Genomic DNA, 142,761 nt, shown 5'->3' with positions numbered 1-142,761 from the left:
CTAGATGGACCTTTGTTGGCAAAGTAACGTCTCTGCTTTTAATGTGCTGTCTAGGTTGGTCACAAGGAGCAAGCATCTTTTAATTTCATGGATGCAGTCACCATCTGCAGTGATTTTGGAGCCCAAGAAAATAAAGTCTGTTATTGTTTCCATTGTTTCCCCATCTATTTGCCATGAAGTCATGAGACCAGAAGCCATGATCTTAGTTTTCTGAATGTTGAGTTTTAAGCCAACTTTTTCACTCTCCTCTTTGACTTTCATCAAGAGGCTGTTTAGTTCTTTGCTTTCTGCCATAAATGTGGTGTCATATGCATATCCTGGGTTATTGATATCTCTCCAGGCAATCTTGATTCCAGCTTGTACCTCATCCAGCCCAGCATTTCTCATGATGTACCCTGCATATAAGTTAAATAAGCAGGGTGACAATATACAGCCTTGACATACTCCTTTCATGATTTGGAACCAGTCTGTTGTTCCATGTCCAGTTCTAACTGTTGCCTCTTGACCTACATACAGATTTCTCAGGAGGCAAGTCAGGTGGTCTGGTATTCCCATCTCTTTCAGAACTTTCCACAGTTTGTTGTGATCCACACAGTCAAAGGCTTTAACATAGTCAATAAAGCAGAAATAGATGTTTTTCTGGAACTCTCTTGCTTTTTCAGTGATCTAATGGATGTTGGCAATTTGGTCTCTGGTTTCTCTGCCTTTTCTAAATTCGGCTTGAATCTGGAAGTTCACGGTTCACATACTGTTGAAGCCTGGCTTGGAGAACTTTGGGCATTACTTCGCTAGCGTGTGAGATGAGTGCAATTGTGCAGTAGTTTGAACATTCTTTGGCATTGCCTTTCTTTGGGATTAGAATGAAAACTGACCTTTTCCAGTCCTGTGGCCACTGCTGAGTTTTCCAAATTTGCTGGCATATTGAGTGCAACACTTTCATAGCATCATCTTTTAGGATTTGAAATAGCTCAACTGGAACTCCATCACCTCCACTAGCTTTGTTCATAGTGATGCTTCCTAAGGCCCACTTGACTTTGCATTCCAGGTTGTCTGTCTCTAGGTGAGTGATCACACCATCGTGGTTATCTGGGTCATGAAAATCTTTTTTGTATAGTTCTTCTGAGTAGTCTTGCCACCTCTTCTTAATATCTTCTGCTTCTGTTGAGTCCATACCATTTATGTCCTTTATTGTGCCCATCTTCGCATGAAAAGTTCCCTTGGTATCTCTTATTTTCTTGAAGAGATCTCTAGTCTTTCCCATTCTATTGTTTTCCTCTATTTCTTTGCATTGATCACTGAGGAAGTCTTTCTTATCTCTCCTTGCTATTCTTTGGAACTCTGCATTCAATTGGGTATATCTTTCCTTTTCTCTTTTGCTTTTCACTTCTCTTCTTTTCAAGCTATTTGTAAGCCCTTCTCAGACACCACTTTGCCTTTTTGCATTTCTTTTTCTTGAGGATGGTCTTGATCCTTGCCTCCTATACAATGTCACAAACCTCCATCCATAGTTCTTCAGGCACTCTGTCTATCAGATCTAATCCTTTGAAACTATTTGTCACTTCCACTGTATAATCAGAGATTTGATTTAGGTCATACCTAAATGGTCTAGTGGGTTTCCCTACTTTCTTCAATTTAAGAAGAAAATGGTCTATTGGAGAAGGGAATGGCAAATCACCTCAGTATTCTTGCCTTGAGAACCCCATGTGCAATATGAAAAGGCAAAAAGATAGGACACTGAAAGATGAACTCCCCAGGTCGGTAGGTGCCCAATATGCTACTGCAGATCAGTGGAGCAATAACTCCAGAAAGAATGAAGAGACAGAGCCAAAGCAAAAACAACACCCAGTTGTGGATGTGACTGGTGATGGAAGTAAAATCCAATGCTGTAAAGAGCAATACTGCATAAGAACCAGGAATGTTAGGTCAATGAATTAAGGCAAATTGGAAGTGGTCAAACAGGAGATGGCAAGAGTGAACATTGACATTTTAGAAATCAGTGAACTAAAATGGACTGGAAGGGGTGAATTTAACTCAGATGACCATTGTATCTACTACTGTGGGCAAGAATCCCTTAGAAGAAATGGAGTAGCCATCATAGTCAACAAGAGTCCAAAATGCAGTACTTGGATGCAATCTCAAAAACAACAAAATGATCTCTGTTCATTTCCAAGGCAAACCATTCAGTATCACAGTAATCCAAGTCTAAGCCCCAGCCAGCAATGCTGAAGAAGCTGAAGTTGAACTTGTAGGTTCTATGAAGACCTACAAGACCTTCTAGAACTAACACCCAAGAAAAGATGTCCTTTTCATTATAGGGGACTGGAATGCAAAAGTAGGAAGTCAAGAAACACCTGGAGTAACAGGCAGATTTGGCCTTGGAGTACAGAATGAAGCAGGGCAAAGACTAATAGAGTTTTGCCAAGAGAACAGACTGGTCATGGCAAACACCCTCTTCCAACAACACAAGAGAAGACTCTACACATGGACATCACCCAGTGGTCAACACTGAAATCAGATTGATTATGTTCTTTGCAGCCAAAGATGGAGAAGCTCTATACAGTCAGCAAAAACAAGACCAGGAGCTGACTGTGGCTCAGATCATGAACTCCTTATTGCCAAATTCAGACTTAAAATTGAAGAAAGTAGGGAAAACCACTAGACCATTCAGGTATGACCTAAATCAAATCCTCTGATGTATACATGATGATAATTAATTTATACTTTACAGATAGCTTCACCATGAATCATCTCTTTAAATCCATGCAGCATTCTACAGCAGAGGAACAGGGGGGTCCAAAATGTAGAGTGACTTCCCCAAAGGAAGAGACAGTGACAGAGACATGTATACTTTAACTTTAAAAAACTGATTTATAAATATGTGCAGAAAAAATCACCAGTCATCAGTCGATAAAATAGATAGATCTATAAACTATAGATAGATTTTCACATAGTGAATATACCTACATAAAATCCACTGAGGTTCAGAAATGACGCACAGCAGAAACACTTCTTGTCCTTAGCCAGTCCCAGTAAGGACTTTTTTCTTGACTTCAAACAGCATCAATTAGGTTTGCCCATTGTGTTTGACTTCTTTAACTCATTATGTTTATGAGATACAAGTTATTGCATAAGTTTATACGTCATTTGAATATACTATCATTGATTCATTCATTCCACTGTTGATGGACATTTGGTTGTTTCCAATTTAGGAATGTGCTGCTGGGAATATTATATATGTTATAGGATATATCTTAGTGTGGAATTGCTTAGTGTATTCATATGTTCAGCTTTATTAGCTACTGACAGGAATCTAAAGTGGTTGTACCAGTTTTCACTCCCACCAGCCAAGTCCGATAATTCCAATTGCTCCATATGTTCGTCATTCCTGGGGGTTGTCTATTTCATTTTAGCCATTCTGATGGATGTGTATATTAGGACTCTGCAGAGGCAGAACCAAGAGGGTGTGCATGTACCTGTGTGTATGTCTATAGAGAAGTCCAAAATCTTCACAACAGGTCAGCAGGCTGGAGACCCAGGGAATAGTTGATGCTGTAGTTCAAGCCTAAAGGCCATCTGCTAACAGAATCCTCCTTTCTTCAAGAAAATGCATTCTTTTTCTATTTTTTCTATTAAGGCTTTCAACTGAGGCAATAATGAGTACCATCCATATTATGGGGAGTAATCTGTTTTACTCCAAATCTACAGGTTTAAAGAACTTCCCAGATGGTGCTAGTGGTAAAGAACCTGCCTGCCAATGCAGAAGACATTAAGAGATGTGGGTTGGATCCTTGGGTCAGGAAGATCCCCTGGAGGAGGTCATGGCAACCTTGCACTCCAGTATTCTTGCCTAGAGAATCCCATGGACAGAGGAGCCTGAAGGGCTTCAGTCCACAGGTCACAAAGAGTCAGACACAACTGAAGCAACTTATCATGCACTGGTTTAAATGTTGATCTCATCTAAAAAAATACCTTCACAGACACATCCAGAATGTTTGACCAAATATCTGGGTACTGTGGACTAGGCAAGTTGAGGCATAAAATTAACCATTACAATGTGATATTGCTTTCTTGTAATTTGCATTTCCTTAATGACTTATGAAGCTGAGTTCATTGGCCCTTTGGATATTATCTTTTACATTTTAATCTCTTGTCTATTTCTATATGGGGTTCTCATTCTCATTCATTAAAAGGAGTTCCTTATATATTCCATATATTTGCTATTTGTTAGTTGTATGTATTGCAAATTTCCTTCTCCTCTGTGGTTCACCTTTTTATTCTCTTTATATTATTTTCTTCCATAGAGAATTTACTTGTTTCTGGCATGCAGTTAAGGTAGGGGGAGTTCATCTTAATTGCCGGGGGCCAGCGTGAGGAATTCCGCCCATGGCAAAGGTCATGAGGAAGGAGGCTTGGCATACGCAAAGGCGTGATCAAGCCTCAAGAAACCCCCTGTTCCCGAGCATCAACCCCAAAGCCAGAGTCTGTTTTATGCTCTCACCTACACCTCTGACTTTACGGGGGGCTCTCCCCCATAACCGTTTCTCTCGGAGAAGGAGTAAACGTGCAGCTCCAAGGCAATAAAAATTCTTGGGCGTGACAAGAGTGTTTCAGCTTGCGGACTCCTCTGAAGGTTATCTAGCTCACCTGTAGGTTTGTCCGGCCACATGTGATTGTTTACAGCCTCCCAACCTGAGAGGCATGAGATGTTTTAGACTTACTAAAGGCAAATTATTTGGGGGAGTTAGAAATTATTAGTATAGTTGGTTAGGAATTATATTGGTGAAGGGTTCTTCATTTGTTGTGTCAATAATTGCTGCTAATTCCCTGCTCTGGGTGGGACAAGGATATCTCAGGTCAAACCTCTCTGCTGACAGACCAGCTTGTGTGACAGGATTATCCATACTGCTGCCACTAGGCACAAGATTGTTTACTACCTCTCAACTGTAAACAGCACAGAGAGTTTTGGAGTATTTTGACAGTCTTAATTAGCATAGGGCTTTTTCTTCTTGTTGAGTCAATGATTGCCGCCAGGCCTCCATATCCTTAGGCACTTGGGAATATATTAATCAATGCATTTGGAATATAGCAAAGGAAATATAGTAGTTTTTGATGTTAGCAATATTAGACTTTTTGAGTTAATGGATTTTCTCTTTTGTAATAGATCACTGTACTTTGTTTTAAATCACTGTGTCCTTGCTATGTAAGAATGTAACTTTATCATATCTTAAGACTAAGTAGATCTTAAGGGGAGCATTGATGAAAGGATTTTCATTTGTTGGGCTGATGTTCGCTGCTAAATCTCCATGTTCCCTACACTTATAATGAATGTAACTAACATATAGGAGAAATAAGTATTAACCTTTAAGCATATAGGAGAAATAAGTATTAACCTTTAAGATTAATCATGTTAACCTTGGGTTAAATAAATTCCTTTCTTAATTGTAACTCACTACACCCTCACCCTATAGGAATGTAACTTTATTTGGAGGGTGGTGCTTGGTTTAAGAAAAAACACCCTTGGAAAAAATAAGTTTTTTGGTTATCAGAAAGAAAGGATCATAAAATGTCAGCAGGTCTCACTCATGGCCAGAAGATGATGTAATATCCCTAAGACCTTTTTTATACATTTATGTGAAGCCCCTGATTTTGACAAAGGTCAGGACTGCTGACTCCCACGTGACTCTATTCATCCCTATGTGTAACAAAAGGTATATAAGCAAACCCAAAAATAAAGAAATGGGATCAGTTTCCGGAAAGATTGATTCCCCCATGTCGCTTCTTTCTTGCTCCCGTTTTTCTGGCTGAATTCCCATCTGGAGCATGGATGCTATTCCACGTAATCCAAGTTATTCAGCCTCCTTTTCTCCACTAATCTTCCTACTACACTATCCGTTTCTAATCTGTCTCTATCTGTGATTAAATATGTATTTTTCCAAAGATGCCGACTCCGTCCCCCCACCTTCGAATCACCCTAGATCCACCGGGGCTGGACCCCGGCACTTAATCCTATCAGGAATTGAGTTTTCTATAGCTTGGCTTCAGTCTTTATGCAGGTCTTGAAAGTGAAAGTGTTAGTGCTCAGTCGTGTCTGACTCTTTGTGACCTCATGGACGATAGCCTGCCAGGCTCCTCTGTCTATGGAATTCTCCAGGCAAGAATACTGGAGTGGGTTGCCATTTCCTTCTCCAGGGGATCTCACAACCCACGGATCAAACCTGGGTCTCCTGCATTGCAGGCGGATTCTTTGCCATCTGAGCCACCAGGGAAGCCCCACATGTGTATCTTATTTGGTCTTACTCTAGAATAAAGCTCTTCAGGTGTCCCAACTTAAAATCTAGTGCATTCACTAGGACCCTAGAGCTGACTGGCCCTGGACTCCAGATTTTATTCCTTTAGTCCATTAGACTGCCTGTAGTTCTGCTCAATGTCTTAGCCTCTAGGCTGCCACTCATAAACCAGCAACATCTGTTGCGGGAAAGCTCTGCTGAATATTGAGTCATTGCAGTGCTTTTTTGTCCCTGGAACCTTGGGTCCTCAAAAGTCAGCACCTCATTAGCGTCCCAATTCGTTTGAACAGATTTGTTTCCTTTTTTCATTCAGTGTTTGATCTTTTTCTTGGTGGAAGAGACAACAAATCTAACACAAATCATTTCCCCTTGGCCAGAACAGGGGTGGGACAACTATAGGGAAGTCTGAAGTCACGGTGCCTTGTGAAGCTAACCACGTGAAACAGCCACGGAGCTCACGGTCACTGTCCCTGCCACCCGAGGCCTTCCCAGTGATCCACTAGAGCTCAGCATGGATGGATACTGAGGAGATGACCAGCAGGATGACAGGAGTGCCTGGCGGGTGAAAGGGGCTTATACAGTCAGATTCAGCTCTCACCATTCAGCTCTCAGCCTATAGGCCCATTCTGAAAGAACCCACCCTGGGACCCTCTCTCCAAAGCAGCCCCTTTCCCCAGTCTCTGCCTTGTACAAGGTCTCCACCATGACCTGAAATTATCTTTTTCATATAGTGGTTGACTTGTTTATTGAGTACCATACCCAAAATTGCTACACGACAATGAGAACCTTGGCCCCTTTTTCCTGCATCATGTTCTCAGGTGTGTAACACAGTGCCTGATGCGCACAGGCACTCCACATTCATTGGTTGTATTAGTAAAGAACTCAGGCAGATCTTGGAGATACTGTGGCTTCAGTTCCAGACCAGACCACCACAATAAGGCAAATACCGTGATAAAGGGAATCACGTGAGTTTCCCAGTGTATATGAAAGTTATGTTTACACTATACTGTGGCTTATTAAGTATGCAATAGTCTTGTGTCTGAAAAAAAAGTACATTAAAAATACTGTCTGAAATTTTCTAATCATCCAATCTCAACAAGTTTTAGTAGTAATATCAAAGATCACAGATCACCATAACAAACACAGTAATCATGAAAAAGTTTTAAATATGACAAAAATTATCCAAGTGTGACACAGAGACCGGAAGTGAGCTAATGGTGTTGGCAAAAAGGGCATAGATAGACTTGTCTGAGCAGGGTTGCCACAGACCTTCAATTTGTTAAAAAACGTGCAATGAAAGTGCAATGAAATGAATTGGAATAAAATGAGGTGTTTCTATAACCAAATGAATGGCCGGACAAATTATAAAAGGACAAGAGCAGAAGGAATGAAGGGCAAAAAGTCCCATGAGAACCATCTCTTTCACAAAAGACCTTTGCAAAGAGCACGTTTCCTCCTTTCTTGGCTTTTGCTCTTTCCCAGCCCCACCCCACTCCCATGCAGCCTCCTCTGTTTCTCCCGGAACTCACCTCCCTCAGAAAACCTCACCCTGCCTGAGAAGGGGCCATCCCTCTTTCTCTTCTTGTGTCTTTGATGTCCACCAGGTAGGTGATGGCCTTCTCTGCTCTGTCCAACTGATAGAGATGGTGCTGGTGGGACTTGAGTCCTAAGAAGGAAGGTGGATTCCTTCCTTCCTGGGTCTGGGACACCAATCCCAGTTGGGTCTCTCTGTCAGCACAGCAGTTTCTCTTTACTAAGTTACTTAGTGAAGATAAACCTTCATTTGCTGTGGCTACATACAGGTCAAAACTCGATGGAGGAGGTACTTCTCTGGCAGTATAGTGGTTAAGACTCTGCACTTCAGTGCAGGGAATGTGGGTTCAATCTCTGGCAGGGAAACTAAGATCCCAAGTGCCTCATGGCCAGAAAACAAGACAAAACTCAGTGGAGGAAAAGCTGGATGTTTCTCCTGCTAGCCTTAGAGGCCAGACCTCTAATTCTCTCCTGTTCCCCATCTCACCTTGTTGGTGCCATTTCAAAAGAAGCCATCCCTGATGCTATCCACTGTGTTTCCGAGGGCTGGCCCCAGTTTTCCCCTATCAGTTCCACTGGCTTTCTTTGACTTTAGTCTTCTGATAGCAGGTAGGGAGGGCGTGCTGACTCATCCCACTGATTACATAGCCACATATCCTCCTACATAGAGCTAGTAGTCGGCCCTCTGTACCAGGGTGTTCTGCCTCTGCCATTCCACTGCCATGAAGGCCCCTTACAAAGCGCAGCCCCTTTCATGGGTCCTTGGGGAGCCGACTCCTGCTTGCATTTTCATCCTCCGCTCAGCTCTCCCTTGGCCTCCAGCCCTGCCCAACATCTGTCAGTTCCTCAAAGGCACTGAGTCTGATTTCTCTATGAGTCATTGCAAGCAGCGTTTGAACTGTTCAAATTCTCTTCTTCTTGCCTCAGTTGGCTACTCTTTCTCATCCTTCAGAACTCATCTTACAGGTTCCTTCTTCACAAAACATCCCCCTCAGCAGGTAACTTAGTTGCCCCTTATGTTCTCCTAAGGCACTGAGGACCATTGTGGAATAAGCTTATTACAAATTATAACCACCCGTTTACAGGTCTAACTCCCTAGCTAGACCCTGGACAGGGACCATATCTATTTGCTCTTCGAACAGCTATTAGTTGGCTCATGCCTGTCTCCTTCCAGACACTGAACTTGATGAGACTAAGGCAGTGTTTCTGCTCGCCTTCCTGCACCGCCACATGCCCAGCATGTAGTAGGTGTGGTAGGTCCAAAGGTGCCCACAGCCCCATGTCTTCCTCCACACCAGCTGCTAACTTTCACTGAATGTTTTCTATGTACCAGACTTCTGGTAAACATTTGCATGGGGTAATAGTTTATTTCTCGCAATCACTCTGTAAGATAGGATTATCAGCCCCACTTCACCATTGAGGAAATGTAGGCACAGGAGAGGTTTAACAGCTCAGCCACACTGACAATATTAAAGTCCTAGTGAGTGAGTGAGTGAGTGAGTAAGTGAAGTTGCTCAGTTATGTCCGACTCTCTTTGCAACCCCCATGGACTACAGCCTGCCAGGCTCCTCTGACCATGGGATTTTCCAGGCAAGAATACTGGAATGAGTTGCCATTTCCTTCTCCAGGGGATCTTCCCAACCCAGGGATGGAACCCAGGTCTCCCACATTGCAGGCAGACTCTTTACCATCTGAACCACCAGGGCATCCCATTAAAGTCCTAGAGCAGAGATCAAACCTGGGCCATGTGGCTCCAGCACCCACGCCCTTAACCCCTACTCAGGACTCTCCCTATCACCACTTCTGTCTGTGTGATGGCTGGCCTCTCCTCCACTCCAACACCCGCCCCCCGCCCCCCACATCCCCAGAGCTTCTTCCCATGAAGACAACAGCAGAAGAGGGACCAAATGCAAGAAGGGCTGACTTTTAAAAGTAAGCAGCCTTTTTAGCTGCTCAGCTAACATTATCCACCAGGTGGCAGTCGCACCTCCCAGATAAAATCGTCTCTCCCTTCACTTCCCTCCACTTTGAGAAATATAAAGAACTCCATTTTTATTTTTTGCCAAGGAATGAGTAGTCTGAATTCAAACCTCGACTCTTTTCAGTTGAGCTTTTTGAAAATGGCACTTGGAGAAAGTGTGTTTCCCATCCCTAGACAGCCTAGGGTGTGTGGCCAGGGCTGCTCAGCCAGGGCAGGTGGAGAAGTTCAGCACCTGCTGGGGGGGAGGGCGGGGGGTGCCCTGCACAGGGGAACCGGGAGCAACGGTGCAAGATGTTTCAGCATGAAAAAGACAATTTGCTCCTCCCTCCACCTCTCATCAAACAGCTGCAGGAGCAGAAAACCAAAGGATGCATATTCCTAGTCATGACTTTCATTTGGCCAGCAGCAGGCACGGGGACATATGGTCCCCTGAGGAGAGAGCCGCAGATGACTGTCAGAAAAGGGCCTTTCCACCTCGTCTGTGCCTGAAATGTTCCTTTGCTCTCCAGGCTCTGCCGTGTGCTTTTGGCAGCTTCCACTGTGTTCCTAAGAGTGGGATGGGCTTGGGGGCTGGAACGGTCCTTGGTGCCAAGCCCGCCCTGACTTTCGAAAAGGTAACCCCAGGACTTCAAGAAACATAGAAACCCAGGCCAATTCTATGGCAGGAGGAGGGATGCAAGAGAAAAGTTTTTTTTTTTTTTAATGAAGAAATTGTGATATATTTAAAATGTTTACATTAAACCAATAAATGGCATTAACCCCCAAAATACAATGTAACAGAATTATCCTTTTCTCCAGGAAATTCCAGGAATTATTTTTAAGACTGAATTCTTTGTGTGTTGTAAGCAGCGGGTGTGATAATGGCACTCAAGCTTAAAGGTGTGTGATGGCTTGACCTGTTCCCATACCTGTCGCTGGATCTCTGCGGCCACTGTTTAATGTCAACTATCTCCATTTGGGGCCTTCTGTATCTGAAAGGACTTGGATCCCTGGGGGCCTAGACTAACATTGAGTTTGCTGGGACAGAATGGACGGGAGGACCTCACCCCATGGGGAGCAGAGAGAGAAACTCTAGACTTGATAGTAGGGAAATTGAGCCTTTTCCCCTTCCCATGCCACCTCAACACACTAACCCAATACACACACACACACCCCTCAGCTCCTGGTTTTTGAGCCCAATCCCTAAGATTAATTGAATTGTCTATGTCCTCCATCTATCTCATCTTCCTTTCATATACACTCTCCGAATCAAAATAACGCTTAATCAGAATTAGAGCCTGTTCAATGCTGCTAAGTGCCACTCGGTACTTGTTAAAGCAGGTTCTCTGTGCCCTTTTGAACAAGCCAAGCATTTCAATGAGACTTCAGAGGACAAGGAGGGGACTGGGGTAAAGATCATCCTTTGTAATCGATACCCTCTTTCTGAAGCTTCTGTGTCTCCCGGTAGGATTAGGACAGGCCTTGCTTCCCTCTCCTTTCATGAAGGTTTTATCTTTGCTGCTGTGTGGCCCAAAGAAATGGGGTTAGCACCGTAGGGTAAATTGTGTCTCCTCCCAAAAGAGTGCAGCATGTGGGGTTTTGCCAAAGCCCAGGTCCTCGTCTATCTTCCTCCCTCCCCACGTTTCCTCCCCTACACAGCCCTAACATGCCCACTCTGTCCCTTCTCTTGCCCTCATCCTAGCTCAAGCTGTTGCAGGAAAGAAAGTGGAACCAGGGAGGATGGTCACACCCCAAGTCTCCAGCGAGTCCCTGGAATGGCCACTGAGCGTGGGTTCTTGGCTTCGCACAGGAAAGAATTCAGGAGTGAGCCAGAGTAATGTGAAAGGTTTATTTAGGGAGGTACATACTCCACAGAGTGGGGGCCACCTCAGGTGAGAGGCGCCAGGGTATGGGGTTGTCATCTTTTATAGGGTGGGTAATTTCATAGGCTAAAGACTGGAGGATTATCCCAACTATTTTGGGGAAGGGATGGACACTTTCAGGAACTGGGCCAGCGCCCACTATTTGGCCTTTTATGGTCAGCCTCGGGACTGTCAAGGCACCTGTGGGCGTGTCACTTAGCTTGCTAATATGTTACAAAGAGTATATTGAGGCTCAAGGTCTAGTGGCAGTCGGCTGTTTGCCCTCTTGCAGCAAGCTGGTGCTAAACAGTTTATGTAGTGTTCTTGGTGGTTGTCATTCTTTTAAAGGTTGTGCCCTATCACTGTCCTGTCTCAAAGGCTCTGTCACCCACTAACATCATTCACAGACCCGCTGCCATCCCTTCCTAAATGGCTCTTCTGCTCCCATGCTTCTTCCCCTACAATCTATTCTCCATGAAATTGCCAGTTCAGTTCAGTTCGTTCGCTCAGTTGTGTCCAACTCTGCAACCCCATGAACTGCAGCACGCCAGGCCTCCCTGTCCATCACCAACTGCCGGAGTCCACCCAAACCCATGTCCATTGAGTCGGTGATGCCATGCAGCCAACTCATCCTCCGCCGTCCCCTTCTCCCCCTCCCCTCAATCTTTCCCAGGATCAGGGTCTTTTCAAATGAGTCAGCTCTTTGCATCAGGTGGCGAAAGGATTGGAGTTTCAGCTTCAACATCAGTCCTTCCAATGAATGCCCAGGACTGATCTCCTTTAGGATGGACTGGTTGGATCTCTTTGCAGTCCAAGGGACTCTCAAGAGTCTTCTCCAACACCACAGTTCAAAAGCATCAATTCTTCGGCACTCAGCTTTCTTTATGGTCCAACTCTCACATCCATACATGACCACTGGAAAAACCATAGCCTTGACTAGGCATAGAGTGGTCACAAATTAGTTACTGTCCCTCTACTTCAGCTACTCTTCAGTGGCTCTCCATCTAATTTAAAGATAAAATCCAAAGTCTGTACCCTTGCTAGGAATGCCTTTCCTCATCTGGCCTGTTGGCATCCCTGAACTCATCTCCTGACCCTTTTTCTCTTGTCACTAAGCCCAGCTGCACTACTCTGCCTTGGATATATCAAACCCAGTATTGCCTCGGGACCTTCACATATGCTGTTTCCTTTGCCTAGAATATGTTTCCCTTAGATTTTGGCATGGTTTGTTTTTTCTTTCACTATTCACATCTCAGCTTAAATCTCACCTGTCAGAGATACCTTCTCTAATCTCCCAGTTCAAGAGCCCCATGCTCAGTCTCCACCATATTATCATTTTGTTTTTCTCATAACACTAACAGCACTATTTTTTTTCTGGTTTATGTACACGTCTGCTTGTGGATTGTCTGATTTCAGCTTCTGAACTATAACTGCCAACAGACAGGGACTTTGCTGGCTTTGTCTCTCCAATATTTTTAGAGCCTAGAACAGGGCAAACACTTGTATAAATGATTGAATGAATAAGAAAATTCCTTGATATGATTCTCCTTTGCAAATTGCCACCTTTGGTTAACAGAATGCAAGTTCAAAATTCAGGTTAGTGATTCTGTGAACAATAATAATCCCTTATCTTTGTAAGGCATTATCTCCTAAGATCCACCCAACAACTTCCAACACTAGGTGTGGGCATCACATTTCACTAGGGCTCAGATTGCTGGAATGAATCACCAAAATCACACAGACAGACACACACACAAACAGCTGAGGGCTCAAAATGTAGGTCTTTGTCTCTAGGATGTAAATGCCAAGAGGACAGATTTTGTGTCTTATCCCCAGGTGGCGTAGTGGTAAAGAATCCGCCTGCCAATGCCGGAGACTCGGGTTCCATCTCTGGGTTGGGAAGATCCCCTGGAGGAGGGCATGGCAACCCCCTCCAGTATTCTTGCCTGGAGAATCCCATGGACAGAGGAGCCTGGCGGGCTACAGTCCATGGGGTTGCAAGGAGTCAGACATGACTGAGCGCACACACACACACACACACATCCCCACATTATCCTTAGAATAAATAATATGAAAATAATTGTTGAAGAAATAAATGAATGAACAAACTCATGGCTAGCACTCTCTCTCTGAGGCTAAGGCAGATTCTGAGACACAGCAACTCCCCTCCTCTCACTGTATCTGATCGGTCTGCTCCGGCATCAGAGGAGGCCAGGTCTTTCTCGTCCTCCACCCTCCCTTTCAGGTCCTGGGTGCCCCCACTTCCAATCCATGAGCTGCACCCACAACCCAGTCAGACTCTCTTCTCCCAGCACCCACATTCTCCCAGTCCTTGTGTCTCCCAGGTTTCTGCAGAGACTCGGTGTTGGCTTCTCCAGCATGTTCAGAGAAGCTTGTTAGAAATGTGGTCTTGGGCTCTCTCAGGGCAGAACTAAAACCCATATTTGAACAATATCCCCAGTTGAACCTGGCACCCACTGGCATTTGAGGACTGTGAGCTGCCTTTATCAAGCATTCCCATCTCTATCCTGCTTGGGAAATACCTGAGCCTTGAGGCCCCACTGCAGCCCAGCCATCCTCTCAGTGGCAGTTTTGAGAGCCGGCCTTGGAAAGAGAACGGACGTCAGGATCCTGTGAGTCACCCACTTGGCAAACATTTAACAAGCACTTATGGTGTGCAAGGCACAGACAAGTCCTGAGGACGCAAATAGGATTCAGGCAGCACTTGTCTGCCTCGCCTAAAAAAGCAGGTACGCAAATTATATATCGAGATAATTAGACACTGTAATAAAGCGAGTCAGAAGGAGATCTTCTGATAACAAACCAAGTGTGATGACGGTGAGTGCAGGAACAGAGGGCGTTTAGAAAGAGTGATTCAGGAATTTATCTCAGAGGAGGTGATGTTTAATCTAAGCCCCAAAGTGTGAAGGAGGAACCAGTCCTGTTCTGAGTTGAGCTGAAGACAGGGAGAGGGTGGAGCAGGGCAGGCAGATAATTTCTTACTGGAGGTAAAAAGGAGTGGGAAGACCCTGCCCCATGAAAGGTGGCTTGCACTGGAGGAAAGAGAGAGGCCTGTCTTGTGGCAGGAAGGTGCGATGGAGAAGGGTTAGGAGAGGAAGTTGGGGTGGGAGTGAGGCTAGATCTTTCAGGTCACCCACACCTGGGAAAATGTGCTGATTTTATTTCCAGGGCCTTGGGAAGCTGTTGGAGGGCTTTATCAAGGCTTGGCGAAGCCAGATTTCTGTGGTACTCCAGCTGCATCGGGCAGAGCACTCGGCTTTCACTTGATCCAGTCATTGTAGCTGAGGATCACTGTCCCCTCTGTACAGAGCTTGGGTGGGGTTGGCTATAATGTCACAGAGGGGAATGGACTTCCCCAAGATAGTTACTGGCCACAATGTCAATATCTAGGACAATAATGGTCATGATAATAAGAGTCACTAATGTTTATAGTTTGTGGGTTTTTTTTTTTTTTCATGATTGCCTCATTTAATCCTCACTTCAACCTAATAATGGAGACATTATTTGCCCCTTCTGATGGATGAGATGAGCAATACTCAGAGGTTACCTAGTGTGGCTGAAATCACCCAGCCAGGTGCGGCAAAGGGACAGAAACCCTGGGCCGGGGGGAGGGATTCTCACCCCAGAGCCGTACCCTTAACCCTACGGATCCCAAGAGGCCTCTACTATCCCACACAGTGCCTGGGTCACAATGCCTGAGATTTGCTATTCTTGAGGGCAAAAGGGAAATAACTGAGGAACTGAAAACCATATTTCCTCAAAGGCAGGATAATGGAGCGGCCAGCTGGGAGACAAAAGGCCTACTTTCTAGCTCCCACTCCTCTTTTCCTGCTTCTTTCCCTAAACTGAAAGATTCCAGAAAACAAGTCCCAGCTCACGGCCCCTTGGAGTTTTGCTCATGTTGGTAGCATAGGCTCAGCGCCCCTGCTACACAGTATGGATTCCCCAACCCCCACCCAGTAGGAAGGAGAAAGCAGGAACTAGGCAGTGCTGGGCCTGGAGTCTCTGCTTTCTCCGTCACCATGGCAACTCTGCCAGGCTAGATCCTGTGGAAATGTGAGAATAAGCAGGAGGTGGGAAGGCAGCATCAGAGGGTTCCCCCTGCTGCCAGTGACCCTGCCGCCCACTCCTGCCTCCCACCCAGCACAGGGACCTGCACTCTGCAACAGTGTAGATAGTCATTATTCAGTTCAGTTCAGTTCAGTTCAGTCGCTCAGTCATGTCCGACTCTTTGCGATCCCATGAATCACAGCATGCCAGGCCTCCCTGTCCATCACCAACGCCCGGAGTTCACTCAGACTCACGTCCATCGTGTCAATGATGTCATCCAGCCATCTCATCCTCGGTCGTCCCCTTCTCCTCCTGCCCACAATCCCTCCCAGCATCAGAGTCTTTTCCAATGAGTCAACTCTTCGCATGAGGTGGCCAAAGTACTGGAGTTTCAGCTTTAGCATCATTCCTTCCAAAGAAATCCCAGGGCTGATCTCCTTCAGAATGGACTGGTTGGATCTCCTTGCAGTCCAAGGGACTCTCAAGAGTCTTCTCCAACACCACAGTTCAAAAGCATCAATTCTTCAGTGTTCAGCTTTCTTCACAGTCCAACTCTTACATCCATACATGACCACTGGAAAAGCCATAGCCTTGACTAGACGGACCTTTGTTGGCAAAATAATGTCTCTGCTTTTCAACATGCTATCTAGGTTGGTCATAACTTTTCTTCCAAGGAGTAAGCGTCTTTTAATTTCATGGCTGCAGTCACCATCTGCAGTGATTTTGGAGCCCCAAAAAATAAAGCCTGACACTGTTTCCCCATCTATTTCCCATGAAGTGATGGGACCAGATGCCATGATCTTCGTTTTCTGAATGTTGAGCTTTAAGCCAACTTTTCGCTCTCCTCTTTTACTTTCATCAAGAGGCTTTTTAGTTCCTCTTCACTTTCTGCCATAAGGGTGGTGTCATCTGCATCTGAGGTGATTGAGATTTCTCCCGACAATCTTGATTGCAGCTTGTGCTTCTTCCAGCCCAGCGTTTTTCTGCATATAATTTAAATAAGCAGGGTGACAATATACAGCCTTAACATATTCCTTTTCCTATTTGGAACCAGTCTGTTGTTCCATGTCCACTTCTAACTGTTGCCTCCTGACCTGCATACAGGTTTCTCAAGAGGCAGGTCAGGTGGTCTGGTATTCCCATCTCTTTTAGAATTTTCCACAGTTTGTTGTGATCCACACAGTCAAAGGCTTTGGCATAGTCAATAAAGCAGAGGTAGATGTTTTTCTGGAACTCTCTTGCTTTTTCAATGATCTAATGGATGTTGGCAATTTGATCTCTGGTTCCTCTGCCTTTTCTAAAACCAGCTTGACCATCTGGAAGTTCATGCGGGCGGCTGACGGCATACAGAGGGCAGCCGAGAGGAGCTACCCCACATCTGAGGTCAGGGGCAGAAGCCGGGAGGACCCCATGCCCGAGGGACGGTGGCCGAGAGGAGTTACCCCATGTCCAAGGTCAGGGGCAATAGCCAAGAGTGCCAGGCTGTGATGGCGCAGGAGGAGCTATCCCCTGCCCGAGGCCAGGGGCTGTGGCCAGGAGGAGCAACCCCATGTCCAAGGAGCGGTGGCTGGGCGGGTGCAGGCGGGCCTAGAGGAGCTATTCCATGTTCAAGGTCAGGAGGGGTGGTGGTGAGGAGATCCCCTCATCCAAGGTAAGGAGCAGCAGCTGCGCTTTGCTGGAGCAGGCGTGAAGAGATACCCCACGTGCAAGTTAAGAGAAACCCAAGTAAGACGGTAGTCATTGTTATGATGCTACTAATCAGACGTCATTATGTTGCTACTAATAACAGGTTAAATGCATTGAGTGCTTACTCTGTAATAACACAGCAGTAACTCTTATCAGAAACAGACATGTATAACCCCAACTTTTGAGAATGATGGCGCTCCACTCTCCATATGTTTTAATAATTTAAAGAAGAAAATATAATGATATAAAACAAGTATGTGTGCACTCTTAGTCACTCAGTCGTGTCTGACTTTCTGTGACCCTCAGGGCTGTCGACTGCCAGGCTCCTCTGTCTATGGGATTTTTCAGGCAAGAATACTGGAGTGGGTTGCTGTTTCCCTCTCCAGGACTGTGTGGATTGTGTTAGCTGCTCAGTCGTGTCCTTTTGCGACCCCACAGACTGTAGCCCACCAGGCTTCTCTGTCCATAGAATCCTCCAGGCAAGGATACTGGAGTGGATTGCCATTCCCTTCTCCAGAGGAACTCCCCAACCCAGGGATCAAACCCTAGTCTCCTGCCTCACGGGCAGGTTCTTTACTGTTTGAGCTACAGGGAAGTCTCCTCCAGGGGATCTTCCCAACCCAGGGATTAAACCCAAGCCTCCTGTGTCTCCTGCATTGCAAGCGGATTCTTTACTCGCTGAGCCATCGAGGAAAACAAGTATAAGGAAAGCCAAACAAGATTCCAATTTCCCCCTTTTATGGGTGACTACACTACAAAATTGCCTCACCCTAGGAGAAAGAGAGATGAGAATTTCATCAGGAGTGTGGGAGGCTGAATCCTGGTTAGGGTGTGGTGTGTGTTGAGGGAGGTGCCGTTGGCTTCTGGACACTACATTGCACTTGACAGCTGAATTCCACTGTCCTTCTCTTCCTGTCCTTTCTTTCCATTCCCTATATGTGCCCCTTCACGTACCCACTTCCCCACCACCTTCTGCTGCCCCTTGTAGGGGGCTGTTGATCCTGTTTTAAGTAGGACACTTCAGGGCACTAAATTTGAGTCCCCATTTACATCCCTTCCAATTGCAGAATTTTGCTTTGGTCTTTGTTAGATTTGAAGACTTTGGATGGCAAGTAAAAAGGAAGTTGCTGATGACTGTATTTGACTATTGCCTTAGTGTCTCCCTCAGAAGGACCTTTTTGCCGCAAACCTATGTTCCAGAATTCTAAGTTGATTCTTCCAGGCTCCACAGTATCACATCTGTTCAGGAACAGCTGTTTAGGCTGCAGTAATGATCAAAGCTCTGCATTCCAGAGCTCTGGTGCTCTAAAAATGGCAAACACGTCTTTCTTTATATATATATATATATATATATATATATATATGGAACATAAATTCTCAGTAGAAATCTATTTTAATGATTGTGACATCTCGGCCCAGCCCAGAAGCAAAATATTCAAGTGCTGTTTTGAAATCTGACAGGACACAGCAGTAAGAAAGCCTCTCCCTCTCTCCTTTGGATTTTCAAGACTATTTTGGTTCTGATGACAGAGATGGTGCAGAGTCTCAAAGGAAAAGATTCACAAGGAGGCTTGATTTCTATAATGTGTTCAATTATAGCTCTATAGAAAGAAGTAAAAGCCTTTCATTTTGGTGGGATTTTCTTTGAATTTGAAAAAATGATTTATAAATATATACAAGTATATCTTATCTGTGTTTGTCTGTCTGTGTACTTACCTATCCATTCATCCTTCATCCATTCATCCATGTGCCCCTCCATCCATCTACCCATTGAATCCATCCAGCCAGCCAGCTAACTGGAGATCCTTCCTTAGCACCCATGTGATTGTAATTGGTTGGACCACTTCTTAGGCCCATGACAATTTAGCAGACAGTGTAACAACCACAAAGAATAGCCATCACCTTATTGTTAAAGACATCCCTGTCAAACAAAATAAAAATTTTTTTGATAGGAAGGACTAATGCTGAAGCTGAAGCTCCAATACTTTGGCTACCCTGAGGTGGAAGAACTGACTCATTGGAAAAGATCCTGATTCTGGGAAAGACTGAGGACAGGAGAAGGGGATGACAGAGGATGAGATGGTTGGATGGCATCACTGACTCAACAGACATGAATTTGAGCAAGCTCCAGGAGTTGGTGATGGACAGGGAAACCTGGTGTGCGGCAATCCATGGGGCTGCAGAGCTGGACATGACTGAGTGAATGAACTGATGTATCCTCTTAGTGTAACTTCTTGGTGCCTTCTTAGTCAATTCAGTGGGGAGGGTGGAGGATAAAGTTTTAATAAAATTTTTCTTGTTAGAAACTGAGTGAAGTGAAACAGCACCTGTGTGTGAACCCTAACTTTGCAAACCGATTACCCTTTCTGAATGTTGATCACCTTTAAAATGAGCATGCAAACAGCAGTTGCCTCACTGGGCTGTGGGCAAGCAGAGAGGCAGGATGCCTGCACCTGGTGAGCACTCCATCTGTGTTAGTAGATGTTGTTATCGGTATCATGACTATTATTCTCACACCTACGGATTGCTTGTGTTTCTGGGATTGGGAGTTCACTGTGCTAGAGAAAAGGTCCTTCCTTTTTCCTTGTTTCCTGCCCTCAAACTGATATGTGTCTTTTCTTTGGTAATGAAGTCAAAGAGAAAAGATATACACTAAGGAATCTGGAGTTCTTTGACATAAAAGAAATAACAAGATTTCAATTCCTTTGCCCCTACTCCTGGAAATGTAAAACCCAGTCTGACTGCTGAATCACAGACACACTTTTAAGGAAGGCCAGTGGGGCAGGCAAGAATTGTACATGGAGTCACCCATGCTTGACAGAAGAGATTTGGCTTACTTCCCTGGCCTCTGCTACTCACCTATATGACCTTAAGCAGATCCTTTAACCAAGAACTAGCTCTTGAGGGGCAAGTGGCCTCATGTCTGGATTCACAATCAAAACTCACCTTCTCTCTAGAGAACTGCTTCATCAACCTCTCTCTATACTTTCAAATATGAGAGCTTGCACTCAGATTATGTTTAGGAATGAAATTTTTTATCTTAAAAACAAACCTAACAACAACAAAAAATTCTGTCCATTGCTATTCTAGGAGCAATGAGCATCCAGTTCAGTTGTCGTTCAGTCATGTCCGACTCTTTGTGACCCCATGGACTGCAGCACACCAGGCTTCCCTGTCCATCACTAACTCTCAGAGCTTGCTCAAACTCATGTCCATTGAGTCGGTGACACCATCCAACCATCTCATCATCCTCTGTTGTCCCCTTCTCCTCCCGCCTTCAATCTTTCCCAGCATCAGAGTCTTTTCTAAGGAGTTAGTTCTTCCCACATCAGGTGGCCAAAATATCAGCTTTAGCATCAGTCCTTCCAATGAATATTTAAAGACTGATTTCCTTTAAGATTGACTAATTTGATCTCTTTGCTGTCCAAGGGACTCTCAAGAGTCTTCTCCAACACCACAGTTCAAAAGCATCAATTTTTTGGCGCTCAGCTTTCTTTATAGTCCAACTCTCACATCCATACATGACCACTGGAAAAACCATAGCTTTGACTAGCCAGACCTTTGTTAGCAAAGTAATGTCTCTGCTTTTTTAATAAGCTGTCTAGGTTGGTCATAGCTTTTCTTCCAAGAAGCAAGCGTCTTTTAATTTCATGGCTGTAGTCACCATCTGCAGTGATTTTGGAGCCCAAGAAAATAAAGTCTGTCACTGTTTCCATTGTTTCCCCATCTATTTGCCATGAAGTGATAGGACCAGATGAGGGTTACAGGGGAAGAATTGGGGATGTGGTAGGTGGGAACTGGAGTCCAGGGTTTAGCATGCACTAGCTGTGTAAGCTTCTAGGTCACCCAACCGTTACGGGACAGAGTTTTCAGTATTTTGTTCAGTACCTCATGGGCGAGGAGTGGAAGTGTGTAACCTGCCAACGTAGGTGAGTGCCTGACCCATCATAACTGATGAGCAATTGCTAGTTTCCTCTTCCCAGAACCAACCATCGTTGTTGTAGTCATGAAGCCATTCCACATCCATTCCCCGCCTGTGCAGTTAGACACACAAGGGGCCACTTGGCTTTTCCCTCCAATGAGAGGTGAATTATGCCTCAGTTTGGTCAAATAAGAGGGCTCAGGTCTTTCCTGGATTCTATCTAAAACCTTAAACTGCTTCACTGACATATCACTGCCAGTTCTCTTCATGGTAACAAGTTAAAGATGCTTGAGTTTAGTGGGGATCCTTCGTGGATATGTTTGGTTCTTTTCTTGTATCTTTTGGTGTTGGGGGTGGGGTTAGAGAAATGTTGAAAACAGTCCCTTTGAAAATGGTGAGATCTGCTTGACTGCATTGACATTTTGATGGTGTTAAGGGCCTGCTTACTGAAATAGAATGCCAATGAAAAGGATGAAGCAGGCGGAGGCTGAATTCCTGGCACTGTATTCACTGACTCACCACACTCTACCTCCCACCTATCCACAAGCAGGTTTTTACTGACACTTATTCAGATTGTATGCAATAGAAAATACTGTGTGTTTGGGCCCACACTGGATTTCGATGCTGCTGTTCATTTTTAACTTCTTTGAGACAAACTGTACTTTTCCAACTCTGGTCACCATCAGGAATCACAGTGACACTTTTTTTTCCCCCAGCCAGCCAACAACACCTGATTTGACTAGAAAAAGATTCAAAGTTAAAAAACACCAAAAAAGACTCAGGCATGCCAAAACAAAATGTTCTCTAATAAAAGAGGCTGGATGAGTGCTGCCAGATAAGGAGTTCATAGTGGGGCACAAATGTGCGTGTTCTGATTTCTCATTTATCTGAAGCTTGTGGTCCCTATTCTGAGCATGGGGTGGGAGTGTGTGCTGAGAGAAGTTGGCAAAGGGCATTTTTAAAGGAGAGAAGTGATAGGCATTCCCAGAAAGGCAAACAGCATCCCACAGAAGGCCGATTCAGAGCACAGCTTTTGTGGGTGATGTGGTATTTGTGGCACTCATGACACACAAGGCTTGATCTGAGCCACAGAGGAGCATAATCAAAATAGCTTTGCAAGCTGATGGTTCATACTGCAGACTAATCTCCTCTTTTTCTCCTGGGGTGGGAACAGAGGGAGGAGGGGAGAAGGAGATCAACTGGAAATGGGACAAGGGTTAGAGGTTAGGCAAGTACGTCGAGTCCCAGTTCAGTGCAGAACGTGGTAACAGGTGAGGATAAGACTCGGCCAGGGCAGGAACAGGAGCCCTTGTAGAACGCCATCCAAAATGGGGTTCTAAGGCTGACGCCAGCAAACACACTAACACGTAAAGCAGGGTACCCCCAGATACCCCAGTGCCTTGGGATCCTGTATTACCCGGAGACAGTGTTCCACAGTCTGAGCAATTTTGGGGGAAAAACATTTGAAACAAAGCAAACAGGTTTTCTTCACTGCAGAACTTCTCAAAACCAACCCAACTGCCTATTTCCTAAGAAACAGAATGCTTTACTTTCTAAGCTAATTTAATGACAGAAATTTTTTTTTTTTTTTGTCCTATTCTCATGGTAAGGACTATCTTAGTGCTCCAAAGATCAGAATTTGGAACAAATATTAAAAGTTTTTAATTTTTCTATCAGTATATACTTTAGAAAAATAATCCCTGAAATGTGTTTGACTCACTTCATTGACGTCTTCAATGCTCCTTAATTTTTAAAATCAGGGATTTACTTTTGCAGACTTTTGAGCCAACTTTTAAGTATTTCTCAAACTTGAAAAAAAAAATCCTAACAAAATGACTTATTTTCCTTCTGAACTGGGTATGAATACAAACCTGTTAACAAAGAAGTTATAAAATAACTTCATTGTTAAGGACAGTTAAGAATGGAATAGAGCTTTCCTTGTTGGTTGGATTTAGGTAAGTGACCAGTGAATAAAATAAGAAAGTGCAACCCTTATAACCTTGCCCTTTCCAGATTCACCATTCTGAGACTTAGAACACCAAAAGTATTTTACCTATATATTATCTCAAGATATAGTTGTCACATCACATATAGTTGATATAGCACTTGCCCAAGTTTAAGTATTTCCTGAAATAAAGAAGCTAAACCTACCTATGTCTTCCCCCCACCCCTACAGTGCTGGAACCATGCTAGAAAGTCCAGGTGTATTGCAGAGGTGGCAACCAAATGTCACCCACATTCTCCTACGTCCCTGGGGCTGTCTCAAGGGCACGCCACTGAACTCTAAACATACTGTCCCCCAAAGCTTCTGGGACTCAGTATTCCTGGGGGGTCCTACACACTGCTGGGTTTGGTTACTACTATCAGAAACCCCTATAGTTGAAAGACTTGCATACTGGGAATATTTAGGCAACTTAGAAGCCAAAGACCTCCCGAGTCCATTTGTCTAAGGACAAGAACTGCTTCTTCCAGTCTTAAGACTACTATGCTCAAAGTAAGAAGGAGTAGAAATTAAATTTTACACAATGGGAGATATATATACATACATACATACATACATACATATATATATATATATACACACACACACACACACATACACTAGGTTCTAGGTATGTGGGTTCAATCCCTTGGTCGAGAAGGTCCCCTGGAGAAGGAAATGGCAACCCACTCAAGTATTCTAGCCTGGGAAATCCCATGGTCAGAGGAGCCTGGTGGGCTACTGACCATGGGGTCACAAAGAGTCAGTGACTAAACAACAAAAACAAAACCCTTAAAAGCTTGAGAATGCAGTCTAACATATAAATGACTGACACACCACAGTACTCAGTGGTCCACATGATTTATGGACCAACCCAAAGATAATACTTTCAATTCACATGCTGTAGAGAATGTAATCCCAGAGGCCACATCCTGTGGTGTGAGGATATAGGGAGGAATTGGAGGGTTAAAATTCAAGAGAGACTCGTTAACCCAGATCCTCTGGCTGGCATGGCCAGAAATCAAGGCTCTTCACTGACAAAGACTCAAAACTGACCCTCTCAGATACTGACTTTCCCTGTTGAGTAAACATGTGTTCCCCTATTTTCATCAGACAGTTGGCCTTAAGCAGACGACTGAACACTGGGATCGCAGGCTCAGGCCTCACACACATGCTGAAGACTGCAGACAAAAAGACCTCTGCAGGGCAGCATGTGAAGTAACTGCAGGCCAAAGAGAACCACCACTGACATTTAGGTGTTTGCATAAGCAAGGCACATCTGCCAGGAGCACTTATATGACCAACATCTTTTCATTTCATCTTCTTCTGCTTTGGCCAAAGAATATGTTCCTAATATTTTTTAAATGTTATATTCCCAGCCCTGGAAGCACAATTTACTTATGTTGAAAATAAATAAGTATATTAAAAGAAAGCTGAGTTAAAAGTTTTATTCATTCAACATCTCACATTACAAATATTTAAAAATTATACGCATACTGGTATAAATAGTCATTTGCAAACTATTTAATAACATTAATTTTCCACTAGCACTTCAACAAATGAACTCTTTTAAAAAAGGAACTGTGTTATATAACTTAAGAGTAGAACATACAAAAATAGGAACTTAACGTGAAAATGACTTTAATAAAAAATGAATTACCCTTATTTAAAATGCTATAATAAATACTACAACCTCCCCATACACAGTAAAAACTATATGGAAATTCAGCCAAGTAGTACAATTAACTGACATACTTAAATAACTTTTCCTTCTGATAATATGAGCAATACACTGGAAAAAAAAAACATTAGGGATTAGTAAAAACTAGACACCCACTTGCTAAAAGTTTCACTTCCAAAAAATATAACAAAAATCTGATGAAAATTATAAAAACTAATTATACTTTAAATTTTAAAAATATAAAAAATAAAACAGTTGAATACAATATTGTCCCAATTCTTACAATGCTATCAATCACAGTAGCTTTAAAATAAGATAATAAAATAAAGCAAATGACCAAAACCTCTTTTATTCCATTTTTAAAAATAATCTCAAATTTACATTAGTAGAAAGATTGATTTCTGATTCTTTTCTTTAGAAACACCAGCAAGAAAGAGGATTACTCTTAACAGTAGAAAATGACATTTTTAAATGTCTGCAATTAAAAACAAAGAATTACACTGCAAAGATCTTTCAAAAGTTTGAAATAAGTATTGCACATAACTTGAAGTTAACTTGCCACAATTCATCACATTCAAGTTTTAAATCACCTTTTAACAGAAGATTCAACTCTTCAAAACAAAAAGGGTGAATTATCAAGTCTTTCCAACAGCACTCTCATAAAATGCTAAATTCATTCACTGCAAGTTTTATTTTGCATTCTGCAGAGGTCTGTGTATGGAGAAGTATATATATTATACCAAAGCGTGGGGACCAGAAGGGGAAGGGAGAGGGTTCCTTTACATAGAAAATAATCAGAAACACTTTATTTTACATTGCAAAAATAACCATGTAATTACTCTGTAACTACATTGTAAGTACATGGCTGGTGCCATGCTAGTGCGCTAGAACTACATGCTTGGTAAATTGAAGTGATACCCTAAAATCTGTAAACTAATTACATGTTAATTATGTTTTGAGTTACATGGTAACTCCCAACTACAATCCCATGTAATCTGAAGGACATGTAATCAATAAAGTTCAGAGTAATAGATAATAATTGTTTATGCCCTGTAAATTGAAGTGTAACCAAATAATCTGTAAACACGCTTGTCACACAATCACAAGTAAATATTAGTAGAATAACAATTTCTTACATTAGTCATGCATACTAACATTACACACCTGTCCCACGGCAGGCTATTTTTTTTCTTTATATATAATTTAAAAGAGCAGACATCTCTGAATCAAACACTTAACATCAATTTATTAATATTAAAAATGGCTAAACATTCACCAAAAATGTCTGCATTATGAATAATTTTAAAAACTTAGTAAGAAGCTGTAGACAATTTTGTTATTTTAAATTTCTACCCTATGCTTATGCATTTAATTTTTTCTTTTTAGGAACTACAGTGTTATCTGTCATTTTCATGCGAATTTTTTTCATTAATTTGTTACTTTACATAGACTATCTCTTAAATTATAGGTACACCAATAGCTGGTGCTGGGGAAGGATGTTTAAGCAACATGCTTTCTCTTCTCTGCAGACTCTAAAATAGCATTGCCAGTGCACAACATTCATAATTTAAAATGTATGCAGAGCACTGAAATGTATAAAAAGCAGAATATAAGAAAATAAAATTTATTAAAATTATTTATATTAAAAAATGAAGTATATGAAGATCTCTCAGTAATAAAAGTACAAAAAGCTACTCTTTGCAATATGAAAAATTGAGGTATTGCATAAAGAGATATCCCGTCAGTGAAAAGTGTGCCTAAAAATGTTCACTGTTGGAAAAACAAGATATACAAAAGTAGTGCATAACAAATATACATTATGTGCATGACAAAATAAGTTAGCTACAAAAACACTGTACCGAAATTCAGCAGGTCATGTACAAAGGGAAAAATTATTATTCAAAGCTAGTTCTCAAACAGTGTTATTTCTTGTTAGCTCATCACACCTGTTTACTGAGTAGGAACAGCACGACAGCACACCCCAAGCCACCTACAAGCATTGAAAAGAATAAAAAGAGGCAAATGAACATTCCCATTAGAATTATGTCATTCAGGAGAAAAGAAAAAGTCCCTGACCAGCTACACAAGAGCACCCTCCGCTCACATGACCGCTTTCAATATTTGCAGGGGATTCTTTAATAAGCAGCTCCCTTTCTTGTGTCTGACTGTTAGACAGCAAATGCCTCCATTTTGACCTTTGGAATTTAACAGGTATACAGTTCATTAAAGCCTGGATTAAAAATAAAGGATTGCTTTTCCTAAACATGATCAGTAGGGGTCATCAGTCAGGTGGTTTCACCGCAGTGCTAGGGCAAGTCTTTGGTTTTGAAGGATCCAAGATGGTACTGTTAGGCAGCACAACTAGCAAGATTGCCATTAGATTTTTGTTTTTAATGTTTTGCACACTGATGATAATAATCCTTTTCATGGTGGATAGGGCATTTCATAAGAAAATGTCCATTAGAATGAAAGTTACTTCCAATGACCAGGGCTTCAAGAGACTATTTTTCAATTTACCCCTGAAGCATACTGTTCAACACATAATAACGCCTTTCAAAAGCTAGAGTTTTATTTATAATAAAGCATGCATTACTTGATGAAGTTGGCACTTCAAACACTGACTATGTCCCATGCTAAATTCTGAAACTGTAATGTTATTTTATTTTATAGGAAGAGTAAGATAAACATACGTACCTTTGCACAGATTTACACAGTTACTTAGTTCAACAGTGCAAAACACTTTGCAACTACTTTTTGTTTTCATTTTCTATGTTACAACTAAATTACAGGATATCCAAAGTAACTTTAAATCTAAAAGTAAGCCAATCAGCAGCCAATTTGAATATCGGTTTTGTCTTCCAGTTTTGACTATATATGGTAGTCTAACACAAAATCAAAAATGATATCCTTGAGGTATCTCTTGATCTGTTTGCTTGCTTTTTTTTAATGTCAAAATGGAGAGCAAAGGCTGACACCTGATGAGTGTTAGGAAATTAGGATATAGAGTTTATATATAACATCAAAAATAAAATTTATACATTTGTTCTTTAGGAGAGGAAATGCTAGTTTTCCCACCAGTTGTCATTAAGTCTAGCTTTGGTAGGTTTCCTGGGGCTGTGACTGGATAAGTAAAAGTTTAAAAATAAATAAGTGCACTCCCCTCAGAAATAAATGTACCCAACTTTTACATTCTAAATTTAAAAACCTGTTTAAAAGAAAATAAATCTAGCTCTGCCTACTTTTTTTTTTCTGATGTGGTAGTAACTTTGAGGCATAATGAAATGATATTCTGCCTCTAAACCCTTAAAATTAGTTATAATGCTGCTTCAATCTTGCTCATGCATTTGTGTTTGCTTTAACATGCTCTTTCCTGTTAATAATTGTTAACTTCCTCCACTGCTGTTGAAAGAACAGAAAAGGGATGGGAAAAAAAGAGAGGCAAAAAAGATGAAAGAAAAGAAAGAGAAAGGCAAAAGCACTTCCCTGGGGGAAACCCCACATCAGGAGAGACTGATAGTGTTATTGTTACGTGGTTATTTTAATAAAAGTATTCTTATCTGTTCTATTATCAACAATAATTTAATTAAAAACCCAAAATACTCTATTGTTTCGTTTTTCTTTTAATATTTCTCTCTCTCCTCTAAGAAAATGCTGCAGGAAGTTTGGATCCTCTTAGTCTCCAGCAAAACAAGAGAATGAAACTTCCATGCAACATGATGGCAATACAAAAAAGGAGTTCATACATCTTGTTTTCAGTGACACGGGAATCTACAAAACACCTATATTATAGGTCATTCTCTCTGTTAGACTACTGTTAAGTTACAGACTGCACAAAAGGACATGCCAGCGTGAAGAGGTTGAGGAAGGGGGCAGAATTAACAGAAGAGTGCACTTATTCTGAGGCCTGAAAATGAGCACTGTAGTTATCCTTTAGTTCCAGCGGAATGAAATATGTCGAGGACGGTCACCACCTTCCTTCACCAGGGGCTTGTGGAATTCCCTGCCAGCACGAGAATGAATAGCAGCCCAGCAATATTCACAGTAATACTGCAGACAGGTAACATTAGCACAGAAAAATGGAGCAAATTTTCCCCCACAACGGGCCCCCTGACATTCATCACACAGCTGATCATCCAAGACATATGGCTTAACTTCCACCTGCAACCAAAAATAAAAGAAAGGTGTTGAACACTTCTCAGTGAATGGACCTAGCAACTCAGACGTGTGTGTACATTTCCATCCACTGTCTGAATGAATCTGTGCCAAGGTGTCCAAAAGGAAGGGTCAATAACTCCTTTACTGAAATTAAATTATCATCTTTTAAGGAACTAGTAAGGTTTTTACGCCCATTATTTTACATTTTTGTCTTATTAATTAAAGAGTTTTCAAATGAAAAACAAGGTTCCAGCATAAATTTAAAAGTGAAGCCAACTTAATGTTTCAGAACATTACAAGGTTAAACCCACGGGAGAGTCTTCATAGGCACAAACCATCACTTTAATTAGTGGATCTGGATTCTTGTCATACGTGGAATTATAATTTGCACAAGACCAACTAAGAGATTCCCAGAGCCACTTCAATGTACAAATCAGAGGGAAGCTGCCTGACTTCTACACCGTAAACCTCTGAGCTGTAAGAAGGTCATGGTTTCTATTTACAGTGTACACATCTTGGGTTATAATCACAAACCTCAAACTCCAGGAAAACAAGACACAGCCATAGTACTCATAATCTAAAACCTTGCTTTGTTCTTTGTCAGGAAGAACGGTTTACCTCAGTCTAAAAGTCAGAGGTAAATTTATAAAACTGGGTCTGTTCCAGTGTTCAATAGGCCGATCTGTCATTTGAGCCTCTCAAGCATTAAAAATAACCTGGCTCTTGATTCTCCAGTGAGAAGAGTTGGTTATTTTTAGACTTGGAGAGACTCACAATTGAAACTCCCTTACACCAGGCTATCACTACCACTGCTGCCATCCACTTCTGACAAGGGATCCTGAGGAAGACAGACCATGAACAAAAAGAGGAGTGACACAGAAGGCCAGCAGAGCAGATGTAACAAGCAGATTAGGCTTCTGGCCCCGAGGCCATTCCATAACACCTACAGTGTGGCAAGAAGACTGGCCAGAGGACTGGAGATCCTAGCGGGATACAAATGAAGTCTGAATTTCTAATGGCTAACCTTACAACTCCCAAACCGATGATGGAATGAAGCAATGAGGTGGGAGAGACTGTTTACTCAAATGTACATATTTTTTAGTGCAAATAAAAATCCAGGAGGTATGGCAATACATACAGCAACTAATCCTGCCCCCTTCCTCCATGTTTATTAACAGATCTATACCTTTCTCTTTAACATTTTCACAGTACGATGACCACTAGGATGAGAAAATCTCAGCTGCCACTTGTGTGGAATATACATGAAATGAACATACGCAGTAAATGTAAACCACTGCTGCTGCTGCTCCTGCGGCTGCTAAGTCGCTTCAGTCGTGTCCGACTCTGTGCGACCCTATCGACAGCATGCCCTCCAGGCTCCTCTGTCCAAAGGATTCTCCAGGCAAGAATACTGGAGTGGGCTGCCATTTCCTTCTCCCATGTAAACCACTAGTGACTGACAGTTTTTACGTATTAAATTGAGAAAGTCACAATACAGTCAATCAGTAAAGACTTTTGAGCATAGGGCTTTGGAGTGCTGGTATCTCAGTCAGCCCTAACCGAAGTACCAGTCTGGCATGAAATAAGGAGCTGACACCAGAATGAAAATCAATGCACTGCTTTCTTCATCAAGAAGGTCTTTCTGTGAAAAAATCTCAACTGAACTAAACACTGTGCTTCCTAGTGCAGTGGATTCTAGGGTGAATTCCTATCTCAATACAAACTCATAGCAAACCATTTACCAACTAGCAGTCGATTCACAGGCCACACTCCATCCACCAGAACATAAACCCCTGAGTACAGAGACTTCTTGCCCTAGGCACTACAGTATTTGTTGAATGTCTGAAACACAAAGCTAAGAAATTTGTGAATGCAAAGAAGACATATAAGTGAACACAGAGTCTCAAATACAATACATTAAAAAACAGAAGAGTTATCTCTGAGGTTTTCTCCAGCCTTCTGATACAGAGGATAAACACAACAAAGAGGAATTTAAAGTATGAAAATAATTCTAATGAACTACCACCAAATTTCAGGTGGTAAAAGAGATTACAAATGGAAGGATTCTGAGTTCTTCTACTTAATCTGTTATAATGAAATATTATTTCTTAGACACAGTCCTTGAAGTGAATGATTTAATCATTTGTTACACAGTGCATAGGAAAATAGGACTTGCTGAGGTATTCTTGATATCCCAGGTTAAAAAAAAAAAGGTGAGGAGATCTCAAAGGCATTCAAGTCTATATACTTAATATAATGAAGTACAAAGGATTTGGTAAATATTTATTGAATGACTGAGTAAATGAATGGATGGAGGTGATAGCTTAGGAAAGATTAAGTGGACTCAAGCAAAGTGACTTGAGTATTTTGTTAGGCTACTCAGAACACTAAGAGACAGAAAAAATCCACAGGAAATTCTTAGATATGCTCTAGAACTTGCATCTAGTGGATCCAATGGGCATAAATCAGCTGTCACTTTACTGTCATATAAAATTCACCCCTTCTGAGCTTGGTAATGACACGGAGGGCCATTCTGAGAACTCCCCAGAATGCAGTCCAGAACTTACCCGTTTATCTATCTCTCCATGCTGCAGCTGCACGAAGCGGGCACTGATAGCAGCTATGTAACTCTGTTGATTAGAGAATGCGACTCGCCCAGCTCCTTTGGGGTATTTCAGCTCAGGGTCGGTATCAATCCCAGCATAGCACACGCCTCCGTACAGCCGGTCCATTATCATGGCGAGCTCCACTACATATGGAAGGAGTAGAGAGGACACTCGAGACCAGGAAACATCATCTGGCTCACCAAAGGTTTCATCGAAAGAAGCTTATCTGTCCATCATTATAGTAATTATTAAAATGAAACTAGTTATTATAATCAGTTGTCCGTTGTGTTGATTTTAATCTACTGTGACTAAGGACAGGGACTCTGCTGAGTGTCTCACATATAATCTAAACAACCCTATGATGTAAGTAGTGATTTCCTGGGGAAACTGAGGCACAGAGAGAATGATCAACCTGCGCAAGGTCACGGAAAGTAAAGTGGTTGTGCTGGACTTGGTACCCTGGTCTATCTGCTCCATATCACGATGCCACCATAAATTCACCAGTTAACAATGTAAAGCTTAATTATCATTTACCACTAGGAAGCTAACTGGTAGACTCTCTGGGAGTCCTTTGAGAAGATTTCCATTAAAACCCTTTTACCTTTCCCTATAGTCTAGCTATTTGCCAAATTTAAATTTGAAATAATAAATGAATCTTATTCTCCACAAAATGTTACAATTTTAAAATGGCATTCTTGTTTATTTTATGTTCTTCATCTCACCTATAATATTAAAACTCATATTATTTGAAGTTAAGGATGAAATTTCTTCTGTGAGTACTGCTCTAAAAACACAATGCACTGCTGAGAACCCTGTTGTGAATTTCAGTGCTCAGTAAGTAGCTGTTGAGCACATGGGGTCATGGGAACAAACCATGAACATCTTGATACCTAACCCGTCCCGGAAGCACTTTCTCTCTTGGATGATAATTAGAGCGATGAGCACGAGCATGACGGGACCCTGCACTAGGCACCAAGCATCTGCTACCTCATTTAATCCTCAGAACAACTCTACATAAAGGACATACTTATAATTCCATTTGACAGATGAGGAAACTGAGAATTAGAGAAATCAATTTGTCCAAAGTTACTCAGCTATTAACTGGAACAGAGCACATGAATTCAAGCTAAGACACTTGGAGTCCAGGACTCTCACTATTAAGACATTAACTCAAATGTTTATGGAAAACTTATCCTAAAAATATCTTTATAAGCTATTTCTTATGCTAAAGGATAAAACAGAGCTTTTGTTTCTCTGTTGCATCATACCAGCTCGCAATGGTCGGGGAACACCACCAACAAATATAGTTTTTCGTGGGTCAAGAGGCTGTGAACCATCCATCACGAAGTCACTGTCACTGAGATTCCAAGGTCGAATCTGTACCTAGGGGAGTGTGCAAACCAAAGTGTCTCAGTCTCAACACAGGCAATTTATGTGGAAATTAAGTTTATAATTATTAGAGAATATTTTACTTTAAAAAGCTGTAATTTATATAGTTAAAAATCAATAAAACCGGAAAACCAAAAAAGATTTAAAAGCATATCCCAACACTTCATTTCATTTTTAAAAGTAATCTAACCAAGCCTGGAAAGTTCAATTTAATTGCCTATTATAAACCAAACTGCTTAACAGTAACATGACCTTAATTATCTGTAAGTTAATTAACTATTTTACAGTTTATTTGGGCTTCTATCCTACCCAACCCCTCAGCAGCCATATAATTTAGATTTAGCATGGTTTTTGATGCTGATTAGTATACAGTGCTAAGAAACTAGGATTGTGTGTCCAAACCTATGTCCAGGAAATGCAAACTACTCCTGATATTAACAAATCTATTGCATTGTAAAGCATTTCAAAATAAAAATATTGATACCTACAGTAAATGTTTTATGATAAAACACTTCAGTGTGTCCATTAAAACTAACCAATACTCTGGTTTCTCTTCAGGTCACATAAATCTTTTGCCTTTTTCAACACTAAGAATTAAGTACCTCTATTTAACTGTTTGCATTTATATAACTGTTACAAATGCCCACACCAAAGGCTAAGGGGTTAACAGCAGGGTATTCCCAACAGGTATACCAACCAAGTCCTAAGGCCCAAAGTTCTCAAAATTAAATACCTATGGAGACCAGCAGGGGACAAAAAAGTCAAATAGAAAGAGTCTAGCCACACAGAAAACTGGGGACAACCCCAAGACACTAAGAGGAGCTCCACAAATTACTGCTTGAGCTAAGCCTACTGGAGCCTCCATCCCGAAAGGGACCCCACCACTAGGTACTGGTCAAGGGATAAAAGATTGTGGTTTGTCAGATTTGTCAAAATAGGCCAGGTGCTATTGCTACTATTCCTAAACACTGTGTGAGCATGTGCTCAAGTCGTGTCCGACTCTGTGACCCCATGGACACTGGCCTGCCAGACTCCCCTGTCCATGGCATTTTCTAGGCAAGAGTACTGGAGTGGGTTGCCATTTCCTCCTCCAGGGGATCTTCCCAAAAGACTAAATTTTATAATAAAAACTCTTTCAAAAAGAAACAATATGTAATGTACATTTATGTATATACATAATTTATTTTATTAATACTTGGCAAGAGTACCATAGGCAGCAAGTTATTTGTATAACATAACTTGCTGCATATGGTACTGGGTAAAATCTTGACCAAAGAGAAGAAGAAGAAAGACAGGTATATTTGTGATTCTGAGTTCTATCATTCAGAGGAAATTCAGCTACTTTATATTTATCAAATGCATACTAGGTGACATCTTTTAATAGAAAGATTCACCAATACTTTAGTTAACCAAAACTTCAATGTCAAAATAATGTACACAAATATATAGAATGTCAAGGTTAGGAAAATGACAACAACAAAGCTTTTTCATTTTGATTCTACTTACAAATGTTTCAGTTAACAGATACATTAAGATGTCTGTGTATTTTTCAGGAAAAACGAACAGAGGCAAAAATGAGAAGCTATTTTCATACTAGACTGCACTTACTGGCTTGTCCTTGATAGTGGGACTTGATACACACAGGTAGAGTTTTCCATCTTCTTCAATACACGCATCAATGAGAGCCTGAACAGAGCTTTCATCTTGAAATAGCAGGAATGCATAGCCTAATAAAAACAATTTTGAAAGACTTTTATTTTTCCCACTTTTTTCATAATTCTTCAAGTGAAAGGAAGCATAAAAGTAAGGAAAAGGTTAGAAAAAAAAAAGGAAACAAATAAAAACCCCTAAAACTTAATCTCACCCAAAGTCTGACAATATCAACATTAAGTTCAATTTGGTATTATCTTGAAACCTCCTTTAGAGTAAAATCAAATTTGAATTAAAAGTATATATTAAGTAGAAATTTTAAAAACACATTTGGGAAAATGTTAGTTTAGCAACAAACAGCTGTACACTGAAGGCAAACACTTATGAAGAAAATATAAGGATAAACTACACATGTATTTGAATCTTGAGAAATTACCTTTAGGAGGAAAATAGGATTTGCTCTCTGCTTTATGAGGCCAATCCACAATCAAAGGGCCAAAGCGACGAAAACTGGCTGTGATCTCATCTAACGAACAACAAACCAAAAAAGTAGACGTAAATATTCTTATGAGCATTTTGGGAAATAGTTTAGAAAAAACAGTCTCAAATCCACTATTTACAAGAACAGCACACCAACATCCCCTGCATCTCTTCGTCTGGACTCCCCCACCATTAACATTCGTGCATTTGTCTTCCCCCTCTTCCCTTTTCTCCTTCTACTGATGCACGAATCTACCGACTGATCTACCATCTTTTTCTGATGTGATGCTCTAGTACCACAAAATGCAACTACTGGTACCTGCTCAAAGCAAGGTCACTCCCTTATGTACCAACATACAACTCCCCTCCAATAAGGAAATCAACAGTGATACAACATTCTCCCAATTCAGACTCCATCCAAATTTTTAACTGTCACAGTAATATTTGTCTTTTCCTTTCTGGTAGAGAATCCTATCTAGAACCATGCTACATTTAGATGTCATGTTCTGAGGGTATCTATTTTTTTCAGTTTACAATAGTTCCTCATTCTTTCCTGTCTTTTCTATAATTGATCGCTTCAAAATATACAGGTCATTCCTTCTGTAGGATGGCTCTCAACCTAGGTCTGTACCTGTTTCCTCATGACCTATGTATTCCAACCAGAAAACTACCATAATGATGCCATGTCATCCTGTCCTTTCACAAGGTATGTTAATCTTGATCTGCTAGTCGAGCTGATAAGTGTCTGTATTTCTCTACCAAAAGGAAACCATTTCCCTTTGAATATGATCAATATTTTGTGGGGGAACACTGTGTTAACCATCAATATCCTGTTCCCTCATTAGACCTGGCATTTACTGAAGATTCCTGCCTGTATCAGCTACCACAATGATAACTACCAAATGCTGGTTATCTATTTCTATCAATCCTTCTACATTTACTAGTTCGTATAATTCAATGAGGAAGAGTGTTCCCCTCTCCTCCATTTATTTAGTCATGCATTTATTTATATCAGTGTGGACCTATTTTATTCAATGGACTATAACCGGATTCTGGAGAAGGAAGTGGCAACCCACTCCAGTATTCTTGCCTGAAAAACCCCATGGACGGAGGAGCCTGGTGGGCTACAGTCCACGCGGTCGCGAAGAGTCAGACACGACTGAGCGACTTCACTTTCCCGTTTCACTTTCATGCATTGGAGAAGGAAATGGCAACCCACTCCAGTGTTCTTGCCTGCAGAATCCCAGGGACGGGGGAGCCTGGCGGGCTGTCGTCTATGGGGTCACACAGAGTCGGACACGGCTAAAGCGGCTCAGCAGCAGCAGCAGCAGAACTTGATTCTCTTTCATGTATTCAGTTTGTCCTCAAAACTGCCCCTGATTCGGCCAGTGGGGGTTCCTATGTTCTCTGACTTCCCCCCTCCCCACATCATTCTTCAAGTACTTCCATACTATCTGACCCAAGAAGATAACCCAGGCTTTCATCTTATTCTTTCTCTGCCCTAGCTCCAGAATCAGCCTTATTCCCCCTCCAAGATATCCTGGTTCCTTTCAGTGACAAAAGATACTTAGAATCTCAGATTTGGGTATTCCCTATAGTCATTGTTAGTATTTATTATTTCTAAGTCTTCTCAGAGGACAAAGCTAGGAAATACATAAACATACACAGACATATTTATAATTGTTTCTGTATCTGTGTACATTTATAAAAATTAGTTCATATTGGTACTTGTAAGTCCATTCCAACATCTCATGTCATCTTCTAGCCTTTCCCCTTCTCTTGTTTGTAAATTCCCTTCTCACTATGAGAAACCAAGCTCTCACCATCCTTAATTTTTTGCTTCCTTGCTCAGTGTAGCCCATCTTTCAGTGAGCTGCCCTGGCAGCCTCCTCTGCCCTCCACCTCTGCACATAGCCCGTGCTGCCCTGATCTATTGGTCCCCCACACACTGGTGCCGTGGCTTCGGCACAGGCCCCTCCACATGTATGTCTACGACACACCTCCACTTGGCACCCTCTTCCTGCTCACCAACCATCCTCCTTGGACATCAACACCTCTGAGTCTTACAAGGAAGGAAAAGAAGGGGACATGGGATGGACAAGGAAGACTTAATCATATTTTACTATTAATGTAAATGACACCAGTCATGCTGTACTATATATTTGGACAATTAATAAACAGACTTTCAGAAAATAAATTTCCAAGGAACTTCTAAGAAAGAGTAGGTGAGCTGTGCAGAGAAGATCTGGGAGTAGGGGGGGACAGGGGAACAGAGAAGAGAGATGAGAAACATTTTGAAATTCCAGTCTGCTAGGACTGTTCTCACCTCCTCCAGATTGTGAAGAAGTAGTCTGTATGAACTGCTACAATGCCTGTTTCTACATTCAGCCCCTGTGAGATCACTAAATAAGGGAGTGATATCAGTGTAACCTAGACATATTGGTTCACAAATGACTCTTCGTAAGCAAGGTGAGCCAGCCTAGTAGGAGAACCATAATCTTCAGCAGGAAGGGAAAAAGCCTCCAGCCTGTGTGATGTGTAGGCAGGAACCCCCTCAGCTCTATTACAAGAAAATTAAAACGGGCACAGCAAGCAAGGCTCTCTAGTCAAAGAGGTGTCCCTGTAAGCTTTCAGGGCTACTTCCTGAGAATTTGCACTCCTCAGGGGCCCAGAGGTCCACTTTCATCTGTGTTGTCTCCAAGCTTGCAAGCCAGAATTTCTGCTCTACTGGTTTTGCGCTTTTCAATATTCTTTGAGGCAGCCTCTAGTAGGTCATATTGCGAGCTACTTGCCTAACTGTCCCAGTTATTTTTCAAAGTATTAATTCTCTTTTTGTTAGTGCTTCTGGTACAAAATTCATTAGGTTCTAAGTGATCTGCCTCTAGCCCCATCTGCCCCATAAACTCTGCGATTCTTAGCATACAATTCTACAGAACATAGTATTTTTCATAAATACATATTTCACATTTTAAAAGAAAGGCCTGTCCACCTAAACTGCTACTGACTTATCGACATATGTGTTATGAGGCTAAAAGAGGATGACTAACACAATCCCCATTAATTCTGCTCAGTTTAAACCACTTCCTGTGCCAAAGTGGTCAAATTTACCTGGGCTGCCAGGAATTTTAGGAATGATACATTTATGATCTCTTGGTAATTTTCCAAAAAGATATAGGCTATCTGGGCAAGAAGAGGAGTTTATCCTAAGCAAGGTCAGATAAAATTCAGTCTTCTTTTTTTGTATAAAGCATATAGTTTCCTCACTGAAGTCCATCCAGGGCTCAAGAGTGTTAAGGATTTAACCTCTAAAGGGTCATAAAACCTAGAATCCATTATACTAGGGAAAGTGAGGATTCCAGCTAGAGAATGCGGAGGCTGCATCTGGGAGCTTACTGGACGACATCGTGATGAACTGTTTAGCCCCAGATGAACACTCTGAAGAGAAGATATGCTTTCTGAGGAGAGAATGGAGACTGAGTCAGCCTGGCCTGAATCTCAGCACAGCTTCCTCCAGGACATTTTATCAAAGATTAAAAAAAAAATTCCGGTGTTTATTTCAATCTTTGGCTGTTTGGAAGCCATTTTTCCTCAACCTTCCAAAAGACTGAGCATTTTAAGGAAAATGTAGTGGCACAGTCAATTAAATCTCAATCTAAATGGGACATTATTAAACCTCATTATTAGACCTTATAGGTTTTTAGAGAAAACTTTTATATCCTCCATAATGTTTCTATTTCCATTCAGGAAACCAAAACAAAATAGATAAGGGAAAAAAGGAAGCAAAGATATATGGTTGCTATATGGTCTGCTACTTTGATTTCTGTCAGGGTCACTTAGACCCACAGTTAAATGAAATACTTCTGGATAACTAGTTCTCTGTCTTTTTGCACAATTGGCTTCTTATTCAGCCATCAGAACTCGAGTATCATATCTGCAAAGAGGATTTATTTAACCAACAAATCTCACAAGTCTCTCTTCTGAGATTTTGCATATCACATCAACCTGCTTTCTTTTCAGGACTTATTCACTAATATTTTCACACTCATCTCCCTTCGCCCACTAGAATATCAACTCTGTGTGAGCAGGGGTTTCTTTCACAATCTTATTCACTAAATAATCCTAAGAACAGTGCACAGCATTCAGAAAGTATTTGATGAGTGAAAAAAATATTCAGAAAATGATATAACTCTTAAGATTCCCTACAACTCTAGTTATATTTTTCAAAAATTCAGACTTAATCTAAGATTTTAAACTTTTAAACAATTAACTATACACTATATAGTCCATGGAATTCTCCAGGCCAAACTACTGGAGTAGGTAGCCTTTCCCTTCTCCAGGGGCTCTTCCCAACCCAGGGATCAAACCCAGGTCTCCTGCATTGCAGATGGATTCTTTACTAGCTGAGCCACAAGGAAAGCCCACGAATACTGGAGTGGGTAGCCTATCCTTTCTCCAGCGGATCTTCCTGACCCAAAAATTGAACTGGGGTCTCCTATGTTGCATGCAGATTCTTTACCAACTGAGCTATGAGGGAAGCAGCAGTCATAAAAGGTAGGAAATCGGAAAATGCATAACTGAAGTCAGCCAAGGCAGGACACACAGACAACAGTGCAGTTAGCAGCTGTTTGCCCACAACAGAATCCTAGAGTTTTCCAAATGAGGTTTACGCTTTTTGATTTAGTCCAACCACTTGCTTCAGGTAGTTTTCAAAGTCCTACTCCCTTTCCTTTCGAGAACTAATTTTATACACTGTACTAGGAAGACAGCACAAGGGAACAGTGCAATCACAACTCAACACCTGGAGCCAGATGATATTATTATTATTATACTAACAGCAACTATTACCCATGCGTTACCTACTATGTGCCACAGTCTGGGCACTGTGCTATGAATGGCTCTTTCTAAACATACCTTCGTCGATGTCAGGAGGCAAGCCACCCACAAACACCTTGCGAGAGTATCGCTCCACTCTTTCTCCATTCTGGTGAGTGAAGCAGTGAGGTGAACCCAGACCGCTGTGAAGAGGCTGATCCCCACGGCCATCATCCAAGAATCCATCTTCCATTGGAAATAGCGAGGACTGACCTGGAAGAGAAAGCAGGAAGAAAAAAAAAAAAGCTAACAGAAAACGCTCCTTGCCATTGATTATCTTACACAAGAAACAAGGAAAACAGCAGATCCAGTAACGCTGCTGCTTTTATCTTTCCCACTGAATAATAAATCACTTAGATATGCTCTTATATTTCCATCACCTTAAGGTCCCAACTGAGTCAGAGAGAAAGTACATGGTTAAATAGAGGGCTGCTCAACCATCCCACTGGGATCCAGAAACTTGAGAGAGGTGAAATGGAAGTACAGTAGGAGACAGCAGTCTTTTGAATGTCGTTGGCAGAGACTGCACTGCCTTGGCAGGGCCCCATGGCCACTGGCAATCTAGATATATACACTAAGTATTAAATTTGACCATCAGATGCTAGATCACTTAAATTTCTTTAAAATATCATACAATATAGCCTGCCCAATTTCCTTTAAGACCACCCCTAAAATGAACAAGTTGATTTTTAAAGTAAGTACTCATCTTGGTTTACCTTAACTAATGGAAGGTCATGAAAACCCATTTATGCTGTTTCCTAACTTCACTGGCTACTCTGACAAAATTTAAGATTTTTAGGTATGCTGAAGATAAATTTTCTTTTAGCTGAGTAAACATCAGCTGGTACAGGTAGTATCTAATTCTAAAAACTAGTCATTAACTTTGCTGTTAGAAAATCCTATTATATAGAACATAAAAGCAGAAAAGATCAGAGATGCCAGTTGTGGTTAATACTCTTGCCATACTTACCTGCCAGCAAAATACAAACTTATAAATCATAAGCAAAACAAAGAGCTACAAAGAACTGTAGACTCTCTCAAAAACTGTTTTGTCACTTTTCAGGCTGCCAATTCACTTCTAGGTTCTGCATAAGGAATTTGTTAATGGATCCTGCAGAAATATACCTTAAGTGCTCTTCCTTCACTGAAACATTCCAATGTCTTTCTGTCACACTTGCCTTCCTTAACAGTGTATTTATTACAAATTTACCCTATAAAATCACAGTTCAAAAGTTATATAATAAAGATAAAAAATGACTTTAAAATTGGAGGTTATTTCTGGATTTTCAAAAGTCACTTTTATTTTAAAGCTACCTTATTAAACTGACTTTCTTATAAAAATGCACAACTAACACAGGAGGCAAAAATAAAGTTTATTCATGTACCTCTAGGAAATGATTCTTCAAACAATTCTCTAAAATGTCTAGAGCTTTCCCCCCCAATGTTTGAAATTTATAGGATTAGGTGTCTACTTAGTTTATAATTTTAAACAAAACACAGAACTATGCTTAGTAATAAATAGATAAATAAATAAATAAATTTGAAAGTAAATATAAGGTATTCAAGCATAATTTATACCTCCAATCAGGTATTTTAAGACTAGTCATACCATATTTTCCTTTTTAAATATTCTTAATTTAATTCTAAGATATTCCTTTCGGAAAGGAAAACAGAGAAATCTTCAGATATAAATGAGTTTGAAATTATTTCAATTCAAATCCAAATCCTACCATTCCAACTCCCTCAAATTAGAATATTTATGATGCTAACTATAACACATAAAGGATATATTGATCACAGCTACATTTCAGTGCCCCTCCCCACTTCCCAATAAGGGTTAGAAATTGAGCAAACTTGGGTCCTCTCCAAATACAACTGATACATTCAAAAGTTAGAAATAATAATGTTACCTCTCCTCCGCCCATATGTCCTTGCTGCATGTCAAATGAGAAAACAAAAAAACAAAAAAAAAACCTTTCAAACATTGTCAAAAGAATCAACTGTGATTTCATCTACCAGCTTAAGAAACTGAAAAAACAAAACAAAACAAAAAAACTGGCTATATTCCTTGTTTCCTGGTAAATATCTCAAAAAAATAATGGAATTTTGATGCCTAGAGGTCAATGCATTCTTTTTTTTTTTAAGTTCTTCAAGGACACTGTAAAAATCTATCGAGCCTTACTTGTATTAAGGGGAAGCTTTCTGCTGTAACTGTCACCCAAGGTCCAAACTAGTATAAAACTAAGGGAGTATGTAACATGGTCTAAATCAAGTTCCACCATATTGATCTTAATTTCTCTCAAAATTTCCTGCTAACTAGCCATTTAATCCATGACTTTTTCTTTTACCACAACAGAATAAACAGCAATTCTGAACTATTTGTCAATTATTCCCTAATGAAACTCATAACAAATGAAATATTTAGGCAATTTACAAACTTCCTTTTAGCCAGTTTCTTGTCCCTAATTAAATCTTCCACTATGGCCCAGAAGTTGAAAAGTATTAAAAAGTTTGGCATTTTATCATGAAGTAGATTCCAACTAAGAAGAGAAGTATATATCTGAATACTTGGGAAATGGCAGCATAAATTTCAAATCAGGAAACTTTTGAGAAAATGTTTTCCTCAAATGAACTGGAACTTGCATGCGTAGTTACTCTAATTCTATTCAACATATACTTCCTGAATGCGTGACCTTGCTAAGTACTATAATACACTCCTCTGACTGCAGGGAACTTATAGGCTATTCAGCCACATAAGCAAATAATGATAATGTGACTATTACAGCAATAAGCCTGTTAAGTGTTAGGTGCAACGGGAGCAGAGGAGGAGGAGAAGCTGGTTCTGATTAAAGAGTCAGAGATGAGATCTTAAAGGTAAAACAGAGAAAGGGCACTGCAGACCTGGCAATGGCACAAATAGGGGTGCCATAATACTCAGGGAAAGATGGCCAGAACAGAAGCATATGGAACAAGGGAGGTCTTGGCTAGGGAGAAAATTTAAACAGGAAGTTGGGATAGGTTTTCCAGTTAGAAACTGTAACCTTTTAAGAGATCATTATATAAACTGGTCAAGGTTTTCACTCTTAGCTCTCTAGATAAATGCTAAGTACAACTCAGTTATAACGGAGTTACAAATATAACTTAGAAGTACCATGTGCCTATTTTCCAAAATGAAATCATGTCTCATACTAAAATAATTTCTAACATTATTAGATAATATTGAATTTCACCAAAGTACTTGGGCAAATGGATTAAAACCAATAAAATCTCCCTCTGCAGTTAGGTTTTTCACTTTAGTAATTCTTAAATTAGGGTTGAGGGTGGAGGTATTTTCTTCCTTAGTGAACTTGACAGAGGTTAGGAAGAGAAAGATAACACAGAAGTAGATGTTTGTTTAAGAATATTCTATTCAAATGACTGCTTCAAAGACAATGGAGTCTGGGGAAACGAATGATTTGAAAATCTTGGTTCTGTCAATCTTAAAAAGTTGATTGATGCTGCTTGGATTTCCGAGAAAACAGTTATTTGAAAAAGAGTAGGCATTTAGAAGCTATAAAATTAACATTAAAAACTCTCATGTACATGCTGCGTGCTAAGCTGTTTCAGTTGAATCCAACATTTTGCAACCCAATGGACTGTAGCCCGCCAGATTCCTCTCTCCATGGGATTTTCCAGGCAGGAATACTGGAGTGGGTTGCCATTTCCTTCTCCAGGGGATCTTCCTGACCCAGGGACCGAACCCATGTCTCTTACATCTCCTGCATTGACAGGCGGGTTCCTTACCACTAGCCCCACCTGGGAAGTCCAAATAGTTTTCCCTATTTTAAAAGTAAGCTTCACTATTTTAAAAGTAAGTTTCACTATTTCAAAAGTAAGTTTCAAGAACAGTAAAGCCTATACATCAAAAGCAAAAATTGAAGACTCTCAAAGTCTTCAAATGTGTACTTTAAAACTTTCATTCTATACCACAAAATTAAGCTGGTTAATGCAAAAGAATTCACTATTAAATTCAGAGATTAAATGCCAAAAACTATTTAGAAACATTTTCCCACATTTAGGTTATAGGCGTATAATGCTTAAAGCAACAAAAACTGCCCAATTAAATAGGCAAACCAATATAAACTAGTACCAAAAAATAAAAACAATGACATTCTGGAGCAAAGAAAATAAGAATGCTTAAATTTTTTATTTCCACTTATTATAATGATATACATTATTTTAATGTAGATTTGGATGTATATATATACTTTGTGTACTTCCATATATATATATAGGAAATCATAAGTGTATACTTCAATGAACTTTCCATAACATGAACACACCTATGTAACCAGAACTCAGGTATGAAATGAACAGTAAGTGATGCCACTTCATCTATATATGAAAGAGGTATGAAAGCATTGTCCCTCACTAGTTTCAAATTACACTCGGTGCAAACCGTATTATGATGAAATGAGTATAACACAGATCTTCATCAGTTTCCTGAGGAAAATGTCAGACAGATTTCCAATCTCCAGATTATCAAGCGTTACACATTATTTGACATTTTACAAACACTAGAGGTAGTGGCAGTTTAAAAAAAATCACTTAAACAATGTTTAAAGAAGTCTGTATTTTGGAAAATTTCTAGCTAAGTCAGCAGAAATAAACGCTGCTTAGAATTTTCCTGTAATTACGAAAGAACATACACTGTTAAGACTTCCCTGATAGTTCAGCTAGTAAAAACTCCACCGGCAATGCAGGAGACCCAGGTTCGATCCCTGCGTTTGGAAGATCTCCTGGAGAAGGGAAAGGCTACCCACTCCAGTATTCTGGTCTGAAGAATCCCATGGAAAGAGGAGCCTGGCAGGCTACAATCCATGGGGTCCCAAAGAGCTGGACACAACTGAGTGACCAGGCACAGCACAACACATACACTGTTAGTTTTTAAAAGATGTATGTTCAGTTCAGTTCAGTCGCTCAGTCGTGTCCGACTCTGCGACCCCATGAATCACAGCACGCCAGGCCTCCCTGTCCATTACCAACTCCCAGAGTTCACTCAGATTCACATCCATCGAGTCCGTGATGCCCGCCAGCCATCTCATCCTCTGTCGTCCCCTCCTCCTGCCCCCAACCCCTCCCAGCATCAGAGTCTTTTCCAATGAGTCAACTCTTTGCATGGGGTGGCCAAAGTACTGGAGTTTCAGCTTCAGCATCATTCCTTCCAAAGAAATCCCAGGGCTGATCTCCTTTAGAATGGACTGGTTGGATCTCCCTGCAGTCCAAGGGACTCTCAAGAGTCTTCTCCAACACCACAGTTCAAAAGCATCAATTCTTCGGAGCTCAGCCTTCTTCACAGTCCAACTCTCACATCCATACATGACCACTGGAAAAACCATAGCCTTGACTAGACGGACCTTAGTCGGCAAAGTAATGTCTCTGCTTCTGAATATGCTATCTAGGTTGGTCATAACTTTTCTTCCAAGGAGTAAGTGTCTTTTAATTTCATGGCTGCAGTCACCATCTGAGTACTGAATAAAAACCCTCTAGTTCCCATCAGAGTTAAGGTGAATACTACTTATATGTTTATCATTTACATTACTTGGTTTGATCTATATAATTTGGTGTTCAGTACTAAAATAATTCAAGAATGTTCTAAATGGGCTGGAAACATCATGGCTATAAATTTTTATAACTTTGGGTGAATACTGCTATTAGATGTATTGATAAATACATTATTTCCAAAATATCTTTACAAGATTGCTTACAAATGCCCTATATTCATCAGTAAATTTCCTCTAGTAAAATAATTCAGTAGTCTGGCATTCTAGACTTGCAAAAATGTATAGAAAGACTCTTATCAGGTGTTTTTCAAAACATATTTTTATATATATATATTATAAAAATGAAAATATTTATCTCTTAAAAAGTATCTTTTTCTTATTTGCTTGTAACATTTGTTAGAAAAGGAACAAATTAGACATAATAGTGGTATATTCACAAAATATGTCACAAAAAATAGTTATTTTAAAAATATGGTACATATTCCTGTGCTGATATTAAACATCTCTAAAATGTAGCTTGCATGAGGTACCTAAGTGTATATTGTATGATTCTTATTGTGTGAACTTAACAATAAAGGAAATAGAAATAGATACATGGGAATGTACTCAAATATTTTTTCTAGAAAACAACCACATGAACCTTTGGGGACAGGAACTGGAATGACGAAAGAAAAACTCCACTTCTTGTTTTATCCTTTTCTGTTGTATTCAAATTTACTCTTTTATGTGCACTATATTACCATATTTATTGATGGATCCTTTTGAGTTTTCTTCTTGGTACTTATATTAAAAGCAAGACTTAAACAGACATTTCTCCAAATAAGACATTACAGATGGCTAATAAACATATGAAGAGATGGTCAACATCACTACTTCAACGCAAATCAAAACTACAATGAGGTATCTCCTTCACCCCAGACAGGATGGCCATAATCAAAAAATCTACAAACAACAAGTGCCAGAGAGGGTATGAAGAAAAGGGAACCCTCCTACACTACTGGTGGAAATGTAAATTGATACAGCCACTATGTAAAACAGTATGGAAACTCCTTAAAAAACTAGGAATAAAACCACCATATCACTCAGCAATACCACTTCTAGGTATATGCACTGAAGAAATCAAAACTGAAAAAGACACATGTACCCCAATGTTCACTGCAGCACTATTTACAATAGCCAAGACATAGAAGCAACATAGATGTCCATCAACAGATGAATGGATAAAGAAATTGTGGTACATATACACAATATAACACTGCTCAGCCATAAAAACGAATATATTTGAGTCAGTTCTAACGAAGTAGATGAACCTAGAGCCTATCATACAGAGTAAAGTAGTCAGAAAGAGAAAAACAAATATTGTCTATTAACACATACACGGAATCTAGAAGGATGGTACTAATGAATCGTTCGCAGAGCAGCAATGGAGACACAGACACAGTGAACAGACTTATGGACAAGGGAGGGAGAGAAGAGGGAGAGGGTGAGGTGAATAGAAAGGGCAGCATGGATGCATGTACACCAACAGATGCAAACACACAGCCAGTGGGAATTTGCTGTGTGACTCAGGGATTCAAACGGGGGCTCTGCAGCAACCTAGAGGCGTGGGAACGGGTGGAAACTGGGAGGGAGATTCAAGAGGGAGGGCACATATGTACACCTATGGTTGATTCATGTTGATACAGGACAGAAACCAAACCAATATTGCAACCAAACATCAATCAAGTAACAATAAATAATTTAAAAAAACAAATGATATATTAAAAGCATCCTTTCCTACATCTAATTCTAATAGGACTTTAATAAAAAGGAAAGAATTTGAGCCAGTTGAACTGAGGTGAATGAACCTAGAGCCTGTTACACAGAGTGAAGTTAAATCAGAAAGAGAAAAACAAATACCGTATATTAATGCACATTTATGGAGTCTACAAATGTTTCTGATGCATCTATTTGCAGGGCAGGACAGAGACACAGACACAGAGAACAGACTTGCGGACACAGCAGGAGAAGGAGAGGGCAGGACGAACTGAGAGAGTAGCCCTGAAAAGGTACACATTACCATGTGTAAACCAGAGAGCTGGTGGGGAGTTGCTGTGCAGTGCAGGGAGCTCAGCTCAGTGCTGTGACGACCTAGGGGGCCAGACGGAATGCTGGCGGGGGGGAGGCTCAAGACGGAGGGGATAGGTGAATACTTACGGCTGACTGACATTACATGGCAGAAACCAATACAGCACTGTAAAGCAATTTTCCTCCAATTAAAAATAAATTTAAAAGAAGAATGGGACTTTAGGCTATAAAGAATAAAATATGACTAGCTTTTAGTGGGCAATGAAAGACCTATACTACTTATGCTGCCTCAGGCTGGTCGACCTCCATTTACCTCTCTCTGCCCGCTGTGAGAAGGTAGCAGTGCTACTTGGAAAAACAAGGGGAGGTGGGTCAGATTAGAAGCTGTTATGAAGTAACTTGTTTTTCCAGTAGGACCAGGAAAAAAAAGTATGTGGGAGAATCAGTCAAATTGGTAAACCAGTTAAAAAGACAGAAATCAAAGACTGGACGCTGAGTTAATCTGTAAATAAAAGAATAAGTTGGCAGAACCAAAAAGCAGACAATCATCACAAAGGCAAAGTATATAATCCAACAAAGATGCAAAGAATCATTTCAGATGATTTTATAAATCATTCCCTAATTTCTTAATGGGTTCACTGTCACAAAATTATTTTAGATATATGCTTTATGGGCTTCCCTGGTAGCTCAGCTGGTAAAGAATCCGCCTGCAATTCGAGACCCCAGTGTGATTCCTGGGTCGGGAAGATCCCCTGGAGAAGGGAACGGCTACCCACTCCAGTATTCTGGCCTGGAGAATTCCATGGACTATACAGTCCCTGGGGTCGCAAAGAGTCAGACACTAGTGAGCAACTTTCACTTTCATATGATTTATAGAATTTTCCATGTCACATTGGCTTGTGTTTATACTAGCTTGCTATACTAATTCAAAGAATGTTGATAAGATATAATAAACATATGAGAGGATTATTTAAATTGCCTTACAGAAGGGCAGAGATTGAATGTAATTCAGATTCTGTATTTCCCAAACCCTGTTTATTATTTATAAAAATGCAAAAATGAATAACAAAAGATAACACATATATATATATGATGGTCTGACAGAGGCTCAGTAAATAATAATTTTTCCTTCCTCAAAAGTAACCTCATATGTATATATTCTTAGGCTCATCTTCAACAGTTACTTTCAGCTCTTCATTACTATTTCCAGGCTAACAACTGTAGACCACTTTATAGAGTTTACAATAGGTTTTCATATTGTCTTTTTCATGAAAGGATCTTTCAACATGCTCCTTCCTGTAGCAACTATGAACCATATCACATGCATTTTCACCAAGTGACTATAATCTACATTTCTCCTGGGTAAATTATGTCCTCCCTTTTCACAGATTTCTATCCCCTACCCTCCTTAAGCAAACAATCTTCTCCCTTTAGTTCAGTTGCTCAGTCGTGTCCGACTCTTTGCGACCCCATGAATCGCAGCACACCAGGCCTCTCTGTCCATCACCATCTCCCGGAGTTCACTCAGACTCACGTCCATCAAGTCCGTGATGCCAGCCAGCCATCTCATCCTCTGTCGTCCCCTTCTCCTCCTGCCACCAATCCTTCCTAGCATCAGAGTCTTTTCCAATGAGTCAGCTCTTCGCATGAGGTGGCCGAAGTACTGGAGTTTCAGCTTTAGCATCATTCCTTCCAAACAAATCCCAGGGCTGATCTCCTTTAGAATGGACTGGTTGGATCTCCTTGCAGTCCAGGGGACTCTCAAGAATCTTCTCCAACACCACAGTTCAAAAGCATCAATTCTTCGGCGCTCAGCCTTCCTCACAGTCCAACTCTCACATCCATACGTGACCACAGGAAAAACCATAGCCTTGACTAAACAGACCTTACTCGGCAAAGTAATGTCTCTGCTTTTGAATATACTATCTAGGTTGGTCATAACTTTTCTTCCAAGGAGTAAGCGTCTTTTAATTTCATGGCTGCAGTCACCATCTGCAGTGATTTTGGAGCCCCAAAAAATAAAGTCTGACACTGTTTCCCCATCCATTTCCAATGAAGTGATGGGACTGGATGCCATGATCTTCGTTTTCTGAATGTTGAGCCTTAAGCCAACTTTTTCACTCTCCTGTTTCACTTTCATCAAAGGCTCTTTAGCTCCTCTTCACTTTCTGCCATAAGGGTGGTATCGGTATCATCTGCATATTTGAGGTTATTGATATTTCTCCAGGCAATCTTGATTCCAGCTTGTGTTTCTTCCAGTCCAACATTTCTCATGATGTACTCTGCATAGAAGTTAAATAAGCAGGGTGACAATATACAGCCTTGACATACTCCTTTTCCTATTTGGAAACAGTCTGTTGTTCCATGTCCAGTTCTAACTGTTGTTTCCTGACCTGCATACAGATTTCTCAAGAGGCAGGTCAGGGGGTCTGGTATTCCCATCTCTTTCAGAATATTCCACAGTTGATTGTGATCCACACAGTCAAAGGCTTTGGCATAGTCAATAAAGCAGAAATAGATGTTTTTCTAGAACTCTCTTGCTTTTTCCATGATCCAGCGGATGTTGGCAATTTGATCTCTGGTTCCTCTGCCTTTTCTAAAACCAGCTTGAACATCAGGGAGTTCACAGTTCATGTATTGCTGAAGCCTGGCTTGGAGAATTTTGAGCATTACTTTACTAGCATGTGAGATGAGTGCAATTGTGCGGTAGTTTGAACATTCTTTGGCATTTCCTTTCTTTAGAATTGGAATGAAAACTGACCTTTTCCAGTCCTGTGGCCACTGCTGAGTTTTCCAAATTTGCTGGCATATTGAGTGCAGCACTTTCACAGCATCATCTTTCAGGATTTGAAACAGCTCAACTGGAATTCCATCACCTCCACTAGCTTTGTTCATAGTGATGCTTTCTAAGGCCCACTTGACTTCACTTTCGAAGATGTCTGTCTCTAGATTAGTGATCACATCATCATGATTATCCGGGTAGTGAAGATCTTTTTTGTACAGTTCTTCTGTGTATTCTTGCCACCTCTTCTTAATATCTTCTGCTTCTCTTAGGTCCATACCATTTCTGTCCTTTATCGAGCCCATCTTTGCATGAAATGTTCCCTTGGTATCTCTAATTTTCTTGAAGAGATCTGTAGTCTTTCCCATTCTGTTGTTTTCCTCTATTTCTTTGCATTGATCGCTGAAGAAGGCTTTCTTATCTCTTCTTGCTATTCTTTGGAACTCTGCATTCAGATGCTCATATCTTTCCTTTTCTCCTTTGCTTTTTGCCTCTCTTCTTTTCACAGCTATTTGTAAGGCCTCCCCAGACAGCCATTTTGCTTTTTGCATTTCTTTTCCATGGGGATGGTCTTGATCCCTGTCTCCTGTACAATGTCACAAACCTCAGTCCATAGTTCATCAGGCACTCTATCCATCAGATCTAGTCCCTTAAATCTATTTCTCACTTCCACTGTATAATCATAAGGGATTTGATTTAGGTCATACCTGAATGGTCTAGCTATTTCCCCTACTTTCTTCAATTTGAGTCTGAATTTGGTAATAAGGAGCTCATGATCGGAGCCACAGTCAGCTCCCATCTTGTTTTTGTTGACTGTATAAGAGCTTCTCCATCTTTGGCTACACAGAATATAATCAATCTGATTTTGGTGTTGACCATCTGGTGATGTCCATGTGTAGAGTCTTCTCTTGTGTTGTTGGAAGAGGGTGTTTGCTATGACTAGTGCATTTTCTTGGCAAAACTCTATTAGTCTTTGCCCTGCCTCATTCCGCATTCCAAGGCCAAATTTGCCTGTTACTCCAGGTGTTTCTTGACTTCCTACTTTTGCATTCCAGTCCCCTATAATGAAAAGGACATCTTTTTTGGGTGTTAGTTCTAAAAGGTCTTGTAGGTCTTCATAAAACCGTTCAACTTCAGCTTCTTCAGCGTTACTGGTTGGGGCATAGACTTGGATAACTGTGATATTGAATGGTTTGCCTTGGAGACGAACAGAGATCATTCTGTTGTTTTTGAGATTGCCTCCAAGTACTGCATTTCAGACTCTTTTGTTGACCATGATGGCTACTGCATTTCTTCTCAGGGATTCCTGCCCGCAGTAGTAGATATAATGGTCATCTGAGTTAAATTTACTCATTCCAGTCCATTTTAGTTCGCTGATTCCTAAAATGTCGACGTTGACCCTTGCCATCTCTTGTTTGACCACTTCCAATTTGCCTTGATTCATGGACCTGACATTCCAGGTTCCTATGCAATATTGCTCTTTACAGCATCGGATCTTGCTTCTATCACCAGTCCCATCCACAACTGGGTATTGTTTTTGCTTTGGCTCCATCCCTTCATTCTTTCTGGAGTTATTTCTCCACTGATCTCCAGTAGCATATTGGGCACCTAATGACCTGGGGAGTTCCTCTTTTGGTATAATTAAGAGATATTTTTCTACACTAACTTTTAAATGATTTCTTACTAACCTCTTCTGGGACAAACAAGTACTTTAGCTGATGCTTCTAAGTGAGAGACATCCGCAGAGGAAAGGAAATACATACATGCATCTGTTCAAAACTAGTATTTTTTGCTACTCTGTAACTTTCCCTGCCAGAAGCTTCATTTTTGAAGTAGCTAATCTTAAATACTAAAGCTGTAAAGTGGAAGGTTGAAGAAAAAAGTACCACACACAAGCACTTTTAAACAGAGGTGGTGGTAGTGGTTAAATGTTAGTTTTCTTGGATAAAATAAAGTTTCAAGTTGGGTAAAAGGAAAACTAATCATTCAATCTGATATCTAGCTCAGAGCTAAACCAAAACACACCAGAGAAATATGAGATGAATCATCCTATGCTTAGCACTGCTTTCTGACTTAGCTGAGAAACTGTTTCAGGGTTGCTGTTCATAATTATAAAATGGATATTCTAAGTATATTCCTACTACATAAGATTAACTAGGAAATGGTTATCTGTTATGGGATGAATAGCGTTCCCTCCTCAAAATCTATATGCTTAAGTCCTGACCCTCAGAACGTGACTATTTGAAACAGGGGCTTTAAAGAGGTGGTTAAAGTTAAAAGCAGTCTCCGGCTGGCCCTTATCCAGTATGACTGGTGTCCTTATCGGAGATTAGGGCACAGACTTTCACAGAGGGAAACCGTGTAGACAGCTCGCTGCAAGCCAAGGAGGGAGCCGCAGAAGAAACCAACCGTGCTCACCCTTTGATGGCAGACTGCGAGCTTCCAAGACGAGAAACGAATTTCAGTTTAAGCCATCCCGTCAGTGGCACCTGTTATGGCAGTCCTAGAGAACTAATTACAATATCCAAAACGTAGCCAGAAGGTTGCTTTGTCTTTTTAGTACATTTAAAATCCAAGAATCTCCCTCTAAGGATTCCCCTCAAAAAAATATCTACAATTACACAATTAATATTTGTTGAATTATACTGGCAATGTCTTTTAAAAGTCATGAGTGGTAATATGAAGGGTAATTGCGTAGTCTGAAAACTGATGATTGAGTATAGCCACGGGGAAAAAAGAAAGCAATCTGATCCGCTGGGTAAGCGAGCCCTTTTTTATCTTTGTACATGTAAATGCTGATATTATTCCAATATAACTGCTGAAGCTAGTAGACTAAGTATTTTGAATCTTTTCCTTTTTATTTATTTAGAATTTAAACTGCACTTCTTCCCCCAAACCTCTGATTGCTTGAAAATTTCAAAACAAGTTATACAATAAAAGTCACACTGAAATTCAAAAGTACATTTAAGAGAGGAAACAATTCTTTCATATTTTTATTCAAATAAAGCAAGAAACGGTTCTCTAATTCACTAGAGGTTTGGAAGAAAAAGCTCTGAAAGTTATTAACTGAAGCAAAGTAGCTAAATAATCACCTTTCTAAAGGTTTTTAAAAGCCTGAATAGACTACTTGTGATGGACAGAGAAGAACAGCTCCTGCTGGTTCATTTAAGTCTCAAGGCTGAATGATGAATACAAAACAACACAACATATTAGGCTTATTTTCAGCTTTAAGAAAAGGTTGAATGGATGTAAGATGTAAAGAGACTGCATTTAAAAGTAAATAAATTTTCACGCTATCTTAACAAGAGACAAAGAAAGCATGTTCAATATTAGATAATTTTTTCAACTCATCATAATCTCTTGGTTTGTGTTTTTTTTCCCCTTACAAATCTTAAGCACTAATATTCCCAAAATGATGTTCTAATTAATTTAGTTTGACTACATGCCAGGTGCTATTCTAAATGATTTTATATGTACTTAATCTCCACCACAATCCTACAAGATGGGTATCATTTGTGATTTTTGAGTTTATCTTCATTAAACACACGTAATGCATTAAACTAGCTCTGCAATACAGGAGCCCCCAAAACCTGAGCTATAGTGAGAACAAAGTGCTACTACGAATTATCATACGAATGCGACCAATTTATCTATAGAAGCAATCCACCACGGAAGATGTTTCAAAAATTTGACTGAAGAGAATGGGCAATTTATTAATGTTGTTTAGTTGCCCAGTCATATTCAACTCTTCTCCAACCCTGACCGGTTCCTCTGACCATGGGACTTCCCAAGCAAGAATACTGGAGTGGGTTGCCACTTCCTTCTCCAGGGGATCTTCCCGACCCAGGGATCAAACTCGAGTCTCCTGCATGCCTAAATCAAGGTGACTAAAGAACTGTCTTAACATCCCTCCACCTTCACCTTGCGTTAATTTCAAGATCTTTAAGTAACCTTCTTCTATAATCTGGACTCTGCTGTCAGAGAGGGAATGGGTCTATCAGTAAACTCCAGTATCTAGAGATACCGGAAGCATCGCCTCATTATGAATGTACAAATTGGTACGAGTCAGCTTGTTACTAAGAACTAAAACTTGTTCATACTAACAAAATCAAGTTCTGGAACTCTGCAAAGCTGAATACTGAATCTGAGACCATGGCAGCCATAACCCCATACTCTGGGTCTTGCCTGAGGAGGGCAGCAAGTTTCCCCTCTTTGACATCTCTTTGTTCTTAATCTTCCTACCTTTCCGTTTGAGATAGTGTTAACCTCAGTCAGTTTACTTCTAGAATAAAATTTCCATGTATACAACAGTGGAAAAAAAAAACCATCTAGTCTACTTCTAGAGGGTGTGGGCAGTAAAATTTCAAAATATAAATATTTAGGGGGGGAAGTTACCTTTATTTTTCCTTTGCCAAGTGAGGGTCACTAAAAAATAATCTAATCTTGAAAGAAAGGATATTAAGGAGGGTGGGGGGTATAAAAGGAAAAAAATCTTATAGTAGACTCTAAAAAATTAAGTGAATTTGGCTTTAAGGAAAACCCACCAGAGAATGTTTCTTTTTCTCAACTCAACAAAGATACCCCAGGGGCAACTGACCTATTAATAATTTAGCAGTAAGGAAACAATTGGGGAATGAAGAGTTGATCCCTTTGCCTAAGACAGAACAACAGTATCTCAGATCTTGGTTGCCTGCAATTTCTAGCACCTGACTCTGGAACTCATTCCACAGGAAAAGATGAAACCACACTACAATGACAACCCTTATATTACTCCCCCTTATCCTGATGCCACTGTCACCAGTTTTGGATTTCAGTCTATACACATTTACGCTAAAATACTATATTTTGGCATTATTTCTGGCACTGTAGCATGTAAAGACCAAAGACTGATGAACAAGGGAGGTTTTTACAACCACATGGTCTCCAGAGGATCTAATGCATGCAGCAACTCTCATAAATCAAATCTCCTTCTAACTTTTCTTGGCTCTATAATCCTATAGTCTACAGAACACTGGTTTTTAAATACTACAGAAAAAGAAATCCAGTTAAAAAAGTAAGTTTCAACTCCTCATTCATAGTAGACCATGGACAAGGAGGAGGACTGCTTTTGGTTTTGCTTTGTTTAGGGAATGTGGAGAATATGGTTATTTGGTCAAGAATATTTCATACAAGTGGTGGGACTTAAAATGAGTTTTAGCAACTCATTCATAGTGGATGGCACTATGAATACACAAATTTGAAATCCATATACAATAGGAAAAGAGTGAAAAAGAAGTAAACAAGACTTCTGTATCCCACCCCATTAAACTATCATCTTATAAAAAAGACTTTTTAAAAATTCTTTAATTCCTTTAATTCTTTAATTCCTTCTGTGAGTAGATGGTCCCTCCTTCCTTAATAAATATAGTCTGCTTCAGAATACACATATAAAAAGACAACAACAGCTCAGTGGTAATATTTAGAATAGGCAAGGAGAATTTACTGAAGGCACTGCAAAGGCTAATATCATCTTTCTTGTTGTCATTAGATAGCAAATAGTGAATGACCTTGTCCTTTGCAAAGTCAAGCCCTGTGGTTTTAGGCTGTTTTTTCTGATTTTAGATCTTTGATTACCTTCCCTTTCCTTTTCCAACTACACAGAAATGGTTTTCGTGTTGACATTTCAAAGGTCACGCTACAGAAGCAAACACTGAATTAAGCCATTCTTTATGTGTCATTATGGGATCCTCATTTATTTTCATTGTCACCAGTTTTAAGACAGCAAATCAGTTGGCTCTCATGGTTTAAAAAAAGTTTCTGCTCTAATTTGGAGGAATAGTAATTATTCATAAAATATCTGACAGATTAATAGCAACTTGCAGTTATCACTGCAGAGCAAACTAATGTCATTTCTCCACCTGCTGAAGCACAGCTACTACATTTTCTAACCAGTACCAACTTGTTTCAGTTCTCTGAATTTCACTAGGGTGAATCAATTATTATCACTTACCATTAATAAGCAGAGAGCTATCGGATCCTGGATATGAATAGTTTAGACGACCTAAGGGTAGAAGAAGGCCATTACTATATTTTTTTCATAGATGGTTTAAATGTACTCAACAACAAAGCTGAATTAATTGCTTAATAGGTATTTTAAAAACCATATTATGGGAACAAAACTTAGCTGTGCTAATAAACACAGAGTTAGAGGACATATCAAACAGCATGTTCACAAACATTCAAAAAGGGAAAGCCTGAAAGTGGGAAAATAAAATATCCCTTATATTTCACTATTCAGTTCTTCTAATTTCCAAATCCCCATCCAAAGTAATCTTTATACCACTATGTTCTCATATCAACTCCTAATAACAATCTTCATGTTTTTTTCCCCATCAATGTTCAAGTTCTCTTTCATGTGTAGTTCTTTACTGCTATTTAAAAGGACGTAGCTAGCAGTAGTATTTTTTATATGAATCATAACAAAGGTGCCAGTTTTATGCCTACATGTACAGACATGCCAGTAGGTTTCAATTCATATCTCGGGGAATAAGTACACAAAGTAAAGGAACACATTTCACTATGCTTACACATGAAGAAAATAGCAAAGCACACAGCAAAATGCACAGAGACAGAAGAGCATTCAGTAAACGCTGGGTTAATCTTCTCTGAATTTTGAACCTAAAATGGGCACACAAGATACCCACGAGAAAAGGGCTTATGAAAGTCTAAAATTTTTGGAGGATGCACCATCTTCCACAATAAAGGGGGGAACGCATTTCTACTCTGGAAGAGTTTCTACATGTAAGTTGAGGTATCCAGACTGCACATACTTAAGCCTAGATCTATGCTATAAATTATAAAACTCATTATTACAACATTTTTACGTCTCCATATTCCACATGCCCTTTGTAAGAATGGTAGAGAACCCTCAAGTCTTGTTCATCTAAGCAATGGAAAGGGGAACTTAACAGTTAATTACCTACCAGAGTTCAGCACTCTATGCATCAGGAGTAGTGTGTGAATATAAAATTGACTCAGAATTACACACATTCCAATTAGGAAACAGCAGTTTAAACTCTGACCCCACAGAACCATAACAGACTCTCCGAGACAATAAAAACAGTGGGTAAGCAGAGCTTCTCCCATGACTGGAGCAAGTCTTTCAGGATGCCGGGAAGACTCCAGACCCCACCTAGTTCCGATGAACACTATGGGAGCCAGGGCTAGTATGTGGTCCTATCCACCACCAGCCACACATTTAAAATTATTTAGAAAGGAACTTTAGACCACAGCTATCCTTCAGTCTCTCAAAATCCTCTTTCAAATAGTCTCCACAGAAATAAACTCATGTCATAAAAAGAGAAAAGTGTTCTCTGTTGCTAATAGCTTTAATTAATCCACATGTGAAACTTGGGAGTCTAATATGAAACAAAATCTGAAAATTTTTCTATAATTTAAAACCAAATACAAGGATTTTTTAAACTGTAAATTGCGTCACTTTAAGTTTCAGTGTGTTCCTGTTTAGGGAGGAAAGGTAGGGATGAAGACCGGCAAGGAGGAGGTGAAAACTAACTTTGACATTTCAATTTCTTCCTAAAAACTGGCTTTGTTACTTAATGTTTATATACACAACCAAGTAGCTAAATCCAGTGAATTCCAGCTTAACTGCTTAACTGCAAGCCCAGATCATATGACCTGTCACAAGAATATCTTTTAAAAAGCATAGACTTGAGATGCTAGAACAAGAACATGACCTTAATTGTCAAAAACTTGGGAGGGAGGGAGGGAGGGAGTGGTGTTTCTGAATCACTTAAGAGTAGCAGCTGATTTTCTGTGATGGAACACTTGGATTACTTTTGTAGCTGTAAAACCCTCTAGTCAGTGAACTAATAGTTATCACTCATACCATTTTTATCATAAAACACATTTTTAAAAGATGATATAAATCAACACAGGAACAAAAATATTTAATGATATTAACTGAAGTTAAGTTTCTGTATTTCGAAGAAGATACTCTTAATTTTTTTAAAAGGTAACATTAATGAAATCAAGGCTGTTCTATATGAACTATAATGCCTGTTATTTGATACTAAAAAATGATAATTAACAATGAGAATCCAAAGATAAATTCCCAAACTAGCTGGCCCAATTTAACTAGTCAAGTTCCACCTTATCAGAAACTGACTTTTGGGGTAACTTTTAAGGAGAAAGAGATAAGAACAGTTCAACAAAACAGGCACAAAAACACCCCCTCACTCAGTTCTCTCAGTCTGCCTCAACACACACCTCCTAAAAATGCCACCCTGCACTCACAAAGTAGGTATTCTTTGAGACTTTTTCTGTTCATCAGACTTCTAAATACTGTAATTCTATCCTTTAGCTAAGACAATAGGGCACTGGCAAAATTTACAGTTTAACTCTGAAAGTGATACTTGTTTTTATTTTTTGACCTGTTCTTATGATGAGTCCTGTTGGGCTGAAATCCGTTATGCCCTCTGTATAGTAAATACACCTGTTAAATATTTTGTTAAACAAATAGCAATGCTTGCTATTTCAATTTTAAAATATTAGCAGTGACATAAGAAAACTTTTGGAAAAAACTTTCATAATGCTTCCCTACCCTACCTGCCCTATCCTATAAATTCTTTCTATAATTAAAATATTTAGAGTCATCCATTCATGACATCTATTACGAAGAACACAGACCCCTTCCTTTCTGGAAGTCCTCTGAAAGCTCCCATTCTAAGTTCCATGTTACTCTAAAGTCTTCTACAAGCCTTTCACATTCTCCTTGTGCCCCTTTCATTTCTGCTCTACAGATGCCAACTTTCACCAGCAGTTTTGCATTTTCTAGTCCATGGCTAGATTACTGGCAACCCCCTCCCTCCCAAGACCTCTTTGTTTCCAATGGAGAATATTTGCAAATCTTTTTTGTTTGTTTACTTGTCTTTTTTTCAATTATTTTCCCTAGGGCACCTTTCCCCAAAAAGAAGCCCCTCCTTTTTAGATTAACTCACCAAATTTTATTTCTATCTATATTGCAACAGACAACCATCTTAGGTAATCATTTCAGCTACTCGCTAACTATCTTATCTCTTTTAAGAAACAGCCCCCCTCTTTAAGAACTAGAGCTTCATCGTTGTCGTTGTTGTTGTTGTTGTTGTTGTTGTTGTTGTTGTTGTCATTGAACCTAGGTAACCTGAGTTTCCTGTTTGGGCACCAAGTAAGTATTCAATGAGTTTACTCCACTGAACTTAAAACACCATCATTTCACAAATGAATACACTGAAGTAAAATCTAAAAATCACTGAGATATCTAAATATGAATATAACCCAGTGTTTGTGAGTTTTGTTTTCTGGCTTTTTGATAACTTATTCATCTATAAACATAACCCAGGCTTTGGTACATTTAGAATTGAATTCCTCAAGGGAGAAGGAAAGCATTAGGATTTCTGGCAAGTGAATCTATTTCGTGGATAACATTCAGTCTTTGGAGGGTCTTAGTATTGATTATGTTATAAACACAAAGAAATATTGCCAGATCAGCAGCCCTAACCTTAAGGGACACTATGACAGGAAAAGTAGTCGCCCCTGGAGGCCCGCCGTGGCATTTGGAGCCAGAAGCCTGGCATGCATCATGCAGAAGGCATAGACTATATTTGGTGACATGACTCAACCTAGCCAAATATAGGCAACTGATACAGTGTGACTCTGGGGAACTACACTACCAAATTCTACAGCCTAGAAAAGATTCAGATTCCAAGTAGGCATTTGCGAGTTGGAAAGAACCAATATTTACCAACTAGAATGACTAAGAATTACTGGGGGAAGGAGGTGCTCAAAAGAACAGTATGTACTATCATAACTATCATATTAAGACACTAGCTAAAGTAACCAAGTTAATAAGATGAAAGGAGAAAAAAAACTGGAAGGAAATACTCTAATAAATTAGTATCTCTTACTTTCAAAATTAGGTAAAATAAGTTATTTTCTAAAAACTAACCCAGATAGTATTGCTACTGATGATTCAGCAGGAAATGATATAATAAATGCTGCCATTTCAAACACACAAGCAATAGAAAATATCAAATGTTCTCTAGTGCTATTAGATTTCACGCTATGGCCTTCTCTTTCTCAGTCATGCGAGCACTGCTGGGGGCATGGTCGGGCAAGGGATGGTAACAGGGGACAGCTCTGCAAGGCTGTGTAAAATACAGCCATGCTGACCAAAACAGTGACAGCAGCCTGGAATGCTGAGTTAGTTTTGTTAGATACTAACAAAAAGGGAGAGGTTTCCAATGGACAGGCTTCCCTGGTGGCTCAGACGGTAAAGCGTCTGCTTGCAATGTGGGAGACCTGGGTTCAATCCCTGGTTTGGGAAGATCCCCTGGAGAAGGAAATGGCAATCTACTCCAGAACTCTTGCCTAGAAAATCCCAGGGATGGAGGAGCTTGGTAGGCTACAGTCCATGGGGTTGCAAAGAGTCAGACATGACTTAGTGACTCCAAGTTTCTTTCTTTTCATTGAACATCATTAAAAATTTCTCACAGGGAAAGGATAAGCATGGATTTAGGTCCATTTCTAAGACAGATAAAAAGGTTTATGAACACAGCACAACACTCACACAAATATATTCATACATATACATACACATTATGTGTTGTTGTTTAACTAGAGATGTTTCTGCTGGTTCTGCTCTTAGCGCCATAAATAATTGTTTAAAGGAGGTGCTGTTTTTCTACATTTGCTGTTTCTACCAATATTGTCAGATTTGCAGCAAGATGGCACGGTGGGGGCCTGCACGATGTAAGCAAGGTCCAAGAAATGATACATTCAGTTTGAATACTAACTTTACACTTAAACAAATGCAGAATATATATAAATATGAACTAATAAAAATGTACTCATTATGCTCTATCACTTAATGATACAAAGATCATTTTGTGTTTTATTGCTGACATGTAGGAATCTTAATTCCCCGACCAGGGATTGGACCCACTATGATCCCGGCATTTGAAATTCAGAGTTTTAACCATTAGATCCCCAGGCAAGTCCCCAGAAATAATCATTTTTAATAATTTCTTCCACTGACCTAAAAGTAACTCCACAAAGCATAATCAGTAACCTTATTCTACCTCATCACTTCTCTGTGATACAATCAACTTCCAGTAAAGATGTTTCTATGCAAAATTATGAAAGAGACACCAGCTGGGACTGACATCAACAGGATGGAGAATCTTGCCCCCCTCCCCAAAAAGCCATTTAAATTACACACACGCACACACACATGCATACACACAGAATTTAGACTACACAAAACCCCTTTCCAGGATAGATCTGACTTTCGTTTAAAGGCTGGAGCTTGTAAAAAATACTTGAATTCGCTTAACTCACTGCCATTTCCCTTCTAGATACTCTAGATATTCAGAACTACTGGCCCATTAACTTTCTCATCTGGGTCCCTTCCTCTGTCTGGAATGCCTTCCTTTCTCTCTGTTTCCAGTGTTTCACCACTCACGCCCCCTCCCTTTTATCCAAGTGGCTTCTTTCTTAGGCCTCACATCCTATGGAAAGTACCTGCCCAAAGCCACCTGCTCCTTGGTTCAGACAGCCCTACTGGCTCCACACAACACTCTTTACACTTACTATATACTGTATTCAAATCACCTATTTCTAAACTCTCTTCTTCTAGGACAACAAAATCTTTGAGGACAGGTTTTGGGTCTCACATCCTAGAGCTCAGAGCAGAGAAAGGCACTCAATAAACAGCTGTTGAATAAATAAAACAAAGCTAGCAGCTAGTGGTCTCTCTGGCATGAAACACACAGTGCAAAGTGTAGAGTTGGACCAATCTCATCTAGTGAGGTAGGTTCAAGTTACTTAGTTTCTCTGAAGTAAAAACAGAGATATTTCCATGTACATGTGAGAAATTCATAAGATAATTTTTGCAGGATGCCCAGAAAAGTCCCCCTGGATAGAGTATGTGTTCAATTAATAGTAATTCCTTTCCCTTCAGTAACTTAAAAGCCAGAGACAACCAACAGTTTCTCGCTTGTGAGAGAAAGAAAGAGGAAGGATTCCTCCTTGCCAAGTAAGACCCAAACTGGACCCCTGAAGAAGGGAGTGGCCATCTGGGGGATTTTTCAGCTTCAGAGAAATGAGTTTGCTAATGTTCTAAGTTACGAACAGGGATATAATTCTTCTTTCAGGAGATGAGAGAAAAAAAGCTAACTCTTTTCTTTTATGATAGCCAAACTGGCAAAGTAGCATCAGTATTTTAGGAAATGAAAACTTCAGAAATTTCAACTTAAAAATATTCTTTTCAATAAAAGCCAAAGAGGAGCTTCTTTTTGGGCCAATAGCTCAGATTTAATTTTTCAATTGTGATATGGTAGCTGAAAATCAGAGTACAGTGTGGCAAAAAAAAAAAAAAGAGAGAAAATAACATTTTATCTGTAAGATAAGTAAAGTCAATGGGCTATGTTTCTACAGATTGAGGAAGGTTTCATAAGGATTGCTTCAACTATAACTGAGGGCAGGTACAAAGGTGGAAGATCTAAAAGCATCTAAGAATTTCAGGCAGATGGGAATGTCTAGAGAGACACCAGCAAAGAGCTGACCCAATTAAGGAATTCAAAAGATTTCCTACTGCCAGTAAACCTAACAACAAACCAGCAAGCAGGAAGGCTATTTTTATCCTTGCCAGAGGCCTTCTGACTCTGGATGCTACATTTAGAGGACAGAGCAACAAGATAACTTGCCTTAAGAGGATGTTATGATACCAGCAATTAATGGCAACTTTTCAAGCTTTAAATATTAGGCATAGTTTTTATTCAAAGTAAACGAGCCAAAGCCAGTTAAAAAAAGAAAAGATAATATAATGGAAGGAAAAGTGGAAAAACAGACCAATGGGTAGCAATCTAGAAACAAAGCCAAGGCAGTTAAAATTAAAATTAAATTAATTAATTAAAATTCTCCTATCTTGTAAAAATGTTGATTAAAACAAGCATGTGTTATAAGAGACCTATTTTAAAAGAACCAGTGGATAAAAATAAAAAATTGTAGAACTGACCTGAAGGTAAAGACTTTGAGAAGTGGCTCTCTGCCCTAACATGAAGATCAAGACAAATTTATGGAGTTCCTAGGAACTATAAAATAAGTTGCTTGCAAATGATTGAGAACTTTAGAGACAAGCCACTCTTAACATTAGTTACATGCATGCCAAGTCACTTCGGTTGTGTCCGACTCTGTGACACTATGGACTGTAGCCTGCAGGCTCCTCTGTCCATGGGATTCTCCAGATAAGAATACTGGAGTGGCTTTTCATGCCCTCCTCCAGGGGATCTTTCCAATCCAGGGATCAAACCCAAGCCTCTTATGTCTTCTGCATTTGCAGGTGGGTTCTTTATCACTAGTGCCACCTCACTGGTTACTGAAGTCCAAACCCCAAAAGCAATCAGCAAAGTCAGTAATTGGCATTCTGCATACACCGCTATCAGCAACACTAATCACTTACTTAATATAAATTCTGATGACTTGATTGAACCTTAACATTCACTTGAATTTCATATCTAATTTCATTTGTTATTTCTCAAAAGGCCCCGTTCTTATTTTCCTTTATTAATACTAAAGGCACTTAGTCTTCCTCTTATTCATTAGTCTTCAAAACTAAATAATAAACAGGCTGTTCGAAGATGTCTGCAAATTATCTGGAGGATAAGCTGCATGAGGTTAAGAGTCTTATTTTTTATTTCCTTATATACCCCAACAGGCTAAAATAGTGCTTGGCACTATCTGCTTGATAACGTATTTGTTTTATGAACAGCCTCCCATAACTTTAGACTTTACATATATATTCAAAGTGGTTCTCAAAGCAGAATGAGGGTGGGGTGAGGAGGGAAAGCAGTCTATCTGAATCACTTCTGGAATACACATGCTTAAGTCTCACAACAGACCTGGTGAATCAGAATGAGAAAAAAGGAAAAGCTAGCTTGGATAAGTTCGCTCAGTGATTCCAGACCTTCACCCTCTGAAAGGTACCCTACAATAAGAAATCAGCAGGTGTGCGAAATCTGAATATTTTACAGAAGATTATGATAAAATACAGATTTTAAACTCTGTCCCCAGTTTCCTACATTAAGACACCTGAATGCCTGAAGTGTACTAAAATAAACATTTTTAATGTTTGTCTCCTCATAAATGCTGCACATAAATATCTACTGTGTGGCTACCAGACCATCAGCCGGAGGCTCTGTGTCCCATCCTGATTGTCCAGGCACCAGTTAGTCGACTGACTTCCAAAGCTATTGTATCTCTCGGAACTATAGTCTCTTCAACTATAAATTGGAGACCACAAAACTCACATGGAAGGTTATTATAAGGATTTAAATTAGAGATAATTTTCAAAAGGGGCAAAGCATAAAAGTCAGAGAAATGGTATCAGAAGTAATTGCCCTTTCACTTGAAACTTGTTGTTAACACTGCTTCCTATACAGAATGTCCAGGTCCATGTCAAAAAAGAAATATACAGACCAGCATCAAATGTGCACTGTGGCCTACTACTACCCAATACATAGAATATGCTCAAATGTGTGTGGAGCTGGAATTTAAGCCGAAGCTAAAATGTTAAGTACTATGTGGCTTGAAGAAGGCCATCTCCCCCTCCTAACAAGGGCTGTCGTGTTACCCCACACCAGGGTGCACCCCTGTTGTCACAGGGCTCCCCGTGCCCCTGGCACTGTGCCAGTTGTAATCTGAACAGTCCACACCCTTAGCTATGCTTCAAAAAGCAAAAAGATGGCTACAGATGCCCCCAGAGACAACATTCCCAAATGCTATTAATAGTTGGTGGAGCTAGGATAAAGTAAGTGACTCCTTACTCCCCCTTTGTCCTCATCCTCACCATTTTCCTCTATGGAATTCCTTTTTTAGTTATGTTGTTTTTGGTAATGGGGAACATTCTAATGGCAGGAGTTTAAAGCTGAACAATTAGAGAAGTTCTCCACAGCAGTGTTTTATGACATTTCAGAATTATTAAGACCTACACTAATCAAAATATTTCACAGAGGCTCCCCACCATACCTGAAGCCCTCAAGCCCCACTCCAGTGGATATTACAAGTAAAACAAGAAAAGCCTTTAATAATAAAAGGCTACTATGAATTCAGCAATACCTTTAAATGTATTTTCATTGTATTACATCAGCATCTGCATGCTTTAAAAGACAATCATGCAACACACACATGACAAATCTATCATCTAACTGGAATGTTTGGTTCTAGTAGGTTCCTGCTGCTGCTGCTAAGTCGCTTCAGTCGTGTCTGACTCTGTGCGACCCCATAGGCGGCAGCCCCCTAGGCTCACCGGTCCCTGGGATTCTCCAGGCAAGGACACTGGAGTGGGTTGCCACTTCCTTCTCCAATGCTGGATCCCATCAAATAATTACCACGTCTGAAGAGGTCCATGATCCACAAATTAAGAACAGAAACATTACATAAAGCCAAGTTTAAACAACTCTTTCCTAGACATAGCATTTTTAGGCCTATCTGAAAAAGAAAAAATGCACTCTAGAAACAAAGCCTCAACTCAACTGAGCAGATCTGACTGATTTCTGGTTATATCCTTTCCTACAAGCTGCTGCTGCTGCTGCTGCTGCTGCTAAGTCGCTTCAGTTGTGTCCGACTCTGTGCGACCCCACAGACAGAAGCCCACAAGGCTCCCCCGTCCCTGAGATTCTCCAGGCAAGAACACTGGAGTGGGTTGCCATGTCCTTCTCCAATGCATGAAAGTAAAAAGTGAAAGTGAAGTCACTCAGTCGTGTCCGACTCTTAGCGACCCCATGGACTGCTGCCTTCTCCAGTCAAGAGTACTGGAGTGGACTGCCATTGCCTTCTTACAAGCTCCTCAATATTAAATGCTCACATGAAACCCATATGCTATTTTCAGTCATCAAACCTTCAACCTTGACATTTAGGAATACCATGCCAGAGACTGTGTGGAATTGCTGATAGTAACTTAAAGTTCACTAAGTTCAATCCCTGCACTTCCTCTTTTAGATGAAGACACCAAGATCTAGAGGGAAGTGACCAAATTAAGCCATGTAACTGCTAATGCCAAAACCAGGTCTTAATACACTCCTCAATGCTTCTCTTTATTTATTACATTTTGGGAAAGTCTATTATAAGCCAACAACTTCTGATCTTTTACAATAAAGACATCAAGTGGCCAATTTAAGTATCTCCATTTAATTAACCATGACAGACATTTATTATTTGGAATATTACAGCCAGTATAAGTTGACTTTTTTTTAGATTCTTTATACAAATTAAGAGTAATTAATCATGGCTGCTCTTCAGAAGATCTGCACATCAGTGCTGGTTCTCAAAAATTAAAAAAGGTTCCTCTAATTGGTTGATTCCTCCTTCTCTTTCCCAAACTACAGCAACTGGTATCAGCTCAACTGGATACCAAAGAGATTATGGAACTACTTTCCATTCAGAGTTTCACTAATGTTCTTAACTTAATGGTTACCAGGTAATAAGCAGAATAAAAAAGAGCCCTGCTTTTAGAACGGACTGCAGTGATGTGGGACTGAGTTCAGACTAAGTCTGTCAGACAAATCAGACAAAATAATGAAGCCCAGAGGCAGCCAGGCCATCTCCTTACCTGACTTGAAAAGTAGTAACTAGTTTTAAAGCGAAAGAGGAAAGTGAAAGAGGAGTGAAAAAGTTGGCTTAAAACTCAGCATTCAGAAAACTAAGATCATGGCATGTGGTCCCATCACTTCATGGCAAATAGATGGGGAAACAGTGGAAACAGTGACAGACTTTATTTTGGGGGGCTCCAAAATCACTGCTGGTGGTGACTGTGGCCATGAAATTAAAAGATGCTTGCTCCTTTGAAGAAAAGCTATGACCAACCTAAACAGCAAATTAAAAAGCAGAGACATTACTTTGTCAACAAAGGTCTGTCTCAAGGCTATGGTTTTTCCAATAGTCATGTATGAATGTAAGAGTTGGACCATAAAGAAAGCTGAGCACCAAAGAATTGATGCTTTTGAACTGTGGTGTTAGAGAAAACTCTTGAGAGTCCCTTGGACTGCAAGGAGATCCAACCAGTCCATCCCAAAGGAGATTAGTCCTGAATATTCATTGGAAGGCCTGATGCTAAAGCTGAAACACCAATATTTTGGCCACCTGATGTGAAGAAATGACTCATTTGAAAAGACCCTGATGCTGGGAAAGGTTGAAAGCAGGAGGAGAAGGGGACAACGGAGGATGAGATGGTTGGATGGCATCACTGACTCAGTGGACATGAGTTTGAGTAAACTCTGGGAATCAGTGATGGACAGGGAGGCCAGGCGTACTGCAGTCCATGGGGTTGCAGAGCCGGACACTACTGAGTGACAGAACTGAACTGAATGAGTTTAAAACTAGTTAAAAGTTACTCCTTTTGCAAATTTTTACTGCAGAACAAGTTCATCAACGCTTTTCTCTTTTCCCTCTTTTAAATTTGGTAGTAAGGAGAGTGGCAACATCAGGGGAAACAAGGAGTAGCAAATAAAGAACATCATAAATCAGGTATACACAACTGATAAATGAATCAACTGCCTACAATATTTAGGTTGAGATTCCATACATGTCAGGAAGAAATAATTTGTGGCACAGTTGTGCAACTGTTCTGCTTCCTGTTGTTAAATTGAATGCAAAGAGAATCTCGGATATTTTTATGAAAGCTATGACTCAAGTGGCATGGCTTCCCCTCCCTCAATGTCAGCAAGTAACATATTCTAGGATTATATAACAGGATTAAGGAAAGTCTTAAACCTTCACAGAAAACTCACCATTGTATTACTCCATAATCAAAAGGGCTTTCATTATGCAGATTAATAGCACACAGGGCTGTTCTAGTAGCTATCAGGAAATGAAACAGCAAGTCACCTCTCTACAGAATTTTACCATATAGAGGGAAAAAAACAGAAAAATAATAAGGTGATACTATCAAAAAGTACAATATACTATTATTAATTTAGAGATGGTGCATGAACAAAATGGATCCCTATAAATGTTCTGGACCTCCTTCTACTTTTTATACCATAGGGAGATCCCTAATATTTTGACACTGACAACCTGCTGACAAAGTCTGAAAACCTTACTACTTAAATGCTATTCAGACTTCACTTCTGAATGGAAAATAATATTATTATCTGTCCACACTGTAATATCTATATTTATTAAGTTGTACATAGATGGAGGAGCCTGGTAGGCAACAGTCCATGGGGTCGCAAAGAGTCAGACATGACTGAGCGACTTTACTTACTTACACAATACTTAATGTGAAAATGTACAAGATTATAGAAAAGCACTCATAAATTTGCTACCTGATTGCTGCTTGGGTTTTGGTAGGGTATTTCTAAGCTTAAACTGTCATATATATTTATTTATTTACCAATAAATATTACCAATTTATCAAGAAATTTACCAATTTCTTTACCAATAAATACTACCAATGTTTATTTCTTTACCAATCCCTGCCCTGAATGTGAGTCTAACAAAATTAAATCACAACAGTCATAAAATATATGAGCTTTAATACAGCTGCAAAGAAAAGAAAAGCTGTATGAGTTAAAAGCATCTTTAGAAATAGTAAGGCTTTTCAACCTTTTAAATAACATAAAAAGTTTACTGTCACTTTTCCCTCTGGCCCTCTTTACCCTCACTTCTCATCCGGGTAAAAACAGAGTTACAATAATGTTTTAAGATGCCTACTCAATTTTCCTGGACTCAAATAAGATTCTTTGTGTTCAATATTCAGGATTAAGATATGGAGACTGCTTGAGTAATTATGGACCGATCATGGATGACATAAGACAAATTCCCCTTTTGTGACCATTACTTATATGATTTTCAGAACAAATAAGAACAAGGGTCAATATTTCACTACCAACATGTGGAGGGCAAAGGATCACTGCTTTGTATTTACCAGCACATGTTATATAAAAAGTCCGGCAGATGAGGATCTGGCCAAGGAACAAGGGGCATTTAGTATGAACCAGGCTGGTTTCAGTTCAGAGCTTAGAATAAGGAAGACTTCAGTCCCAGGCTACCAACACATCAGTGTTCACAGACATCCCATTCTGTTCTCCCGGGCATTTCCCTTTCCCCTCCTTCCCTTGAAAAATTAAAACAAAACAAACCTGAAACAACAGCAATCCTCCAACCTGGAAAAGTACAGTCACACAGTTTGAAACCCACACCTTTGTAAACTCTGCCTACACAGTGCTATGAGGAATCAAAAGAATCCTGAGCAACAGTGAACCAGAAAGGAGTGGGTCTGAATTCAGAATTCAACCTGCACCAGGAATAGACAGACAATCATGGTCCACCACTTTGTCCCCTCCTTCCTCACAAAGGAAGTTACCTCAACGGAGAAGCCCAGGTCCCATCCTTCAGCACAACTAAGCAAAAGAAAAAGACTGTTTAGGATGTTCCATTTTAGCAGTCAGGAAAGGGAGGGTGTGGAAGGAGAGGAAATCACTTCACTTCTCAACAGCCACACACAAAGTTCATCATAACCAAGTTTATAAACTGCATTCTCTGCTGTGTGCCTTACTCTATTACTCATGAGGCTTCTAATAGTAAAGCAATTTTCTCCTCCCTAGAGCCCTCCACTACTCACTCCCCTGCTACGCTGCTTTGAATTATTTGGTATCATCCAAACAGAGCAAGAAAAGAACACGCAAGGTTTGCAGGGCAGCTGCCTGGAGGACTCTTGAGTCTTCAAGGCTTATAGGATTTAAAGATGCTCTAATTCACCAGAAGACATTTGATAACACATAATGGTAATTTGCTAGGAAAGAGAAATTTGACTATGAATCCAAATATAATTTAGTTGCTCTGCATTAGCCGTGTCTTCTCCATGGTACTTTGTATCAAGGACCATTAAATATCCCTTGGAAAAAAATGTCCATCTAATCCTTTAAAAAGGTGACTGGAGACTGGGTTGCATAGTAGTACATAGCTGTCTTTCCACAAATTGTCACTGATTTACACAGAAAAAGATGAAATACTACAAGAAATTATATCCCCCAACCACTATTTCAAATAAATCATTTTAATAGTACAGCAATAGAAATTACTTTGTAAAAGCCCCTTTCATATTTAAAACTGTATGCACTCTGAAATTCACATTTATAACTAAATATAAAATTTAGTCCTATTTTCAGAAACTCTGATGAAAGGTTTCTAGAGCTATCTCAGTGTATATAAAGTCATATACAATATCTGTTCAAAACATCTGTATCAGTATATAACACCTGTTCTTGAAAATACAGAACTACGTGACTACAATTTTATGTATAGGAATATAAAAAGAACTGTGGATCCAAGGAAAATTTAAGGTTTTCTGGTTATTACTTATGATATCTTTTTAAAGTAGACTAACTACTCCTTCCACTTTTGTAGAGATACAGAATTTAAGTAATTATTCCAACAGTCACTCTCTCTCTCACAGTGACACAGAAAATCTTACTCAAAATTAACAAAACTGGTTTTGTGTACTAAACTTTCAACTGACTTTCAAGATTTTCTCCTAGAGAGATTATTATAAATGGCTTTTCTTAGCAACAAAGAAAAGAGGCACAGATGGAATCATCACTTGCGCACTCGTTTAAGCATTTGTTTCAAACAAATTCACACATATGAAAAATAGTCGGGGAAGAGCCCTCTAATTTAATGTGCAGATAAAGAAAAAAAATTCCCATAAGTTGTTTTAAAATGCAAGGTCACAATACCTTAAGCAGTCAGGAATTAAATACATAGCATTTGGGGGATAGGTCCAGCTCTTTAAATAAGTTCTTATTAAATGAATACATGAAGCACGTAAGGCACGAAGGTTTAACTGTACAACACACTCCCACACTTACTCAACATATGCAATTGGTTTCTCGGGCACCATGGGAATATGTAAAAGACTGGCACTTTAAACAACTTGCATTTCTGAATTCAGTCATCATTGCCCACATGCAAATTAAGTATTTTAAAATGCCTGAAACTGAGAGAGACTGGTGTAGATAACACAGAGCTCCTCCTTCCAAAACCTGGAAGCAAGATGCATTCATGCATTCTGTAACAACATGAAGAGTAAAAGACTCTAATTTCATAATATATTGAGGAAAATTAAAACAGTATTCTGATCATAACTTAGTTAATTAATATCTGAAGAACAACTACATAATGTTTTGACAATTTACAGATTGCCTTTGTTCACTCAATAATTCTGCTGTCTCATTAGGCTTTCCAGTGAAATGAAGCAAATAGGATATTAAATTGTTTTAATACATAGGATTTAAAACACTCAACCATTAATATGAAACTATGGATTGTTCAACTGTGTGATATCTGATAATTTTCTTTCTGATAATGTCTCTTTATTCCAGTGCTGTCTCCCTCTGCTTCCATTCCATAAACTGGTTTATGCCTATATTCCTTTATTCCATTCACATACAGAAAAGAAAAAAAAGGCCCCTTAATTTTTACAGGACTCTCCTACGTATACTGAAAATAATACCACTTCATGAATCTTTATTTCACTGTGTCCAAGCTATGCTTCAGAGACTGAAAGCAGATGCACTGGCACGTGATTTTAATCTATTTCATGCTGCTCCATTTCTAAACAGTAAGTACCAATTTCACAGGAGAGAAAACACAAATAGCACTAAGATACAATATTTCCCAAGTATACATCTCAGCATCTACAATGGTAAAAGACTTTCCTGTCCAGGTGAAGGAATTACTTGATAAGCCTAATAATTATTGTAGCAATGCGCAAGCTGCCATCTTGGAAATAACTCAAAAACTGGTGTACAGCACAGGCTCTTAGCTTATGAGACTGGGTGTACAACGAGGAAAATGAAATCAGTCTCTGGGGAAGAACTGCTACAGATTGTCACTGGTGTTAGTTATGGAGAAGGCAATACATAATTTCATGGGTAAAAATAACATACAGACATGCCAGCTGATCAGTGAAAGGACCTAGAGATACGGCAGAGGGAAGACATTTCCTCTCAAAGAGGTAAACCTCCGTACATGGAGAAGATGATAACAAGCCTTAAAATTCTTAGAAAAACTATTTTAAAATAAACCATAAAATTAAAAAAAAAACCTAATGTAAATTATGAAATGAAAGCTAGCTATTCCATTTGCACATTTCTTTTATCTTTTTAAAGGTTGCTAAACAAGCCAACTGGAATCAACAGCATATTCATAAAAAACTGAAAAATTATATTTGAAAGTTGAAAGTTTCGAGACATCGACATATTAACATCTTGTCTGTTGATGGAAAAAATAAAATTTTAAACCCACTTTTAAAGCAGTTTCTAAAGGAGTTTCTAAAGGAGTTTTTAACGGAGTTTCTTTTTCCCCCTAAAAAATAAGCAATTTAATTTTTTTAATGTAAATAAATAATACAGCCTTACAAATTCATTCAATTGACAGATCTTGTACCAATTTTAGGCTTTATTATTTAAACATATACACACAAACCACATATCTATGTGGGACTGCAAATGGAAATAAAAATAAATGAAGTCATTCAACATACATTTTATAAAATCATTTTAAGATAAAATGAACCCAAATATAAAATCTGCCTCCACATGATAGTTTTTTTAAAATAATTTTCAAATTAATTCTTTTAATTGCATCTTTATACCACTTTTCTGAAAGCCATATTGTTCTATACTAATCTCACAGAAATAATGCCTATTTTCTGTTTATTCTATTTCTAAGGAAGCAGAGCACATGAAGAGGCCACTTATTTACTTTCAAAATGGATAGGCATTATTACTTTAAAAGGAGAGAGGAGAGTCTGACAAGAAATAAAGTATTCCCATGAGCAAAACTGCATTGCAATGGACTACAATGGTACAAAGTTCATCACCTTGGTTAAAAAAAAAAGGCATAACTTACTGTCTGACATTTTAGGACCATGAACTCATCCATGAAGTCCTTACTGCTCTTAAAAGGAAAAAATACACAAATTCATTTAATATGCTTAAGTCACCTTGGCACCTTATATTGAAACTGGTTTTCTCATTTGATAAGCATGAAAACAGACAAATAGATGTTTAGTAATAAAAATCAATACCATGTATTGAGTGTTTTCTCAATGAACTGGGCAGTATGCTGGATTTTGTAGACACATCGTTATCATTTAATCTTCAAAACCACCACAAATTAGTGGCAGAATAGCAATATAAATCCCAGTCTATCTGACTCGAAAACCCATGGTCTTTCATTCTGGCATATTTCCTCTTATAAATCACAATTTTACAAAATCTTTGTGTTCCCATATTAGGACAATCAGGTTTAATTCTGTCACCAGATTTATCTTTTAATTATCTCTAGAAAATTAGTCTAGGTAATTATTTAGGTAAATATTGGTAAGAAGAAATTAAAAAGGGAATATGGTGACTCAGATAGTAAAGATTACCTGCCTGCAATGCAGAAGACCCATGTTCAATCCCTGGATCAGGAAGATCTCCTGGAGAAGGGAATGGCTAACCACTCCAGTACTCTTGCCTGGAGAATCACATGGACAGAGAAGCCTGGTGGGCTGTAGTCCATGAGGTCGCAAAGAGTCAGACATGACTGAGCAACTAATACTTTCTTTTCATAGAATAAAGGCAGAAGTTTATACAATAAGCCACTTAGTGAACTAGAAAAGAAAAAATAAATCTGAGTTGTCCTGACTGTATCTGATAAACCAAGCAAATGTTGTTAATCCTATTGGAAAAATGTGTACAAACTCTTATAAAAATACTAGAGGCTTACTTCTTAGAAGTGAAGTGAAGGTCATTCAGTCATGTCTGACTCTTTGCGACCCCATGGACTATACAGTCCATGGAATTCTCCAGGCCAGAACACTGGAGTGGGTATTCTGAAAGGAATACTGGAGCCTTTCTCTTCTCTAGGGGATCTTCCCAGCCCAGGGATCAAACTCAGGTCTCCCACATTACAGGTGTATTCTTTACCAGTTGAGCCACAAGGGAAGCCCTACTTCTTAGAAGCATGACATAATAAAGGGTTTATGACTGCTGCCGTTTGTAAACTGTTTTCTCTGATTAATGACACAGGCACTTATCATGAAAATGAGTTCTAATTATTATCCCTAGTATCTATTACATAAGAGAAGAGGCTCTTAAAAGAAGTTGCTGATTAAATCAATTTAAATCAATTAAGGAAACAACCACAGATTCACAGCAAGTTACAAAAAGTAGTACAGAGAGATTCTGTGTACCCTTTATTCAGTGTCCCCAGTTGGGAACATCTTACGTAACTATACTACAAAACCAGGAAAGTGAGACTGTACAATCCACAAACTATATTCAGATTTCTCCTTTAGCTACTTTATTTTAAAGTGTGCAGTTTTTCTGGAGCTAGAAAGAGCCTTAGACTCTCCTTATTTTTCTGCTGGGAAAACAAAGGGTCAAAGAGGCTGAAGGACTAGCCAGTCAGAGTGCTAAGAAGTGACAAAATAAAAAGCCAATTCGAAAGACCATCTTTCCCCAGAAACAAAGTATACAACCCCATTAGAGGCCATCAGAAGTCCATGAGGAATTCAGTAAAGACATTCAAAATAATCCTATTTCAAAATTGGTTCATCAGAGAGATACATATTCTTTCACATATTAGTTTTCATCTTTTCAGACTTATTAGGTCTGCTGAGAAACAGTTTTACTGCATCAGTAATACGGTAAACCAAACACAGCCAAGATAGTTACCACTTAAAGCCATACAGGCTCCTTGCCACCTCTGATCCCAGTACAAAGCTGTCTTGGCAAAAAGCAAGCTCATAAACATTGAATGAATGAACAACTTAAGTGACAGGACCAAATATACCAAACAACCCAAATGTTTTTAAAAACAAACAGGAAAACTCTGCAGTATAGTAAAATGATATTTTTTGCAGAAAAATATTTATTTTGTGGGGTAGTTTTCATAACATCAGAGCTAGAATGGCCCTTAAAGAACACCTAATCTGGTCATTCTCAACTCTGGCTACACATGAACATCACCTGAGATAATAAAAAAAACCATAAGCCTCACCCCACACCTGGAATGGGGCCCAGGCATCTGTGCTTTTAAAGTTCCCCATTATTAAGTCCCTTATGATAAGAGTGGTTCTAAGTACTTTATTAAAGATAAAGAAATTGAGGCCTAGTCAAACTGCAGTATCTTATTCAGCACAAGAATTGAGACCAGAATCCAAGTGGGAATAGCACGACTTTTTTAACATAATATATAAAAAGGATTTCAAGAACCACAAAGCTTTGTTTTAACTTTGAAACTGTTGGACATTAAAAAAAAAAAAAGTGAAACTAGACCAAAAGATCTATCAACATTTGAACTCTTCCCAGTGTATAGTTATTATCATTGGTGAACAGACATACAGGTGAGCAACACTAAGCAGGTTTTGCCTGAAAGATTAAAAAAAATGAGAAGTATGGTTCCCATCTTTCCAGTTAACTGCCCTCCCTTAGCAATCAGTACTCTTATAGTTCCCTTAATTGGTATTGTAAAGGGCTTACAGTGGATGTCTATCAAGTAAGTTTGATTTTTGAGCAAAATGAGATACATGGATAAAATAGATGGAACTGGATACAAAATGTGAACCTACAATATTTGCCATATTGCTCATCAAGTTACACAGATAATGATACACATTTTACACTATTTACTAAAATCAAATAGTTATATTTGGAAAATTACCTTTAATCGAATCATTTTCAGCTCTCATTATGTCAATGAGTGAACTCTCCAATGAGTGCATGTCAAAAGTCCTGGGGCGATCCTGTAAACACAAACAGCCACAAACCACTTTTAAAATAGCATGTAATTATAAAAGAAAATAATAAGCTGCATCTGATGGGACACAGATCAAAAAGCAGGAATTTTCTTCCCTCTCCATGTAAGGCACATTATTACTACATTTTATTTTTAACACTTGCAAAATACCAAAATCACAAGTACCCAGGGCTCAGCAAAGACTGACTTGATTTCCAATAATAATTTTCAATAAAAGCATTACTTTCAAGAACAAAGCAAAAACTAATTTCCATATGGTTAAGAATATTAAATATATATATAATTAGAATTCATAACCTTTCTCTGTCGCTTAGGATTTCAGTAATGTGGCAAAGCTTCCCAAAGTTGTTGCAGCAGTTAAGGTGACATCTACATGTTCTATTCAGAATAGCTATACTTACTTACAAGCCAAGATCTGAAAATAGTCATCAAATGTCCACAAGACCACTAAGTAGCAAAGCAGTCTTGATTTTTCTGCCATTAGAATAAAAGGAAGACAGGATATGGAGAACACTGCTGGTCTCAACCCTGGCTTAACAAAATGGACTTCATGAATAGGTGAGGAATCTGAAAATACACAACCATGCTGATGCTGTGGCATGCTTCAGGGTATTAGAGATCACTAAAACCAAAGTTTAGCTCAGACAGTGAAAAGGAGATGAAAATATTTTCAAATTAAATACTAAAGGGAAAACAATACCTGTAATACCTGTTTCTGACCCACCTTGAGAATAAATATATACCTACAAAGACCACAGCAAGGTTATTAAAGAAAAGGGGGCTTCCAAAGGAATCTTAGAAGCATGATTTCAGAACTCTCTCTTCAATGATATTTTTCTCTCATTACTTTTTAATTCAAAGCTTTGGTTTTTTAAAAGAATTTGCCTGATTTTATCCACCACCCCCTCTTTTCTTTCAGAATTGCTGGGATCTCATTTTCCACATTTCAGACCTCCCTGGTGGCTCAGACGGTAAAGCGACTGCCCGCAATGTGGGAGACCCGGGTTTGATTCCTGGGTCAGGAAGATCCCCTGGAGAAGGAAATGGCAATCCACTCCAGCACTCTTGCCTGGAAAATCCCATGGACGGAGGAGCCTAATAGGCTACAGTCTATGGGGTCGCAAAGAGTCGGACACGACTGAGCGACTTTCTTTCACTTTCCATCTTTTGATCATTCCGACATTTCTCCTTTGTCCTTCCATAACAGCACTCACCCTGCACTATTATTATTCTTCCCTGAAACAGGGACCTCCTCCTGACCCCACCCACCAAACAGATATCCAAAACTGTTCAGTTATGGGACACAAACTTTTTTTTAAGTTCCACAACCTGAAGGGTCCAAGGGTAGTTATATTGGGATATCATCTATATTTAAAGTAGAGAGTGTTACAGGTATTTTCCCCTGGGACAGCACGGGATAAAGATGGGAAGGGGAGTAGATGTCTTAACATGCTCTTCTCCTCTAAACTAGTATGGGGCTCCTCCAGAATACCTTTCCCACTTTTCCTCCTGATTCTTTCCTCATTGTCCTCATCTTCTCAATATGGTCAATAGAGAGAGGCAAGAGGACAGGTGGCCAGAATGAGAATTTCTAAGAATAAGTGTTCACAAAAAGGAGAAACTCTTCTGTTTTTACCCTTCCTCATCTCAAGCATTGAATTAAATCAAAACTTTATTGCGTATTCTTTTGGAAGTCAAGTGGATTTGAGGCATAACTGGAGAAAGAAGTTAAGAACAAATTCCACTATCTCATTCTGCAGTCACTGGATCTCTCCTCCCTTCAACAATCTATAAGCCACACTCAAAATCAGGCCAGCCACTATCTCTGTTTCCACAATAGAGCCAGTCTTGGAGACACTCATGCTCAGAGTCTTCACTTGCCTATGTCCTCTGACTGTGGGTTTCCCAAGGGTAGGAAGCATGTCTTACATCAAATGTTCCCCATGTGTGCGATTCCCAAAGGGTGATGGTGTGTTGGGATGTTCATCTCCTCAACACACAGGACTGCCCAGAGGGCCAAGTGTGGCAGGAACTCCCTGGCAGATGACTTCTGCTTCTGTATTTTCATATTCTATGTATGCCATGATGTGAAACAGGCTGAAAAGCCTTGTTCCACGTATCTGTATCACTATGCCTCACACAGGGTCTGGCAGCTTAGAAAGCACAGAAGTTTCCTCAATTGATGAATGAATGCATTTCTTTGAGTAATTTTTATTAAATTTTGAAAAGCATTTTTTCTCTCTTATTTCCCTGAGGTTTGTTTTTTAAATCCCCTTTCAGAGCTGGGCAGGGTGGTGGCGAGGGTGGGGGGTTAGGTAAGAAAAATAAAACTGTAATGGCTGAGGGGGTGATGTGAAAGGAGACCTGAGCCTATTTTTCTTTAATGTAACTAGAGTAGTGAGCAACCTGTGAACTTTCAGGACTTGCATTTTGCCAAGCACTGAATGACAAGAGCATCCAAGAGAATCAGTTGGTAAAAAAAAAATCAGTGTTTTTGTTTGGTTTGTTTTATGACAGCTGCTTCTGGTAAGTAAAGAAGCATCCTTTTCACCTAGAGGTTTCCAAATGTAGTGGAATTCAGCAAAGCCACTTCATACTGTCCCGCCCCAGGACTCTCCAGACTATTGTCTAAAACATAAAGGTTTTTGCTAAAATAACCACTGACTTATGATTGGTAGAGGACATTAAAACTGAAATCCTAAATGAATATCTAAATTATCAGTAGTGCTTGGTAGAATTAAAAAACAAAAAACCCTCTATCCTTGTTATACTTTCACTAGCTTTCATTTGTCACAATATAAATCTGATAAACACCAATATACAAACTCTGACTCTCAGATGCAATGTGTTAAGAAGAATTCTCAGGCCCTGAATGGATTTAGAAGAAAACAGTGCCTCAAAAGACATGTGTAAATGCAAGATACAAGTCCTACTGGCACAAGCACCACATTTTTGCCAATCCTGATCTAATATGTTCACTCTCCTCGTAGCTCAGTGGGTAAACAATCTGCCTGCAATGCAGGAGGCCTGGGTTTGATTCCCTGGGTGGGGAATATCCCCTGGAGAAGAAAATGGCAACCCATTCCAGTATTCTTGCCTAATATGTCTAACATGTACTTCTCCCCACAATTCAATCTTATTTGAAATTATAATTATTACAACTACTTTACATTTGTATAACACTTTGTTTCTTATGATGCTATAGTAATTCAAGCCATGTATTTTGCCAAGCAAAAGTTCTGTTCTCAGGCACGGTCCAAAGTTTATCATTTTTGATTACTCTCTCACTGATTTTTTTCTATTTTAAATACCCAATTTTACCAAAAGGACCAAAGTGTAAACATCTGTGCCATTAAGAAGTAGATGGAGGGGGACAGATACAAATAAACCCAAGAAATAAGAGCAGACAAACAATGCTGGGTTTTCTGCCCAAAAACCAGGGTGTCAAATCAAGAGTGTTCTGATTTCTCCATTTCATCCTTCGATTTTGCCTTTTTGGCTTACTAATTAACCCAAACATCATAACCATTTATTTATTTTCTAGAATTCATTTCCCAGAAAGTAAGCTAACTATAAAACAGAAATTCTGTTAAGTAATAGCTCTTAATTTAACTTGAGATGGTGACCAAAATATGAACGTCAGCCTAAATCTGCAGAGCATTAGACACTAGGAAGTGTGACATGTCATCTGAGCTTGTGCACTTTCATCCTCTAGACCTCATTCTTGATCTGAAATAGGAAAGAGTCTAATTAAACCTCTAAGGTTCCTTTCCCAGCAACAAAATACATCTGTATTTTAGCTTTCCCATATCCTAAAACAGTCTGTGCTTTTTCAAGACTTGCAGTTTAAATTATAGTGAGTTTGGCAGGAATCAAAGATGTGAACGAGGATGACTGATGAAAGTTGCTAACTTCTTGCCCACAAAAAGGTGGGAGTTAATTAATCTTATTAATAAGAAAATGAACTCTTGTAAGTCTTAAAAGGACAGTCACTATGTTTTCATTATGCTATACATAATGCAAAATAACAAGCTTTATTAAAAAAGAAAAAAAAATCTGTTGAAGGAGGAATGTCCTGATCTCCAATAAAAGCTCAAAACAAAACGAAAACACTGACAAGTCTATTTGCTTCAACCCGCCACTGCCAGTTTATCTTGGCAGCCCACAGAGAAAAGCAGATCTATTCTTTATTAAGAATCTAAGTATCTGACAATATTCTAGGTAGTTTTTAAATACTGTCATTAGTAATCTTCAAACCTCCTTATAATTTAGATTGTATTATTCTCAAATTTGGAGAAGGAAATGGCAACCCACTTCAGTATTCTTGCCTGGAGAATCCCATAGACAGGAGTCTGGGGGGGCTACAATCTATGGGGTCACAAATGAGTCGGACACAAATGAGCACTTAAACAACAATTCTCAATTTAATGGTAAAAACTAAGACCAGGGAAAAACACAGTTTATTGCACAGATAGATTACTGCTTACTTCAGCAGCTTAGTCTGGATTTAAGAGCCCAAGTTTCACTCCAAAGCAGATGGCGCTACCTTGGGTAAAATAATGGTCATGGCAGTCAAAAGATCACACTAATTAAAATACATATTAGAATAAATGAGACACTCTGCCTGCCTTAAGGGTCCTGGGGTGAGGAACATGCTGGCTAGTACCTAGCAAACAGGAGGCACTCAAGTATGACTCAATAAATGAAAAGCAAAGAACAAAATGTATATAGGTAATATAGGATAATATCAGAGATACTAAAAACATGAGAGAGAGAGAAGCCTTATCTTCCTTCTTCCTGTTGAGATGACAGATCAATGTGGTCCACAAATTAAGAGACTTAACATGCATCTCTAGGTTAACTACAGCCAACCACTGGAGCAGAAACGGTAGTAACAGTAATAGTATCAGGAAACATTTATCAAGATCTAATGCAGTTTGAGTGAACTCCGGGAGTTGGTGATGGACAGGGAGGCCTGGCGTGCTGTGATTCATGGAGCCACAAAGAGTCGGACACGACTGAGCGACTGAACTGAATTGAATGCTTTACATGCATAATCTCATTTAGTCCTCACAAAAATTCTATACAATAAGTGTTCAATTATTATCCCACTTCACAGATGAAGAAGGCATAGCTTAGCATGGTTAACTAACTTTATCAGGTTAAGCAGAGAATGCAGAATTTGAACCACCAGCCTGACTTTAGAAATGTGAGCTTAACAACCACGAATGAAAATAAAAGACCACCAATTATTTTCAAGGCTCAGCAAAGCAGACTTGATTACAATGCAGGGATTTTTTTTTTTTTTTTTGGTAACCTGAATTGTTGTATATAATACATTGAGTTGCATCAGTAACTCGTTGGTTTCAGTTTATGTCATCTCTACTTCACAGGGCAATTTCTAAAGGAAAAACCACAAAAGCCTCTATGAAAATCAAAGTTGATAAAAATAACCTTCTGACAAAACAAATTAGCATTTCAAAGAGTAAGACCTGTCCTTTTAATATACACCTGAATAATCCTGACTGCCACAGCAAAATAGGAAGATTTACATCAGCAAGTAACTGATGACATGGCTTTTTGTAACATCCCAGAAGTAGCCACAAGAAGCACATGAATCTGTGGGTCTATTACTACCAGGATGAACAATCTGATTGCAATTATGCCACAAACCAAAATTACTATTTCATAGACTTTAAAAAATATATCCAGATGAACAATAAAAGCCAGTGTTTCTCATATTTAAGAGTATATCAGAATCACTTGGCGGTCCTATTGAAACAACTGAGTCAACACCCAAAGTTTTTCATTCAGTAGGTCTCGGTAGGTCCAAGAATTCACATTGCTACTAAGTTTCCAAGTGAAGATGGGGACCACACTTTGAGAACCACTGAGTTAAACAATTCCATTCCACAGGTTAATTTCATTAGATACTTTGGGATGTGATTTATAGCTTAAATCCTGTTTAACAATTATGATGCAGTCCAGCTTAAATATCAACTATTTTACAGTTTCCTTATGAAGAGAAAGGTTTTACTCTCAAAATTAAAAACAAAGTACTCTCTTCCAAGCTCTAAGATGCATAAATTGGCAAAAGATTACAATTAAGTTCAATTTCAACAGAACCACCACTATAACCACTCCATTACTGGTTCTTGTCTTGTCATACTTGAGTCAGTATGTTTTAGCATTACTAGACCTGACTAATGCATAAGAGTCCCTTGGACTGCAAGGAGATCCAACCAGTCTATCCTAAAGGAAATCCTCAACATTCATTGGAAGGACTGATGCTGAAGCTGAAACTCCAATACTTTGGCCACCTGATTCGAAGAACTGACTCACTGGAAAAGACCCTGATTCTGAGAAAGACTGAAGGCAAGAGGAGAAGGGGACGACAGAAGATGAGATGACTGGATGGCATCACTGACTCAATGGACATGAGTGCGTAAACTCCAGGAGTTGGCATTGGACAGGGCGGTCTGGCATGCTGCAGTCCATGGAGTCCAAAGAGTCGGACACGACAGAGCAACCAAACTGAACTGAACTGACATTCTTAAGAACCAAAGCCAAAATTCAGCTACACCCTTTACTCACTGTCTTCCTATAAAAACATACATGATTGTGAGCATCATTCTCAGATTGCTATGTATCTGTACTAGCTTATGGAAGTTTTTCTTTCTGGCTTACTCTGGAAGTTTCTCCTTGGTGAAGAAGGGAAAGGAAAACATTTTGGTCTGAAAGGCAAAGTCTGTGCCAGTATAACAGCTGCCAAAATAAATATGAAATTTGAGATGCCAGCAGAGCCCATAATTAATCAAAGGTAACTATGACAGTTTTAATCCAAAATTCACCAAAATGTAAATATTTTCTTGGATTAAATATTTAAGGCCACAGACATCAAAAGTTGACAATATAGTCAACTTTGAAGATTCCACTTTCAGATGACCCTTCCATCCCTATGCAAGCACAAGTCCCCTTTCCCCGTATCTGCCAAGCACACTGACAGCCCATATTTATGAACAAAGTTTGTGATGGCTACCCACTCCCTCCTTCCCTGGACTGTGAGCTCCACTCATCCCCAAAGCCACAGACTGCAGCAACTGTGCAGCGCATAGTAAGTCCCTCATCACTGCCACCATCATTATTAAAATGGCTAACATCCCTTCTAGCTCTGTGTTGTGTCTCAGATAAAAGAGGCACGATTTCTGTACATTAGTTCCTCACAACTATCATGTGCAGTGGGTACAATTATTGCCCCCATTTTAGGCTTCTCATGAAGCTATGAGACGTTAACTACTTGCACTCAAAGTCACCAAGTAAGCGGTGGAGTCTACTTCATAGCAGAAGCTCAGAAAAGTGGTCCACTACTAAATGGACTTTGTCACAACCTATGAAATCCTTCACTTGTATACAGGGTCTGAATGCAGAGAACAAGTGTCACAGGTTAAAGTGAAAGAAGTAATTATATCAAGTAGGAAAAAACCACAGTTACTAGCATCTCATATTTCTTAGCAGGGTCCCTCTTTGGTCAGTATTTTCTCATTATGAACACTATAATGAGGCAAACAGTCTTACAGATCTTAGGCTACCAAGTGCTTCCTAATAGAATAATAAACTATAACAAAATGGATCAATGTCTTTAGTATATTACCCTGATTAAATCAATAGCTCCATTTTCTCCCATGTGAACTGATGAACCGGATCTCTCTGGAAAGCCCTTGAGAAAATTTGCTTTTATTCCACCTTCACTAAATAAACCACATTCATGCTCAGTATTAGAAATCCTTAGAGTGATAAATATTTCTTGTCACCACTTGACTGTATTAAAAAAACAACCTGGGATTCTAGACTTGACTAATCAGTTCCTAAATCAATAGACCCCTTCTTCTTGTTAACCATTTGTTCATTTCCACTTTACCTAGCAGAGGAAAATAACTAAAATCTATTCTAAGACTTGTGTTTAAATCACCACTTACTAGACAAGCGGTCTTGATATCATATCATCTCTGAACCTTGATTTCATCAGTGAAATAAGGATCTCCCTTACTTCACACATCTCCCTTATAAAACTGGGTTGAGGAGAAATGAAACAAAGTCCATGGTAGACCATGCACAATACCTACCAATTAGGAGATCCACTCAATAAACATTCCCTCTGCTCCCTCTCTCTCCAATGCAATGGCAGAAGAGCCCCAAACCAACATATTAAATTAAGTATTGTTTGTATCTGAATAATTCAGCTGTTCCGTGCTACTTCCTATAGCTCATTTTCATAGAGAAACAAAAAAGGTGTTGGGGGGGGAATCTTTCCTACCTAATATACTATTTGGGGCAAGAGATCATTAATTCAGGAAAGTGAGTAAGTTCTACTAAAACTCAGGCCATACCTCTATTTTTGGCTGCTTATTGGCAATCAGCATTCCTCTGCTATGTATCTGCTGGGTGTGATCAGGGTCTGGAGTCATCAGAGAGAATGGTCACCCAAATACACAATCTTTATTCCTAAACTGAGGTTTGTATCCTGTAACCCATACAATCCATACATTTCTCTCTTCCATGAGCCTTGACCTAACATCAAAAGGCAGCCTGCACCCACTGTGAGCCTCTGGGCTCTCATAGCTACCAGCCTCACATCCTTAGCTCTCCAATGTCTCCTGAGAAGAAGGCACTTCTCAGTATTCAGGCACAAAGCAAGATGTCACTGACACCTCAGTTCATGAAGAGGAGAGTGTCTACCATAGTCATGCACTCCCACCATACGGTCCACAGAAGGCATAAAACATTTGTGGGTTGAAAAACAAGAGGTGAAAAAGTGTGATGCAGTCCAAAGGCCTGCAAAAGATTCCAAACCTTTAAATTCCCCTTAAAAACAAACAAAAATACAGCCCAAAAGCTCTGAGTCCTTCCTGTTCTCTCTCCTTCTGGAGAGCCTTCTCACAAAATCATAAAAATATAAACCCAGGAGAAAGCTGAGATGGCGTAGAGAAAACTGGACAATCTCCTCCCGAGTATCCGGTCATCAGCTGATACTCTAGTGTTTCGTTGGATCTTTCTCCCTTTTCTTTGACAGACATGTGACCACCAGCACTCTTCTTGTCTGAGAAGGGAGATGTAGCCAATAGTGGCTTTTTTCGAGATTAGCATCAGGTTGGGCAGTAAAACAGGCTAGGCAGGTAAAATAAAAATATGGGCCTTGCCTCAGTTTCTCACTGTCTTTTTTAAAAAAAAAAACTAGAAGATATCTTTGTGTGTTTTTAAGAAGGAAAAAAAGACTATCTTTTAGAAACACACACTAAACCATTTACAGATGAAATGATACAGTACGTAGGAAACATTTCAAAATAACATGAAAGCAGGAAGAGAGCGTTAGGAAGATAGATCAAAGAGGACTGTCAAGGACCTGATCATTGTTGGAAGCCAGGTGACATGTACATGGGATTTTGCTATATATTTTATTACTGAATATGTTTAAATGTTTCCATAGTAAGAAATTTAAAAGACTTGGGGGTGGGGGGAGAGACTTTACCCAAAGAAGAAACAAACAAAAAAAACTAGTGGGTCACTAAATTTTCAAGCAGTGTTCAAGAAAATGAGAGCATCGTCTGGGCTGATTCCCTAGTGCACTGAGTTTACTAAACAAAATTATAGTTCAGCTTATAAAATTCTTCTTTAAAGTTAAGCTCAAATTATCATATAACAGTTAAATAACAGTTTTCACATTTTAAGAATGTGTGTGATTTCCAACTTTTGAATTAATATTTCTAGTTGATGACCTTCTCTCTTATACCAGCAGAATCTTTTGGAAGCCAAATATTAGAAATACTTCATCTTATTTCAAAAAGATAAGACAAAGAAATGAGAAAATGAAGGATCAGGAAAGCTGAGTAGCTTACCTTAGGTCACAGAGCTAGCAAGTGGCACAGCCATAGTTGAAACTCAGATCTGACTTCCATACAATAATTAATAGCTTTTTCTGAGTAGCAATGTTCTTACATCAACTTTGTTTGGTTCTTTTTAAAGTTCTTATAGACAGTAAGGCTACAGCAACTATCTTACTGACCAGCAGCAGATGCATTCCTCGAAAACATCTGGAAGAACTATTATTAAAAGTATGTTGTATAATGGGGCTACCTTGGTGGCTCAGACAGTAAAGAATCCACCTGCAATGTGGGAGACCTGGGTTCAATCCCTGGGTTGGGAAGATCCCCTTGAGGAGGGCACGGCAACCCATTCCAGTATTGTTGTCTGGAGAACTCCCATGGACAGAGGAGCCTGGCAGGCTACAGTCCATGGGTCACAAAGAGTTGGACACGACAGAGAGACTAAGCACAGCATAGCACATGCTGCATAATATTTAAATATAAACATGGCTTTAAAATGTATAATACTGAGGGATTAACTATAACTCATTACAGATCTGCAAGAAAACAATGATTGGGATACGTGTGTGTGTGTGTGTGTTAGTCATTCAGTCATGTCTGACTCTTTGCAACCCCAAGGACTGTAGCCCACCAGGTTTCTCTGTCCATGGGATTCTCCAAGGAAGAATACTGGAGTGGGCTGCCATGCCCTCCTCCAAGGGATCTCCCAACCCAGGGGTCAAACCTAGGTCTTCTGCATCGCAGGTGGTTTCTTTACTGACTGAGCCACCAGGAAAGCCTGACTGGGATATACCTGGCAACTATTCAACAAACAGTAACTACCCAATCTAAATATTCTACAATATGAAAAATACATGTTTAGCTTAAGACTTAAAAAATTCAGTTTACAAACATGAGAGAGGACCTGTAAGTGGTCCTTGACATATAATGAGACCTGAATTCTGTGACTCACAGGTTAAAGTTTGCCTTTTGTGGTACCATTTTGTCACAGAATTTTTAAAAAGCACATGTGTATGTGTATATTTATAAATGTAACCATTAATAAAATATTTTAAAATGTCATTTATACATTGTTTCTGTTATACCTAAAGCTTAACCTGTTAGTTTTCCTTAAAGTTTAAACAACTCATGGATTAAGATGAAATATAACTATTGGGCTAGTTGTTAACATTTTTATAATGAGATTGAAGGCAGGAGGAGAAGGGGACGACAGAGGATGAGATGGCTGGATGGCATCACCGACTCGATGGACATGGGTTTGGGTGGACTCCAGGAGTTGGTGATGGACAGGGAGACCTGGTGTGCTGCGGTTCACGGGGTCACAAAGAGTCAGAGACAACTGAGCGACTGAACTGAACTGAAGGATTAGAACAGATCAGAAATAATTACAAATCAAATCAAAACCATTTTTATGAGATATCCAGACCTGTGCCTAGCTCATAACATAGAAAGTTCTCAATAAATGTGTTATATTCGCTCAGCTGCATCCAACACTTTGTGACCCCATGGGCTATACACTCCGTGGAATTTTCCAGGCCAGAATACTGGAGTGGATAGCCTTTCCCTCCTCTAGGATATTTTCCCAACCCAGGGATTAAACCCAGGTCTCCCACATCGCAGGCAGATTCTTCACCAGCTGAGCCACCAGGGAAGCCCATTATACAAATTAATTAAAATATATATTAAAAAAAACTTAATTCCAGGATAAAAGTTAAAACATATCCAATTAAATCTCTGATACCTTTCCTGTCCCTTAACCAACCCCATCAAAGTACAGTCTCCTTTAATGTATACAAAAACAATCAAATGTTGTAAATTTCTTAAAAATAGGCAAAATCTTTTAGGCTACTGAAAAATGCAGACTGCTATTGCTAATAAAAGTTTAGGTATATAAACAATTTAAATTCTTCAAGGAAACTGATAATTCTGCTAAATGTTTTATCTGTCCTGGGTTGCACCTAGCTTATTTAAAATGAGTATTCTGATGAAATTTCCTGACAGTTCAGTAGTTAGGACTCTTCCCTTCCATTGTAGGAGGCATGGTTCGATCCCTGGTCAGGGAACGAAGTTCTTGCATGCCAGGTGGCACGGCCAAAAAGAAAAAGAAAAAAAAAAAGACGATTCTGAGAAGTGTAGAATATATGATAAGATACAACATTAAGAACTGCTCAAAAATCTGTCACAGATACCAAAGCTTTTTGTGATTACTTTAATTTCAAGATTGTACTCAATATTAAAGATTTTAATTTTATTTTAAATTAAACAAAAAAATCTAAGCTACTTAATATGGCCACATAAAGTACCTCACAATTACCCTTCACTTATAGGTACTAATATCTTGATGAGGTACTGTCTTCCCAAATTGAAGTGACTTGTTCAAGGTCAAGCTAAATAGAGATCAGGGTCAAATTTAAGTCTGTTTGGATCCAGGACCTGTGCTTCAGTATACTGTATTTTTGGCCTCATACAATGGCCCTTCTCAGTAATTATCCAAGTATCATTTTCAGATACTGATTTAAAATAGGATCTATATCTATATACTTCCATATACTAAGAATTTTCTAAAAACTTGAAAGTTGAACTCCTTCTAATATTATAAAGTATATTATAAACTCCTTCTAAAAAATTATATATTACTATAAATTTATCATGGCAAAAATACACTTTAATTTCTGCAAGAACGATTTTCTTTGAACAATATAAAATGACTTCTGTCAGGAAAAATGAAAATGAATGCTCATGTTACAAGCTCCCGGAGAAATGCATTATATATATTATCTATGTTGGGACCAAAAACTAAAGTACAATGTAGTGCTGAAAAAAATGTGATAATGGTACTTCAAGCTTATTTTCCTCATAGCTAGAGAGAAAAGTCATACAGAAAATAAATTTAGACTGCAAAATTCAAAACAGGCATATGTTAACTTTAAGCCTACTTTTCCATTTCTTTCTTATGAATACCAACAAAAACTATTCTCAAAAGCATAAACTCATAAACTAACAGCATCTTTCCAATTGCAACTAGCAACACAACCACATTCACTAGGCTTGAAATAAACAGGCATTTCCTGAAAGATGTTGAACAGTATGTTGATCATATTCCATGGTTTTTCTGAAGACACAACAGAAAATAAAAATTTTCAAAACTACCCTGCCCAAGTTTTGATTTCATCATAAAAGCAATTAAACCTAGTTAAAAGGCTTTCTATAAAAAGAAGTAAAATTGCATCTGATAGATTTTTCCCAAGGTTTCCCCAATATATCAATTCTGCTGGAGCCAGAACCATCCAACCAATGCTTTACAGTTAAAAATAATGAGTTTCCCCTCTTCTAATATAAATAAATATAATAAGTCAAAGAAAATGTTTCCTATGCAAAGATCTCTCTTGGGACTACATGAAAAAAAAATGTAATAAAGTTGCACTTTAGATAATTTTAATAATTCACCATGACTTTTGGACAAAGCAATGCAGTAACTTTCTGTTTTCAAATATAAGATGCCATGTAGAATTTTGTAGATCAATAAACTGACAACACAAGGAGAGTTATTAAAGTGACATGAATTATTTTGCCTGGTTAAGACAACTTAACAAATCCATGGTGACCAAAGCAAATGGACTCTAAATCCTAAAATGTTTCCCTAACTATCCAGTTTTAAGATCATCTTTGCGACAGATTTTGTCTCCCCTCTTCTGTTTTGTTTTCTTTTTCTTTTTTGGCCTACTTCTTGGTTCTTAGCTAACAGAGATGGGGGCGTAACTGAGCTGAATATAACAGAATACTAGAATCTATAGCACACAATTCTCATTTACTTCCTGTAAGGACAGAATATCTAGGCACCCCTCCAAAAAAGTGCTATATTCAAATATAATTATTGGCAGATGCCCCAATACATTATTTGGTTTGGACATCAGGATTACATGATGTGTTCAGGAGGACAGGTAGGATTCTTTTCCTCCTGAAGTAAGGGTCAAATCATGCCTTTACTCACAAGATATGGACCTTGTTTTTTCATTTTGAAATTAAGACAATAAAACTAAACCTCATAGGGTTGAAAAATCCTATATAGGAAGTGAGATAACCTCAGTGTCTGATATCTAGCATGTACTAAAAACAAACAAACAAAAAAAAAAACGTTGATTTGAGGGCTATTATCTAAGTTTAATCTTTTGAAGTTGACAAATATATTCTACTACTTTCCACTTTCAAAACTTTATAATTAGCTTTTGATCATCAGATATCAATTATTCACTGTAAAAATTTTCTTCTTACCTACACGCTTCTGGCAGGCATTTCTTACCCCCACCCCCCAATTCCTCATCTGCATCATGTCTATGTGAAAAGATACTGTAGTATAATGGTTAAAAGCCTAATCTCATGTGTGAATAGTAATAATAACAATAATATTTACTTCATAGGATTATTGAGTGAAATGAATTAATACATGTAAAAACATTATCATAAGTATGCAATTATTAAATATACATTAGTTATCTGAAAACTGGATTTGAGGCATGTTATCTGAATTCACGTAATGAGAATTCGGCGGCACATATACTAATACAAAGAAAATGCTAAGATATAATGCCTGTCATATCACTTATTTAGAAGATAATTCAATATTTTCAATCTTTGCTCCTGGTTTCATAAACATGGATAAAAGAGAAGATTAAGACTGGCCCCCAAAAATTAATTTAAAATGTCATAATGAATTTTAATTCACTGTATGTGCCCAAACCTCTATTAAACAAATGTAAAAACCACTCTGATTCACTTCAAACTAAAATAAACATTGCCCAGTATTAGTTACATTTCAGGTAAGTTATTTCCTTTTAATATAATAATTAATATAATAATTTAATTAATATAATAAGTAAAACATGCTAGACTTTGAATACCAATATTATAATATAACCATGTAAATTCTATCCTGTAATTTCTGCAGTAAGTTTTAAGATCTCTCTATAACAACTGAGGAATTCTTTTTAATAGCGACTGAAATTGAATTACTAATGTCTAAAACATCTTTCCTAAAATTATTAGTTTAAGTTAATAAAGTTAAATGAGATAGCAGTGTTTAGAAAAAAGTATGGACTGTGATTGCAGCAGTTTAAATTTCACAGTAGCTTGCTTTAGGATCATAAGGAACTTAGAAATCACTAGGTCACCCCCCATGCCAATTTTATGAAGAAATTGAGGCCCCCAGATGCTATGACTTTGATAGGGCAAAGACCGCAAACTAGGTATCTGAGCTCCCAGTCAAATAAATGTTCCTTCAAATGTTTTCATATCAAATTTAACCAAGTAATCCGTATCAACTCAAAATGGCATTTTTTTTGGCCAAAGATTTTTTCTAAAGAATAATTCTTTAAACACACACACACATACACACCTCTGCACTCATTTAAGTAAGCTCCAAGGTACTCAGTTTACTAATTTCTTATATTTTCAAAACTCAATTAGGAATTTTTTCATATCACTTATATTTATTGTGACTTTCAAATCACTGTTCTCTCAGCTCCCCACCTCCCAACCTCTCTCTCTTCTCTTTTCTCACACACAGAAATACACACATTCTCCTAAAAATGGTGGGGATGGTAAACAGAAATCTACAACTTAGTTTCTAATCCTACAATATTTAAACCAGGTATATTGACTCTTCCTTTTTTCCACCCTCAGCATAGCAGACAACAATTCTAAGGGAAGACCTGGTTTCTAACAATATCTTTTAGTATCAATCTTAGTCTACTACATTATTATTTCATACATCAGCTTGATCTCTTAAGAAATTTCTGACTGAAAAAATTTCACATTAAACACATCTCATCAGCCCCATAAAAATATTAATAATGTGCATATACATATAATTTAGTCACTTTCTGAAATTAATTTCTCAAAGCAAATCTTTATCAAAAGTCAGTAAACTGAGAATGGAAAACAAACTATGCAGTCACATAAATCCATTCCGTCACTTGATTAGTAGCAAAATAAAAAAGAAAAGTATTTTCAATTGTGAGCTAATCTTAACCCAGTTAAAATGTCGAGAATGCCATCTTGGATTTTTTTTTAATTTGGAATATATGAATAATTTGCAAAAGTTACCTTTGCATTAAACTTCCCTTAAATTTATGTTCAAAAGACTATCAAAACCAACTTTTTAAAAACAGACTTCATGAATAGCAAAACTTCAATAGATGCTAAGAATAATTTTATTGTTGTTTTTTATGTTACTGTGTTTTTCAAAGAAATTTGGAGGAACAAGCTATTTAAGGTTATTGTGTGTCTAGTTACAGATTTTTTCTAGTTGTCCTGTTTCATGATTTTAGGAAGACAAAACCTCTGTAAGCTTTATCTTAAAAATAAATAAATAAAAAAAATAAAAACAGACTTCATGGAATTGCCAATGTATTAAACAGCCTTTTACCTGATCACTAAAGCTTGAAAATTGCTCTCTTCAGTTTGAGTAAAAACCCTTTCTAAAAACAAAAGCCAACATCTTTTTTCAACCTGGGCAAAAAAAATATTTAAAAAAATTCAAAACCAGGTTTCACCAAATATTTTTATACATCCTAACTATTATACCTGTTAGATTTTGATATATCCTAACTATTATATCCTTAGATAATGGATATTTAATTCCTGGGAATGACACAGGGTTCTCTTAGCAAACTTCCCTCCGAGCAAATTATTAATTAAAACAAATAATTCCACTTGTGCTGACATCACATCTGGATACAGTATCACTATTTTGAAATCTGTTTAGCCTTTAGAAAGATCTCTAAAATAACTTTTTAGATATAGCACAGTATGTTTTAATCTTTGCTTTTTAGCCTAGAGTTTGTACATCAGCTGTGTGCTCTTGGGCAAGTTATTATATCTTGCTGATGCTCATGATTTTCTCATCTCTAAAATGGGGGTGATAATAGAACTTACCTTGTGGGGTTCACTGTGAGGACTGATTCAGTGTTAGCTTATAACCCATATAAATTTCCTAAACACTTATAAATGATCATACCCCCAAAGGAAACAAATTTAGTAGGGCATCTGATGCTCAATTAACTCTGAAATTCCCTTTATATTATATCTATCAACTAGACTGGCTGCTCATTAATTCAAAAACATCAAACAATGTGATGTTGGAGAATAAGAATACACTGATGGCAAAAAAGACAAGTAATCTTTGTCTGGACCTATTTTTAGGAATGGTTTAATTATCTACACCCCTAGTGTTAACACTGGGAAATAAACAAATGGGTGAAAAGGCATCATAAGAGTCACTCTGAGACCAACAGTTTCATAGTATTCAAAAATAATTGGGGATCAAGAAAATATCTACATCATTTCTCTAGCAGTCCTTATTGACACAAGGCAAGCCAGAATTTGCAAAAAGGTTTAATAGGAATTTCCAAATTGATAACTGCAAACTCTTCAGACTGCATGGTTCAGAGAGGTTTCAGGTTTAAAATATGATCAGGGAGAAAACTATATTTCAGTAGTTGGTTTTCAGCGAATCATTACCTTACAGTGGTGAAAAACAAATTTGGGAGGGTATATAGTTATGCGTATGGGCAGAAAATGCTAATCAGTTTCCATAATGAAATATATTTATATCTACATTATTTATTCTCACCTAAGTAAGTAGGGAAAAACCTACCACGATTTTCTTGTCAGGCTAGAAAGGTACTGCAGTTAATAATCATGACATCACTAGCTACCTGGTATTCACAGTTATGCTAATTTATATGGTTATCTATGGAAAGATAACAATTAGAAAATTACAAAAAAAGAACAGCTGAATATTTTATTCTGAATTACACTGCTCTCCTGCCAAAATAATGTCTTAACAATGAACTCTTTTTCCAAGAGCTCTGATATGAATACAGACAATTCAAACTCTCTTAGTTACATAGATATTACACCATGCCGTTTCCTTATTTCACCTTAATCTATTAATGGAACATAATCTTACCGGAAAAGGAAAAATGTTGTCAGCCCTGTTCAAGCTATCTTCCATCCAGGATTTAGGAGCAAAGGCAGAGCTGGGGCGAGCATACTTCTGGAGCTGAATATGATTGCTTGCAAAATTTTTCTTCAAAGGCGAGATGGAGTTCAGGGGCGTTATTCCTCCATTCAGCCCCCTACGGTGATCTCGGCCTTGGGAACCTCCCCAGCCACCATATCCACCACCTCCTGGGCTCCAGGAAGAAGACGGTGTAGGAGAGGGGCTCTGGTAGCTGCTCCACGGAGAAGGGGGCTTGTTAAGATTATTCGCCAAATGAGGCAGCTGGTTAAAAGCAGCATTTCTATGTGTGAAAGGTGGGGGATGGGGACTGGCAGGAGACCTCCTTTGCTGCTGATGCTGGCTGTGATGATGTTGGAAATGAGGGTGATGAGGGTGGTGCTGTGAGAGAGGCCCAATCTGAGGAGAGAAGCTGCCTCCGAAGCCAGGGCTGACATGATGGGGGAAATTTTGAAACAACAGAGCACCGTTATTAGCCGAAGCAGCCGGGACCCCTCCCTGGTGAAAGAAACTTGCATCTTCATTGATGATTGTAGAGGAGGAAGGCGCTATCGCTGCTGACCAGTTACTGAAACCAGTGAGAGACGATGCGCTTGATGTCAAGGGTTGGGTAGAAGTACCTAGCCCCGTGGCTTCTTGATAATCAAACCCTGTCAACACTGGTGATTCAATTCTTATTTTCTCCTTCCCATTGCCATTTTCTGAAGAATTGTCCCCTTGATTTTCCTCAGATTTAGCCTTCTCAGTTTCAGGCAATATTCCAGCTTCCTGACCTGGACTGGGGGAGAGCTGCTGCTTTTCCAAAGGATCTTGCGGTTCCTGTTGCTGACTTTTTGCTTTTTCTGATCCCAAGATCTCATCCTGAATGTTATGGGTAGCCGGAGCAGGAAAGAGCCAAGCTGACCCGGCACTGCTGCCATTGGCAGCTGTGTTATTATTTATAAAAGCAGCAGGGCTGGGGGTGGCATTTTGGTGATGGTGTGGAGGCTGCAGATGTGGATGGAATCTGACTGGAAAAGCAGATTTATTCCCAGTATTGCTTTGCACTAGCACTCCAAACCCGTAATCCCCCATTTATTATTTTTAGGCTCAGAATCTTAAGATAAAAAACAACCTGGTATCTCAAGCCTTTGTATCCTCTACTCCAAATGTAAGTTGCTTGTTTGAAACGTCTTATTTTTAGCTAACTCAAAGATGCAGCTTATCACCCTAAATAGTTCAGATTTGGAATTCTGGTCTCTGAAAGAAAAAAAAACTAAAAAAAAAAAAAAGCAATCTTAAAACACTGACATGAATCCAACTAGGCTTATTTCTAGGAGGGAATAAAAACGAAGAGGGCAAAAATCAAGTCTTTGGTTAGTAAAATAGGCGCTTTCTTTTTCCAAAGGAAAACGTACATGAATGACAAAAACACAGCTTCTCAAGCATCTATGGATGTAGAAGAATAAGCATTGCGAGGAGTAAAAATATATATATATATATAATTTAACAATCACATATGGTCTTCTTCAGCAGTTTAGATTCACTCACATAAAAATTAGAATAGGGCTAAGAGGAGAATAGGTTCTTTCCTTGGCAGCTTGGTTAAAAAAAATCAGGAATAATTTAAGAACATTATATATTATATATTTATATATAGATAGATTATATTAGGTTATCTGGGGTGGGGGGCAAATTCCTGGTTGCGGGAGAGGAAATCAGCATTGACTAATGGAAAGATGATTGCAGGGAGGTTTCTGCTCTTCCTGATCCTGTTTCTGCTCTTTCACGGGGTGCAGTTTTGGCCTCTGGGGCTGTTCCTGAAGCTCTGGGTGCAGATCTTGCTGCGGTCGCTGTTCCTGGGCTCCCCCTGGCCTTCTCTCCCCCATGAAATGGTTTGGAAACACACCCGTTTCTCCCTCGTGGGGGTGTCGCGATCAGGATGGATTAGGGAGACTCGACGAGGACGAGCTGGCGGCCCGGGGGTGCGGGGACCAAGGGGGCGACCTGGAAGGTCCTGCGGTTTCGGCCTCTTCCCCTCTCTGCGGCTCCGGGGTTTTTTTCCCTCATGGGACCCAGGGGCGGTTTGTTCAGTTCTCTCAGTTCGATTCTCCGCGGGGGGGGGTGGGGGGATGGGGGTTGGGGGGGTGCGGGGGGGGGAGGGAGAGGGAAAAAAGAAAACCCCACTAGCTTAGTTGTTCTAAAAAAGAAAGGCCTCCCCCCTTTGCTCTCTCTCTTTTTGCCCCCAGATTTTTTTTTTAACTATAATTTAGAAGGCTTTTGTTTCTCCTCACGGTTGCTGGGCCGTCGTCGTCGCCGCCGCTTTACCCCGGTCCCGCAGTCCCCGCCGTCGTAGTTGCGAACTCCGCCTGGCTCTTCTTCTCTCCTTCTTCCTCCTCTTCCTCTTCTGCTGTCGCCTCCGCCGCCGCTGCTGCTGCCGCTGCCGCCGCCGCCGCCGCCTCCCGGTGCCCGGGTCCAGCAGCCGCGGCTGAGTCCTTCTCCTCAGGACCTAGCCGAGTGAAATGACAACCAGCTGGAAAGACCGAGAGACACTTCCGGTTCGAGAAGGGAGGGGTGGGTGAGGCCAGACACCCCGCCCACCTGCCTAAAGGCCAATAAGCTGCTAGAATTCAGATAAGGCCACGCCCACAACCCAGGTGCCCTCCCAGGAAGGTCGAAAAGTTGCGTCGAGAGACGCCCCTTCCGTCTGCGCCTCGCCCAGTGAGGCCTGGAGCCTGGAACTCGCTCTACTACCCAGAGGGAACCCAGCGAGTCGCCATCTTTAGTGTGGGCAAAGGACTACTGCGCTGTTTATTTCGCTTAACCACGCTCTGCAGGAGGAGCGTACAGGGGCGCGCGGAAGAAAATGGATTTTCCTAGCACTGTGCAGAAGAGTCCAGGAGTAGGAGATCGGATTGGCTACCCATGAAACCGCGGATGATCGGGAGGACTGCCCAGAGTAAACGTGGTTCCCCAGGCATCTCGTGCTGTGACTCGAGCTCCGCCCCGGAGGGATCTGGAAGAGGAGGCGGGTTTTACCAGCTGCTGTAAGGTGTCTAGAATTGCGTATGTGCTTGTCCTGAAAGTGGATCTTACACGGGACTCTCCCTTCACCTTCCATCCCCCCACCCCCACTCCTGCTTGGTTTAGGCTCCCGTCCGGTGCAGTGTTTCAGGCACAAAGATACAGCTGCGGCGTCCGTGGCCGAGCCCTCCTTATCCCCATCCGCTCTAATGTACCCTACCCGCTTGTTAGGGGCACATTTCCAAAATGAAGAATCTTAACCAGGATCCTCACCTGTTCTGCTCTCTCTACGACTGCCCACTACCTCCTTGAAAAAGACCAAACTTTTTATCCTCATATTCAAGGGTTTTGCACTCTGGGGGCAGTATATCTTAACATCTCATCTCCTCCAAACGCCCCACAACAAGCTCCTCCAAATATAATCTCAGTTCCCTTTTACCTTCCGTTTCCTCTCTCCTCCACCTGGTAAACTCTAATTTAGTTTTAGGAATCGGTTCAAAAGCTACCAACTCTGTCTTCTGAAATCCCTCTTAAATGGTTGTCCATGGCCCAGTATATTTCTCATGCTTGTCACCCTCTATTGTAATGGTTGCTTATGTCTCCTGGACCTGTGGTCACCTGTGGGCTTTTTGAGGAGAGGACCTTGTATTGATAGATAGGAATCATAAGCGAATGGATGCTGAAAAAAAAGAGTGAACAAACCAACTACAGTGATATTCTTCCTGAATCCTTTTTTCAGGTCTGCCATTTGGTTTGGGGCTAACATCTCTCAAACTGTCATCATTTAGGTTATTCATTTGCTATTCAAGGGTTCCTTGTCTTTGTACATGACCACCATCAGGATCTAAATTAACGCCTTGCTCTCAGCAAAGGTTCTAAAGATGTTGAATAGTGAGTATCTTCCTTTAGTAGAAAATGAAAAATGAAGAAATCAGAGTAGATCCACAAGTGACTATGGCAAAAAGTAGGGAGTAAAAAGGAGAGATCACAGACTTTTAAGAAAGATCTCATGAAAGGAAATGACTTCCACTTCCTTTACCTAGCCTTTCCTCAGTGGCCCCAACTTCTGCTGCCTCAGTTTATCAATCCTCCCATATTCCATGTAGAACACCTGTTTGGGATCTTAATCAGTGATTTTATTTATTTATTTATTGTGTTATGTCCTGAACATGAGTCTTTGTAACTCTGCTTTGAGTTCCTTGAGTGTTAGGGATTGGGTCTTATTCTACTGTTTATTCCCCATAACTGGCCATACCTTGAGACTGAGGTGGTTCAGTTAGGTGTCCTTTCCTCCAGAATGGTTTCCCTGACTCTCCTTTGTGTAGCATCTTGTAGATTCTCCTCATTTAGTTACTTCTGGTTGTCAGTTAGGTTTTTTTTTTTTTTCACAGGCAGAGATTTTGTCTGATTTATCTGTGTGTCGCTAGTGGCCTTCAGAGGATTTGGCACAGAGTGGACTCAGAATATGTTTATTGAATGAATGAATGAATGTTTAATATTCAGTAGATGGTTGAGAGTCTTTGGGGGCTGCCAATTCTTAGTGGCTGAAATAGCTGCCATGCTTGAAGAAAAGAGGGGTATCTTTAGAACCAAACTGGTTTATTTGAATCCCAGATCTTCTACTGCCTAATTGTAGAGCTCTGGGCAGGAATCACCTCTACAATCCCCTGATTCCTTATCAATAAAATCTGAATGATAGTTCCTCCCTGGCTAGAAAGTAGTAAATTACAGTGAAGTCCTGGGTTCATAGGAGGTTTTCAAAAATGTCAGTTCCTTATTGACATATTAAGCATAGAGAACCACTTCACCAGTGTCTTTTTCCCAGAAACTGCATGCATGAGTGAATCTAGAAACTTAGGTCACTTTGTAGAGGGAGGAGGCACACCAGCGCCATAGTCAGGATGCTGGTTGGTCAGCCTGATCTTTTAAAGCTAAATCAGGGTTTGGGCTGGGCTGAAGCCAAGATGATCTCTGGAGACATCAGACTTCTGGGTAGCAATTAAGAGCATGGGAGAAGGAAGAGGGAAACAATTCTCTTGAGTCAGTTGACTACTCAGAAACCCAGGATACCGAGCTCAGAACTGCCTTCCTTGAGAACATAATGGCTCAGAAACTGCCCCAGGTAACCATGACAACAATTCAGCAGCTCTGTTTAGGATTTCCAAAGAGATCAACAGTTGCAGATGAGCGCTGGCTTGAAAACTCTGTTAGCAGAAGAGAGCCCCTCCCATGAAACATGCTCACTGGGAAGCTTTCAGGTTGCAGAGAAAGGGAGCTATCCCTGGACATTAAGGAGCTACCAGATTATTCTTTATTAAACCTTAAAAAAAAAAAATCTCCCTTCCTGTCCATTGAGAGCTGACACACTTTCCAAGAAGTTGTAAGCTAGTGAATGGACTCTGCTGGCCCAGCCCCCTTTGGGGTTTGAGGTCAACCAGACCCAAACTCAGAGCCCCCCTAATATTTCCTTCATCAGCCTCTTTTAAACCTGACAAGTGGTATAAACCCCACCCCATAATCACACAGCGTGATGAACTCTGCCCCATGCTGGCTAATGTCTTCCACCACTGCCCTTGAAGCAGACATGGTCTTCTCCCAACAGCACACACCCAAGCTCCTCAGGGGCCTGTCTGATGACTAGCAATCAGAGCCACCACCCAAGGTTGCCTAGGTTGTACACTGTGCAACTCCATAAGGCAGCACAGACTGTGATGTGAATGCCACTCCCCTGGAGTTGCACAATGCGGTCTGTTTTGGTTTATTTCCATGAGATACCAAGGCACGTTATGGAAATATGACACGTACACAAGGCCAACAGATACTACTATATATTACCTGAACACATGCTCATCAGGTGCAGAAATATGTAAAGCAGTTGATCTTTTTAGATTTGGTGGCCCAGTTCTGTAATGGAACTGAAGGACACGGTGTCCTTGGTGTTGTCCTGGGTGGGGAGCTGTAATGAGAAGACAAGTCCAGGCAAGTATATGGTCCAATCCCCTAAGAGATTTATACCTAGCAGTTATTTTGCCTAGCAGCATTAATAAGCATTCTAACATAGTAAAGGAATATATATGTTACTGAAACAAAAATATATATAATAATTACATTCCAAAGCAGGTCCTGTGAAGTTAGGGGAAGAGCAAAAGATGAAATTACTTGTGGAATATCCTCTTTTCCAAGAGTAGAAGCTCACTACCAGAAGGCAGCCTGGACAGAAATAGAACCAGGTCCTGAAAGCAGATTTTATTAAACTCACCTCTGATCTTCACCTTGTTTCAATATTGGAAAGTGGGTATATTTACTTGGAAAGCACCAATTTTTTTTTTGCAGTTAATTGCTAGGTTACATTTTCTCCTTTTGTTTATTGTTTTATAACCTGCACAAACCCTCTGCGTTTTGAATACTATTTTTTTCCTACTTTCCCATTTCTGATATTATCATTAATATGAAGTCCATAGTTAACAACCCATTGTGGTGGTGACTGATGAAGCCAGTTCTTCCAGTACACTGTTACTGAATAAAAGATTTGGAAAGGTCTAGGACAGAGACAGGCTTCACTTGAAATCACCAAATCCTGGCAAAGATTTAGGTGAGGTTGACCTTCCAAACTATGACTTGTATCACATGGAATGACTTGGATTCTTTTGTGGCTCCAGTCACCTATGTGGATGGGCAGTTGACCTAGATTACCCCTGGCCGTTTTGATTGGACGCACTTCACTTCCCTGTATTAAAACCACAGCCAGGCAGCCGAACTGCTGCCATCTCACATGCTGTGGCTAGACTAGGGGATTTTCACCTGCAATGCTGGAAAAAGCTTTTGGGAGCTTGCAGAGAATCTGCAGAGTCCAGAGGTCAGAGATCTAGGAGTTAGAGACCAAAATTCTAGTCCCGGTATAGCCTTGACCCCAGCGGCACTGGTCCAGTTTGATGATTTCCTTTCAGCCAGAATATTTACTACCAAAGAAATTTCATATTGGAACTGGTAAGCAATAAAGTTTCAAAGAAAGTCATCTATTAATATATATTTTTAAAAAACACTAAAGATGGCCCTTTTATGTCCAAATTTCTTGATTCTCTATTCTTGGAGTGTATATATATATGTATGTATATTTCTGTGTTGTGCCTGCTTAATCATGTCCAACTCTTTGCAACCCTGTGGTCTGCAGCCCACCAGGCTCCTCTGTCCATGGAATTTTCCAGGCAAGAACACTGGAGTAGGTTGCCATTTCCTCTCCAGGAGATCTTCCTGACTCCAGGATTGAACCCACATCTCTTGTGTCTCCTGCATTGGCAAGTGAATTCTTTACCACTGCACCACCTGGGAAGGGAAGCCAGATTCGTAATCATCCAACCTTAAAGTATAATCAGTCCCCATAGGAGCCCATCAAATGCAGATTCTCAGGTCCTGCCCCAACAATGTTCTGATTAAGTTTTTTCATAAAGTACAAAAGATTTTCTCATAATAATGTAAGAGCACAGAAAATCCAAATGAAGAATAATTAACACAAAAAGTGCCTTTCTCACATAAAAGAAGTTTGTAAGAGTCAATAATAGGGCTCGTGAGGTAGTTTTAAGAAATCATCAGAACCAGCATTCCTTTTATTTCATTGCTCTTCCCTCCTCGGAATTTAACTTCTGCCTGGGATATAAGATAGTTGATAAGCTTCCGCCATCACATGTGTATTCCAGACCAAAGGAAAAAGGAACAACGACACAATGCTTCTCTTTGAGGAAACTTCTCAAAAGACATACACATCACTTTCATTCTCTTCTCACTGGGCAGAATTTGGCATATGGCCACAGCTAATGGCAAAAGAGGTTGGGAAATATAGTCTTTTATTTCATGCTATATGCGTTAAGTTAAAAAGTGATATTTTATTACCAAGGAAGCAAGGGAGGCAGATATCAGGGGTTGGGTATGTAGTCCCAGAGAGGTTTCATGACTTGGTTTTGGTCTTAGAGCCAAGTCAATGACCTCATTCTGCAGTTGAGGAAACAGGTCCAGGGGAGGGCCTTGTCTAAAATAACTAGGTTATTTTGCCCAGGTATTTTGACTCAAAACTCCACCCTCTGTTCAATGGTCCTCAGATTTTAATAAGCATCAGAATCACTTGGAAAACAAGTTGAATCAGAATTTCTGATTGAATAGGTATGGGGTAAAATACCTATTCTTTTTGGGGTAAAGCCACAAATCTGCCTTTCTAATGAGTTTTCAGGTGATGCTGATGCTGTTGATGTCTTGAAATCGCTTTGAGAGCCACTGGTCCACAGGCCATCTCCATTTGAATTTAACAAGCTCCTTCCATGAATGTGACCAACTGAACCCTTCACTTCACTCCCCCACCCCACCCCACTGCCCCAGCCCTGGTGCCCTTCTGTTTTCTCTAGCTCACTCAGTGGTGCCATGATTCATTCTCTGGGTTGCCTCAGCCAAACTTAGGAGTCATTCTAAGCTCCTCCTTCTACTTCTCCATCAGCTAATGATTGGTCCCATGTTTTCTTCATTTTGCTACATCAACATCTCCCTTTTCTCCCCACCTTCTGCTTTGGTTTAAACCTGATTATTTCTCACCAGGATTTTTCTTTTTTCTTTTTGCGGAAGCCAGGTTTAATACCTGGCCTTGCTCACTGGATTTTTCTAAATAGTCTACTGACCTTACTCTATTGCTTAAATACTTTCAGTAGCTTCCTGATGCATTCAATTCTGTTCTTCAAACTTCAGTGTTTTTCATCCCAGCCTTCCAGTTGTTGCCATATGGCTGTAGTTCTACATTGTCATTCCTTTAACATTTTTATAAACTGGCTTTAAAGAGCACAGAAATATCCAGTCTAGGCAACTTGATTTGCCACCCAAAATGCTATAATCAAAAGGAAATTATCACATTTAAAACAATGAAAACAAAATAATGGTATTGAATTGCTCCTAGATCCTGTATATATATCAAAGGCCATAAGTCTGAGACTTTCTCTTTGTTAAAAGGGAAGATTACTAAGGTTAGCGAAAGACTCGCCAGCCCAACCTGGAAAGGTCTTCTTTACTTGTGAAGGACTGAAAAAGAATGTAAAAGGAACTAAATTTCTCATTGTGTGATTCAAGACTACATACTGTCTTATCTGTGTACCGTTTACAACCGTCTCATGCGCGCCGGTGGGATGGGAGCCATTGTCTGAAAAGCACTGCCAGATTCCTGAAGGTGGTACCCCGTGCACCCGATGAACTAGTACCTGCAGGACATTTCAGCATCATCACCTGCAACTCTGAGAGCACTGTTCCAGCCATTCTGAAAAGTCTGAGGTTCCATGAACTTACAAGGTCAGGAATACTATTTGCTGAAAGTAACAGAATGTATGAGTAAGACTGGCAAGAAGAGGTGATTTTCATTGCACATGAAGAAGTCTAGAGGTGAGCAGTTGCTGATGCTGGCTGGTCAAGTGTGACAAGGCTATAGGCTGGAATCTCTGGATGTTCTTGCCCTTGCCTTCAGGGTCTTAAGATGTCTTCCACCGCCCCAGTCATCACACCATGGCATTCAGAAGCAAGACACAGAGGGCTTCGAAGAGCTGAGCATTTCTGGTCAAGAGCTGTCCTCTGATCAGGGAGGAAAGGTCTTTCTCAAGGACCCTCTAAGCACACTTCCTGTTATATATTTATGCTCAAGATGAGGTCACATGCTTTGATCTAGACCAGACCTGGGCCCACCTTCCCTGAGACCCAAGGACCCCAATGTGAAATAAACAAAATCAGAATTCTCCTAGCAAAAGAGTAGAAAAGTTTCTGGAGGAATCGACAAATGTATCTATGCTCACCACACAACTTCCTTAGGCAGACACCTACCAGGGAAGCTTGGACTCGAGCAGCCTCACTTCCTTCCCTGAGCCCGCCTCCCTCCCCCAGCAGAGGTGGGCATCTTCTCCTAGGTTGGCACAGACACTTGGTCACATAACTGAATATTATGTAATTGACTAGATCACACCGACTGGAGTTGCTCTTCCAAGTCAGGAACTTCTCTCTTTTGTATCCCCTGAGCCTGGCATTATGCTCAGCACACAGTAGGCCTTTAATGAGTGCTTGTTGAATTAAGGTTTAATTAATCGATTTTCTTTCTTCTTGATATGAGTCATAACCAAGTTCAATGTAATGAATGTTAGGTCGACTTTAACAACAAGCCTTGGAAAATTTGGGAAATTTCCTAATAATGTACATCAAGTTTCTATTGACATAAAACTTCTAAAATGCTGCTCATCTTACAGCAAATCCATCACTGTAAATCCTGGCAGGTGGTTTTCATAAACTTAGTAAACCATTTCAGTCTCATGTAAAGCACATTATACAGGGTAATAGCTTCATTTGGCCGAGTCATCTTAGGTGCTGTTCCATGATTGCATTAAGCTAGTCTTTATTGATATACCTTAGTGTTAAACCGCTTCTTAATGAAGCAAATTGCCTAGAAGCCATTGAATAGTGCACACACACACACATGTACACATATACAAAGTTATCACCTGAAAACAACAGCAGAGGCGGTAATTATGTAATATTAATGAGCAATATCTCATACAACTGAATGTGCCCGTTTCTAATGTAGCTGAGTTGATTCTCAATAATGGGTTTCTTGAAATGACCTGGCCCCCACAGAAGTACCTTCAGGTTCAACAGCCCATGTGAAATATAATAAATGCATAAATAATTTAGCAAGGGAAATAGGTAGCATTATGGCTGCGCTTCTGTGCTGCTGTTATTTAAAAGCCTGGCAGCTTGGTAGTTAGAAACCACTATGTCCAGGGGTGTTGTAATTCACCATTTGCTCAGAGTTGAAATGAGGCAGAGGAGAGCTCCAGGCCCCTAGCTCATTTTTTATTTAGAGGCAGTTTTTTTCATCCATTTGGCTATTTAAGTTCCAAAAATAGAAGGAGGAAAAAGAAATAAACACGCTTCAAATTTAGAACTTTAGAGGCTAGTTGGAGTCCTCTTAGGTAGGCTCTGGGATGTGTTTTTTAAGCAACATTCTACAAACTTGTAAGTGCATGGTGTGAGCTTAAAAGTTAGTTTCATTGTGTGTGTGTGTTTCATCCATTTATGCCAGTTTATGAGGCAGTGTTTTTCAAATTTTAGTCTTTATATAAACTCAGACATATAATTTCTGCTTTATTGTTATATGATCCATCTTACTTATTATTCACCCAACATCATTTGTAAATGGACTCAATTTTTTTAGAACTTAATAAATTTAAAAGGAAAATCCTGTATCACTAACATAAATAGAAAAATCAATACACCATGCCATAAACAGATGCTGTCATTTATTTTTTTTCCTAACACACACTAAATACATATTTGAGTCAAAAAATGCCTAGTAATTGAAATAAGAGTTCCTCTGTGCTGTCTAAAAACATCTTGAGAACGGTCAGTGGCACTTTTAAGGAAGCCTGGCTTACTGGTTGAGTAATAGTACTGCTAAGGAGGATACCCTGTGCCCAAGGGGTGGCCAAGACAAAGCTGGGAGAAGGGTAGGGGCTAAAGCTTGAATGCGCAGGTCCCAGGGTCAGTCCACCTGCACAAAGTTCATTTCAAATCAGGCAAGATTGGTTCAAGTCGACTTCTGACATTTGTCAGCCGAATGTCCATCTTATTTGTTATTCACCCAACATCATTTGTAAATGGACTCAATTTTTAATCTGTTTATTTTTTCATCTCTCTGAGCCACAGTTTCTGTACCTGGAAAAAGGAGATGAAAAATTAATTAGTTGAGAGGATTATATGAGATAATACGTGTAAAGCTCTTAGCATGGTGCCTACCTATAGCAAGGAACCAAGAAATGTCACCTGTGATGATTATTCATTTGTGATTGGGGAGATGTGGGTCATCACAAAGAACCAACCACCAATGAATTCAGTCCAGAACCAACGAATGTGCGAGGTGTGCACCAAACGACAGGCTCTGTGATAGGCCCTAGGGACATGGAGGTAACTCTTGAAGTGACAGACGTGTATAGACAGTGGTATAGGGAAGTGCAGTGAGAGGTTTATGCCCAGGCTATTATGGCAAGCCAGAGGATAACATGATAAAAGTCAGTGTCAGGAAAAAAACAATGTAGAGATCCAAAAATCTGGCCTTTACTGATAGCTTAAAGGGACATACATTCATCAGTACTAGGAGGTACCAGGTAAATTAGATTTCTACTGGGGAACAGAAAGTGCATGAAATTCAAGCATATATATGGTGATGGAAGCATATCATTTACTTGTGGGCTAAAGTGACATTAATGAATTGGTGAGTATCATTTTCAAAACCAAATGGTGGTCAAGCAACTTGTGAATGGAATTTTAATTTTCTTTCCTTTCATAGAGGTCACAGTGGCTCACAGATATTTTTAATTTGACCGGCAGAATGATTTTCATGTTTTTTTTTTTTAAATTATTATCATTACTTGGTAATGTAAAAATTAGGCAGTTTCATAAGAAAGCCCAGATTGGTGTTCTGTCTTTTAAAAGAGTGGAAGAGGCAGCCATCTGAATCCATTCCCCACATATGGCACTTTAGGGCTGGCATTGAACAGCTGCTGCTGTTGGGACATTTGCTCTATAGCACAACACAATCCCAACCTTCCCAAGGCAGCGGTGCTGCCCTAAGGCTCGCACACACGGGGCCCCTGCCCTTGGCCCCATGTAGCCAAGGGATCCCTGCACCACCCCTTCTAGACCTGGGATTCCCTGCCCACATGACCCAAGCCTGCTTCCAGAGCCTGCAGAGATCTCTTCCTCAGTTATTTCTCGCAAGAGGTGGCCAAGACTAAGTTGGGTAGAGGCAAGGGACCGAAACTTGAATGCACAGGTCCCCGGGTCCATCCACCTGTACACAGTTCCTAGCTGCGGCGCATGAAGTCAGGCCTGAGAAGAGAAGAGCAGACGTGCTGTGTTGAGCGGGCTTGGGGAGGCCTTTGGCATGGGTACCAGTGTTCTCCATCATCCTCAGGTAAGGAACTCTGAGGAGTCTGAGAATTCTACATTTGAACTTGGCCTTCCAGGTCATTATAAAGGTACATTTGTCAAAGGAGGAGGCTAGAAGTTACTTCAATTTGTTACCTTGATTTCTAACTTAAGTATTGAGTTATCTGGTAAATGGACTTCCATTTAAACTTTTTCCCAGGGCCTGTAAATGTTAGCAAATATTAGAAGTGGGTCTGCTGGTGGACTTCACTTCTTTCTCCTTGCTGCCTGGCCCCCATTCCTGCCTAAGTTTGCAGTTCCCACTAGAACTGTGAGCTTCGTGAGGGTGGGGAGAGTACCTGAACTTGCACCTTATCCCCTCATCCCTAGCATGGTGTCGGCTGTGGTACCCGATTCATACTGAATGAGCGACTGTCTAACCTGAGAGGTTAGTTCAGGTGAGTCCTCTTGGAACTATCTTCTTCTATCATAGATGTCCACACATCACAAATTATTTAAAATTATCTTCTTACAAACTTCATTAATTGCTAGAAGTGGTTTTGGTTGTTTCTGTGTTTCTGACATAAAATGAATGTGCATACATGATAACATAATCTGAAAGGCTTTTAAAAAAGAGTAAAAAGATGAAGAAAATAACATTACACATCATCATCCTAACTTCACTGGTGCAGCCATTATTAACATGTTGATGTATTTATTTCAGTCTTCTTTCATATGTTTCTTTTCAATGTAGAGATCTTACCCAGAGATTTATGACAATAAGCTGCCATACTCCAACTATTTGAACAGCTTTCTGGCTGCTGTTTGTCACTCCCTGTGATGTACTTTAAAAGATAAATTGCATAAGAAAACTTCCAGATTTCATGGAGAAATACTGATGTGAGGAGACTTATAAACATTTTCCCAAGAGGTGAATGACATGGTTCTACATTTGTGTGTGTGTAAGAGTTTGTGATTTACCCTACTTACCCAGCATTCATCATTTTTATCAACATATTCACTGGTAAGGGTCAATTTCACCATCTAATTTTTTACAGCCTTTTGCTGTTGAGCTTGATATGAAAAATGCTGCATACACTTGGCCCCCTCTCTTTCAAAGCCAACAGATTACCAGGCATACAGGCTTGTTCTGTCAACAGTCCACAAACACTGATCAGGTGATGCCTGAATGTCATGCACCACTGAAATCCTGAGACTACCTAGTGTAACAGGGATGAGGTGACTAAATTCCATATTGCAATAAGCATGACAGTCAATAAATAAGGGTGCCATGGGGACATGAGAGAGAAGCTGCCATGTTCAGTCTGGGCTCCAGGGAGGGTTTCCACGAAGGGGATATTTGAGTGCTGTCTGGAAAGATGAGCTGGGCATTGGCAGCTGCGGAAGGGAATCGAGTGTTGGGTTGAGGCCCCTTGAGGGTGTGGTGATGCAGAGGAGAGGACCTAACTGGTGCTTATGGACTCTGCACTATGTATCAGGGGCCATGCTGGATCCTCAGAAGATAGTGATGGGTAGGCTACTGAATGAATAGATCAGCAGACCTTTTGGTGACATCCTACCTGATGAGACACTTCAGAACTACATCCTGATAATTAAGCCCCAATCCAAGGCATTCTGGAAGATCCTTAATAAAAATAATTTAAAATGTCCTCTACAATTTGGGAATATCTATTAAAAATAAAAAGTGTGCACATGACCCAGAAATTCTCTTCCTTCATTTTTACGGTAGAGGAAAATCCTATTCAAATCACTTCTTGTATAAAAAGGTGTACATTGCAGTATTTTGTGTCAAAATTAAAAACTATTGGATCAACCCAAATATTTATGCATAGGTGAATGACTGTCAAAACGAGGCTGAATCTATCCCACAGAAATGTATGGAAAGTTTGAAAGAATAAGGTTGATTTATATAACATATATACAGCAAAGGCTATGGAGAAAGCTGAGGAAAAGGAGTCACATACTATACATACAATGTTATTTACATTTAAAAAATCCACACACAAAACCACAATGTTTTGCATAGTTACAGAGATATGCAAATTTGTATTAGTTTGTAGACACACATTTTATATAAGCACATGCATTATAAATGCGTATATAAATGCATTGATTGAGGGCTTTTTAACTGAAAACCATGGCTGCCTCTGAGGAGTTCAGGGACTAGGAGAGGTGGTGATAAGAGATATAGGACTTACCTTTTAAAACCTTTTGCAAGGAGCTTGTATTCTGTGAATGACTTCTGCAATTAAAGGTTAATTGAAATGTTGAAAATGTTCTTTCAGAATAAATCAGTACCACTTATTTACAATCGAATTGGGCAACATGAGACAAGACACTAAAATGTTCCTACCCTATGACCCAGTAATTTTCGTTTCAGGAGTCCATCCAAAGGAAATAATCCCAAAGGGTTGCAAAGATTTTGATAGAGAGATGTTCAATGCAGTATTATTTACATAGTAAAAAAAAAAAGGAATTATCTGAAATGTGCAATAATGGGTAAAAGCTTAAACGGTAAGTTTTCATAATGGAATACTGAGTAGCCATCAAAACTTACTGAAGAGGAATTTTATTGATTTATAAAAATGTGACCAAAGTAATATTAATATAAAAAGTGAAGGTAGAATGATCTTAAATACAATATAAGCACAAATACACTCAGGTAAGACCCATGGGGTGGGGTAAGAGACCCAGGAGAGCGAGTCGACTTGGCCTCACATTCACTGAAGGTCTCAAATTTAGATTTTTGACAGGATCTCTAAATACAGTTCTATAAATAAACACAGGGATACTCTCACAGTCACACAGTCACAGATATACCCTTGCTAATATCATGTGACTCTGATTGTTGCATGTAAATATTTAAAATACAGCACAGTGTTTTTCCATCCTGCCTTAGCATTTGCTTCACAAATAGAGGAAGCCCAGACTATTCTCACTGGCTGAAGGGACCTGTTCTGCCACAGGCACAAAAGATCAGAAGGAAATACCCCTAAATGGGAGTGTAGAAGCTCTTGGCAGTGCAATGTAGATTATTTTTTAATACAGCATTTTCTGTTTTTCCTAAATTTTCTACAATGAGCATGGTAAATTAGGAGTTTGGGATTGACATACATGTTAATATGTATATGTTGCATATGCCATGTCTAAAATAGGAAAACAAGGACCTGCTGTACAGCCCAGGGACCTATACACAACATCTTGTCATAACCTATAATGAAAAGCATATGTATAACTGAACCATCTTGCTGTACATTTTGAAACTAACACAGCATTGTAAATTAACTAACTTTAATAATAATAATAATAAAGCTCCTAGAGTTAAAATTTTAAATACGAACAGGAGAAAAAAACAAAAACACGAAAAAACAGAAGAGGAAGCGTCCTCCTTTAAAACACAAAAGCAGTGCCTGGCTCGAGAATGGGCCACTTCAGGATGTCCCGGGGCGGAGTCCTGCGGCAGGCTGGCACCAGGGCTGGACAGAAAGAATGCGGCTGGACCCTGCTCCAGGGTGTCACGGGAAGGCCAGCGCGACGCGGGCCCGCCCCGCCCTCCCCACCTCTTCTGGGTGAGGCCAGAGCAGTTCCGCAGGCCAGAGAGGCAAGAAGATTCGGGTTCATAGCCAGACCCGGAGTGGGTGGGGCGATTATCCCGTTAGCAGGCGGGAACCTGCATCCCGGGTTCTAAATCAGAGTGCGCAAGAGCAGGAAGAGCAAATTTGCAGGAACAAATGGACACTCGGGTCGGGCTGATAAATAAATCCCTTTATCAGGGGACTTCAGAACGGAGGATTTATTTGCGTGGAAGACAAGCTGCACACGAGGACGACAAGAATAACTAGATCACAATAGAATCTCTTATTAATTGATTTGGAACCTGACTCTTGACAGGTTACGGTTCAGGGGCGAGTTGTGTGTGGGGCGGTGTGTGTGTGTGTGTGTGTGTGTGTGTGTGTGTGCACACTGCTTCCCACTGTGTGTGTGTGTCTGTGTGAACAGGGCGGTGTGTGTGTGTACACTGTTTCCCACTGTGTGTGTATCTGTGTGTGTGAACACTCCTTCCCACCACTCTCCACCCCCATGCCCTAGGCCTTTTCCCCCCACTAACAAAGCAGGTATAACTGGTTCCATCAGCAGAGCAAACATAGGCGTCCAGTTCTTCCCCTGGCACGGAAATGGCTCCAGCATCCTCATCAGAGGAACACGTGGGTGCATAGGTCAAGGAGCACGTGGAGCAGTCTGGTGATGAACAGCTGGGACCTGGAGCCAGCACCCTCATTAGAGGAAGCTGCTACTATTTCCAGCCTGCCTCTATTCACTGAAAGCAGGTCATTATAAACACAGGGTGTTTTTTGCATATTAACCAAATTAAAAGAATAATATGTTCTCTGCTTTCATGTGCTATACTGATAAATCCCAATTTATGAATGAAACATGCTGATTAGTTAGTTAAAAAATAATTAGTCCCAGAATGTGTTTCAGAGTAGGGGACTTAATGAATGCACACTCTAATACGGGTTCCTGGGTCCTCGGCACAATAGTCCTTTAAAGAAAAATATTCATAAGATACATTCATGAGAGACTAATGTTGAAGTAGCCTAATTTTATTTTTATTTCTTTCTCACCATGTAGGGTAAAATTTGGATGTTATTTGGTGCCTGTCAGTCTGAGTCACTTTGGAAATATGAGTCCAGGTGATGGCTTTTAATCCTGGATTGAATTTTCATGTTCAGATTGTCAAGATAAAGAGTGTCAGCCCAGAAGTACCTTCTTGTCCTGGAGAGAATCTTCCAGTTCTATTAAGGAGACTTCATTTCTGAGGTCCAAAGGTTAATAACAAAAAGACTGGCAGTGGAGAACCAGAGGTAGCATCCAGGTGGGATTCATTAGGTTTTCATTGTATTTCCAAGCTGGGAAAACCAATATGGGTTTCAGACAAAATCTAAGTGTTTTGGCCACTTGGAATCAGAAGATTCCAGATACTCCAAGACAGGTAAGGATGATCATCAAGCCAAGGGTCTTTAACCCAATACCAGCTGACCATTCCTAACCCAGGAGGCTGTACACAGCACAACTGCACCTCAACAATACATGACAGCTTATACTGCAATGTAGGTTGTAAAATCCACCCTAGCAAACACCTTCACTTGTGTGTGGTATGGGAAGATGACTTAGCTTCCATTTGGGGGCCAAATCATGGCTTCTTTGATTGAGCCCCAAATGGAATATAGGTTTTCATTTAGGAGCTTGTTGTGTGGAAATCACACTGAACTGCTTTGGCCATGAGAGGCCTGTAGGAACAGAGATGAGTCAGATACTCCAGGGAGCAGGCCATGGAAAATTAAAGTGTCATTGTTGCTGTTGTTTTAATTTGTATAGTACAATCCACATAAGTGAAACAGTCCTACTGCAGGGTATGAGCTAAGAGAATGGGATCTGACGTCAGACAGGCCCAGCTGTCCAGACGGTCATCATACTTCTCTGTTTCCACACGTGTATCTGTAACTTTGGAATAACAATAACTAACACCGATATAACACTTACTATGTGCCAGGGACTGTTTTAGGTGTTTCCTATGTATCTTTGCTCCTCTAATCTGGCAATTCATCACCCTCTGACAGGCAAGACGGAACACAGTAGACGGCAATAAACGGCAGTTCCATTATTGTCTTGGACTTCCCTGGTGGCTCAGATGGAATAGGCCTGCAATGCAGGAGACCTGGGTTCAATCCCTGGGTTGGGAAGATCCCCTGGAAAAGGGAATGGCTACCTACTCTAGGATTCTTATTGTCTTAGTGATGCTCTTCAGTGTCATCTATGACTCCCCATCCCACTGCCTCCACTCATTCATTCAACAAATGTCTCCTGACCACTCTGGGCCTCTAAGGGACCAGAGATAAAGAGATCTCAGTAGTTCTTAATCTCTCTCCATCCCCACTCATGAAGTATGTTTGTCTAATGACCAAGCCCTCATAATACCATGAAAATCCTCCCCCCAGCCTGCCCCACCCCATCCCTCCTTTCCTTACCCTACTCTGAGCTGCCACAGAACTCTGGATGCATCTCCATCTTACTTCATCATCTTGCATTTTCATCACCAGTTCTTCCTCTCCTATCTCCTCTGCATAACTGTGAGCCCCTGCAGGGCACGTTTGAAAGTCATGCATCTCTAAAGCTAGCTCAGGGCTGGCCACTAGAAAATACCAGTAATGGAGAGAGAGGGAGAAGAGAGAGGGAGATGGATAGAAGATCAGAAACCTGGGGAGAAAGGGAGCTGCTGTGGTGTGTATTTTTGGTCCATGTGCTGATCACTATGAGGAAGTGGCCACAGGCTATAAAGCTGTCTTTATAGACACCTCCCCCAGCCATCTGCCCCAAAACTCAGGCACAAGAAATCTCTGCCTTTCCTATAAAAATGTCAGCTCACATGCAAATTGTGTATGTGTTTTGTATTCTCTGAGTTTTGCATTTGGAAGGGAGAAAAAGTCTCTTGCTCCTGCCTGTGTCTGTTTCATTGTCCGGCCCTTTGAGGCGCTGGTCCGTGAGTATCTGTGCCAGTGTGTGTGGCTGAGAATGGAGGCTTTATGTGCAAAGGAAGCAAGGCTTTTCTTTGGCTGCTTCTCTGAACCCAGCTGCCAGTCACAGAGCTGGCTGCCTTGAGCCGCTTCAAGGAAGTCTCCCGTCTGTGCTTTAGCTCTGTATTGAGGAGGCTGCTGCCTCTCCAGGCAGGCCTTTAGAACATCCCTTGAGTCAGGAGTGTCCCTGGGCCATGGAAGGTCCACAGCCCAAGTGCCAGGCAGCATAAGGCAAGGCACAGAGCCCTCGCAAGCCTTCTTCCCCGGGAAGCTGTGCGCTGCAATGAAGAGGCGTCAGGCAGCACCCGTGGTCCTGACCTGTGCTCACGGAAGCTCCAGGGGCAGCAGAGAAGGGCAAGGAGGGACATGGCCCATGGCAGGTCAGAGATAACAAAAGTAGGGGCCAGGTATTGGGGCCTGGGGAGTTGTTACATTCAAAACAGTAGTAGGAATGTCAGCCTGGGGACTTTGTGAAAGAGATCTTGTCCTGAAGGAAGTCTTTGAAGGCTGAGACCAAGATAGGTACTGGCCACGTGGAAAGCTTGAACTTGTCATCATAGATGGTCCAGCAGAAGCCTTTCCAGAAAACCTGGGTGTGAAACTGTCAACCTCAAACATCTGTGAGACTCAGAGAGGGGAACACCAGTCTTCGACAGCACCAGACATTGAGAATTTTCCTATCCCCTTCACTTTCCTTCTCTGTCCCCATGTGATCCTTGGAGGGACCAGAAATCAGGTTAGTCAGCTAGGGGAGGAGCAGATAGACCTAACCCAGAAGATCCTGCTGGCAGCAGGCCCTGGTGGAAAAAGGAGAGAAGTAATGAATTAAGGCAGTTGCCCTGACTTGAAGTGACCACAGGAGCTTTTTGTTACCTAACAGTGATTAGAAAACTCATAAGACTGCTCATAATCTGATTCTAGAGTGTGGAACAGATTGCATGCCGTGAATATGTTTAAAGGGAAATTGGAGACAAAAATCAAGTTACTTTTATAAGAATCCTGCTTGTTCAATGTATTAGACACATTGTTTTTACTTAGCTAGCACTAACCATGGGCTAAGGACTGTGCAAAACACTTTATGTTTTCAAACTAACCCACAATGAAGTAGGTCTAATTATAATGTCCAATTTGCAGGGGAAGAAACAGGTTCAGGAAAGTTAGATAATGTGATGCAGGTCGCAGGATGGATGGGGAGGAGCCAGGGCTGGGAGCCAGGCAGTCAGGCTCTAGAGTGCCATCACGCCTTCCCACCTCCCTGTCTCAGGAGGCAGATCAGACAAAGGCGAAAGTTGTCCAAGTATCTGCAGCTAAAAATACTTCAAGAGTTCACAGGAATTTTCACCAATCCCTTTGGGGAAGGACTTCAAGGGGACGTGCTGTTTGGTTAGAATGACTTGGTTTTAAATATCAAGACCCACTCAAGCTAGCTTAAGGAGAACGAAGGGAGGCAAACATTGTCATAAGGATACAGGGATGTATTCTGGAAGCCTGTTCCGCCGCTCTCTGCCTGCATCCCTGCTTTCTGCTTCTTGCTTCTCCTTTTTGCACTGCGCAGTCCTCAATCCTTTTGCAGATCGTGGCTGCCTGATTCCAAGTGCAGAGAAAGGTTCAGTTCAATATATACTAAGTATCTGTCTGTGCCTGGCATAATCTTAGGCACTTGGGATTTAGCAAGGCAGAAAATAGGGGGGAAAGAACCAAAACAAGCGCTGCCCTTGTGTCTGTTGGGGGAGGGGTGTGCCTTCCAGTCAGATTCTGATTGGTCTATCTTGGTCAGCTGAACTCTCCCCGACTAGACCAACCAGACATGCCCAGGTGCAGGGTCACAGAATACTACCTCAATGGCTGGAAGCCCAGCCAGAAAGCCGAGGTAGCTGTGGAATCCAGAGCTTCCGGTTCCTGAAGCCAACATGTCCATCCCCTTTGGAGCTGGTTCCAGCAAAACTCCAGCCCTCCATAGTGGCAGCTGCCTGCTGCTGGGACCTATTGGCATTCCTCTCAGGAGGGCCCTTCCCTTATCAGCCTTGTCCCAGGTCTCTTTCATGCTGGGATTGACACACACTGTCCCTCTTTTGTGTTGGATGAAGCCAGATCTCATTTTCCTGTTGCTTTTTGTCTATCTGTCCTCTGTGAGTGAAGGCTTTTAAGGGGGATCCAGGGTCATCTCCCCCTTCCCCGGTGCAGGCAGCCGGTCCAGGCAGGCAGAGTGGAGTGATGACAGGACACGTGGAGGACGGACTGTATGCTGGGGCTCTTGTCCCCTCAGATGGTCCCCACTGAGGCAGTGGCGCCACTCTGTGCAGCTGGGCCTGCCTACAGGCTCCCCGCTGAACCGGGCCTTGTCAAAGTGTCTTCATCCTTCATTGTCCTGCAGGCAGGGATGGCGATGAGCTCGGCAGCTAGGGTCCTCCCCTGCTTCCTGTTTGACGGCCATCGTGCTCAGCTTGGATAATGCCAGCTGCTGCTCTACAATTGGCTGGGTTCTGGGCCTCCTGCCTTCCTGCCATTTCTACAGCCTTTCTTTTCTTTTTTTTTAACGTGAGCTTCTGCGCATTCAGGAATGGAATAGATTACATCAGATGCCGTGTTTGCCAGCCTCAGTGCTAAGCTATGCACCTCAGTGCTGCAGCAGAGGCTGATGCCAACCTTGTTTATATCAGGATAGAGTTCGCAGGGCGGAATCCCCCCAGACAGGTTTCTAGAGGATCCCTGAGTTGTGTCAGTTGAGAAGCATGGCACTGTCGTTTCTTGGTTAAGAACGTGAATGTCTAAGTCAAGGGAGATCATGATATCCTCCTGCCAGAGCTGCTTAATATGCATGACCCTACATGTATAATTTAACCCTCGGTGCTCCAGTTTCCTCACTGAAAATGAGGTTAATAATGGTTTCCTGGTTACATCATTGGAAGGTGAAATCAGGATAATATATAGTAACGTCCTTAGCATAATTCCTGGCAAGCATGGTAGGGCAGCCATTGTTAATATATTCATTACATCCCTCCTAGAACTCTGTTCCCAAAGATAATCCCCATAGTCTTATAAACAGTGTGCTGTCACCAGGCTTTGGAGTCAGAGGGATCTGCAGAGCTCTGACAGTCGCATATCCCTCTGGCATGTCCGTGAGGATTGAGTAATTGTCATAAGCCTATGTAAGTTCTTCTACACACTGACTCACTGAATCCTCACAACTAATCTAAGGTTGGGACCCTTACTGTATGCACTTTACACATGAGGAGACAGGCTTTAACAGGGGCCTTAAGCAATCGGCTCCAGGTCACAAGTTGGTAAATGAGGCAGGGAGTGGGCAGAGTAAGCCTGTCTAGTCACCGTCAATCCCACTCTACCACAGGAGTTCAGATAAAAGTGAATTATATTTCTACACGTTGCAGATGTAAAATGACAAGGCGACAGAGCACAATGGATGTTTGAGACAGTATCTGTGTGAATCTGTGAGTCGTTAGGGAATAAAGTCAAGCCAGTGATACGAACAAATCAGGTTAAGAATGCCTACTGTTTACCGGGTGTTCTCCTGAGGGCTTGGTATGTATAACTGCAAATTAATTCTGAGAACCTCCATGCCTGGTAGTTGAATAGGCCCCAGTGGTTCATGTGAATTCTGTCCACACATGCATTTGAGGTTCCTAATCTCAGATGAGGCTTGAAAACCACTTTTCCTTAGAGCTGGGAAGAAAAGAGACTGTGGCTGGTCCAAACCAAAGAGCAAACAGGATGTGCAAAGATTTTGAAGGGCAGCTTCATCGTGGCCAAATTTCCAACCTTATTTTCCACTGGGCCGGAAAAATATATGCACAGAGCAAACTGACCTCCAGGCTGAGAACCTGGAGGTGCCAGTCAGGGGCTGGCAGGAAGCAGATGGCATGCTCAAATTAGGCGACTCGAGAAGAGTTTAATAAAGGAGCCATTTACCAAGGTGTGGGGGAACCACAAAGATAGTCACCTCCCCGGAGGCTGGGAATAGCTGAGTGCTGTCACCTGCCCTAAGCCTAAAGGGAGAGGGGACAAAGTGGTGACCTGAACCCTGAGACAGAGCACTGCATGGAGAGTCCCACCTGGAGGAGCTGTGGCCTTGGATAGAGGGACTCCCCCAACCCACACAGCCTGGCAAGGCAGAGGCAGGGGAATAAATATCCCCAACCTCAATTTCCTCCTGTCTCCCCATCCCCTCTTCAGGCTCCCCATTTTTGGAGCCTAACCAGACGATAAGGTGCTTCATTGATTCAGCTCCACCAGGTCAGCCACCTGGAGCAGGCATAAAGCAAGGTGGAAGAGCGCGGAGTGTGGTCTGGATGGGCAGAGGGAAGATTTCAGGAACACTACTTCTCAACTGGAACCACATAGAGGCTGTTGCCCCTTACGCCGGGACTGGAGATTGAAAGGCAAAGAATAGTTTAGGACCTTACCGGTCTGTTCCTGGGATTGTGGAGGTGGATGGCTGGTACATCACTAGACTCCTGCTGGCCAAACCTGGGGCCTGACCTCACCTTCTGTCCCTCAGCACTTAACCAGTTCAAATTGAATCAACTATTGAAACTCAGTTTTTTTTTCTCTACAGCTATGAGCTCTTAAAAGCCAGAAGTAGCCCAAAGCACAAGCGTAGGAGTATCTCTGACTACAAACCCATTTGTGTCCTTCAAACCTGGCATAAATCTCACTTCTGTGATGTCTCTCCTGATGTTTGTATGCATGTGTCCCACTGTTGAAAATATAGACCCCACGATGGCATGTTCTATTCGTCTGCATATGCCTGGTACCCAACACGAAACTGGCATACAGTTGGATCTCAAAAATATTCGTGAAATCTGTAGGTCCTCCTTCTAGTCCTCAGTGCGTTCCAATTTAACCGGCATTTATTAAATCTCTACCAGTTTCCAAGCTCCGCGTTAGGTCATTTTCACATCAGTTCTCTAATTCAATATTCTCTACAGCCCCCGTTATTATCTCCATTTTTACAAATGAGGAAACTGAGGCTTAGGGAGATGAAACAGGTAGAGCCTGGATTCGAACAGACTTCCACTTCCTAGGCCTATGCTCTTTGCTTTCCTGCTCTAGATATCCTTTGATTGGGCGCTGAACAGTAACTTCATGCCTATGCATGAGCTGACTGCTTGAATGAGCTCAGTGGAGCGTGTGTGTGTGTGTGTGTGTGTGTGTGTGTGTGAGCTTTGTTAAACTCTGAACATTACTGATGCTGCTGGCCTGTTCATGGTGCTCATCCCAGCTGGATGGCTGCTGCCAACTACATCACTCGTGGGTATCCTCCTGTTTAGACTCCCCAAGCCCACCCTGCAATCTGATCCTGAGATCAGGTCAGATGGATGCTGGATTCTGCCCCTGAACTTGGCTCTAAATTGGATACAGGAACCTGGCTGTCGCATAATTGGCTTGCTCCCACTGATTCAGAGCACACCTCTTGCTGACCGTTTCCTCTGTTGAATACTAAAAATATGAAATTGTCAAGTGTCTACCCTTTAGTTGTCCTGCAACGGAGCTGCCAAAATTCTAATCGGCCGATAATATCCACCCGTCTCAGAAGAGGCCCAGGCACACCCCCACTCATCAAAGCCAGAATGAAAGGTGGTCCTTGTTACGCATATTCCATACGTGCTGAACTTGCATGTAGCTCTCACAATCCTCATAGCCAACCCTGTAGGCAGAGCTGCTGTTGTTCACTGTGCTTTGCAGGTGATACGCCGGGGGCTTCCGTGGGCTGGGCTGTTGGTCCAACATCACACAGCAGAGTGGGGACTCAGAGTAGATCTGGGCTCCTGGCTCTTGCCCACGGATGACACCAGCCCGAGGGAGCTTTCTGCTGCTTCTAAACCTGCTGGCCCCAATCACAGGTAGGATCACCTCGATCCCTGCTCATTACCTTCTGCCCTATTTTACAGAGGATTCAGGGCAGATTTGAATCTGGCCTAGAAAAACATCTTCCTGACCCCTCAGAGAGGGAGAGAGACACACAGACAGAGAGAGAAGAAATGTGTTTCTAGGCTGTTTAGAAACTGAGGCATTTCCACGAGAACGCCTGCTAGTCCTTGGGACACTTTCAGTGCCTCTTCCCGGGGCTCTTGTCACACTCCGCCTTGTTGATTTCTGCCCTGTCTCCCCTTCAGGCAGGGAGCTCTTCAAGGACAGTGTCTGTGTCTGACCCTTGTGTCTCCTCTCACACCCAGTCTCAGCGTTCATCAGCACGCACCGAGAACTGGTCGCACACCACGTTCCGTACCTGACACTTTCACGGTCACAACCAGCTTTCCTGTTTGCAGCAATCCATGTGGAGACAACGGTACAATGAACCCATCTTACAGATGAAGCTACTGAGGCTGGGAGCAGGGTGGCAGGGAGGGGGAGAATTTTCCCAAGGCCACAGAGCAGGAAAGAACTAGCCCAAGGTCACGGGCAGAGCTGGGAGTTGAGCACTGGCCGTATAGCCCCACTGTGAGTGATCTTTGCTCAACACTGAAGCTGCCGCCAAGAAAATGCTTCATCAATGTCTTTGGTTGAATGAGGAAGAAGGCAAGGGAGGAGGAGAAGGAAGGGTATTGAAAACAGTTGAAGAGAGCAAAATAAAGAGAGAAAACAAACTATTTCAAAGCAGTAAATTGATGGAAGGTTAGAGAAATGGGTCTGGGGTCTAACTTCCTTTCTTCTCAGGCCAGGAAAAGACGGGCATGCCCCTAAAATCAGAAAAACAAAAACAAGGGAGCAGCTAGAATTTGAGCTTCTGAGTGGATCTTTCCGTGGACTCTCTCTGGGGATGGACACGCTCCTATGGTCCACCTCGCAGCGTCAGAATGCATATCCTAGCTGTGTCCAAGCAGTAAGATTCTTTTCAATGAGCCTGACCAATTTATAGATGCGATATGCATCAACTATAGAAGTTAGAGGTTTCTGCCCTTGGAGTTAAATAACCAAGGCCCAAATTCTAGATCTGTTCTTTCCTAGCTGCCCAATCTTTGATAAAACCTCTTATGTCTCTTAACCTCCATTTTCTCATCTATAAAATAGGCATGGCAAGATTCTTCATTTCACAGAGGGCTAGTAAATCAAATTAAACAGTGAATATAAGCCCCTAACAGGAGCCTAATTAAATATTTCCCACATTGCTCTATCTAATGAATTCCTTTTAAATGAGGAGAGGTAAAATAGTCCCCATTGCTGTGAGTTCCAGCTGCCCACCTGGGTTATCACATGGAGACAATTGAGGGCAGTGGGCCTTTCAGGGACTCTGGAGCCAGACTGTCGGGATTTAGACCTGGCTTCGCCATTTACAAGCCAAGTGACCTGGAACAACTTACTTAACCGCTCTTTGCCTCAATTTTTTCACCTGTAGAGTGGGAGTGATTATAGGACTTCCTTCTTTAAGAGTTCTTAACAAATATGTGGCCCTGGGAACCCTGCCTAGCGCACAGCAAGTGTTCAGAAACTGTTAGTTATTCCAGTATTGTCACTATTATTATTCTGTGCTGAGGGTTTCCTTGTGGCCGTTTCACTGACCCTTCCCCCTCTACCCCCACCCTCCAACTGCAGAGCTGGAGGACCCAGATCTGCGGGGCAGAGAGGCACTACTTAAGCGAGGAGAGAGCTTCGTCATCTTTCACTGATGGCAGGAGGACTCCTTATCAATAATTGAACAGTTTTTCCAGGAACCCAATCTAGAGAGTGCAGTGCCCTGGCTGCTGCAGAGCCTGCCTGGCTGGGGCTCCCGGAAGGCTCTGGGCACCGTGGGGATGGTTATCTGCCTGCTCTGTGGGCGGACGGGTCTGGTTGCTACTGGAAGGGCTCCCAGGGCAGGGTGGGACTCAAAACTCAAGCCTCCCAGCAGGGCCCTTGATCTTTCCCTGGCCCTGCCCTCACAGTCCCATCCTGACAGCCCCAAAATAGAAGGTCTATTCTGTACCCAGTATGCTTGAGCCCAGAGCCTGGAAGTCATTCTGAACACCTTCTGTTCCCTCACTGCTCACTTTCAGACCATCCCTAAGTCCTGATAATTTTAAGTGTGACCCAGATCTGCCCCCTTCTTCCAGTCTCATTACCACCACCCTAGTCCAGACATGCTGGGGCCCCCACAGTAGCATCTCTCTGCCTTCTCTGACCCTCACCTGCAATCCTACTGCACCCCCAGCACACACGTGCATGCACGTGTGCGTGCGCGTGCACACACACACACACAGCAGCAGCAGCAGCAGCTAAGAGTAATCTTTCTAAAATGCAAATCTGCTCATGTCACCTCCATGCCTAAAATCTTCAGTGTCTCTGTGCTGCTCACAGGACAATATCCAGCCCCTCCATGTGTCCTCAAGCCCAACTTTCACCCCAAGCCCTTCTTGTCTTCACTCATGACCTTCTAGACACGCGACCTTCTATCACGCCCTGTCACAGAGCCTTCTCACCTTCAGTCCCTCCCCCATCCTGTTCTCTCTCCCATATCTGTCTCCTACTTATCAGGCAGTTCTCAGATAATGTCACCTCCTTAGAGAAGCCCTCCCTGACCTCCTGTCTAAAGCAGTGATTCCACACCCTCATCCCTTCTTCTCTCCACAGCCCCTGCATACTTCCACCGTGAGACTCATCCCAACCACAGTGATTGTCAGTTTATCAGCTTCTTTATATTTAGAGTCTCCCTCCCCTGCTAGAAGGTGAGCCTAAGAAACACAGACCCTGTTTATCTTGCTTACAGCTGCATTCTCAGGACTTCCAGTAGACCCTGATGTTTGAAAAGTGGGCAGCAAATATTTATCACATGAATGCACAGAAGCTAGGATGTCGTGTAGTGTTACGGGGTGAGTGCTGAACCCGACTAGAGCCCTGGGTTTGAGTCTCAGCTCCCTGTGTGCAGTGAAGCCCTGCACTGGACCCTCTGAAGCTGCAGCGGAGTCAGGAGACCTGAGGTCTGGCCTGGGCTCTGCCACTGACTGGCTTGGTGAGATCGGACTGCTCACCTTATCTCTTTGAGCCTCCTTTTCTTCATCTGTCCAAGGGGTTGGCACTGTCTGCCTCATGGGGGACTTGTCAAGATTCCTTGAAGTGGTGGGTGTGGAATCTGGGCCGGTAGACAGAGACTGACACATTCTGGGGGTGATGGGAGGTGAGTCTAGGGTCTGTCAAATCAAAAGCAACCAACCATCCCAAAGCCTGGTAGATGGCGCCCACTTCAAAAGAGCCAAGACAAAGCACCCACACTCTCCGGACTTGACCGAGTTTCCCTTTAGGAATGAGCTGCTAGGGAGCTCAGAGAGACCTTGGGCCCTCAACCTCAGACTTTTCTCCTACAGCATAAGTGTCCATTATGCAAACTGGCTATAACCAGATGGTTAATTTAGAGTACACAGTCGGTCTCACATGGCCCCCTGAGGGAACCACAAGGGTGATAGGGGAATGGCTTTGAAGTTGTAACCTTTGCCTTGAGAGACTTCATCATAACGTTGGCTGAGATAGATGATAAAGAGGATAAAAAAATACCCTGGATGCTTTACCCTAATGCCAGAGCTGATGGCCGGCCGTCAGAGAAGTAGCATGTGACCCAGCATTGCAGCAGCTGCTGACATTTAGATTTTATGGCTGTGAACTCCCAGCTACAGAAACACTTTTACTGCTGGGACTCCGGGAGGAAAAATTATTTTTGTTATTGTGACTCTAAAGCTCTCTAGTCTAACCCCCCTTATTTTTTTCTGCTATCGAAACAATTTATTTTATAACTATGACCCTGAACTCAGGATTTCGTTAGCATTAAAGCCAGAAACGGGCCACCATTGCTTAGCGATCTGTGTTCACTTGCTTGCTGGAGTGGTTTTTTTTTTTTTCTTTTTTTTCATCTTTGGAAAAACATTAATGAGTGTAAGGCACTTAACTCAGGATCTGGTATATAGTAAGCGCTCTGTAAACACAGGTTGCTCTTATTCCTACTCCTGTTTTGTTAACAGAGTATATATAAACACACTTCGTAGTCAGCAGTCTCAGATCCTTTGTGGGGGATGAGATGAATGGTAAAGAAATCCTAGGGGTATGGGGTAAGTTCCAAGTGTCTGGATAGAGTGAATTTGGTTCCATTTCCTGAGGATCCTATATCCATCAGGTAATGCCTCTCTGTCTCTAAAGCTGACCTAGATAAGAAGCCCCAAATTAGATGGGAGAAGGAAATTTACATAAAGTAAGAAGTACCAGGTAGCTCCAAATAACCTTATCATTTTGAGGCCTCATGGCAACATTGGAAGGTAAGCCTTATTTTCCCCGACTTACAGACAGAGAAACTGGGTCTCAGTACGACTCAATAATTCACCAGGGGAATGAAGATAGAAAATGGCCAGGCTGGATTTGAACCCAGATTTTTATGACTCTTAGAACTGCAGTTCTCTGCTCTCCAGAATCAGCTCTCAGGTCCCCGCCACTGCTTTGGGCGCTGCAACAAGTTTGAGCTTACAAGGTCTACATTTTTTGAAAAAGTAACTTCCTAAGTTGCAATTGGTTTTTTAGTGTTCATTCTCCATATTGTATGCGCTTCCCAGGTGGTGCAGTGGTAAAGAATCGGCCTGCCAAAGCAAGTGACACAAGAGACGCAGGATCAATCCCTGGGTGGGGAAGATTCCCCTGGAGAAGAAAATGGCAACGCACTACAATATTCTGGGAAATCCTGAATTTGCTGGAAAATCCCATGAACAGAGGAGTCTGGTGGGCTATAGCTCAGTGTTGCAAAGAGTCAGACATGACTGAGCGATTGAGCACGCATGCACACACTTCAGGTTGCAGGCAGCCCTGCTTCAGACCTCTGACTTCTCTTGACTGGTCAGACCTCTCATCTGTAATCCAATCCACAATGCTAGCAGAATCCAGTCAAAATAAGTTATCAGCTGTCAGAGCTGCTTAAATATTTCATGGTGGCCTGGATCAAGCTGGAGGACAGACCTCTCTGCTCTGGGGACAGGCAAGGAAGCTAATAGGTCAGCACTGGCACCAGATGTCCTGGAGCTGGGAGAAATGGTCCATCAGATGCGGCAAGCTGACAACGGATGCTTCAGGTTAAGCATCTTTTAAGGACAGCAGTGCATGTTTATATGAGACAAAATTTTTCAATGCCTGATGTAGATGGACATTGAACCTGGCCGTAAAGAATAAGCTGCTTTTGTGTTTATACAAACATTGTATCAGTCCTTGCATGATCTTCTAAGAAACACATACACACATGAGACCGTGAGGCCTGCTGAGCATACCAATAGGCAGATGGGTGAATAGAGGCTCACAGAATTTAAATGACATGTTCTCGGTTATCCGGGAGGTAATGGCAACTTGGGGGGTCTGATCCCAGTTTTCTCTGTCTCCATCTAAGAGAAGTAACAGGTTATTGAAAAGATCTTGGAATCCAAACAGAAAGGAAACCAAGGTTCTCTTCCAATCACTGCCTGTAGCAAGAGCACTTTCCCAGCTGGAGTTACAGTTTCCACCTTCTGATGGACTTCCTGGGACTCGTTGCCTACGCAGTCTTTGTCCCTCCACAGCAGATCAGGTGGGGGCTTCTAGAGAGGGCAGGGCGATACACGAGAGGATGAGAAAGCCATTCCAGTCCTGGGCCTGGAATCTCAGCCTAGGGATTACAGACATCATGGGCAGAGAAACCAGCTGCAAACCAGGAAGCTGCTTATGTGTTGGTTGTCTGTTTTTTAAGGGTTTGGGTGCAATGACAGAATGCTGATGATTAGGGCGAAATGTCAATGAGATTAATCAACTGAAGCTTGCCTCCTTCCTAGAGCTGTTGGGCCCACACTGCTAGGGAAAGAAGGAACCTAAATTTGAACAGAGGGAGGGCAAGAGTTCTGAAAGGTGGTGGCTAACAAGTTAGAGATGCCTCGGTTTGGAATGCCAGCTCTCCACTTCTCATTCACCCAGAAATTATTTCTTGAATGCCTGCTGCATGCCAGGCACTGGGCTAAGTCCTGGAAAGTGAAAGGGTGAACAGCCCTCATGGGACTTGCATTCCAGTTTGGGGGGAAAGATTGTGGTGCCTAAACCAGAGGTTTCATGAATCCCAAGGGTTCTGCAGGAGACAGGACAGGGTGAGATGGGGTGATTGGCAGGAGGTACGTCCAGCAAAGTGCTCTTGCTACAGGGAGGTGACAAGGAGTGACTTCAGAGGTGGACTTGAAGGATAGGCTGGAGCCAGCCCAAGGCAGAGGGTCAAGCAAGAGGAAATAATTTGAGACTATGCACACATTTTCAGCTGAAAATAACAGAAAACCTGACTCAGTGTGGCTTAAATAATAAGGAAGTTTCTGACTTCCCTGACGGGGAGTTCTCAAGTACAAAGGCAAAGAGTGGGGGACACAACAGTGCTCAACCATGTCTTTAGAATGTGCAATCTTCCACGTGACTCTCTGCCAGCCCCAGCATCCCAAGGCTGGGTCCCTTTTATGGTTGTAGGATGGCTGTCAGTAGTTCCAGGTGTATCTGGACCTGTGTCTAGGAGACGGAATGAAGAAAACTTCTCATATGTCATTTTGAAAAGGGAAGACAATTTCCCTGGGACACATTCACCACTACAGAATACTCTTCTTAAACCAGAACTGGCTCACAAGCCCAATCCCAAACCAATCACAAGTGAAAGAGGTGGCACTACCCATGGTTAGACTAGAGATCTCTTCAAGAAAATCAGAGATACCAAGGGAATATTTCATGCATAGATGGGCACAATAAAGGACAGAAATGGTATGGACCTAACACAAGCAGAAGATATTAAGAAGAAGTGGCAGGAATACACAGAAGAACTATACAAAAAAGATCTTCATGACCCAGATAATCACAATGGTATGATTGCTCACCTAGGGCCAGACATCCTGGAATGTGACATCAAGTGGGCCTTAGGAAGTATCACTATGAACAAAGCTAGTGGACTTGATGGAATTCCAGTTGAGCTGTTTCAGATCCTAAAAGATGATGCTGTGAAAGTGCTGCACTCAATATACCAGCAAATTTGGAAAACTCAGCAGTGGCCACAGGACTGGAAAAGGTCAGTTTTCATTCCAATCACAATGAAAGGCAATGCCAAAGAATGGTCAAACTACCATGCAATTGCACTCATCTCACATGCTAGTAAAGTAATGATCAAAATTCTCCAAGCCAAGCTTCAGCAATACATGAACCATGAACTTCCAGATGTTCAAGCTGGTTTTAGAAAAGGCAGAGGAACCAGAGATCAAATTGTCAACATCCGCTGGATCATTGAAAAGGCAAGAGAGCTCAAAAATAAATCTGTTTCTGCTTTATTGACTATGCCAAAGCCTTTGACTGTGTGGGTCACAATAAACTGTGGAAAATTATTCAAAAGATGGGAATACCAGACCACCTAACCTGCCTCTTGAGAAAGCTGTATGCAGGCCAGGAGGCAACAGTTAGAAATGGACATGGAACAACAGACTGGTTCCAAATCGGGAAAGAGGTATGTCAAGGCTGTATATTGTCACCCGGCCCTGCTTATTTAACTTATATGCAGAGTATATCATGAGAAACACTGGGCTGGAAGAAGCACAAGCTGGAATCAGCACAAGCTGGAATCAAGATTGCTGGGAGAAATAGCAATACCCTCAGATACGCAGAGGACACCACCCTTATGGCAGAAAACAAAGAAGAACTAAAGAGCCTCTTGATGAAAGTGAAAGAGGAGAGTAAAAAAGTTGGCTTAAAACTCAACATTCAGAAAATGAAGATCATGGCATCTGGTCCTATCACTTCATGGCAAATAGATGGGGAAACAATGAGAGACTTTATTTTGGGGGGCTCCAAAATCACTGCAGATGGTGACTGCCGCCATGAAATTAAAAGACGCTTACTCCTAGAAAGAAAAGTTATGACCAACCTAAACAGCATATTAAAAAGCAGAGACATTACTTTGCCAACAAAGGTCTGTTTAGTCAAGGCTATGGTTTTTCTAGTAATTATGTATGGATGTGAGAGGTGAACCATAAAGAAAGCTGAGCACCAAAGAATTGATGCTTCTGAACTGTGGTGTTGGAGAAGACTCTTGAGAGTCCCTTGGACTTCAAGGAGATCCAACCAGTCCATTCTGAAGGAAATCAGTTCTGAATATTCATTAGAAGGACCAGTGCTGAAGCTGAAACTCCAATGCTTTGGCCACCTGATGTGAAGAAATGACTCATGTGAAAAGACCCTGATGCTGGGAAAGATTGAAGGCAGGAGGAGAAGGGGATGACAGAGGATGAGACAGGTGGATGGCATCACCAACTCAATGGACATGAGTTTGAGTAAACTCTGGGAGTTGATGATGGACAGGGAGGCCTAGCGTGCTGCAGTCCGTGGGGCTGCAAAGACTTGGACATGACTGAGCAACTGGACTAACCTGAATGGTTAGACTGGGTATCTAAATACAATGGGATATAAGATAACCCCTCCGCCCACCCCTGCAAGTGGACACATCTATCCAAATCAGAATTCTGTTGGAGGGGGGTGAGGCGTATTAACAAAACAACCAAGGGTACCCAATACCAACTGGCGCGAGCTGGGATTGAGAGGCGGGAAAAGAAGGCAAACGGTACAAGAGGGAGGTGTCCTAGGAAGAGGGGCGGTCAGGGAGATGGACAGGAGACCCCTGATTCATATGTGAGCCAGGCCATTACTCATCCATGAGAAATGAAGGTGATAATCATACATTTCACAAAGAAAGGCACCTGCAATTATAAAGCACGCCATTATTTCATGAACCACTAAGAACGAATCACCACCATCACCCTATGACATGCTGTTAATTGTAAATTATGCTCTGGTTTCTCAAGTGTTAAAATGTGAAATAGAAATATATGAAATTCAAGTCACTGAAATATCATGGTGGCAACCTCTGGGCCAGAGGTAGAACTGGAATCTAAATCCAGGTCCCCTGTTTCTCCTGCTACGTGAAGGTCTGATATCTGATTCTGTTTCCCACTGTGGTGGTATAGTTCCTGTGGGGGTGACTATTAAGGCCAGGCCTTACATCTAGGGCTGACATGTTTGATTCCTGATGGGGTAGGAAACATACACGGCGGGGAGTGAAACAACCTAAGTCTGATTGTTCTTGGGCCACTCGGCTGTGACAGGACCTTGGACAAGACCCTTGTCCTCTCTGGGCATACTTCCTCTTCTGCCTCCCCACGTGCGATGAGGATTCTAGGAGTCTCCTAGCCCGTTACCCAACACATCTGCAGGTACCCAAGAAAGTCCACTTCCTTTCTGTCTTGCAACTGGGTAAAGATTCAAATATAATTCCCTAGAGACAGAAAAAGCCTTTGCTCTCACCCCCTCTTCCAAACACACTGGCCCTAGGGTTGCATCTAGAGTCCATAGTGCCTGGAAATGGACATCACCACGGATTCCTCTGGATGGCGGCTGAACATGCTCTGTCCAGCCCACCACGTGCCACCAGCACACTTGCTATTTCAGTCACAGTCACTAAGTGCTCCCATCTAAACCTCTTGAGGCTACAAGGTACCAAATGTTTTGAATTAATTGGCTTCTATTTTCCTTCCCTGTACATGTGCCTCGGTGCTTTTTAGGGCAAGATTGACTAGAGGAATCCTTCCTGAATTCTGGCAGCCCTGATTCTACTTGGAGTTAATTATCTCTAATATGCTGTACAATTCCCTCTGTACATTTTATGACACAGAGTGGAGGCATAATTTATCCGAGTCGATCATTTGAGACCTTTTTCTGAAAAAAGACAATTATTATGTGTGCGCCTTATAAAAATATTCATTCTGCCATCATTGTGTATCTGTGATATGTTTATGCAGGACACAGTTCTGTGCCAAGCATCACACTACATCCCTTATAATTCATTACCAGGCTAACTACTCACAAGTCTATCAGGTCAGTAGTCTTACCTCCCAATTGGCAGAGAAAAAGCTAAGTTCAGGATGAAGAGGGAGCCCCGCCAGGATCTGTGTCCTTCCATGACTTAATTTTCCATAACCTGTAATAATTCGACTTCCTCCCTTTGTCCCCCAGCCCTGGGGCTGCTCCTAGCTTCCCTCTGCGGCTTCCCCATCCCGGGTTGTCCTCTAACCCCTTGCTGTGAATGACCTTTCCTCCAGGGCTCTGGCTGGTCCCACCCGCCCAAGACCACGCAGCTGACAGATGAAGGGTGACTCTGAGACCCCATGTTCTCCCTCTGCCCACCCTCTGCACTGTTCTGCCCTCCAACCCTGTTATCCTGAGAACTTCTTTTTTGAGGATAAGAAAAAGAGAGACATGTTACATCTTCTAATGTCTGTGTTTTTGGCAGGACATTTAGAGGAAGGCAGGCCTTTTCAGAATCTGGTGAAAGGCCATGTGTTTTCCTTCCGAAACTCTATTCAAATTGAGCCAATTGACATCTATCACCTGGTTCCTTTTGACTCTTGTTCAGAGGTAGAATCAAAGGTGACTTTGGGGAGCTGTGTTGAGTTTCCCAGTTTCCCATAACATAGCACACACACTGGGGGCTTAGAACAACAGGAATTTGTTCTCTCTCAGATCCAGAGCACGGAAGACCTGAGTCACAGTGCCAGCAGGCCGGGCTCCCTCTGAGACCCTGGGGGCCCCCGTCCTGGTCTCTCCCCAGCTTCTGGGGGTACTCGGCAGTCTTTGGTGTTCCCTGGATTGCAGCTGTGTCACTCAGCCTCTACCTTCTCCCACGTGTCTGTGTGTCTCCTCTTCTTCCAAGGCACCAGTTTTATGGGATTAGCTGCCCGCCCCCCACCCCCCACCCCGCCAACCACCGACTCCAGATTGACCTCATCTTACCTAATTACATCTTCAACAGCCTTATTTCCAAATACGGTCGCTTTCTGAAGTCTGTGCGGGGGAGGGGTGAGCCTGGCTTCCAACGTATCTTTTTGAGTGACACCGTTTAACTGATAACAGAGCTATCATGGAAGACTGAGGGTCAACTTCGTGGGGGTCTGACTGCCACGTGGAGGTGGTTTTAGAAAAAAAGGTTTAAGAACAGAAAAAGACTAGAAGCCACAATTAACTTTAATTGTTTAATAATTTTATTTATCAGCCATGCTGGGTCTTCATTCCTGCACAGGCTTTTTCTCTAGTTGCAGAGAATACTAGAGAAATACTAGCTGCAGGGGCTACTCTCTAGTTGCGGTGCAGTGGGTTTCTTGTTGCAGAGCACAGCCTCCAGGGCGCTCGGGCTTCAGGGCTGTGGCCCATGGGCTCCATAGCTGCCCGGGCTCTCAGATTCTAGAGCACAGGCTCAATAGCTATGGCACACAGGCTTAGTTGCTCTGTGGCAGGTGGGATCCTCTCAGTCCAGGGATTGAACCCATGTCTCCTTCATTGGCAGGGAGATATCTTTACCACTGAGCCACCAGGGAAGCCCCCAGGATAAACTTTTAAGGGCAGCCTTTTTTTTTTTTTTTTCTTAAAGGACTGTAGGCAGTATTTGCATACTTTGGCTCACATCCATTTCAGTTTCCATTTGGAAAGACGAGGATGGTGGTGGTGGAGACTCAGAGCTGGGTGATCAGGCAGATCATTTCCATAGAACTAACAGGACCTGCAGACCCAGTGTGTGCATGTGTGGTGGGGTCGGGGGATGATGGTAGGCTTTTAAAACATCCCCTTTTCTTGTGCTTCAGAGAAACGTGTATTGATCTGCACCAGTCTGTATAATATGCAAGAGCAGGGGGCTGCAAGGAGAGAAGGGGCAAGGGAAACCTGAGGCAAGGAGCAAGGGTCTGGAGGAAGAGAGGCTTTGGGCCCTTTTCCCCTCTCTCCCAGCCTCCTTTCTTCTTGTCCATCCATAATTCTTCCAGGCCTCCTCTCCCCTCCTCAATTGACTTTCAATATATCCCACATCACATCTTTCCCAATGGCTCAGTGGTAAGGAGTCTGCCTGCAATGCAGGAGACATGGGTTTGATCCCTGGGTCAGGAAGATCCCCTGGAGGAGGCAATGGCAACCCACTCCAGTATTCTTGCCTGGAAATTCCCATGGACAGAGGAGCCTGGTGGGCTACAAGAGTCGGACACAACTGAGCACAGGGCACATGTCCCACATCATGATCTTGCTTTAAAAAATAAGGTGGGGCATTAGGCCCCCCAAAAGTCCCAGATTAAAGGATCTAGCCAGGCAGAAGTAGGGGCTCCTGAAGAGGCTGCGTGGCAAGGAAGCTGTGGGTGTATAGATGCAGCGTCTCCAGCAATGACAGGACACGCCCTGAGCTGTCTGGAGGCTGAACAGGCATTTAATGAACAAGGCAGAAGCTCCCCAAGGGCATTATAAAACAGTTATTCCCTTTTTATAACTTTATTTTCTGTTTAAATAGGCTGGAGTTCTTTTTTTAAGTGTGAATATTTTTCATATTTTGTATAGCTGGTTTTACACATGTAATGTATACAAATGGAGTATCACATTTACTTGTTTCCTTTAATCAAGTAATTTACAGGTAACTGATTCATAGTGGGATCGTCATTGAAGATATTGCCATAAAATAACGGTTCTGAGTAATTTTAACCAAAATATTAGAACTGAAATAGAAAGTTGTCAAATCCCTGAAAACGCTGATCTTACCGAGTCATCAGTAAGATAATGTGATTGTCATTTCAATGCCATTTTTGTTTGACCATCAGAATCCTTGGCTCAGTATATACATATCTTCAGATGCTTTCTGCCAATAGATTAGATCTTAGAATTATAAATAGGCTGATATTCTGATTGCAATAGGAACTCTGACTGAGAGGAGCCACTGGCCTGCAGAATTAGAGGACCTGGGAGGAACCTGAGCCAGGTTAAGAGAAAAGGACCTTGGGAGTCCCACTCTGTGTGCTCTTTTCAAGACTTCTTGTTATAAGAAAAATGGAATTGATCCTCTTTGTGTTTAACTATGAGCTGTATCAATGACCAACTATGTGCTCAGCAAAATAATTGCGACCAAGAAGAAACTCTTGCAACATTTGAATTTCCCACGTTTAAACTCTTAATTTTTTTAAAATGATAAACACCACATGTACATCAGGAAAAAATATTTAGACAATGAGTAAACACTAAAGCATAGATTTTTCCACCTACCTCTAATTCCTGGTCCTCCTAGAGGCAACCTCTATTTTGGACTTTCTTCAATGAACAATCTTTATAAAATAAAAAGGCAATGTCTTTTTGCTGATAGTGTTCTGACTGTTCCAAATGGAATTGCTTTAAAGTAACACAAGAGGATTTTTAATTTTCCCCTTTTTCCCCCAAATAAACTTGTTTCTTTGGAGAACTGACTAAGTTTTCTTGTAATTGGTCAGACCAGCTCAAGGTTAACCAACAAGGCTAGGACATGACCAATGAAACCTGGAGATACCTTGTGATATGGGTGTTGTTACTCTCACTGGTAGGCATAGTTGTCCCCATTTGACTGATGAGCAAACTGAGATCCAAAAACACTAAGTGACTTACCTAAGGTCATAGGAGAAATAAGGTCTGACCACAGGTTTGGCAAGCTCTCTTCAGTACATGGAGCTGCCTTCTCACATATTCCAAGAAGACTGTAAATCTGTTTCAAGGTCAGTGATTCCTAGATTAATACAAAAGTAAATGATGGAATCAACTGATCAATCGGTTTCCGATCCTACTCTGTATAGATAGATGATTTAGGAGGTTATTCAGGTAAGGTGCATTCAAAGATGGTTGCACATTTTTTTTGCCCCTTCTCCCATGAAGAGGTAGTGGTGGTTTACTCAGTAAGTCGTGTCCAACTCTTTCAACCCGATAGACTGTAGCCTGCCAGGTTCCTCTGTCCATGTGATTCTCCAGGCAAGAACACTGGAGTGGGTTGCCATTTCCTTCTCCAGGGGATCTTTCTGACCCAGGAACCAAACCCCGGCCTCCTGCATTGCATGCCGATTCTTTACTGACTGAACTATGAGGGAAGCCCTCTCTCACGGACAGTCTAAATCTGGATTGACTTGTGACTTGCTTTGACTAAGAGAATTCAGCAAAAGTGATGCCATGAAACTCATGAGACTTGGCTTTAGATTTGCAGCTTCCAGGCTCCCACCTTGGAAATGCTCCCTGTTGGAGTCCAGCTGTCCACGCCACATGGACATACCGCATAGAGAACAGAATAGTCAGGTTGACAGCCCCAACTGAACTCCTAGCTGACAGCCAGGACCAACGACCACCCACTACGAGAGCAAGTCATCTCAGCCGAACTGAGCTTCTAGATGAAAGCAGCCTCTGCTGACACCACGTGGGGCAGAAGAACTGCTCAGCAGGGCCCAGCCAACCCTCTGAGTCATGAGAAATTATCTCTGGTTGTGGTTGTTTTAAGCCACTGAGTTTTGGGATGGTTTGGTACACAGCAACAGATAGACCGAGATACCTAAGTCATGTCCTTTGCCATATGATAGCTTACAAACAAATTTCTGGTGATCTCATATGCTGCTCTATACCCTTTTTATACATTTATCATCTGTGTAAATAGGCAGGACTTCTGATGAGAGTCACTGAAGGCATTTTTGCTAAGCAATGTCAGGATGTCTGAATTTTACAAAGATCTCTTTGGCTGTAACTTGGAGAACATCTGGGAGAAGGAGAACACGGGGAGGCAGGGAGCCCAGTTAGGAGGCCACCAAGGATGATGGTGATGTCAGCTTGGCGGTGGCAGGGAGGAAATAAGCGCATAAGGAGGATACTGAAGATGTAGCTTTACACGTCTTGGTGATACAGAGGTAGGGGTAAGGAAGATGTCCAAGTTTCTGACTTGATCAACTGGATGGATGGAAGTTCCGATTACAGAAATCAAGAACCCTGGAGACAGAAGGGCAAATATTAGCTTCCTTCTTTCCTTAGTGTGTGATAGTGCTGAGCAGTTGCTGGCTTCAAATCCAGCCTCTAATTTATCCTCCAATCTTAGGAGATGTGAAGTCTGGGTGATCATCCCAATAAGCACATCTGATCATGACATATTGCTACTTAAGACCTTTCATGGCATCTCCATGTTTTAAAGGTGAATCCACAGTCCTCCATGACTTGCTCCTTACTCTTCCAGCCTCCTCCAAAACCTTTCTCTGCAAGTTCCACGAACATGTGGGTTCCACCATGCACCACGCTCTTGTCTGTTTCCAGACCTTTGCTCCCACGCTTCCTTTTACCTGGATCTTCCTTCTTCTCTTCTTTGTTCTGCTGAATCTTTTGTCAAGGTCCAGTCATCACCTCCTCCAGCAGCTTTCCCATCTGAGAGTAGGCGTCAATCCTCCTAGATCCGAGAATACCCTCTGTTTACTTCTGGAGCCGGCCTGCTCAGATTCCATTGTAATGGCCTGTTTATGCATCTAGCTCTCCCTCTGGACTGAGAATTCCCTGAGTATTTGCGTCCTCAGAGTTGGCGCAGAGCTGAGTGAGGGCTTTTCCCCTGCATTACCTCATTTCTTAACTATACTATAATCGTCAGCATTTTTATTATTGTTCTTGCTTCTGCTTTTGTAAGGGAATCCTTTTAGGGCAACACTGTCCAAATGAAATCATAAATGTACTTAAAAGAAAACAACAAACAAACAGCATTTCAGAGCTGAAAAACTGAAGAAAGAGGCCCAAAGTTTATACACAGCTTCCCGTGGTAGTGGCTTCAGCGAGAGGACAATGAGTCCCCGAGTAGTGTTCTACAACTCAAACAAGTCCCAAGGGACAGATGGAGAGTCTAAGGAGTGTGAAGTTGCACAGAATTGGAGAGCTTCCACAGAAACCAGCTTCTGGGAGCTGTAGCAGCCTGGCTTATCCCCACCTCTTCGATCCCAGACCTTTTGCTCAAACTGCTGGCAGGCTGGGGCTCCCTACCCCCGCCTTACACCCTGGGTGATGCCCTCAGCCTCTCTCCTAGGGCTGTGTTAGGCGGCAGAGCAGGGCCTGGAGAGAAGTCCTAGAGCACCAGTACTGCTGGTCCCATGGGAAAACTCAGATTCTCTCCAAATGCTCCCAGTGTCCCATCCCTGCCCTTCCTCAAGGACACTTGGCTGCAGATTTAGGCGGCTGGAGTGGTGAACAGATGCCATGGGACCCCACTGTCAGCACTGCAAGCAGCAGATCCCTGGGGGAGGCTGCAGACTGCCAACTGGGACAAGGCCAGTGACAAAAACAGGTGAACTGGCCAAGGGTATGTTGGTACAGAAAGGTGGGGGATGAGGCAGATCAGGGTGCCCTGCTCCTTCTCGGTTCATTTGCTGCTTCCCAGGTCCCACTGATTTTTTTGCCACGAGAGAATGTCAGGCCAGGGAGGCCAGATCTTCTCTTGTTTCTTCAGTTATACCCAGAAATAAGAACTTTAATGTGAATCTCTCCCAATATTTAATACCAAACATGAATTGATAAAATTTTAAAACATCTCTTGCCAAACAAAGCACAGGCAAGGTGGTCTCTTTTCTTCTAGCATGTGTCCAAATTAAGATCCATATCTGAATGTTTGCCATAGCAGGGACCTTTCCAGGTCTGGTTTATCGATAAAGCCATAGGTGGAGTGAGGTAGCAGAAAGATTTAGGGTGTCAGAAATAAATGGGTTCGAATCTCAGCTTCACAGTTTTCTAGGTACATGGTCTTTACTGAGCTTTATTTTTCACACCTGGAAGATGGGTGCAATAACCGTTTGCACTGCAGGCTGTCGGTTGCCTGCAAGCAGTCACTCCCTACCCCGACATTCTGATTGGTTCTTTCTAATAAGAAATAATTTTGGTCGGGCATTGGAGGGGCAGCAGTGAGCTTACTGCACTTATTAGAGAGAGGGCAATGCCCTTTCACGGAGATATCTTGCGTATCAAGCAGAGCCAAAGTGTTCAGGCAGACCTTAGCTCCTTTCATTCTGTCTTTATTTTCATCTGAAGACATTTGAAAAGGCACTGTTGTCCAGCCAGCCCAACCTGACACGGGTCCTGCCTGAACTAACAGTCTAAAGTATACCCGGAGTGCTGTTCTCAAAACAATATTCATTAAGCAAACAGAAAGGACAGTGAAATTGCCACCGTTTAACTTCCCATAGAAGTTACTCCTCAGCCTCAGCATGTTTGAGGAACTTCCTCAAAACATGAAGTGTGGGATAGCTTCTGTACAAAATGTCAGCTCAAATCTTTGACAAATGTAATCAATTGAGACACGGCTCTGGTTTTGCAGTGGAAGGGCTTGTGATCAAGAATTTCCCTGTACAATCTCCCACGTGGGGACTTTAACTTACTTACTGCTGCTGCTGCTGCTAAGTAGCTTCAGTCGTGTCCGACTCTGCAACCCCATAGACGGCAGCCCACCAGGCTCCCCCATCCCTGGGATTCTCCAGGCAAGAATACTGGAGTGGGTTGCCATTTCCTTCTCCAATGCAGGAAAGTGAAAGTGAAAGCGAAGTCGCTCAGTCGTGTCCGACTCCTAGCGACCCCATGGACTGCAGCCTCCCAGGCTCCTCCATCCATGGGATTTTCCAGGCAAGAGTACTGGAGCGGGCTGCCATTGCCTTCTCCAGAGCTTACTTACTAGACACCCACCTAATGATGCCCAGAAACTGGTGTAAATATCTACCATTATCTCCCATCAAAGTGGAGTCCCTTCAAAGCTTCCCCATAACTTTCTCAGGCACTCTTGGTTTGCTCTCCCCATGCTTTTTCTTCTTTCTTCCTTTTCAGTGACATCTCTAGTCCTACTTCCTAAGAATCCTTTTCTTATTCCCCAAGCCCTCTGCATTTTCCCTTTTCAGGCTGTGCTGATCTTTCCTGCCCAGCTGAAAGGGCTCACGGGGACACAGTGTGGATCAGTAGAAATAGCACAGCAGAATCTTTCTGAAAAGGCTCCACCACCTGGCTCCCCGTCCGGCTCTGTCCCTCTCTCAGTGGAGTCAGTTGGTCTAGGAGCCTCCCACAGCAGCCAGCTTCTCAAACTTCAACGTACATGTCCACTGCCTGGTGATCTTGCTAAAAGGCTGATTCTGTCTAGGTTGGGGCCTGAGATTCTGCAGGTGTAAATTCGCTGGCCCCCAGACCACACTTGGAGTAGCAGTTCTAGGCCTGGACTGCCAAACAAGCCAGCCACTAGCTGTTGAGGGGCTGTCAGGCATCTGAAAGGGAAGCTGGGCTTAACTGAGATGGGTTGTCTGGAATTCAAAGACAGTATGAAAAAAAGGATGCACAATTTCTTAGGAATATTTTTTCACATTGCTTACAAGATAAAATGATAGTATTTTGCATATGTTGGGTTAAATAAAATGGATTACCAAAATTAATTTGACCTGATTCTTTAAACCTTTTTTTCCCTTATGTGATCTAGGAGTAAATTTTAAATTCCACACGTGGCTGGCGCCTGTAGCTCCTGTTATATTTCTATTAGATAGCACCTTTCTAGATCACACTCTAAGCACACATACTAGGGACCATGGAAACCTTGCCCAAGGGGCTAAGAGCCCAATTCTAGAACCTGCATAGACTTTCCCGTTTGTCCTCCCAAAGGCTGAGTGAGCTGCCCTTGCGCAAACCTGAAGGCCCAGTGGAAGCCAAAGTTCAGCTATTGGAGGGGAGAGGGAGTAGATGGTGGGGCTTAGACATGAGGCTGGGGTGCCCTCGTGCAGTATGAGGTCTATCTCAGAACAGGACAGGGCCCAGGAGGAGGGCAGGGACCAGGCCTGGGGCTGGGGACTAGCTCTCCTATGTCACAGAATTCTGAGGCATCTGAGATTTCTCAATTCCATCTTAGCCTTCCAGATTGTTAGGCAGATATAGTTGTAAGGTGTGTGGATGGGCCATATTTTATTTAACAGTTTGTTAGCTTGATTCATAACTTCCAATATTTAGACCTATGATATGTGTGTCTCTATTTGTGCTCTCGCCCTGGGCAAGTAAGGTAATTACCACAAAACTTTGTAAAGGCTGATGCGGGATGTCTGCAGTGCAGTGGAAGCCCAGAGGAGGACGGCGCTCTGTCTGCTTCACAGGGACCTTGAGTAACGTAGAATTTCAGAAGAAAAAGTCACAGCCCAAGGACCTCTGGTAAGTATAGTGGGAGGAACTTGAACCTGCTTATTTTTCCGACAGAAAAACAGGAGGAATGTGCTGGGCATCTAGCTGCTGGGCTAGGGATCCCAGTGAGCAACACAGCCAACCTGCTTTGCTTGTCTCCACTGACTCATATTTGCAGCCGCGGAGCATCTGGGTCCAACACCATCCATCTGCTTCCTTGGGAGAAAAAGACAATTGACTAAGTACTGTGAGGACCCAGGCTGGGAACTTAGTTCTTTTAAGCCTCCTGAAACCAACGTCACGTGGAAGATGCAGGACTGCTGGGATTTGGATGCCAGATCCCGTGCTCTGAGTCTCAGTTCCCTCATCAGTATAAAATGGGCTTGACAATACAGACAAACCTCAGAGATACTGAAGGTTCGCTTCCAGACTACCATGATAAGACAAATATTGCAATAAGTAAGTCGCACAGTCAATTCTAAAGGAAATCCACACTGAATATTCATTGGAAGGACTGATGCTGAAACTGAAGCTCCAATACTTTGGCCTCTTGATGTGAAGGTCTGACTCACTGAAAAAGACCTTGATCCTGGGAACAATTGAAGGCAAAAGAAAAGGGGTCAGCAGACGGTGGTGTGGTTAGATAGCAGCACTGACTCAATGGACATGAATTCGAGCAAATTCCAGGAGATAGTGGAAGACTGAGGAGCCTGGCATGCTGCAGTCCATGGGGTCTCAAAGAGTCAGACATGACTAAGTTACTGAACAACAAGATGAATTTTTTTTTGTTTTTTTTCAGAGCATATAAAAGTTCTGTTTATGCTATACTCTGTTAAGCATGCAATAGCTCTCTGTCTAAAATAGCAATTTACATACTTTAAAAATACTTTATTGCTAAAAAATGCTAAGCATCAACTGAGACTTCAGCCAATTATAGTAGCAGCATCACTGATGGTCAATCCCCCCAACAGATATGATAATAATGAAAAAAACTTTGAAATGTTGTGAGAATTACCAAAATGTGGCACAGAGACACAAGTGAGGAGATGCTGTTGGGAAAACGGTACCAATAGCTTGCTTGACTCAGGGTTACCACAACCCTTCAATTTGTGAAAAGAAAGCAAAACACAGTATCGGCAAAGCTCAATGAAGAAGGTATGCCTGAAATAACGCCGTAAGAAGGTTCTTAGGAAAACAAATTGAGATGCTGTTTATAAAGGACCTAAAACTGCGCCTGGCTCCACCCAAGCACTATACCAACGCTGGTTGTTACTAACTCCATCCTGCAGATGGGACACCAAGGTGAAGACCCGTGAGGGAGTCTGGCTTAACGACCACACCCAGTTCAGTGGCAGAGCTGAGGCTCAGACCAGCTTTCCTGTGCTCCAAAGCCCATGCTCTTTCCTGCTGTCACGTTGCCTCTCCCATGTGAGCATTTCTCAACCACAAAGATAAATGCGTCTTCTCTTTCATGCGGGGCACATTCGCCGAGCTGGAGAGAAAAGGCTAAAAATACTGCTGGGTGTAAATCTGATCCAGTGAGAAGGACTGAGCTGTGGTGTGGTTGTGCAGGAAATGAACAGCCTGGCAGACAGGTCAGGGGACCTTGTGGCGGCCCCCACATACCCTTCAATCTCCTCTCCTTCAGCCTCCTTCCAGCTCGCTCCTGGGCCTCAGCCCAAGGGGCCCGTCCCTGATCCTAGAACAAGGCCAGCTGGGGTCGTCTCCTGGACTTCACACGCACGCCCAGACCCAGACCTCCCCAGGGCTGGCTGCAGGCTCAAATGTCACAATCAAAGAGACCCTCGTCACCTTCCCTAAAGTGGCCTCTGCCACTTCCCCACACCAACCCCTCACGCAGCAGCGCTTTGCAGGCTGTGTGGCACCTAGCACAGTCTGAAATCCCTTTGTCCACCCTCGTCCATCTGCCCCTCTAGAATGGGAGCCCAAAGCCGGCAGGCGCTGTGTTCATCTCGTCCACTGCTGCATCTCTGGAGCCTGCAATATGCCTGATGCTTATTCATCCTCAAAAGTGACCTCAGTCCATGGGGTCACAAAGAGTCAGACATGACTGAGCGACTTCACTTAAGACAAATGAGAGAAGTGAGTTTGGAGAAAACATCCCCAGAGCGCTCTGTGTCCACACTCATCCCCAGAGCATTCTATCCACACTCTCACTTAAGTGTGAGCCTGGGTTCTGGCATCTGAAAGAACTGAGCTCAAGCTCTGGCTGTGCCCTCCCTAGACTCCTTTGGCCAGTTATCTACCTCCTCTCCTATTAACAGCACTGACCACATAGGATGATTGTGCAGGTGAAGGAGCGAGATGCTGGCTATTAGGCGTTTTGTCGCATGTCTGGCACACAGCAAGTACCTAATAGATGAGAGTTATAATTGTTCAGTAGCTTAGATTACAGCCCATCGCTGGACAGTCACGCCAGTTAGGGGGCTGTTGTACTCTCACTGGCCTGGCCTGGATCTGAGAGTTACTTTCTGAGAGATGGTATTGATTGCAGCATGGGCTTGAACTTGGGGTTGCAGGAAGGAAAACATGGCCGGCAGTGATTAGGAGACTGCGGCAGGAATCAAGGCACAAATGGTGGTGGTCTGAAAGAGGGCAGCCCCTGTGGTACCAGAGCGGAGGCCCAGGCATCGTGCTCCTGGTAGGCTGTGGGTAGTGAGTCGAGTTTTCTCCTAGTAGCGCTGCTTCTCCTTACCCTTGTGCACAGGGACGGAGAATGCCTGAGGGACCAAGAAGAGGCAACGCATACCCTGGGTATATCTGCAGAGCTGAATAACAGCCTATCCTTCCTATGTCAGGTCATCAGATGGTGCCCTTCTCAGACCTGGGTTGTTATAAAAAGGAACCCCTGGAGGAAGGGCATAGTGCAGGGCCAGAAGAAAGCTCAAGAGCTCTCCGCCAGCCATGCTAATCATGAGCAATGGGCAGCCCTTATGTGCGGGGCCTTGGGAACTGTCTACCCCACGCGGCTACTGCTCATCCTTGATTGCAAGCGAGTCCCTGGGTTTCAAAACAGGAAGTAGCTCAACTTGGGTTGCTGTTCCTGGCAGCTTCCCTTCCCGGCATCCCCTCCTTCAGGCAACGAGGCAAGGCAGCTCTTCCGCAAAGAGTGAGACCACACCCTACAGAGGACTCTGGGGCAGGGGACAGGATGTGCAATGGCCCAGAGGGGGACCCCGGGAAGCACGCAGAGCTTCAGCATGGTCCACTGCATCTATGCAAAACACGCTTGGAACTGATCAAGCAAGAATCACATGAGAGGGAAAGGGGCGTGATAGGAGTGCAGAGCTAGCCATGTGCCACATGATAGGTTAGGATATTTTATTTGGCTTTTTTTTTTTTTTTTTTTGGATGGCTTTCAAAGACCACTGAGAAGGGCATGTTGCATCCCTTATGGGACAAGCTCAGAGTTGGTGAGTGGTGCAGCCAGGACCCACAGCTCTCTCTTACTCCAGCTGTCCATTACTTTCTCAGTCAGTCACCTGGTCGTCTGTACCTCCACAATGAACCCATGACTCCAGGAGGTTTTTTTTCCTCCACTGAGTTGGAGAAGCATTCAGAGCAGTCAGAGACTGCCAGCATCTACTGCCAGGAGTTAAGAACAGCCTCATAGCTGTGTATACATACACATATATGGACGCACTTTGCATACTGCAGAGAGTAATGAAAACATTAGGGCTTATCACTATGAGCAGCTCTACTGTTTATCACACTGATTCCCCTCTTAAATTAGAACAGTCTAATTTCCTTGAAGTCAGGAAGCACCTCTATCAGTTTCATCTTGTTCATCCAAAAGATGGTGCCCCATCAATATCTCACACATGGCAGGTGCTGGCTGTATTTTGCTTAAATGGAAATGAATTGAATTGCATGTTTTATCTGTGCTTCACAGTTCTTTGGAATTTAAAGGGAGCTGGTAGTCCACAAATTTTATTACCTTGTCAATGGTAAAGAGCTTTTCAAAAGGGAACATTTTCTTTA

The 142,761-nt window shown here is 41.4% G+C and overlaps 1 protein-coding gene across 3 annotated transcripts; it reads right to left on the bottom strand.

Moving 5' to 3' along the window:
- On the bottom strand, positions 24,735 to 96,380 carry CPEB4 (cytoplasmic polyadenylation element binding protein 4). 3 transcript variants are annotated; one of them, XM_005694540.3, is made up of 10 exons: positions 94,220 to 96,380; positions 76,274 to 76,355; positions 56,517 to 56,567; positions 42,046 to 42,069; positions 40,175 to 40,348; positions 35,220 to 35,309; positions 34,742 to 34,860; positions 33,013 to 33,127; positions 31,706 to 31,887; positions 24,735 to 29,141 (listed from the first exon to the last, which is right to left on the bottom strand). In XM_005694540.3, exons 1-10 carry the CDS (start codon positions 95,342 to 95,344, stop codon positions 28,914 to 28,916), a joined length of 2,190 nt encoding a protein of 729 aa, XP_005694597.1. In that variant the 5' UTR covers positions 95,345 to 96,380; the 3' UTR covers positions 24,735 to 28,913. The 3 variants fall into 3 exon arrangements, with proteins under 3 accessions (XP_005694597.1, XP_005694598.1, XP_005694600.1); XM_005694541.3 differs by lacking the exon at positions 42,046 to 42,069 and having other exon boundaries at positions 94,220 to 96,379; XM_005694543.3 differs by lacking the exons at positions 42,046 to 42,069; positions 56,517 to 56,567 and having other exon boundaries at positions 24,736 to 29,141; positions 94,220 to 96,379.

Source organism: Capra hircus, chromosome 20, assembly GCF_001704415.2.
Source record: "Capra hircus breed San Clemente chromosome 20, ASM170441v1, whole genome shotgun sequence".
Taxonomy (NCBI): domain Eukaryota; kingdom Metazoa; phylum Chordata; class Mammalia; order Artiodactyla; family Bovidae; genus Capra; species Capra hircus.
The sequence above is the reverse complement of the archived record's forward strand: the minus strand, read 5'-3'. Positions and strand labels throughout refer to the sequence as shown.

Bases quoted from the DNA above. Each gene is read 5' to 3' on its own strand.
- CPEB4 (XM_005694540.3), bottom strand. From the start codon at position 95,344: ATGGGGGATTACGGGTTTGGAGTGCTAGTGCAAAGCAATACTGGGAAT. The intron at 42,070-56,516 runs GTAAGTGATAAT...TTTGACATGCAG, and splicing joins TAGCTCTCTGCTTATTAATG to CAAGGACATATGGGCGGAGG. The intron at 35,310-40,174 runs GTATGTTTAGAA...GTTGTTCGTTAG, and splicing joins GCCTCCTGACATCGACGAAG to ATGAGATCACAGCCAGTTTT.